Source organism: Symphodus melops (assembly GCF_947650265.1).
Source record: "Symphodus melops genome assembly, chromosome: 1".
Classification (NCBI taxonomy): Eukaryota; Metazoa; Chordata; class Actinopteri; order Labriformes; family Labridae; genus Symphodus; species Symphodus melops.
The window spans coordinates 1,694,653-1,807,390 of record NC_136691.1 but is presented as its reverse complement, the minus strand read 5'-3'; the positions used below and the strand labels follow the sequence as shown (position 1 = coordinate 1,807,390).

Here is a 112,738-nt window from a genome sequence, read left to right as displayed (position 1 = left end):
CCTGGTTTGCGTCCTCCTGAAGGAGTCTTCGTCGTGCACTTCCTCGTGTCCTCTCTCTGGTCTTATCTGCACTGTGGGACGGATCTCTTTGTTTTGTCACCGTGTCTTCGGTCCTTTTTGTTTCCTGCACAGCCTCTCTCATCGTCCTCTTTCATGTTGTTGTCGCCTTGAATCCTGTCGTATGAAGCCCGTGCAGTAGACACACATGTAAATATATTCCTTGTCTATTTGTGTTGTGCACTTGGTTTCTATGTTTAGATTTGTATTATGCAGCAAAGAGGTGACAGACAGGGCACAGACACACACACACACACACACACACACACACACACACACACACACACACACACACTTCTTCTGTCTGTTTTGTGTCACAGGAATTCAAACCATTCCAGTTTGGTATGCGGCACCCCGGCGTGCAATTTAAGAATAACTAACCACCACACACACACACACAGTCACACACACAGTCACACACACACACACACACACACACAGTCACACACACACCACACACACACACACAGTCACACCAGAAGCTGCCGCTCTGCCTTCTTCTGGGTGTTTTATTGAAAATAAATGAGAGACTGCAAAAAAGACACTGTAGGAGAGGGATTATTGGGGTGTGTGTGTGTGTGTGTGTGTGTGTGTGTGTGTGTGTGTGTGTGTGTGTGTGTGTGTGTGTGTGTGTGCGTGTGCATGTTAGTGAGTGCAGCCTCATCTGAAACACACGCTGATAATGATACAAGTACAGAAGGGGATTTTGCACAAACGTTGATCTATTATCTTGTCGTTTTGGCAACATTATTCCCTTCTGTCATTCCAATGAAGCGGGATGAAGAGAGAGAGAGAGAGAGAGAGAGAGTGTGTGTGTGCCTTCAGCCCTCATATTGAACAGCCTCCCACACACTTTATAGAGCACTACACACACACACACACACACAGCCTTCTGTTCTTACTGCATGGCTGTTGCCCACACAGACTTCGTACCTGCAGGGTTCGGGGTTACCTGGTTCGTGTTGGAGTCTTCTTATACATACCTGCATGCACCTGAGCGCTCGTCAATCTTTTTCTGCCTTCACATTGTGCATCCTTTGGTGTCAGTCGAACATCTGTCTCAAAAAAAAAGAAAAGAAAGAAAGTCATGTCCAAAAATATTCAGGAAACTGAAGCTCAGCTGAGGTCGTCCTCTGCAACACGCATGTTGATCCACACGTACAAAACACGCAGACATGCACCCTGCAGACGCTGAGAAACGGGGCCATGTTGTTTGCACGCTGTGCAGAGAGAGAGAGAGAGAGAGAGAGAGAGAGAGAGAGGATCCTGCATTCAGCAGGTGTGAAGCAACAGACCAGAACCCCAAAAACTACAAAAACTACAAAGCTCCCATTTAAGAATAAGAAAACAACCTCAGCTCTCTTGTTGTCTTTATTGTAGAGATAGAACAGCTAGAGTTGGAAATCAGGGACAGAGACGTGTGGGAAGCCTCGGGTCGGATTTGAACCTGGAACTTTAAGCATAAAAAAAAAAAAAAAAAAACGGTGAAGTTGCACCAACACTCGGGACCTTTCTGGTTGTGACGCGACTCAGCTTTTGAGATGTTTGGACTCGATGTCAGAGAACTCCCCCTCTGTGCAACGAGCCGTCCTTTAATGTTTCTGTGCAATCACACCTACGTGATTATTATCGATCAGCTCCTTTCGTGATTTGGACGTCTGTGGACACGTTTGAGCGCGCGTGTGTGTGTGTGTGTGTGTGTGTGTGTGTGTGAAAAAAGACCAAAGTGAGATCAGCTCTGATACTGGAGAAGAAGGATGCAGATCTATCTCCACGTCTGTGCCTGCTGATCTCTGCTCCTCCCTCTTAAATAACTCTGGTTATTTAAAGCATCCTGACTGATCACTGTGTGTGTGTGTGTGTGTGTGTGTGTCACTGTGTGTGTGTGTGTGTGTCACTGTTTGTGTGTGTGTGTGTGTGTGCTCTGTTCTATTTTTAACCTCCAAGTATTGCTTTTTCAATGAGTCTTGTTCTGACCTACCTACAACTTGGGTGTCTCTTCATGCCCTTTGCCAGCCTACACAAAACAGCAGGCGCACACACTACCCACGCTCATACACACACACACACACACACACACACCAGTAGCTATGTCTCTCCTACGCACAGGAACTGGAGCAGGTTGAGTCGGTGCACGTATGAATAAATCTTTATGTAAGCCATTCATTTCATGCTCCCACTCACGCTGCAACCATTCAGCTGTTTGCTTACAAAACCAGTTTCCTTAAGCAAGTTCACACCGGAGTCTAAGCGAGTATTATCTGCATGCGGTAAGGTCAAACCCCGGGCTTGGTTATTATGGGTGTGTGTGTGTGTGTGTGTGTGTGTGTGTGTGTGTCAGGAGGTCAGATAGCTTGTTTTGGAGATGTGAGAGTGTGATAGCAGACGGCGAAGCTGCAACAACAACGTTCATCCTTTTTGGTTGAAGCGGCGCAGAGAGTTACAAAAAGGACAAGTTTGAAATGTGAAGAGCTTCACAGTCATGTGAAGAGTAAATATCGCTGGTTTGGTTTTTAGATAACCGTCATGTTGGAAGGAACCGAGCTGCAGAAATGGTTTCGGGTTCATTTTTTACACCAGTGGAAATTAAAAAAAAGGAGAGTTTTATTGTCGGAGCCACTTTGAAAACGTGCTACTAAAAAGAACGGTTTGCTAGCTTTGACTCGGAGCTAGCATCGCTTCACATGGCTGACTCAACAGGAAGATAAACTTCCCCATTACAGGTTTTTAAGAATGACAACGTTTGGGATACTTCTTACTTAGTCTCTTTTAAAGGCTGAGAGTAAAGGTGAGAGACGAGAGCGTCCACCCGTCCTGCGTCTCTCTGCCGTCACCCTTTTTCAAACCTGTTGCAGTCCAAGATGTCTGCCTCTTAAAGGAGGTTTTTCCTCTCCACTGGAACTTTGCAGAATGTTTCCCGAGTGCTCCTGGTGCGTCATCGTCGGGTCTTTGTAGATTAAATAGCGATGGGTAAAGTCCTTTTACCGGCTTTTATTAAATTGGGATCGTTGGTCAGAATCTCGGCTGTCGTCGGATAACTTTGGGCTTTGAATGAAATCTTCGATGTTGCTTTACAAAAGGATTTCTCCTTTTGTGTTCCTCTCGTTCCTCGCCGCCGAGGTGGAGGTCGGAGCACGGCGTGCGTGAACGAGGACGAGGGCGTTGGTTAAAATGGATGACACAGTCCGATTGGTGGTGGCGTTGGCTGGGCGTCAGATCACATGATCTCAGGATATCTGCACGCTTCATTCAAGACTCTGAGACGTGATCCACTGTGCAAGGATGAGTTTCAAGATGGCCTCCGACCGCGATTTAGTTTGATCAAGCCGAGAGTTGTGTGGACAAGAAGAAGAAGAAGAAGAAGAAGAAGTAACGTTTGTTCTTGGATTCTTGTTTCTAATTTGACTTTATTATGAGCGCTGAGATTCACAAAGAAACGATGAATTAAAGTTACATCAAGTGTTTCATGACTTTATTTCTTTTTCTGTCGCTGCATCCAAACTACACCTTCATCCAATCCTTAACCACTCTGGACTTAAACACTAAGTTTGGCACAACCAGGCTACCATAGTGTTTAAGTCTGCAGGACGTACACCATGCTAGATTTAGGATTTATGTGACTCATCGTCATACCATCAGCCACAGCATTGGTGGAACAAAGACGATCTTAAATGACCATATAATAGACATATAGTAGTTTTAGCATTTGAGCGTCCCAGTAACCAATAACCAATAACCAATAACCAATAACCATCGGACTGGGCTCAGAGTTCAGTGCTGGCCAAACTCTGTTTTCTCTGTCGTTAATGGAGTCAGTCCGTTCGGTTTCAGAGCACATTCTTGAACTCTTAACACCATGGAAAGTTAATAATATGACCCAGGTCTGAGCTAATGTATCCGGTGTGTGTGTGTGTGTGTGTGTGTGTGTTAATCAGTGTATACATCAAAAACACAAGGTAGCCCAAAGTTAACATTCCTGCAGCTAAGAACACAGCATGTTTTCCTCCCGTGCTATTAATAGCGCTCGCGTTGGGCCTTCAGACTCTCACGTCATCGAGCGCTGCGGCCGCACTGAGTTTGTACATCGATGAGAACAGAGAGTTTGTGTCGCAATCCGAGTGCGAGGAAGGTTATTTAAACTCCGAGATGAGGAAATACAAACGCAAAACTGCAACTTCAGCTGCCGTTTGTGTGTGTGTGTGTGTGTGTGTGTGTGTGTGTGTGTGTGCAGCTCTGTGCTTGTCAGGTGTTGCTGTGGTTAAAGAACGTTAAACAACGGAAACACACACACACACACACACACACACGCTGCGTCTCCTGCAGTGTTTGCAGTGCAGTTGCAAATGCGTGCAAGTATCAATGTTTTTCTCATTCCTGCGAGTGTGTTCCCTGCGTTCCCCTTGTTTGCCTCTCGATAGAGACACATGCCAAGTTCGATCAAACTTTGACACCCGGGGAGGAAGAAACGGTGCGAGCGCTGACGGCTGCTCTTCGATTTTGGTCTTTCGGGACGCCTACACACATTATGACACTCCGACGTCACTTCCACAGCGCTATTTATAAGCCTTTGTGTCTTTTTAGGAACAGCGTGGGTTTGCTTTGCAACAGTGACTCACCGAGTGGAAGGGGGAGGGAGGGGAGGAGGGAGGGAGGGAGGGAGGGAGGGAGGGGTGGAAAGGCAAAAAGCACAGATGGATTCCAGTGTGAAGAAACTAACTGAACAAACAATGACATTTACCTCCGCACATCAGGCGTGTACTCAATAACTTTGTGAGTCTTCTCTGTACAACGAGTGTACTGTGCTTCGTTGCAGTTGGCAGGGAACATGTTATGTGTTGGGGTAAATGACTGATGTTATTTAAATACCCCCCCCCATCATGTTCTTATGGCGCCATTTGAAGTAATACCAATATTAATCTGCCGTTTTGTTTTTTTTGCAGGTCTTATGGTGAGAAAACTGGATGACTTTTGAAGCTTCAGGAGGAGGATCTACAAGCACTTTCTAAATCAATGTTAGTATTTACCCCTTTTCAATCAGTCAGCATTCACTACAGATGTTTCAGACACTGTGAGCTCAAACTCAAACGTCATTTGTCTGTTTTTGTTTCCTCCTCAGATCACTCAAGGATTCTTCTCCTTCACATGAACTGGACAGAAAATAAGGGCGCACAGCAACTTTGGTGTGTTTACAAAATGACAAAAGGGGGGAAAGATTTCTGATGTCATCCACCAGAGCTCCCTTTTTATTTCCACTTCCTAATTCCTGTTTCCAGGCTGGCTTTACAATAAGTCTCTTTCAGCAATGGATGGGCACTTCCTGCTTCTGTGATATTGTTGGCAGCCCTCAAAGGTTCAGCTATCATGCCTGGTAGATTTGGGACCTTGTAACCTTCCAGAACCTGCCTTCCCACTCCCCCCCCCCCACCATCCCCTCCATCCTTCCTCTTCTAGCCCACAGAAGAGCTTCACAAAAATGGAAGCTCGTGAATCAGCTGCCGCTGGGCAGAAATGCTCAAATAAAGAACCGGTGAAGGAGAAGATGCCTCTGCAAAGGAAGTGGGCGTCTGAGCCTTCTGCAACCACAAAACAAAGCACTTTTGCTGACCCAGAGGCAAAACACAGGGAGGGTTTGCCTTGTGGCGCCACCGGGGGATCAGCACCTCAGCAGAAGTATGCATTTACAGGGAATTCTGGAAAGCTGCTATCTGGACCCTCTGCGGTTGGGGCCATAGGAGGTCCGCCATCTCAAGACCCCAAAGGGCCGTTTGCTCAGGGGTTCCCAAGGGGATATTCCTACCAGCTTGGCCAACCGTACCCTCAGCACCCCCAGACTGAGCGCTTCCTATCAGGAGCCAAACCTCAGCCAGGTCTCGAGCCTCATGCCTGGCCATTTGCTGGCCAGTTGCCATCGGATGACCTGTACCCTGTAGGACATCCAGGACATACTCACCCTCACGGGGCTGGTGCAGGGAGGTTTCCCCGCCAGAAATCTCCTAGTTTACCTAGCTCATTTGGACAGTATTCTCAGTCGGGCCCTGAGCCCGGTGAGGAGGGATATAGCAAAAAAGAGCAGAAGCCAAAAAAGCCCGGTAAGTATATCTGTCACTACTGCGGTCGAGCTTGCGCCAAGCCCAGCGTCCTGAAAAAGCACATCCGCTCACATACAGGAGAGAGGCCATATCCTTGCGTACCCTGCGGCTTTTCCTTTAAAACCAAGAGCAACCTGTACAAGCATCGCAAGTCCCATGCTCACGCCATCAAGGCTGGACTCGTACCATTTTCAGAGCTAGCAGTGGCACGTAGCGGGGACGTGGACCAGTCGTCTCCGGTGGGCGATGCTGAAGTCCACTCGGATGGAGAGCAAAGCACGGACACGGACGAGGAAGGCGTGGAGGGCTCCACCATGCTAATGGACAAAGACAGCCCCATCCCACAGATCTCGTTTGAAGCTGACAAGAGTACAGGTTATTTTTCCCACATTTTAAAATATTTTGAAATGAATCCATGAATAATTTCTGAACTTGAAAAGCCCAATTTGAACAAGACCAAAAAGACGTATCTGCTAAGTTTCTCAGCATATGTTTTTTTAATGGTGTTAAAGTTCTCTTACTCTCTTACTATGCTCCCTGCATATTTGCTCTTTTGTTTCTACCAGCGTCATTTGTTCTTTATGGCGTGCTTAACTCCTTCTCTTTGTACAGGTGGCGTGGAACCCGCATATGCAGACTCAGCTGAAGAGCTCCCCGTGGGGTCTATGAAAGTGCCTATCCTTATTGTCCCCAAACCTGGGGGAGTCCCCTCCCCGGGGATGGAGTGCCCACCCTTTCAAGACATTAAGGGGTCACACCACATGTTCGTGTCACAGATTGGAGTAAGAGCGCATTCACTGGATGACTCCCCTACCATCAAACAACGCTTGGCCTTGAAGCTTAATGACAGAAAAGGCCTCGACTCTGACTCGGCCATGTCCCAGTCCTTGAACCTCCTGAGTCCGCACAGCAAAGGGAGCACAGACTCGGGCTACTTTTCACGCTCTGAGAGTGCAGAGCAGCAGATCAGTCCGCCAAATACCAATGTTAAGACGTACGAAGAGATCATGTTTGGTCGGACTTGGTACTACCGTCCAAATACCAGACCCAGACAGTCTATCACGGTTGGCATGGCAGGGGCAGACCCCAGCAGCCTGGCCAGCATCAAGCAACAAGGTGCTAGTTTAGACATGGGTAAGATAGCCGAAGATCATATCTGTTTCAGGGGGGACGTCGGAGTCTCTGGAGATCCCAAGCAGTATCCAACAGGACCCTGTCAAAGCAGCACAGGGCTTCTGGAGCCTCCGTCAGATTCCGCTCATCTTATTCGGAGTAACTCCATGCCAACTTCCTCCCCTTCAAACCTAAGCGTCCCACCGGGGATTCGAGGCAGCCACTCCTTTGACGAGATGATGACCCCAGACGATGTGTTTTACCCCCCTCGCAGACTCAGGAGGCAGGCCGCATTTGAACATTCAGCCAACGAAGCTCACTCAGGAGAAGCCGAGGGCTACGGACACATGCCCAAGAATTTTGCTTCATCGCTCGGGATGAAGATTGGCGAGCGCAGCCCAGGAGTCCCGGAGCACATTGCCTATAGTCCCTACGGTACTAAAGTCAGCATGTCAGACAATGCCACAAGAAAAAGGAGGATAGAGAAGAGTGTAGGGGACGAAGAGGACAGCCCAGGGCACTGCGACAGTAGCTGCAGTGGTTCAGTGGAGATGATCGGGGACTATGAATTCAAACAAGGCAGCCTAGAAGGATCAAGAGCCAACTCAACAGGGAAGGGCTCTCTCCATAGCGCTCACAGCCAATCAGACAGCTTTGACACCTGTGCCAGCATGTGCTCTGAGGACATTGCACTGTTTCCTGACTCTGAGGGCAGGAAGGCAGTTGCGAATGTCATATCAGTCATACAGCACACCAACTCCCTCAGCCGGCCAAATTCCTTTGAGAAGTCTGAATCCTTTGAGCAGCCAGGTTACCAACCATCGGAAAAAGCTTTATCTAGCCAGTACTCCGAACAGTCTGACTCGGAGATCTATGAAGATGCTTTGAGCCCTGAATCTGCCCTACTGAGGACAGAAAGCATGGAGCAACAGCTGCACAGTGACAGTGACATGGCTTCCCTCTCATCCTCATCAGCGGCAGCCTCGCCCGGCCAACCATATCACATCCCACACAAACTAGTCCGACAGCCCAACATCCAAGTTCCGGAGATCAGGGTGACAGAAGAGCCTGACAAGCCAGAGAAAAACACAGAGGTGTCAATGGCCAAGGAGCCGGAGAAGCAGCAGCAGCACGTGGAGGAGTTTCAACTCCCACAGAGGAGCGACACGCTTGCTCAGATGCCATCAGAGAAGCTACCGCCGAAGAAGAAGAGACTGCGCCTGGCGGACATGGAGCACTCGTCGGGCGAATCGAGCTTCGAGTCAACCTGTACCAGCCTGTCTCGTAGCCCCAGTCAGGAGAGCAACCTGTCCCACTCCTCTTCTTTCTCCATGTCCTTCGACAGAGAGGAGGGCCTCAAGTCCGCCTCGCCCACCAAACAGGTACCCAGTTTATGTTTAATACTACAAGAAACTGGCTATTTCGTCACGTGTCACTCGTAGATTAAAGCTTTAGACACATTTCTTGTTGATCCAGGATGACTCCACGGCGCCTGGTGGTGGACCGAAGCAGTCTGAGTTCCTCACAGTGCCCGGCAGCGGTCATTCCAGCCACCATCAGCAGAGGGAGATGAGGAGGTCTTCGTCAGAACAAGCACCTTGCACGCTGCCTACGGAGCTGCCTGAAATGCGAAGCAAATCCTTCGACTACGGAAGCTTGTCCCCGTCCCGACAGGGGGAGATATACTCCAGTGCCAGCGCGATGAAGGAACGCAGACGTGGATATCTTGTCCGACAGGTAGCATTCGCTCACTAGTTTTATCAATTAATCTATCTTTATTTGTTTCATCCCAATTTATCACACACATGAGGATCCACCATGAGAAACGCAATTAGCAACATTTAGCAAATTAGCGGCGGAGGGGAGGAACTGCCCTTTTAAAGGCTTGAACCAAACCGTTGTGTACCCTGACCTTTAAGGTCTTCCAATGTCGACTGCCTTGTTCTCTGCTTTATCCACTTTTTTTCTTTCTAAGTATTATATATATAAAATGATTACATGAAGATTGACCTGGACGACTTCTTTGCACGCATTTCACAGGCTTCGCTGAGCGTTTATCCGGAAGCCGTCGCCCAGGAACCTTGTGTTGCTGAGATCTCAATAAAGCAGGAGAGTTTGGAACATGGGGCGTGGCCAGGATCCCCCCACGGCGGCAGCGATGTAGCCAGCAGAACCAAAAGAGTCGGCGGTAAGTCCTCACGAGTCAGAGTAAAGCGCTGGCTTGAATTTAAGAAATGAGTTTGGACCATGTTTTATGCAATGACTCAAATGACCCAAATCAATCTGGAATTTGGGACCAAGAATCTTAAACACTCAATATACCTTTTTTTTTTTAGGTGTAGGGTCCTTCCAACACCACCAGCACCAGCACGTCCTCCAACAGAGTATCAGTGAGGACAGCTTGCAGGACGAACCTCTCTACAGCAGGTATTACAGTTTGAGTTCAAACACAACTGACATTGTGATGGTGGTAACTTTTTTTTTTTTTAATTAAAATGTGTATTCATTCTGCTTTTGTTAAAGGTCCCAGCTCCATCGTCTCCATACTCAGGGCTCATCATCTGAGGGAGAGCATTCAGGTCAAGAGCTCATGCACAAAGAAGCAATCCAGCAGTACCAGAGTGCACATCCCTACCTTTCCTTCCAGCAACCAGGTGTGTTCTGGAGTCAGGATGTCAGTCAGACGAGCAGACAGCAGCTGACCCTCCAAGCTCAGCAACAACTCCAAAAACTCCACATCAGATCACCAGGAAACCTGTCGGGACATCCGATCCACAAACCTCATCACTCCCTGCAACAATTCCCAGATCAACAGCCGCATGATGGGAATTCTGAAAATCCAAGCTCTCACATGTACTCGGCCTCTTCCTCATCTCGCAACTCTCCCCTGTCTCAGCACTCACTGCCCACCTCGTCCAACGCTGCGATGCTTCTGCAGCAGATCCAGCCTGTCTTTGCCACCCAGAACCTCGGCTCCCAGTCCTCTCTGCCTGGTATGCTGGTTCCAGTGCGGATCCAAACCCATGTGCCATCGTTTGGCAGTGTTATGTACACAAGTGTTAGCCATCTGATATCTACTCATGGCAGTAGGCAACAGGGTATAGATTTAGGTGGTGCTGAGAACTGCACCATGTCGTCTCTTCCGGGTGTTGTGAGTGTCAAACCACCTGGAAGCATACTAGGAGGAATTAGTGGGGCAGGTTTCAACCTATCACATTTGCTGGGACAAACTGATTGCGCAGTGCCTCGCTATCCACCCTGCAAAGTTTCAGATTCACCGCCAGAGCAATGCATGAACACGGGGATCCCACTGTCACTGACTTCAGGCACCATATCCACGACAGACGCCTCAGGGTCTGGCATAGGAGGAAGCAAGCGCATGCTTTCCCCCGCCAGCTCTTTGGAGCTCTTTATCGAGACAAAGCAGCAGAAGAGAGTGAAGGAGGAAAGGATGTACGGGCAGATTGTAAAGGAGATGAGTGCGGTGGAGTTGAGTGGAACCGAGGGCGGCGGGAAAAGTGAGAAAGGGCAGGGAAGATGTCAGCGAGTTCTGAAGAGCGAGGACTCCATCGATGATTCTGAAAGGATGGCCTCTTCTCCCCCCCTGAGTGACTTCCCCGTTGCCACCAAGATTGCCATTCCTGTCCGCTCTGCCGCTCCCCATCAACCTGATGTTCCCCGGGCTGAAAGCTTCACCCCTCCTCTCCAGATTGTCACAGACCGCTCCCCAGCTCTGGGTGGTCGGGACTCCCCAGAGGAGCTTGACGTGGACGATCCAACCCACGAGCCAAGCTCCAGCCCTCAGGCCATGGTGTCCTCCGACGACGCAGAAGACGCCGACAGCTCAAATCAGCTAGCAACCAATAAAGTCCCAGTCAGCATGCTCGTTCAGCTAGCCACCAATCAGAGTGCGGGATTAGCCGGAGCAGTTGGCCAGACGCTCCTGCTCACAGATGTGTCTGATGCCCAGCAGATTTTCCAGTTCCCGAGTCTGCGCACCATGAGCAGAATAAGCTGGTGTTTCCTGAACTACACCAAACCGAACAGCACCGTCGCTGCCCAGCGGAGTTCCGTCTACAACTCGTGGTCCGTCAGCTCATACAACCCAAATCCTCTGAACCTCAGCACCAAGGCAGCGCTGGCACTGCTGAGATCCAAACAGAAGAGAAACGACGACTTGATGTTCACAACTGCAGCCATGTCCCCTCCCAGCTCTGGAAAACTGGTGTCATCCGTGGCTTGGAAGTTGAGGTTTGATCAGGTACGACTGTAACTACAGAACATGATTTAGAATTAGAAGTTAAGTAAACTATGATTTGCTTTGCATCCTTCCAGTCTCCGTTTAATACTCTCTCCTATTTCGCCGCCCGTTTTCTCTTCAGCTGAAGCCAGAGCTGATGCCGGTCGACGCCAGTCATTTCGGGAGGAAGATGAAAGGCGTGGTGTCATGGGATCGTTCGAAGGAGGAGCAAGTAGAGAAGGAGGTCTCAGTGAAACAGTCATCCAGTGAACCGACGCGCATCAAGATCTTTGAGGGCGGGTAAGACCTAAAAATCCACCACAGAGCACTTCACTGTGAAAAGTGCTGTACGTCCATTTTACCAAATCCATGATGACCCCCCACTCTCTCCTTTCTAATATTTCCTGTCTTCTGAAGTTTGTGATCAAACGTGGGCTGTCCAGATTGGGTGATGATCAATATTATCAGTGTTTAAGATCAATGAAACCCTGAAAATTATTAATTAAAAGTGTACACCGGAGTTGGAGCTGAACGCCTGCAGTTTGAGACAATCCAGCAGTATCATAATCTTTTATAGTCTAACAGTAGAGCCAAGGAGACCAAGGTTACTGGACTGAACAGACGGTGCAGACACACACACACACACACACACACACACACACATGCAGGGTGTTATTAAATTCAGCAGACAGTGAAGTCATTCTCTTCTGTCCCCACAGGACAATTTAGAAGCAATAAGTGGATAAAAGCACACAAACAGGGCAACCAAGCGAAGGCACGCACACACTCACATAAACGATGTGCATAGTTAATCAGCTACCACACGTCAGTCGTTGTAAATAAGGAGATAGATCCGACGTCTGGATTTAAAGAAGTCGACAAAGTGCGAGTCCTGGCGAAGGAAACGAATCGCTCACCTCTTCACGTCCCTGCAGTTTGAAAGAGAATCTGCTTTATGGACTTACCAGTGTGCTGCGGATCAAATCAAACCAAACAAAACAATCACCGTAATTCATTTTCATAACTGGCCGCAGCTGTGTAAACGTCTCCTTCGAAGGTATCTCACACTCGGCGGCGCGAGTTGAAAGACAAAATTCCCCTCTCCTGGTTGATGCAGACGGATTGTTTGATGGCCCTGATATTTGACCTCCTTCATTGCACGAGGCCCCCCCCCCCCCCCCACCTCCCCCGAACTACACAGCACCCTCCAGCCGCTGCAGACGGGACAGGAAACTACTCCGTTCACCAGCCGGCTTCACCGCCTCACCACAAAAGAAAATAAGTAAATGTGATGCTTCTGCGGCCGAGCAAAGACAGACACAGTTTCGCAGCATTTGACTGGTGGTTGGTGGTAACGTCCCATCCATGACAGACCCGTCCTGCTGCCAAGTGTCCGCTGGTTCACTCGAAAGCCTCATTTGGGTTCAAAATATCGTCTGTGACCGAGGTTTTATTTTGCTTAACGTCCTGTATAAGTGGGACCGGCAGGAGCACTGTGGTTGTTCTTTCTTCAGAGTAAAGAACCAGCAGAAACACAATGAACGCTAAACCAAAGAGGGGAGCGCGGCATTGTTCGCCGTTTTGCCTTGTCATCGCTTCAAACAAAGAAGACTGTTGTTTTTATGCAGTTGAAGTTGTCTCTGGGTTATGACCAGTTCAGCCTAAAGAGGGATTTTTTTTCCCCCTGTTTTATTTATACACTCGTTAGTTTATACAGAAATGTAAAAAAAAAGCCATTCCTGAGAAATGTAAAAAAAAAGCCATTCCTGTTCAATCTGCCCTGAGTTGCAAACTGCTCACCTCAACATCAACATCAACACGGTCAATATTAACAGAGCTTTAATCAAGCTTAAAATCCCTTAAAGGGTCACATCTTCTCCTCTTCTTCAGGTGAAATCAGTGTCCTCGCTCCTCTTCAACATGTGTGTGAAGTGTGTTGTTGTAAATCCACTCTGATCCTGTATTTGATCATGTCTATAAACCCCTCTATTTCAGCCCTGCTCAGAACAGGCTGTTTCTGTGTCTGTATCTTTAAATATGTAAATGAGCTGTGTCTGACCACGCCCCCTCTCTGGAAGGGCTCGGGTGTACTCGCTGCTTTCTGGCTCCATGTCCTATTGTTTACGGTGAGAAGGCAGACTCAGAGGGCAGAACAAACACCTAGCTGTGGGAGTGTCACCCACCTGGGGGAGGGGCTACTGCCCTTTGTGATGTCATGAAGGGGACATCTGCAAACGGCCTGTTTGAGCACACATTTTCTGAAAAGTGGAGCAGGCAGAAGACGGAGAGGATGGACTTTTCTCATCATTGTCCACACTGTGACCTCTCACCTCTCTTATGTTTCACCACAGGAGTGCTTGAGGAGATGATAAATCTCATGTTCTCCCTCTGCACAGTTCAAGGTCCGATACCTTGAACTGTGCAGCAGGGTAATTGTTTACTTCCTGGCATAAGAAAGCGTGTATGTTGTTGTTGACCTCAACATGTTGCATGCAATTTAAACTCACGTTACCTGAGCTCGTTTCCGGCCTTTTCTTCTTCTGAAACTCAGAGCAGCACTTACAAAGAAGCTCTCACATCAGCTCTACTCGAGAAGACTCAAGAACACGTCCTTGAGCAAAAAAAAAAAATCCTCATGCATTCTTTGTTATTCCCTTTTTTTTTTTCTTCTAGGTACAAATCAAACGAGGACTATGTTTACGTTCGTGGTCGAGGTCGGGGGAAATACATCTGCGAGGAGTGCGGCATCCGCTGTAAAAAACCCAGCATGCTGAAGAAACACATCCGTACGCACACAGACGTCCGGCCGTACGTCTGCAAGTTCTGCAACTTCGCTTTCAAGACCAAAGGTGGGGATCATTGCGTTTAGACTCCAAAGAGATAAATACTAATTTTTGTTGTTGTTGTTGTTTCTAGAAAATTACCATAATAATCATGTTGTGAGTACTTAAATACCTTAATGGACAAAAAAACTTTAATGACACAAATAAAGCTTTACCTGAACAGTTTTGTCCTAATCCATATAATTAAAGGAGCAGTATGTAACCCTGACACCTAGTGTTTAAAATGGGTACTGCAGTCTAAACTCTGCAGAGAACTCATGTTGTGTCGTGAAGCCAGCACTTCAACATAGCATGTTTCCATTATGTCTGATCACAGAGGAAGATCACATATTGCTCCTTTAAACACAGACAGACAGTCATGTATTCTTTGTATGATTTTAACTCTGCATATGAAGCTTTGACTGAAGGTTTTTTGTTCAGAGGGTGAAAACGGGGGATAAAATGTGCAGAGAGGCTGTTTAGTGCTGCTGTGGTCAGACATCATCGTATCAGAGGCTGGAGATGCTGACTCACTGATACCTGATCCATAATGAAGGGCCATTATCTGCCTGATAGATTTTCAGACCTCTCATCATCCTCCTCCCTTTCATGAACACTAAATGTCTCTGACTTAACGTTCGACCACCTAAAGCCAGGTTCAAACCGGGTTCGCACATTTTTGTTGTTTAAGTTTATGATGTTCAAATTTATGTCTAATTCATGAGTTGTAGATTTGTAGTTTTTTACATTTTCCGCCACATCTTTTATTCTTATTTCACCTCATGATGATGAGGCCACACACACACACACACACACACACACACAAATCCTTAGAGCAAGTTTTAAATGCCGTTTTGTCTGTGTGTTTTGAAGGAAACTTGACGAAGCACATGAAGTCCAAGGCTCATATGAAAAAGTGTTTGGAGTTGGGAGTGTCCATGTCATCTGTTGAGGACAACGAGGCAGACGAAGGAGGTATGACACAAGCTTTCAAAACACACACACACACACGCGTGCGGCCGAAACATCCTGCTGTCCCGTTGCATACATCTTTAACTCGCAGTGTTTCCACGGTGACAGTGACTGTCATGGAAAGCAGGACTTATCCAGACGACGAGGACTCGTATCAAACCACGACAAGCTGCTTTTAAAAAAATAAATAAAAAATAAAAAAATCTTCCACCATTTTCTCCTTTAAATATTGTTCTCCGTCAATTACTCAAAAAACATCGACACATCTCTGCTCTCCATCGCCGCTGAGGTCCAACATAGCAGCCAAACTTCTGTCGTTCCATTAATCAGCTGATTTGGAAATAATCTGAAAATGATCTCTGGGAAAGATTTCGAGGCCTCAGAGGGATTTATGAGATTTCCCATAATAATAAATGTTTGATAAAGGTTTACTTGAGGCTTTTTAGGCCTTTATTTTAGAGAGGATTCATAGAGCGAGAGAGAGAGAGTGGGAGATGGCGTGCTGGAAAGGAGCCACAGGTTGGAATCAAACCTGATAGCGCCCGCTTGGAGGAGCGCCGCTATAGTGACGCCTCCACTCTCCTCCAGCCCCCCTCCACTCGTTACCGAATGGATCGCCCCATAATGAAGCAGTATCAAGAGTAAAAGGTGGAAAAAAATCATCCTTTCCTCGAGCTGCGATCCCCTGTGTGTCCTGCATTGTTGTGTTAGCATGCTAATGATAGCGCTCTTTAGTTAGCTGGTTAGCTTCAATCACCTGTGTCATGCATTGTAGTGTTAGCATGCTAATGTTAGTGCTCTTTAGTTAGCTGGTAGCTTCAATCACCTGTGTCCTGCGTTGTTGTTAGCATGCTAATGTTAGGGCTCTTTAGCTGGTAGCTTCAATCACCTGTGTCCTGCGTTGTTGTTAGCATGATAATGTTAGGGCTCTTTAGCTGGTAGCTTCAATCACCTGTGTCCTGCGTTGTTGTTAGCATGCTAATATTAGCGCTCTTTAGCTGGTAGCTTCATGTAAACTGACACAGAATGATCTAAAAACTCTTCATCCAAATAATCAGTGAGTATGTTCTTCTTCTTCTTGACTCAAACAGCTTTTATACAAAAGGGGCGGAGCCATGTAAACACAGCTCTGACAACAACACAGCCAGCGGGACTCCAGCTTCTCCCTCACTGGAGCAAGATGTGTCTGAAGTGATTTTAACATCGAGGCGCACAGTCGGCTGTGTGTGTTGGTTCTGCATTTAATTGAAACAGACACACGCAAACTTTTTGGCAAAGACGGAGCAACAGAAAGTCGGCCTGTGAGTCGTCGAGACATAAACACGTGCGGTCGTGACAAACGGTTGTATATAACAGACTAACTGGAAAAGTAGTCCTGTGTTGGTGTATCGAGTTTCCGCTCGCTAAATACGATTTATTAACTCCAAACGGCTTCTGCTCCTCCGCGCTGCGTCTGGAGGAAGACGAGGAGAACCCAATAAAACGTGGAGTGGAAAATAAATATGTGAATATTTTTAGTTTTTTTTTAATTCCTGGCCGAGTGAGACACACGTCTGCGTTTACAATCTCTGACTCGTCTGAACACATTCAGCTCGCTTTAGTTTTCTTTTCTTTTTCAGATTTGAGTTATCAGCTTCATTTGGATGTTTGCTTCTCTGCCGTCCTACATTTTGGCTGAAGGCGGAGAAACGAGCCGTCTTTAAATGACTTTGTTTTATTGCTGCGAGCTGCTGGGAGTGTCTGTCCACTTCCTCTTCCTCTTCTTCCTTTCTCTCCTCCTCTTCTGTTTTCTTTCTCAGATTCCTTCACTTGCTCTGCTCTTCCTCCCGTGTTTCCTGCTCTCTCTCTCTCTCTCTCTCTTTTCCTGTTCCTCTCATTTGAATTTCCCCTTCCTCATATTGATTCTTTCCTCTTTCAAACCCTCTCAGTTTTTTTTGTCCTTCCTGTATTGTTTCCTGCACTTTCACTTCTCCCTCCCTTCTTCTTGTATTTCCACTACTTTCTTTTTTCTTTTTCTTTTTTTTGATTTTTTTTTCCTGATTCTTCTCCTCTGTCCTCTTTCTCACTTCATCTCTTTTTTGGTCGTGCTTCTTTTTGTCCTTCTTCCTGTTCTTTGTCTTTCTTCTCCTAATAACACGTCTTTCCTCCTCTTCCTCTCCTCACAGATGTCGGAGATGAAGGCCAGAGATCTTCGGATAAGATATCCAGGGCGGCCATGGCGGAGCATCAGTTCTCTGACGCCGACGACTCAGAGGGCGGAGAGGAAGACGGCGACGAGGTCGACGACGACGAAGACGACGAGGATGACTACGACGGCGACTCCACGCCGAAGACTCGCTCTCGCTCGACCAGCCCGCAGCCCTACTCCCTCCCCTCCATGTCCATCACAGCCGTGGCGTCCTCCTACTCTGCTCCTCGCCCCTCCCATCACGCCGACCTCTTGGGTAACTCAAACAAGCCGCCGCTGTTCGGATACTTCACCACCGTGCCGAGCATCCAGATCACGCCGCAGGCTCCGCACGCCGACGAGGCGGGGAGGGAGTACCAGCACGGCCTGCAGAGGGCGCTGGGGAGCAGGCTCTTGGCTCCTCCCTCTTCCTCAATGGATGAAGACCTTCCCGTCCTCGCTCCTGACATCGCCTCACCTTCCTCCCGCCTCTCCTCACCCGGGCTCGACCTCTCAGGCTGCCCCTCCCCCATCTCCCCCTCCTCCTCCCCGTCGCCCCACCGATACCTCTCCCCGTGCCGCGACCTCTCGCCCCGACCCGCCCACCTCTCGCCCCAGCGGGACCATTCCCCGCTCCGTCACATCTCCCCGAAGAGGGACCTCGGGGTGTCAGGGGGGTACAGGCGAGACCTCTCCCCCAGGAGGGGTCACCTGTCGCTGCTCTCCCCTCTCTCTCGCCCCTCGTCTCCCGCAGGGAGAGACTACAAGCGAGACCTTTCGCCCAGAGGCCGCCACAAAGGGATGATCCGGCCCGTGTCTCCTCGCCGAGGGCTGCACCAACACCTCCACCACCCGGGGTGAGTTCTCCTGACGGGGTCACATCAGCCGGGAGTCAATCCTTCCAGTAAAGACTTCACGTCCTGTGTCTTTGTGTTCCTGTCTTCCAGTCCTCAGAGTGGATCTCGGGGTCTCAGGCCGGCTCACCAGGTCGGGGTCTTGGGTCAGGCAGAGCTGGACCCTCAGGGTTGCCACAGAGGCAGCACGGAGATGGAGACGGTAAGAGCTCCCTCAAGGTTTTTGAATATTTTTTTTTTACATTTTCATATTTTTATCTCATTTAATTTTGCACTTTTTTTTTTACTGCTGAAACACCGAACAATAAAAGATGATTATCTTATTGTCTTATAGAGAGCATGATATTTGTCGACTCATTTAATGTTGAGAGTGAAGAAGAGGCATCTGCAGGCTTCACGCTCTGAACACAGCGCTCACTTTCACAACTTTAAACATCTCATTGAGCTGGAGTTTTTTTTTAAGGCAGAAATCTGTCTGAAAGTTGGAGCAGAACTTTGAGTTTTGTCTTTTCCTGAACCTGATGACGGATTTTGTCGGATAAAGTGAAGTTTGTTTCGGAGCCACGAAAAAAACCAACCGCGTCTTAAGTTTCTGCTCCTACGAGTTCACATTGTTGATTTTTGTAATGAAACACGTTTGCTTTGATAATATTGACGTGAGATCGGCTGAAAGGTTCTGAGCGAGGTCCGACGTGTTGAAGCTGAAGGAAAGAAAGAAACGTGTGAGACGTCTGTTTGGAGGAGAAACATTCAGAGAGGATGAGGGAGTGAAGAGTCCGACACACGGAGAGAGAGAGAGAGGGAGAGAGAGAGAGAGAGGGAGAGAGAGAGAGAGAGAGAGGGAGAGAGAGGGGGGGGGAGAGGGAGAGAGAGAGCGAGAGGGGGGGGAGAGAGGGAGAGGGGGAGAGAGAGAGGGAGAGAGAGAGAGGGAGAGAGAGAGGGGGGAGAGAGGGAGGGGGAGAGAGAGAGGGAGAGAGAGAGAGGGAGAGAGAGAGGGGGGAGAGGGGGAGAGAGAGAGAGAGAGAGAGAGAGGGAGAGAGCGAGCGAGCTGCTGGTTCTTGGCTGGCAGAGTCGTGGTTAATAACACGGCTGTTTTTCTTCTTAAGAGCTCCACTTCAGACTGCTGCTGAAACTCGCTCAGCTGCGACAACTTAACTGTCTGTAATAACTCAATGTGTGTGTGTGTGTGTGTGTGTGTGTGTGTGTGTGTGTGTGTGTGTGTGCTTGCTTTTAAACCAGGTTATAACATCTGATTTTATCACACGTGTGTATTTTTTGCGTCTGTGGGTTCGTCTCAGAGTTTCTGCTCGGTGGCTCATCTTTTCCTTTATCTCTCTCTCTCTCTCTCTCTCTCTCTCTCTCTCTCTCTCCCTCGCTCTCTCTTTCGTGTTTGCAGGAACATCTACTCGGATCACCGTCGTCAGGGGACCGGGGCGGTAGCCATGGTAACCAGTCCAGCCCACCACACCAAGTCCTGTTCAGTCACCTCCCTCTCCACTCTCAACTCCAGGTGGAACATTTTGTGTTGGATCACATTTGAAAACATTTATTATTTAGTTCAGTTTACTTGGTTTATTCAGGCTGCTTATAGGCTGCACATTATTTCCTCCCACTGTGCTCCGTCCAAAGATCTGATTGGCGGAGAGCGTCTCCAGAGAAAGACCACGCCCTCTGAGAGCGAGCGCTCCGAGCGCTCGAGTTTAAAATCCTTCAACTTTTCAGATCGTGTCTCGTACCCTCGCTTTTCTGCTCGGTGACACACGGGGCCTTATTCTAATCACATTGGAGTATATAATGCATGTGTCGGGAACTATTTCCTGCAGCGGATGAATCCATCTGTAACTGTGATTGTGATCAATTTCAGATTTTTTAACCAAATTTTTTTATTGCAGGTCCGTTCTCCGTTCCCGATGATCCCCATCGGAGGGATCCAGATGGTACACTCTGTCCCGACGGCTGTCAGCTCACCTCTGGGCCAGCAGGGGGCGCAGCAGAGCACGTCCCGCCTGCTGCTGCAGAAGAGCACGTCTGAGGACTCCTCAACCGGCGAGGCCTCATCCGCTAACTTCCCCTCCACGGACAGGGGAGGGGCTGGAGGAGGAGGCGAAAGGCAGGGGGAGCCGAGCCCGCCTCAGAGGGAGGTGAGGCAGGAGCAGGAGGAGAGCATCCAGACCTGCACCAAGGCCATCGCCTCGCTCTGCATCCAGGCCAAGGAGCTCGCAGAGAGAGGAGGAGGAGGCAGAGCGTCCTCCTCCTCCTCCTCCTCTTCGACTCCTTCTGCACTGTCCCCCGACTCCCACTTTCAGCAGCGCTGCCCGTCTCCTCAGCCGTCGCCATCACCTGGGATTCAGCACTTTAGCGGCCTGGAGCTCAGGCCTCCTCCCCACCAATCTGTCCCCAACTCCCCTTCGTCATCCTCCTCCTCCTCCTCCCCCTCCCCTTGTCCGCCAAGCCCCAACCCTGGATCTGAAACCCTCCTGCCTCTGTCATCGTCCAAACCTCTCAAGCTGGAGCGAGAGCGGGAGGCAGAAAGCACAAAAAGAAGCCGAGACGTGTCGTAAGGCTGCGGAGGGAAAAAAACGATGGATTTCTTTATTATTGGGATAAAAGGAAGGGATGAAGTGCAACAGAGAGAGAGGAAAAAAAACGACTTTTGCACACGTTACACACATTATCATACTCCAATTCATACACACACACTTTCTCTCTCTCTCAAACACACACACACACACACACACACACACACAAGTCATACAAAGAGAAACAGCTCTTGTCAAAAAATAGACTCAAGTGGACTTTTGCAGTTTGAACGTACGTGTACCTACAGCATGCCTCTTCATACCAGGGCCTGCTCTATGAAAACTTTTCTTATTTAAAGACTTTTTTTTTGTTTTTGTTTTTTTTTAAGGATCTGTATACAGTTTTACATGTATGTGAACTAAATACCAACACATGAGCCCGACCAAAAACTGCTAGAAGAAAACACGAACGGACTCTGGTTTAAGCGGTACGTCAAGAAAAAAAAAAAAAAAAAAAAAAAAAGTCAGACAGCTATGTGTGTGCCTTTTCTTTCAACGTTAGTTTGTTCTTTGCTTATATTCTTATAAGCAAACAAAGCAGGAAGGTAAATGTAAATACAATACTATCATGTATCAGCTTTGTAAGAAATGCAACTTTCTCCCCCGCCTCCCCCTTTTTTCTCCTCCCCACACCTCCTGTGGTTTTTTGTTATGGACACCTTAAAGTCTCAACAAGCGATGTGAAGTTATGGATATTACGATTATTACGTACGGTTGCACTAAAACATATTTTTATATGAGTGAAATTTTAAAAAATGGCTTTTTTGTGTACAGCAGCGATTCTATAATACTATTTATTATTGTTACCATGTTTCATAAAATTGTAAATTTTTTCTTAAATGTCGTGGATGCCTTTTTCTATGTATGTAAAGCATGGGGTTTTTTGCTATTGCTTACATTAGGGCGAGGATATGTACACTGTACTATGGCTTTATATATGTTAGACCTGCCTATTTATATACATCTGAGTGAGCCTCCTCTACTTGGAGCTATATATACATAGAAGTAAGATTTACCATCATATATATACCCCGCATATGAATACATACAGTATAAAGAATCTCTATCTATCTATCTATCTATCTATCTATCTATCTATCTATCTATCTATCTATCTATCTATCTATCTATCTATCTATCTATCTATCTATCTATCTATCTATCTATCTATCTATCTATCTATCTATCTATCTATCTATCGAGCTCGCTAGCTAGCTAGATAGCTAGCTATCTAGCTATCCATCTATCTATCCATCTAGCTAGAGATAGCTAGCTAGCTAGCTAGCAAGCCAGAGATAGCTAGAGATAGCTAGCTATCTAGCTATCCATCTATCTATCTATCTAGTTAGCTATCTAGCTATCGAGCTAGCCAGAGATAGCTAGATAGCTTGCTAGCTATCTAGCTATCTATCTATCTGCACTTAACATGTAGAATGACATTCACATTATGGTTATGCTACTTTGCTTGTACATTTTCTCCACTAACGTTCGCCTGTCCCTTCTCGTCGTGATTTCTCGCAAATGTTTATTCTTTTTTTTCTCTCTCTCGCACTTTCAAGGTAAATTTTTTGCGTCTGTGATTTTTTACGAGACTCGCTCTCAGCATTAAATGAATGAACACGCCTTTATTGCACCGTGGCATTACGCTTCAATCGTTGTTTTTTTTAAACCCCCACTCCTCCGTCCTACGAGCTCCTCCCCCCAGAACCGCCTCGTGCTAGACGAATATCACTCGTTACGCTGATGACATGCTACTATTCTCAAACGAATCCAGTTTTAAACGGGGAAAACATTCCAGTCCATGTAAATAGTCGTCCAACTCCCCTAAACACACACACACACATTTACTCGTCATTGATGCACACTATGGCCATGGCAATCAACCAATTCAAACTCTTATTTAACGGCTTTATTTCTGAGGACACGCGGACAGAAAACACACCAAACTCTCTGACGAATGCACCTTATACGTCTTTGCATCTCTTCTATAAGAGTCCCAGGTCTCTGGTCAGTTTATTATTATTATTATTATTATTTGCAGCAAACTTTGATTGAAAACGTTTTTGGAGAACGCTTCTGCACTCTGAACCCGAAAATTGTAATGATACATTTAGCAGTTGTGACATTGAGGCTTTCTGCACTGCTTTCTTGAACCCTGCTGTGACCCCTCCTCCTGCTTCTCCTCTCCTGGGTATCTTTTGTGTAGCTAAGCAATATTTAGCCAAACCTCTGCTCACCAGCAGGGAATGTATTTGTTGCAAGGCAACAATAATCATAAGTCCTCAAATCAGGAGAAGAAGGGAGCAGTTTGGGGTTGTGGTGTTTTCAGTGACACAACTCTTTTCTCTGTTGGACAGTTTTGGGTGGAGTCGGGCAGGCTGCAATGTGAGTGTGTACAGTATCTTTGTCTGTATCAGTGTGTATTTGACCAGTATATCCTCTTCTTACAACTTTTTTCTATTTCGAACCCCCCCCCCCCTCTGTTATGTACACTTATCATGACAACGATGATGTCTTTAAAAAAAAAATCTTTTTCTCTCTTTCAAAGATATCAAAGCACAAAGTCATTGTTTAGAAATGACAACGATAGAAAAAAAAAATAGACAAAAAAAAAGTAAACGTGCATATAAAAAAAAGGGTAACGTTTGTGACGCTGTTCTGTGGAATTAATACAAATATCATGTATGAACCCAACAACAAGAGATGGCCGTAGAAGTGGAAAAAAAAGGATTGTTGTTTTCAAATAAATATGAATAGAATCATGTTTGCCTTTTCTCTTTTGTGACGTCTTTCAAGGTTTTATGGATCCATTTTTTTTAATTTCAGACTTCAAACTGATCTAAATATTGATTTCTTCTGCTTTTAGTACCACGTTTAATGGCCTTACAGTTGTGTTAGAGTATAAACTGAAAATACGTTATTTTTTATAAAATTATATAAAATAGAAATTTCCACTGAAAGTACTCAGAAATGTTAATCTGGGAATAATTCTTCAAGGAATTAAATGTAAAACTGTTGAAGTTTAAAAAAAAAAAATTACAGCTCGAGTAGCTGTAAACTGAGGAGACGATACTAAATCGAAGTCGGAAATTCTGAGTTGCCGGTCTGTAGCTTACTTCGGGAACGTCCCCCGAAGACTCGAGAACTCGGAGGGAACTTCAGTAGCCTGAGTTTAAATTCAATATGGCGGCTGAGTGCATCAAACAGTAAAGGTCACTCCCAACTGGAACCGCGGTTAACCCGGCTGCAGCGACGGCCGAAGGAGAACGTCGCTGTGGGATTACGACCTCACAGTCTGAGATCTGACTGTGACAAAGGAACAAAAAAAAAGTGTAAAACAAAGAAAAAGTCTGTAAGAGGAATTCATCGCAGGTGGTCGAGGGGGTCTCCACGTGTAAGACCGGGAGTTTTGGACTAAACCAAGTCAACAAGGCCACGCTGGCACGAAAATGATCGACTTAAAACAGAATCATTTTCCGTCACACAGTCTTTTGATCAAAACCACAAAACAGCTGAAAATGTTTAATCCAGTCGTTTGTGGTTTAACTTAAAAACAACCCTCGCCATCCTCTGCAGTCCATTTTCGAAACGTTATTTTCAAGCACCCAGAACGCCATTATCCTGTAAAGGAACAATTTCAGGAACAGCTAAAATGTCTTTTGGTTGTTCCTGAAACTGAAAAAAGAAATTGAGTCAAGTCAAATCAAGTTTATTTAACACATTTGAAAAAACAGCTTCAGTTGAACCAAAGTTGCTTTACAGGCGAACAAACAAGACGCTTACCTGGACTAAAAATAGCCACAGACTCAAATCATCAAAAGGGTGAGAAACAACCAGACTGATAAATAAAGTGACTCGTAAGTCACAGGGTGTTTCAGCCTTTTAACACTCGACACCCATCGTCGAAGGTGACGTGCTACAGGGCGATCAAACCTCAGCTCGTGTCTCGTGTCCAATCATGAGACCTGCCCAGTCGTTCAACTGGTGCAGCTCATGGAACGATGCAAGACAGGGGACGTTCCTCTTCCCCGAGTCCAGCCTTAAAGAGCTGGCGTACAGAGGCCAATCTGACCTTTGACCTTTTCCTTTAGTCATTCTCTCTCTCTCTCCTCAACATGTCCTGTCTCTTCAGCCGTCCTCTCCAATAAAGGTTTGAAAGTAAAACTCAATATATTGACGTCAGTCTGTGCACATTTGTCAACATCTTACCATTTTTTGTATTAATGGACTAAATAATGCGAAGTGTTGGTGTCAGTAGAAGAAGAAAGAATCATTCAGCCGTCCTCTCTTTGAACGAGGTCAGTCTAATAAGTCTTCACAGTGAGTATTAATGTCTCTCCTCGGTCCTCACCTTCTCTGCGCCTGACTCATTTCTAATTTTAAAGTAGTCTCTGTCATTAGCCATGTCCCACATATGTCTACCTGTCTGTTTTTTTCTTCTTCCTTTTTTGTTGACATAACTGGGTTGGTGTCAGCTTACATTTATTCCGTCAGTCTGTCCGTGCGTCGGAGCGTCCCGTGGCCTTTTTTTGATAGAAGATGATCAAGCGAGTTATTTTTGGTCCTGATTAGCGTTCGGAGGAATCGCTTTCATCACCGGTTTGTGAGGCGTGAGAGTGAGCCGAGTTTTTCGAGGATCAGCGCGGCGAGCATATGGAAGAGTCCCCTGAGACTCCAACGTGTCGCTGTTCTGTACCGTGTGTGTGTGTGTGTGTGTGTGTGGATCTGCCTTTGTGTCTGTATTTGAAGGTGTGTCTGCAGGTTGTTTGGATCCATCATGCACAATAATCTAAATGTATGCAGAAAGAAAACACCTGAAGGTTTACCTCAAACACCTTTCTGTATCTGGTGGAGTAAAGTGGGGACGAGGCATGCTGCATGGGGGCCCCTCCGACCAACATCCATTTTTATTTTCACAGCATTAATGCATGCGACACTCAGCACAGGCATTTAAAGTAAGTGCTGATCAGTCACATGGGGCCCCATCAGGGAGGTCTCCGACTGTCGTTGCAAAATTTGCACATTTTGAAACAATGCTGTCGGGGGGGGGGGGGGGAGGCCCCTACTGACCTGGGGCCCCAAGCAGTTGCCTGCATTGCCCCTCCAACCAGCGTCGATTATGTGACTGCTGTCAGATGGGGCCCCATTAGGGAGGTCTCCGACTGTCGCTGCACAATTTGCACATTTTGAGGCGATGCTGTGGTTTAAAGTTTCTGACAGTTACTGAGGGTCCCCCACGGTGGCCTGGGGCCCCAAATAGTTCCCCTTGTTACAGCCTGAAATGTCACAATTACCCAAATTGTTGCACTTTTTTTTTTAAGAAAACCCAAAATGTAACAACTGGTCGATAAGGTAACAAAATGCTGAGCCCCAAAACGTTGTAAATTTTGGCTTTTTTGGGCAGGCAAAATATTTACCTCCTAATAATGTAACAACTTTGTTACGTTTTGGACTCAGCATTTTGTTACCTTATCGACTAGTTGTCATATCTGGGCTGTCACATGGCCGTCTTGCCTGTTGACAATTAGCGCCTCTGGCTATGGTCATAGTGTGCATCCGTTCTATCCCGACACATTAACTTCCCTTCATGTGGACTTTTACTAATAAGATTTATTACGAGGCTTATGCATGCAATAATTCTGCCTTTGTGTTTAACAACTGGGAGTTATTTTGCAGACTCACGCTATCACCATCATCCTGCCAGAGCCGCGGCGGGCGGGCGGGCGGGCGGGCCGACGTGGGACAGTTCAGTGAGCACGCCCAGAGAAAAGCTCTCATTTCTGGTCGCCTGACACCCGAATCAGCTTGTTTACATGCCTTCATGGTTAGCAGCAAACAGCCTGTGGCGGGACACCCTGTGTGTGTGCATGTGTGTGTGTGCATGTGTGTGTGTGTGTGTGTGTGTGTGTGTGTGTGTGTGAGAGAGAGAGGAAGGGAACACCACATTTAGCTGTAGAGTTTTTTTTTCTGCAGCTGTAATTAACTAAAAAAAGCTGAGTTTTCTCCCCCTGACAGATTTGAGGAGATTCTCAGAATCCTTTAAAATGTGTGTTTGACTCACTTATACTTGTGTGTGTGTGTGTGTGTGTGTTGCGTGTGTGTGTGTGTGTGTGTGTGTGTGTGTGTGTGTGTGTGTGTGTGTGTGCTGCTTCATCTCATCGTTCTGCTTTCCGTCCTGTGACTGACAGGTCCAGGGTGTACTCTGCCTCACATGGGAGCGTGCCTGTGTTTCCCCGACTCTGTCTTCATGTTTGTCTTCTTATCGCCATGGTGATCAAACTGAAGCAGCTTCATTGTGGCGAGGACTCTCTGGAGGTGAATCTACGAGGAGCGGAGAGCTTAGACAGGGACAGCTCGCCACTCGCCTGAGAGAAATCAGCTTTAGTTAACCAGATTTTTATTATTTTTTTTGTAGTTGGAGCATCGTGTCTTTCGTTCTCTCTCTTCTCCAGAGATGCTTTAAAAAAACCCACAAGTGTTAAAGGACAGTTGGAATAAGGAGGAATAGAAATACGAGTCAATAAATCCAACAGGTGTTTTCAATGGAGACCGGCTCTCCGAGGCTTTGTTTGACCTCCTTAGCAACCGTAACCAAGGCAAGCAGAAGGGACTTGACAAGAGGGTCAGTTTGCACGAAAACCGGTTTAGGCTGTCGCCCGCTCAAACGTCTGCGCACGCCAACGCTTCAGAAGCCCCGCCGCACAGATCTGCTTCCTCCGGCTCAGAAGAAAGTCTGAGAAGATTTACTTTAGTTTTTTGAGGGAGAGAGGAGCGTCACATGACACACCTGAAAGAGAAGCAGCAGTTGATCACTGACAGACTTTTAAGGAAGAGTGTGAGTGTGTGCAGGTATTTATAAGATTGTGTGTGTGTGTGTGTGTGTGTGTGTGTGTGTTTGTTTTAGGGGCATCTGTTCAGTGAAATAAACAAATTTCCATTTTTAGCAGGCAGGATAAGGGAGGAAATAGCAGAAAATCTCTGCATGCGTGTGTGTGTGTGTGTGTGTGTGTCCAAGTGCAAAGATAAGAAAGCTAAATGATACTCCCTTTTTACTGATACAGATACAAGGAGGAGCAATCCTTAAAAATCTTAATAAACTTGTCTTCAAAGAGGAGAAAAGAGAGGCGGTGAATCAGGAGTTTAAAAAAAAAGGAGGAGTGTTTTTTTTTATCAATCAAGAAGAAGAAAAAGAAGAAAAACTCATTTCTATCCCCACTAATTATATATACTTATAAAATATGTTTTTTTAATACACTTCATGTTTTTTATCATGTGACGTTGGAATGAAGAGAATAAAACCAGAAGAAGAAGAAGAGGAGGATGAGATGAGGACAAATGGAAACTCTTCATGTTTGAGGAGCGAGACAACAAATTGATAATTGGAAACGAGGGCAACACGAGTTTATTTCCAAAACAACCGAGAGGAGAGGAGATGTGAGAGAATTCAAAGTGAGGATGGAAAGTCTTAATGTGAAGGGGGGGGGGAAGAGTGAGGAAGAGTCTAAGCATGAGCTGATGTGATGAGCACAGCTTCATGCTGACCCCTGATGGTGGGATGCGGTACTGCGTCCGGAGAGCCGCGTTCCATTTGGAAGAAATGAGAAATGTTGTTTTTCCTCCGTTTCCTGGAAGCCTTTCAGAACAGCTCATAAAACACCCTGAGTAATGTGGACAGTGGGACTTTAAATGAAGACAAACACGATTTCATCAAAGGGGCTAAAGCCACGCCTCAAAACACCAAAGATGATTAAAATGAAAATAAAAAATAAATAACAAGATGAGTCACTCAGAGAGCAGCCAGAGACTTCCAGGTAGCAGCTGGAACCCAACGTCCTGAAAGCGCTGATTCTGTCTTTTTGTTGTTTTTCGTCTCTCTCCCTCTCTCTCTCTCTCTCTGTCTCTCTCTCTCTCTCCCTCTCTCTCTCTGTCTCTCTCTCTCTCTCTCTCTCTCTCTCTGTCTCTATCTCTCTCTCCCTCTCCCTCTGTCTCTCTGTCTCTCTCCCTCTCCCTCTCTCTCTCTCCCTCTCTCTCTGTCTCTCTCTCTCTCTCCCTCTCTCTCTCTCTGTCTCTCTCTCTCTCTCTCTCTCTCTGTCTCTATCTCTCCCTCTCCCTCTGTCTCTCTGTCTCTCTCCCTCTCCCTCTCTCTCTCTCCCTCTCTCTCTGTCTCTCTCTCTCTCTCTGTCTGTCAGTCTCTCTCTCTCTGTCTCTATCTCTCTCTCCCTCTGTCTCTCTGTCTCTCTCCCTCTCCCTCTCTCTCTCTCCCTCTCTCTCTCTCTCCCTCTCTCTCTCTCTCTCTCTCTCTCTCTCTCTCTCTGGGGTGAATCACTCAAAGAGCAGGTGTCATGTGTGGGTGATCGGTGTTACTGTAATCTGCTGCCCCTCGTGTGTGTGTGTGTGTGTGTGTGTGTGTGTGTGTGTGTGTGTGTGTGTGTGTGTGTGTGTGTGTGTGTGTGTGTGTGTGTGTGTGTGTGAGCTCCCTGTCTAAACGGGTCCAGATGTGGACACAGATAAGTTGTTTACGGCCGCTTGTTTACCAGAACGTTGTGAGATGTTTGTGGGGAGTTTGCTGCAGCGTTTTGTGGACAACACATCTATTTATACTCTCACTAAACATGTTGGATGATAAATATAAATATATATAAATATATATTTATATATTTCTGCCACATCTGTAAACAGAAGTTAATTCAATTCAATTTAAAAAGCCTCACTCGTCCCCCGGGGGGGAAATTCAAAGGCTCACAGAGCAGCGATACTAAAATTAGACAAAGAAAAATAAAGTGTCAAAAATGTCGTGCTGGCGCTCAAGGCGACATCTATTAGATCAGAAAGTCGCCCGTTCTTCTTCCACCAGATATTGATTTCTGATTTGAAACATCCAAATCCTGTTCCTTTATCTTCAAACAGTTGTCAATTTCTTCAATTAAAAAAAAGCCTAAATAAGAATATTGATGTTGAAGTTTGGAGAAATGATAAAACAACAAAACAGGTTCATTGTCCACATCTTTTTTTTTTATCCCCAGTGCTGCACATGTTCCTCCGCCTGCTGCACGCTCACCCATCAGCACTTTGACTGCGTGGGCGTCCAAAGAGACAACAAATGGTTCCTGCTGATGGTGCGAGATCAGCGGGGTCAGGCCCCTCTCTCTCTCTCTCGCTCTCTCTCTCTCTCTCTCTCTGAGGATCCCTCCTCTGGGTCTCCTCAGCACCTGCAGCCCTGCACGTGACTTCTACGTCTTCGTGATATTTAAGGTGCAGAACAGTGTTTTCTATAAAAAGATCTTTGCTGACCACGCAGAAGCTCGTTACAATGCGTATGCGTTGTTTTTATGCAGAGCAACAGTGGAGGGAAATGTGCTGAAATGCTGCTTTTTTTTTAATCTTCACCCTGCTGCATCAGTCTCTGATTTATTTCACTTTATTCCTTCTTTTTATTTTATTGTTGGGATTCAATGTTTTTGCGAAGGAGCAATCTGTAAGATATCCACTGAATGAAATGATAACATGCAACGATGGAGCAGCCAGTCTGTCCTCCTTCTAACTCCACACAGCTCTCTGTGATGTTTAGAATTTAGACTGCAGTACCTATTGTTAACACTAGGGGGCCGGAGATGCATACTGCTCCTTTAACGCTGGTTTCAAATATGTATATTAATGTGAAAAGTTCCTAAAACATGCAGAAATTTAACGTAATCTTTGTCGCTGCTCTCCGTCACATCTCTCCCTCGAGAGGCTGTTTTGCTTTAAGTTCTTCGTCTCATTAAAATTTATAATAATTCAGCCAAAATTGGAGCATTATAACAAAACGACAAACGTCACGAATGTTTGTTTACAAGCGTCATCTAAAGTTTTTTTTTTTTTTTTAACGATGAAATAAACCTCCGACTCGTGATCTATACACTCTGGATCCACTCCATCTGGGCGTCCTCCAGGCGGCCATGTTGGCAGCTTCCCACCATCCAGCCTGTTAATCAGAGCTGAGGCGGACGGTGCCAGAGCGACCCGACGGCCAACAGCACACTCTCTGCACAAATCTATCAGAAGGCTCTATTTCAAGCAGGACATGACATATGGTGACTGGTCTGAACATCGTGTTATTTCAGTCTTCTTCAGGGATCTTTTTCAGTGTAATGACGTGCTGATTAGTACTTGTGGGCGGGGTTTGTTGTTTTTCCAAGATCAACATGAAAACATACGCGCCTCGCTGTTATTGTCACATGTACCACATCGCCGTCAAAGCAAAAAAAAAAAACTTGGGGCGCAGATGGCCTAGCGGTTAGCTCGCACCCCCGTGTACGGAGGCTCTTGTCCTCCGAGCGGGCAGCCTGGGTTCAATTTCAAAATGTGACTCCATTTCCTGCTCAAAAATAAATGAAAATAAAATGAACTACCTGAAGTCCAGTCAGGCCAATGATGCGCAGAGAAGAAATGAAAGAAACCGCACTACATCACCAGTCCAGTAGGTGGCGGTAAGAAGACTTCGCCCGACCGTACAGTTAGCCTGCGAAGCGAAGCACGAAGAAAATAAGACCCCCCCCCCCCCCCCCGAGCCTTTGGAAAGTATTACAGCAGAACTAAAGCAAATAGAGATTCAAAGCTGAACATTATTTATTTCTATGACACGTCCTTCTTACCAGCGGACTCAGAGCTTCCTCGTAACCATAGCAACCGACTCATAGCATCTGACTGCCAGAAACACTGTACAGTATTATTTATTAACACTGTCTTGCTTACTGTCCCATTCAGCTAAGTTTATCTAGACCCAGTCCTAGGTCTGATCTGACCCCCCCCCCCAAAGACCAAATAATTCTCAGCTGCTTGGAGACTTGAGATGCAGCCGTGGTTCACAGCCGTGGTTCACAGCGCCCATGTTTTAGACAACATACAATGTTTCTATAGTTCGGAGCAAAAACAGACGTGCAGGTGTTTTTTTTTCAGGCCCCCTTGTGGCTAAAAATCCGACATGCAGCTTTGACGATCTCGACTAAAAATACAAGAAATCCAAAACGTTTTGAGTCAGACGCTTCGAGATGTGAGGAAAGATTGCATTTAAAAAACAAACAAAAAAAAACACACTTAGTGGTTCACTTTTTTTCCCCCCCAAACTACCTAAGTTGTAATGCTTCACCTTCAGCAGGCGGATGTTGTGATTTATCATCCTGACGATAAACACACTCCTCTCCTCCTCCAGACTCAGCGTGTCGGGACACTACCCACAATGCCTTGCAGGATGTCAGCACTGGTTGAGTTGTGAATACGGTAACTGCTGGCGTGATTAAGGGTGTGTAGGTGTGTTTGTGTTTATGTGTGTGTACAGAGAGCATTAAATTAACACACACACACACACACACACACACACACACAGAGTAACCTGTTTATGAGCCAACACGCCCTCAACAGACATCAGCTGAATTAATGGCGTTCCAGTGTGTGTGCATGTGTGTGTGTGCATGTGTGTGTGTGCATGTGTGTGTGTGCATGTGTGTGTGTGTGTTCATGTGTGTGTGCATCATGTGTGTGTGTGTGCATGTGTGTGTGTGTGTGTGTGTGTTCATGTGTCCTGCAGAGGATTTATTGTGCTCACCGATGTTAAGAACAGAACATCAATAATAATCAGGACCCAAACACATACAAGAAGCTGCACTCACACACACACACACACACACACACTCACACACACACACACACACACACACACACACACACACACACTCACACACACACACACACACACACTCACACACACACACACACACACACACACACACACACACACACACACACACACACACAGAGCTGCACATGTTTGTACCTTGAAAGTGTCTGCTGTTGTGCTGTGAGCCAAGAAGAAGCCATGAACTGACAGTGACAGGAACACTGCAAAGATCTGACTCACTCGAAGTGAGTGTGTGTGTGTGTAGGTGTGTCTGTGTGTGTGTGTGTGTGTGTGTGTGTGTAGGTGTGTGTGTGTGTGTGTGTGTGTGTGTGTGTGTGTGTGATCTGCATTCCATGCTCCTCTCTGGAGTCCATGTGCACAGGTTCACTGAAGCTTCAGTGTTTAGCCAGCACTGCGTGTCTGATGTTTATCCTCGTGGTGCCGAGCTGGCTTCTTAACATCTCTCCTGTCCGTTAAATTCACCTCGCCGTGCGCGCTCGCCGTCTGAATCCTCTTACAATCTCCGACTTTAACAGGCTGCATAAGCCTCAAAGTTGATATGTCAGACAACTGGCATTTTGTTAGCAGCTTCGTTACGCAAGTGTTGGAGGTATTTATAGCTGATCCAGCAGAATGATTCAGGACATTAATCTGACCCTGTGAGAGGCAGGAGAGCAGACATCGACTCTCACAGCTTCCTGGAGAGGGGAACGTGAAGCGGCCTCCCGCCACGCCGGAGCCGAGGGAAATGTGTGGATGCACGATCTCGCACCGGTCGCAGCTTCATGATGTGATCGTTGATTAGGCAGTCTGAAGTCTTCACCTGTCGAACGATGAGAAAAGATCAAATCCCTTTAAAACTGGGCGGGAAGTGAAAAGTGTGTTTTGTGTGAGATGCCTCTGCAGCTCTGACGAAGGGCGATCGACGAGAGAGAGAGGAGAGAGAGAAATGTGGGAGAGAGAAGCTGCTGGCATTTAGAATCGTAGTGACGCACAAGGTGGACTCCTCTGTACGAGTGTGTGTGTGTGTGTGTGTGTGTGTGTGTGTGTGTGTGTGAGAGAGTGTTATTCATAGTCCTCACTGGCGTCATCAGCCGAGCAGCCCACTGCTGTTTCAGAGTCACGCTGCGATGCAACATGTTAACCATCAGCACGCCTCATGGCCCACGCCCAGCTACACGCCGAGCCGTCACCGTGTGTGTGTGTGTGTGTTAAACACGTGAAGCTCCGTCAGCTGTGCTGCAAACACGAGACCAGAACAAACCGCTTCAACATAAAGGAATAACACACAGAGGAAGAAATGTGCATTTTCAGATCACGCATTCAAAACGCAGAAATGGCGTTTGGCGCTGCGCTGTATCTTCTGATGCGTTCACACGTCGGCTCGCCTGCGTCACGTGGGACTTTTTTTTTTAAAAAAGTGAACGGCTTGTGTGAAAGCACCAAACGTCTGTGTCATCGTTTCAGCACGTTGACTTTTGTTTTATTATGATAAAGCTTGATGCGAACCATCGACTCAAATCCACGCTGAAATAATAAAACAAATAAACGACTCAATCGAACGATTACATCCATCTTGACTCTTCTCTTTCTGACTTCAGAGGAACTCTAAAAGTTGGCCTGAATGTGCCAAAGCGTCTCCGTGTTACAGGCGGCTCGGTCGGAGAGGTTTAGCCTTAAGTGTTCCTCGACATGTTTTCAGCGTGTTTTCTAAACTTCAAAGCGTCACCTCAGGAACTCCCAGAGTCACCAAACCAAAAAAAAAAAAGAAACGCTGTAAAACTGCTGCGAGTTGCAATTTAGGAGGCGAGTGTTTTTCTGGTTTGGGTGCAATTATGACTTCAAAACACACTGAAGGAAAAAACCATGGAGCTGAGTTTGAACCTCTGATTGTTGGTGTTATTTTAACCCATTCAGAACGTATTTTATGTGTGGTCACGCTCAACCAGGCTTACTGGAAACACTTTGGCAGGACGGTCACTCAGTGGGAAGGTTTTCAAGTCTCTGATGTTTTGGGACGTTTGGTCCATTTATCATTTAATGAAGCTCTCAAATCCAGAGTGTGTCCTGTGTGAATGTGTGTGTGAGTCCTGAGTGTCTCCAGTGAGGGAGAAGCTGGAGTCCTGCTGCCTGTGTTGTTGTCAGAGCTGTGTTTACATGGACGTTCCAGAAAGTACTGTAGAAAAACTGGATGTAGCCACCTTGAGGTTGCTCATTATATCTATTTCAATCAGGAGAGACGAGTGATATTAAGAATGCATTTATTACAGCGACAGAGTGATGGACAGAAGGAGATTTGACAGAATGTTTTGGCGCTTGGACTCTACGGGGTGGAAGATGAGATTTAGTGATGAAGTCCTGCTCGTCATTAGGATAGACCCCCCCATGGAGTCCAGACCCTGGTGGTGGAGGACTGATGATTTGATGAGACCGAGTTGGAGAAGAATTGATGGGAGTCGACTCTGCTTCTGAAGATGGCGGTGATGGGGAGGTGGAGGGGCGCACGAAGCCAGCTTGAAAGAACTAGGGAAGAAAAAGGATCATATTTAAAAGGAGAGCTGAACGATGATAGGCCGAAAACAAAGGAGGAACGCTGCACCATTGGTCAGATGAGGTCCGGTGACAGAACAGCTGATTAACCCACGGACGGCCCAAACTGACAGCTCGAGAATGACAGCGGATATGAGATAGCGTGAAAAGGGTGACTGAGAAACCTGATTGTGGATCACTTAAAGTCTTCCTTACTGAACTTTCACTAAGCTTCATATCTATATATACATATGTGTGTGTGTGTGTGTGTGTGTATAAAAAGACTAAGAGGTCAATAATAAGAGTAATAATAATAATAATCAAAAGTATGCATATCAACATAAATAGACAAAGAATAAAAAGGACAGTAAAGGAAGTAAAATCAGAGAGATAAGACATTAAGAAGACAAACAAGCAAGTGTGTAAAAGTAAAACGAAGGTGTTGAACAGAACGGAGGGAATCCGCTCAGATGATGATTTTCAGACGAGAAGGTGAAGCTTTAGAGGAGGGTTTAGAAATGCTTAAATAATGAAAACAGTGCAGACTGTTTCTCTGCCTCGGGAGAAAGGAGAGTTCACATGTTCCTTTTGTTTGTTGTGTTGCAGTCTTTAAGGCGGTTTGTCTATTCATAGTTTATTATTATTATGCACACACTCGTCGTTGTGTGTTAAAATCTCCAGGACAAGAATCAGGTGACACACCGTCTCCTCTTCAGGTGCAGAGACAGTGACGCAGTCTGTCCACCAGGCGGTGCTGTTGTAAAGGAGAAGATTTTCACTGATGAGCAGCCGCGACACTTTGTGAGGAAGTCTTCTCCTTTCCTAACGTGAGTTTGCTTCAGGATATTTACGCATCATAGAGTCGATTCAGCTCTAAAAGATGAAGGTAATGCAGTAAGTAAAACTCAAACTGATGTCCGTTCATTTGCTGGTTTGTTTACAATGAATATCATGTGGCGTCTTCAACCAGAAACAAAACACATGGAGCTAAAAGTGAAACTAGTGGCTCATTGGCGCCCCCTACCGTCGCTATTTAGTTCGTTTTTGTTGTCGGAGCAGCTGTAAAGTGTTCACTCCTTACTCCATGTCACTGCTGAACAAGGAGCAGAGCGAACCCTAAGCATCACGTTTACAACCAATAAGCACTCCCATCCTACATTTAATTATTTTCCCCCCAATTACTTTCAGTTCAGAGCTCCAGGGAGGTGCAGAGATAATTCTATTGCCCAACATACAGGTGGCTCCAGGTTTGAAGTCCTGGCTAGCAGAGGCAGTTCTTGGTGGATTTACCGTGCATGGGTTCCCTCCAGGAGCTCCCATAGTCCCATATACCTGCACAGGTGTGTGGCTCTCTACCGCCCCGTGGTTGTGTACCTCATCCGTCTGTGCTCAACGTACAGCTGGGATCAGCATCCAGCCGCCGTGGCCCCCTCATGGGGATCTGGATGTTTTGTTCAGAAGTTTGTATTCGACACAAGAACAGCTCTTAAAGCAGTGTTGCAACACAAGATTTATTCAGAGCAAGAGATGCCAACACCAGCATGATAAAAATTCTACAAACTTCACAAGTCAAATTAAAAAGTGTCACGTAGCAACCCGCGACCTGAAACATACAGCAAAAGTACCAACGAAAACCCATGCCATGTGGTAAGAAAACTGTTGCTGAAAGTTTGCGAGTAACAGAGAAAAAGGGGTAAAAGGAGAAAAAAAATGAATGTTGTATAAAAACCCCTTTTCAATGCACTGCTGAAAAGTAACTAACATTTTCATAAACGAATGATTTCACAAATATTTATATGGATTTATTTTGCATTCTAGCATGTCACATGTTAGTGTTGAGATTCTCTATGTAAATAGTTACAGTTTAGCTTTTACATCTCATATTACAATATCTAGTCTATTGACTTTCTTTAAGTGGCAGAATTGTGCTTTTACTCCCATTTTCCTTTGTTATCAGTAAGAATAACTGACTTGGTTAAGAAAAAAAATACAAGCTGTCAGTCTATCTAAAGCGGTATCAAGCTGTCAGGAAGCTGCAGACACAAAGCTGTGGACAGAGACGTAAAGTCAGGGGATGAGGCTTCGCAGTTAAAGTCCAAAAAAAGAAACATCTTTAAAGGAAAACTCCCCCGTTTGGCAGTGAGGCAATTGCTTTTTCCGTTTTGGAAACTTAATTTGGCTGAGAAAAAGTTCCAGTCAGCACAAAGGAAGGAAAGAAAAGAGACTAAATAAAACAGAAGACAGGCAGAAATCATGTTTGGGTCAATCTTGTTTTAACTTCAGACTAACTTCTGTTAGTCCAGATAAGCACTCCAGCTTTTTTAAACACATTACAATGATCCCTCAATTCAGATAAAATACATTCTGTAACTTCACTTTTTTAAGAGATTTCAATTCCAATGTAAGTCCAAACATTTTATTTTGCATTGTCAGCTAGGTTGGTTAGCTACTTCTTATAAGATCATCTGGGCTAGCATAGCAGGCTACGCATAGATTTGGTGAGACATGATTTTAAAATTTACCATTTGTACCCAACGTTAATTTTCCTGCTGCATATTCTTAAAAATCCAAAATGAATTTACCACGGTTGACACCAGATTAAAAGTATCCAAAGGCCAAACTTTATAAACAAATAATTTCGGAGGTTGTAAATATCGCCACAAGCTAACTAGAGTTAGCATAAGGTGCAGGGTTGCTGTTATCCTATATCTCCAATAGTGACGCATGATTCCCAATCTGGTCAACATGTTTGTCGTCCTATCTCCGACATCCAACTATCGAGGTTTATTACCCCAGCTGACGTACATATCTGGAACAAGGGGAGTGGATTTAGGGCAGGCAGGACGTGAAATTTAAGTACGCTTTCAACGGACACACTTTCTGATTGTTCGCAACATAACGTGTTTAAAAGTTAGAGATCATTTTTGAAAAACTAAAAGAAGTGAACTCGTCAAGGTTGTTTTCCATTCTGTTTGTCATGACTTTAAAATGTTCTGGCGTGAAAGAGGTGAACAAAGCGAAGGGTCCAGAGGGGGAGTTTTCCTTTAAATAGAAGAATCACCTCTTTGACATTTGCTCCGAGTTGCTTTCAAACAGGAATCACCAGCACAAAGTCTTTGTCGAAGTCACAGTTTCCACAAACTCGCTGTACAGTTTTTGCTTCATTTACCACGTGTAATACTTTTTGACAAACTCCAATAAAGTGCATGCATGATCGACGGTGTTCTGAAAAAAACATACTCCACCACCAGTGCTGTGATTTTCAAACTGAATGTCATCATAAGGCCGATTCAGATCAAATACTCAAGTCGGTTAAAATTCAGTGCACAGACATCGCGTTTTTTTTTTTTCGGCTGCTGGCTGGCTCAGATTTTCATTCGTCTTTTTCAATAACAATCAAAGAGAATTAAAAAATAAAAGTGCTGCTTGGTCATCATGTCGTCTGGCATCATGTACCCTTGTGGCTCAGACAATTCGATGCATGATTGGAAAGACGTTTTCATTTCTCTCTCTCTTTTTTTTTTTTTAAAACGGGACGAGTGCAATATACAATGACGGATGGGGGACGTTTTGACCCTGTAAGTCCAGAGGAGCCATCAGCATTTTTTAGAAAGAAAAAAAATCATATCTACAAATCCTTCCGCCCGCCAAGTGCCTCTTAAATCGACAATAAAAACATCAAAACATGGAAACAAAGGTGTCCCTGTGCAAAGACGAACATGACAGAACCAAAGTCCTTTCACCCGCGTCAGATTCCTAACACATGATTGTAGTAAAAGGTTTGTACAAAACGCAATACATTTATAGTTAGTAAAAAGAGCTATCTGTTCTTCGCTAGTTTTATTCATAAGAAATTGCATATACCCAAATATGTTTCATATAGATTGCATCCCATATCTAAACAAACAATTTTATATCATAATACCAATATTGCTGACACTTTTCCTATTAGCTAGTCGAGATTCACGATTAAAAGAACTTAGAAATGGCAGATTGTCTCCTACGTTTTCAGTAGCCATTGGTCTTTCTGCTTTGTTTTTTTATTTTCGCGTACGAAACAAAGTAAAAGGCGACACGAAAAGAAAACACTCTGAAAGGGGATGACGGAATTTGCACCAGTTAAGTTTCCGTGTCATGATGTTTGAAATCTTCTTTGATCATTATAATAGCGTTGATTCTTCTCATAATTTGAGTTTTAAAAATTTACAGTAAAGAGTGGCAAACGCAGTCCACTTTTTTAAAAAGGTGACAAAAAAAATGAACGACTTCACATCCATTCGAACGCTCTCGTGAGAAACGCCGCTCGAAAACATGATTGCTCTTCACGTTTGCCTTCGCTTCCGCTCTGCTCCCCGTTTAACCCGTGACGTCCAGTTTCATGTTACGTTAATCACGTTTAAGATTGGAAAAAAATAATAATAATTCAAGCTTACAATAAATAAATAAATAAATAAATACATACACACGAGAATGTGCATACATTAGCAGCTATAAACAGTACATCACATTATGTAAGATCATATGAAAATGTACAAAATGTGAATGTTCATTTAAATTTTTTTTCAAAGCAAGGCAACGACAATAAAAAAAAAAAAATACCCATGGAGTCGAGAGCGTATAACAGCAGACAAAACAAAAAAATGTGGTAGATTACAGCAGCAAAAAACAACCTTTTCCCCTCTTTTTGACTTTGATTTGTTGTTTTTGCTTTGCATTTGTGATTTTGGCCTCGAGTCACGGCTACACCTGGATACCCTGAACGGCCTGTTTGATGTTCTCCAGCAGCGCCTTGTTCTCCGGGCTCTGGTACTGGTCCTGGTGGGTGTACATGTCTGTCAATGTACTCACGTACGTGTCAAAGTTCTGTTCATTCATTGGCTCCTGTAAGGGGAAAACAAACCCATGAAGACACACACAATCAGCGGTATGCAAATTAAAGTTTGTCACAAATCTGTAAAACACTATTGGGGGGGAAAAGGTTTGGAAAACAGGCGGGCAGCAAGGGAGGAGAGGAACACCGGATCAGGCTCAGAGGAGAACACCTTTTCTAGGTCATTCAAATCATGATTAACGTCTTAACTTCAGCCTGTGACAGTCGACAAGATGCAACTTTTAAACATGCAAAAAATCAGGAGAGGGATGGTTAGCTTGTGGATGGATGAAATGCTTTATGTGCAGCGTATGGACACACAAGTTGGACTTTTAGGACTAATGCGAAATTGAAGTATTTTCAATTAATTTCTTTAAATAGTTCCAAGTCTTGTTGGTTTACATTTTTTTTTTTTTTTTAAAAACAGATGTTACCTTAAAAATTCTGTGCATACGACAAACAACATTTTATTCACGTTACGTTAAAGTGTAAACAAATCCAAGAAAGCCGTTAATTGACTACATTAAATTTGGCTGTGGTAAAAACGTTTATTCGGATATCCTTTCGTACGAAAGAAAACCCTTTCAGGTTCAGTACTTTGGCTAACAGGACTACAAACTCCACCTGGAGAAACCAGGTATATTAACACAGATGGAATTATTTTAACATAAAAACAAAGTCTTTCATCTCGCCCTCAGTTGAGTCTACGATTGGTCCTGATCCATCATGTTTTTTTGTTTTTTTACTGCCTATTTCGCCAATAGCAGGAATAGAAAACTAGACTCATTAGCTTCTTAAAGGTTTTGACCTTTTTTGGGGAAAACAACAAAAGATAGATTTCTTTCTAAAACATCATCAGCAAAATAGTTGAGTGTAATTCTTTCTTTTAAATGTTTTTTTTTTTGAGGTCTAAGTTAAATTCTTTACTACTGAAGTAGTCGAGATGTGCTGACGCCACAGTGGGCTAAAGGGGAGATATAGGAAGGGGGGAGGATGACAGTGCAGAAAAGAAGGATAATTGGATAAAGGATAAATGGATCTCTTACTCTGGGAGGCATCTGTAAACAGCAGTTATGCTTTACTGGGGCCTCTTTCTGGGGCGGCGGTCTCTACAGGAGAGGGTGTACAGAGAAGTCTATTAGCTCTGTTGTTGTACCCAAGGCTCGGACAAGTACACCCAGGAGTGAAGGGAACAACGTTCGTCTCTGACTCTGCCGTTTCCAAGTTGGAAAAACAACGATAAGAAATGCAAACTAATTTCCTCAAGTTGGCACGAATTGGAAATAAACAACTTGAGGCCTTTTATGTATTTTACCGCTAACAAGCTTTCTACCCATAAACTGTTTTCACTGTGTCAGACAAAATATCGAGCTTGTTTCTGATGAGATTGAAGTCAGATAAAATGGACATTTCTCTGTTGGCATGATAAAGTTATCCCACAAGCAACGATTGGAAGCCGAGACTCCAGCTATCAAGCGACTTGTGTTTTTAACTGTTCAAGGAGAGATTATCCAATTAGCCCCAGCCTTCTTTCTACACTGAGACAACATGATACCAAAAACAGCCAATGAGCACTTCACTCAAACTGAAACCAAAAAAAAAAAAAAGACAGGGCTGTTTTCCCTTCTTTGAAAATTGGTGATGCATTGTAAGGCACAGAAGAAGCACGTTGGCAAAAAAAAAAAAAGAAAAAGAAGGTGGCAAACAGAAAGAAGCAGATGAAGAATAAAACCTGAGTGTCCCTACAGACGAGGCTTGAGACGACGGTAACACCGCTCTGGATTCAAATCGTGGGCAGATGTTAGCTGGCATGGGATTGTGTAAACTTTTTATTAACCCACAAAGAGATTCGAACGATTAAAAGTCAAAGAAAAGACAGATTTAAATAATAGTCAGACATCTGCCCCCAAAATTTAAACTGCTAAAACCATATACACAGAAATACGGCCTGTGTCCATTCATGGTGCTTTTTGAGCTGGCGGCGACCTCGTGCTCGTCACAGGTTGCTAGGTTACAAAACATTCGATCTGCTTCATTAGCGCCGTGAGTTAGCTATTTCCCTTTATTCAAGGGATTATCAATGAAAAAAATGAAAACAATAACAGTAATAATAATAGTAAAGTCTTAATGGGAAAGGAGTCGTGTCTTTGTAAAAGCAGCAGCTCTGGATCTGAACGACGCTCCCAAGTCTGACTAGTTTCTCCACAGTCTTGTGTTGTTGACAAAGTCCCACACCTCCTGGATTTTTATTGGTCGGTAAGTGACATTTACGAGCACCCAACAAGTTAAGTGCTGAAAATCTGTGCTGCATTGGTTTTGGATTGGAATTGGCACTGCCAGCACAAAAACACGACTTCGGGCCTTGATCACACAGACGCTCCAAAAACACACGGATGAAAAAAAACCCGCTCGGAGCACCTGTCGAGGTCGGAGCGCTCGCCAATGCTTTATGTCTGCTAACAAATTCATAAAAATCTGAGGGTGTTTTTTTATGGGGTGCATCAAATAGAATTTTAAAATTGTAAATTGCATGAATTCGACCATCGCTTCAGTGAGTTTCGTCTGGACCTATCAAGTGGTAAAGCCCACCTCCGAACCTGATTTCATTGACTGCCAAAAGTGACGCAGACGAGTACAGAGCTGGAGTCGAAAATTCTTTAACTTTAATGGCAATCCAAAACAGCACTAGAATAGCGTGCTGTGCCAGAGGAAATCAACGCTTCTGCTGGTGACTTGTGTCTGTGTGATCGGGCCTTTAGTGGACACAGGCCCATAAATCACACAAGTTTGTTGTGAAAAAAAGTCCAAAACCAAAATCCTGCAAAACATTCAAAGAAACAACAATTAAACACGACGATTTCTAAACAAGTCAACGTACATCTACAGCTGAAAACACTTTCATGCACACCTAAGATTTCTGGATTGTACTGATGTAGAGCTCAGATTATCAAACAACAAACCAAAGAAACGATCAATTCTAAAAACATTAAAGGACTTTCTGTCGCTGCTATCAGACACGCTTCGGGTTGAAAACTTGTGTTTCTACGTTTTAGCTTGAGATGTTCTCTCTGAAGGCTGAAACCATTAAACCTATACGTCTCTTTCATGAAGGTCAGTGGACTCCTTTTCTTACCATGGTTGGAAGCTGGATATTTGCTAAGCTGTTTATGAGCGACTGGCTGAGGTTGGCCAGCTCGTGCAGCAGAGAGTCGTTCTGCTGTTCGATCACCTTGTTCTCCTCCTCGATGGACTTCAGGTTGGTCTCCATGGTTGTGATCTATTCATCCAAAACATCAATCAAAATATCATCAGACTTTAGTAGTAAGTAGTAAGTAAAACCCCCCCAGACCTCTGTGTATGCTCCACATATATATTCTGTTAGACAGACTAACCCTAACCCCCTACAGGCTGAACCTGGCTACTGCAATCCTGAATTTTTCTATTGGCTGATTTTGTCAACAAACGCGATAAATACTACGTGTAAGTGTCTTTCTGTGAAATGTTCAAACATTTAAATCTTCATGACGTCCCCCGTCCTCTCCTGCCCCCTCGCTGTCTCTCAGCGCTCGCTAACGTTAAGCTAACGGTTCAAACGTCTTGGTCTGCAGAAGTCTCTGGAGGAGAGACGTCCTCAACTTCACATCACATTTCCGTCAAGTCAATATTTAACGTAACGATTTGCCTTCAATGAGTACTCAGTTAATCCTTTCTCTATGTAACTTGTTTCACATTTGCTACTTCGCCTTCTAGTTGATCATTGAACGGACACTTCCTGTAGATTTTCAGATTAAAACTCAACCCAGAGAGGGCTGAATGGCTTCCTTTAAAACATTTCTCACATCTTCCACTGCGCCTTCTCTAAAATTTTTTAGACATTCTCCAATGCGTTTGTTTTCTTACTTGTGTCCTCAGCTTGATCATGTCTGATTCCGCTTCATTGTTGGACTCGTTCAAATCTTTGATTTCTTCATCCAGCTGTTTGATTTCTTCATCGTTTTCGATGCCTGAAACCAGAAAACATGATTTAGTATAGTATATGTGTTTTGTTTTTTTTTAAGGTTTGGTGGTTTCAGCTCTGACCTTTGCTTGCTCTTTGCTTGATTGTCAACATGTCCATGCTGCTCATTCTGGCCTTCTTCATAGCCGAGGTAGCACGGGGACACCCGGAGAGACTGGAACCAAACACACACACGATATAAAGTCTGCTGCAAAGTTCATTTCATATTTCAGAAATTAGTGATAACAGTCCTAAGACAGAATTTCAATATTTATTTCTGATCACATTTTGAACGTTTGTGATGCCATTATTTTGCATTTTAAAACAGTTTAAAGGAGCAGTATGTAGCTCTGCCCCTAGTGTTTAAAATGGGTACTGCAGTCTAAATTCAAACATTACAGAGAGCTGTCTCCCCAACATGCAAAAGTTAAACTTTGGTACTGTTGAAACAGGGTGACACAGAGCCACGCCCACCTCCGATGGGTCAGGAAGCTCCCGCTGACGTGTCCCGAGCCGTCACAGCCCGGGGTCGGGCAGGTCATCCCGTCAGTCTTCCCAGATTTCCAGACAAACTGCGAGCCGTTGACGTAGCTGTCCTTCTGCCTCTTTGCCGCCAGAGGGCAGCCTGACGCACTGCGGTGGGAGGCGTACTTCCCCGTCACATGACCCTGTCCGTCACAGCCGGGCACCGGACACCTGAGAGGACGGACAAAACAAAGAGGTCTCACTCTGTCTGCCTTTTCATGTACCAACACTCACGGCAGTTCTGACATGAAACGCCACATTTATTTAACTTGACTTAACTTTTGTTTTCTCTTAATCTCGAGGAAAGAGATTTTTCTATCATCATTTGACCGGTTTCTGAGTTTTTGGTGAGAAAGTGACGAGACAGCGAGGACACAAAGATAGAGGGATGCTAATTGCACAGAAACTCGTCGAGAGGGAGGACGCACAGGGCTTCATCCACCTTCCTCCCCTCCATGCTCTCTGCCTCGAGGTCTCAGTGTTGTAACCCTGAGCAGGGTGAAAACTGCTAACTCAGCAGATAAAACACCTCCTCAACTCCTCGTCCCTCCTCCTCCATCCTCCTCCTGCGTCCCTTAACGACCTTCCCTGTGACATTTGAGCTGATTAAAATGAGCCGAGCGTCGTCAGGCCGTTCCCCAGACGAGCTCAGGTTAAGATTAATTATATTTTTTCTGTTAATGATGATGGTGGAAAGAGCAGCGGTAGGCAGCAACAGCTGGCTGCAGAGTGACACCAGCTGAACTTTAGATTATTCACAAGGTCGTATTGGCTTAACATTACGGCTCTGCTTTAACAAAATGTCAGCCGCTCACTCCTGCTAACCTTTGCTGCTCTCGGCCTGCAGGGAGCGTGGAGGTCTGACCACAGCTCCTCTCTAAAATATTCTTTCCTAAAGTTACAAAGGTCACCTTAGACAGGCGCTGTTAAGAGTCAGAGGGGGTATGAATACGTCCAGAGCGTCGACACGGGGCCTTTACCTCCACAGACCTGCTGACAGCTCTATATTTAGGTCACACTTAATATGGATCCTGTCTTACAAAACTTCTTTATTCAAACTCTTACAAAACCCCCCAATAATGAGAAAAGTCCGTCCTCTCCGTCTTCTGCCTGCTCCACTTTTCAGAAAATGTGTGCTCAAACAGGCCGTGTGGAGATGTTCCCTTCATGACATCACAAAGGGCAGTAGCCCCTCCCCCAGGTGGGTGACCCTCCCACAGCTAGGTGTTTGTTCTGCCCTCTGAGTCTGCCTTCTCACCGTAAACAATAGGACATGGAGCCAGAAAGCACCGAGTACACCCGAGCCCTTCCAGAGAGGGGGCGTGGTCAGACACAGCTCATTTACATATTTAAAGCTACAGACACAGAAACAGCCTGTTCTGAGCAGGGCTGAAATAGAGGGGTTTATAGACATGATCAAATACAGGATCAGAGTGGATTTACAACAACACACTTCACACACATGATGAAGAGGAGCTCTGAGACTGATTTCACCTGAAGAGGAGGAGATCATGTGACCGTTCTTTAAAGGCGTTCTAAGAAAGTTTCGTCTTACTTGATTGGCTCCTGGTCGTCTTTGTCCTCTTTGCTGTGCAGGATTTTGATGCCACTCTTTTTGGCTCGAGGACAACCAGACAGACTGCAGGACAGAAGACAAACGTCAAGAAGACACATAACACGACGTGTTGTGACGTTTAGTTTGTGTCCTATGTGCGGCTGCAGTGCACCGTACCTCCTGTGGGAGGCGTAGTTTCCTGTGATGTGTCCAGATCCATCACAGCCTGGGGTCGGACACCTGAGGGACAGACAGGGACGAGGTCCAAATATGTCAGTACCAGACAGGTTTGAGAGCACTGTTTGGTGGTTTCAATCTTGGACTCGACCCTCGTTTGAATTTGTTTCCTCTCCAAACCGCTCAGACGTGTCGTCTGTTTTAAAGTCGTGTCACCTGCAGCCAGAAAAGGCAGACTCACTTGAGCTCTTGCGAGTTGGTCGTCATCATCCCGCGGATGTTCTTGTCGGCCAGCTGGCAGCTCGACAACCTGCAGGAGGAAAACAGACACAGAGTGAGCATCACTGACGTTTCCCCCTCTTGCTGTTGTCTTATTGTCTGGTTTCACGATGCAGATGAAGTCGAGTGAGATGACTTGAAACACACAGAGAAACGCAGCACATCTGTAGTTCTCTCTGAAGAAGTTTTCTCTCTCCTTATTTATCTCATGCAAAAACAATAAGTGGTTAAAAGACTGTATATGAGCTGGTACGGATTTTAATTCATCGACCAAGTTTAGCTTCTTTGATGACATTCGTACGCAGGCCCAGAGGTGCAAGTCAGCAAAATATAGTTTATCTACATGAACAACTTCAAAGAGACGCTCACACTCACCGCTAGGCGACTGGCGCCCACATGTGTTTTAATACTGACAGACGGGTTCAAATCTTTCATGGTGAGGAAATCAATCTATTGGACCTCCTGACACAGTTTTTTCAGTGTCAGTGTTGAAAAGCTCGGAGGGTCTCTTACGTGATGAGCTCCTTCTTGCCCTCCTTGCACGGCGAGTACTTGTGGTGGTGTTTGGGGCTCGGCATGGACACCTCGGTCGGGTAGCGCTGCTCGTCCAGCAGCTCCTGGAAGGGATCCATGTCGTCGCTCTGGTGTAAGGACGAGAAATAAGCAGACTACGACACGTCAGTACGGACAGTACACAGCACGACACTCTCCTTTCTCTGTTGATCTGACACAAACTAAAGTTTCACCACATTAAGTTCAGCTTGTAAAATCTTTATTATGTTGACGTTATTCTAAATGCAAAAAGACCAGAATGAATTATGAGCTGCAGGCGGCTGCTTTGCTAAACACTGATCTGTGTTTGTCTCTTCCTGCTGCTCCCAGTGTGACCCCTCTGGACAATTTGATTGACTGGACTCTTGATAATAGGTTGGTCGTTTCTTAAAAAGATCATGTGTCCTGTCCTGCAGCAGACGTGTTTGTGTTTGTGTGCTGCAGTCCTCTCTGCAGTCCTCACATCACACAAATCGTTCAGCCGGCGAGCTCCGGGCCCCGGCCTCCTCCTCCTCCTCCGCTACGTCGTGCTTCATTAACAAATGCAATTACTCTCCTGATTAAAACCTTTCACTTCAGCGCCTTAAATCCAACCAGGCAAACGTAGCAATTTGCTGCATGGAGCGCTCGGCGTGCTATCAGATCTGTGAGGGCTCAAAGCGTGCAGATGATCCATCATGTTTTACTGATGCATCAGGGCTGTGATTCAGCATCTTAAAGAGAGCTGGACGCAGCGCTGCGTCTGACCACACGGGGGCGCACTCAGTCTGCTGCATGCCTTCTGTCAACCAGGGTCACATGAACAAACAGACAGAGGGACGTTTTTAGCTTCAGAGAAACTTAGCTGACATGAAAGTTAATGATTCTTTAACTTCCCTTCATTCTTTATTCAAACGACTGAAATTAGTAAAAAAAATTGAAAAAAACTCAGAAATCTCTAAAAGATAAAAAAGCCAATTTCAATATCATACACATTTGACTCCTTCAAAAAGGGACAGGAAGAAGCCGAGTCAAGTCCGACCCCCATTCTTTACCATTAACAAACGCCAAATCCAAAACATGAAACGAAATGGACAAAAAAAAAAAAAACTTTAATGGAGTTATTAAGAAAAACAAACAAAAAAAGAACAAAAATGAACGGGCGCCATTAACACCTGAGAGATTCTCCTTCCTCCTTCTCTGTATTTATCAAAGATATATCTTTTGTGCACTTTTTTTTTTTTTTTTTTTAAAGTTGCATCATATTTGTACTTTGTTTAAACGTTTCGTCTCCATCTTTACATTCTCTGAACTAAACTCTCTCTGCAGACGTCCGAGCCGCCCGTCCGCCACGTCCAGGAGCTTTTTTTATAAGCGTTCATTTCACAGGTCCGCTGAACGGTCACGCCTCAGTTCCAACTTTTTTTCCAGTCCTTTGAAATAAATAAGAACAACTCCAGTTCATCTCTATATTAATATATATTTCCTGTTGTTGTCTTTGGTCAGCTGAGGCCTTTTTAAATCTGCTGTACGAACTCGACTTCAGTGAAAACGATTGTCTTCTTCCTCCTGTCTGGTTGTTGCCAACAAGTCAGTCACACATTTTAAACCCTGTTTGTGCAGAAGATCACATGACTGAGTCAGTCAGGAGGAATTACATTAAAGAACAGATGTGCAGGTGTAATACAGCTGTTTGTCTTTTAATATTTACTGCAATGTTCCTCCTTTTTCTCTTTGTTTGTTTTGTTTAATTATCAATATTCATTTTGGTGAAGGGATTTAAAAGACGTTTTTTTGAAGGTCTCCTTTTTTCGCTTCTTTTTCCTCAAACGTTTGTCTGATTTTATTTCATGTCTTTGTGACGAACGTTCGGCCGCGTCTTCGTATTAAAAGTGCCGTAGAAATAAAGTCGAGTCTGTGCGCTGATGGCCTAGCGGTGCTGACGCGTGCCCCCGTGTACGGAGGGAGTGGTCGTGGGTTCGAATCTGACCTCGGCTGTTAGCTGCACGTCATCTCTCTCTCTCTCTCTCTTCAGCGGTCCGATCTAATAAAGGCAAAAAGACCCACGACACGTCTTCAACATAAATAAATAAAGTTGAGTCCACTCGCTTCCTCTAACATTCCCACAATGCATTGCGTCCCGCTGAAGAGACGCTTTGCTTCTCCAAACGTTTCAGTGATGATGAGCGTCTACTTTCACTTCTGTTCTGTGTGATATAAACACACAGAAAGTGTCGGCAGCAGACCAAGAACTGTCTTTTATATCTTAAGTGTGCGAGCCAACGGGTCGCCAGAGCACGCCATCAAACCCGCGAGTGAAACAGGATCAAAGTATCGAACAACCTCAGCGGCTAATTTCAAAAAAGTTTGTTGAAATCCAGCATGTGATCACAAAACCAGCTTGGATTTATGAGCGTTTGGGGGGGGGGGCTGGAGCCAACCCCAGCCGTCATTGGACGAAAGTCCAGGTTACTGGATTGTTCACCAGCCAATCACAGAGCTGACATAGAGACACCAGAGGACGATTCAGAGTCAGCAGGTGAGCTAACCAGCGTGTGTTTGGACTGTGGGAGGAAGCCGGAGAGAAGGCACGCCATGCACACAGAGAGGCTCCTGACAGACGGGGATTCAAACCAGCAACCTCCTCACTGAGAGGGAGCAGAGATAACCACTGCAGCACCAGCTAAACACTAAACGCACACATCGGCCTTCCAATGAATGCAAAGTGATGCAAAAAATCATGCGTGCAGGCAGCCAGTCACACGCCCTCGCAAAGACACGTCCACAACTTCCCCTCGCGCTGCGTGAAACAGCTTCTGAATCACGTCTCAATCTGTGCAAACACCAATCCTTAAATATGAACTCAAGCTTCCTTAAATCTCTCAATTTCATGCTTCCAATTATGCTGACTCGGGTTAATGAGGGGGGCACGCTGAGGAAATATGAAACGAGGTGGTTTGAAAGTCCTAATGAGAGTGTGGTAAACATTCAGACCTGATTAAATCCTGCCTTTCATGTCACTGCTTTAATGCCTTCATTTCTAAATGAGATGATAAATTAAAGGTTTAGAGTCTCTCTCCGCCTCCATGTTGCTGAACTTCTGAACACTTCTGACCCCACACATCGCCTCCTGCTCGTCAGCAAACCGGGGGAAAGAAAAAAAAAAGTGACATAGAGCTTCCGGGTACCTCTTTGGGGTCCTGCTCGTCCCCCAGGCGTTTGATCTTGGTGTAGTCGACGGGCAGGTCCCAGCAGTCCGTGTCGCTCAGCTGGTAGCAGCGGCTGCTGAGCAGAGCCTGACGCTGGGGCGACATCGGCTGCAGAGGGGTCAACACCGTCCCGCTGCCCTCCGGACCCCCCGGCTGACCGTTAACATCCACGCCGCTGCTGTCGTCCATGTCGCCCACGGGACTCTGATGGTCGTAACATTCAGGGGGATGTTAGCAGGTGCAGGGATACAGCCTAGCATGTATGCTAACGAAGGTTTTCTGTCTCCTCCGGGCACTTGACTCGTCTCACTTCCTGTTTTTTTTAGCGTGTGTGTCTGTGTGGATTCTGCGAGACTCGACTGGACTACCAGCGTGAAGTTTGTCTTTTTATAAAAAATAATTTGTACTCACCAAGTTGACTGCTGAGATCTGGAAACATGGAAAAGAGTAGTTTATTCACATTATCTCAAACATTTGGAGTTTAGAGGCGGAGCAACAAGTCGAGTGATTCGTTAAAGTGTGAGCGGCGCTTCAAACACGCAGTGAAAACGTTTCTGATCGTGTGTCGTGCGTTTCTTTCGGGATTTCACGACGTTCCCAGATCTCAAGAGTTACATCGATGGGTACAATTTATCATCACTGATATAAACAACGTGTCTCTGAGCTTTAATTTGAAAACTGTGCAGTTGTTGCTACTTCCTGTTTGTACGATGGAGCCGGACACATTTGACTTTTTATGCATCTTGATTATATTTGTAAATAAGAAATACAATACAGGTGTTCCTCCAGCTGAACATAATGCCAGCACATATCAGAATCACTACCGGTGCATGTGAGTTTAAATTTATAACTCTATATATTTATGTGTTTTGATACAATAACATCAAAAACAAAAAGTCGTCAGCACCAAATATTTGGTCACTTCTTGTGTTTTATTTCAAACTACTTGAAAGCACATTTTATGTACAGCTAAAATTACATTTCATACTGTGCAAATATTTTCTATTTTTACGTTTTATTTCCTGCTAAAATTAAATTTTAAACTGTGCAAATATTTTATATTTTTAAATTTTTTTCCTGCTAAAATTAAATTTTAAACTGTGCAAATATTTTATATTTTTACATTTTATTTCCAGCTAAAATTAAATTTTAAACTGTGCAAATATTTTATATTTTTACATTTTATTTCCAGCTAAAATTAAATTTTAAACTGTGCAAATATTTTATATTTTTACATTTTATTTCCAGCTAAAATTAAATTTTAAACTGTGCAAATATTTTATATTTTTACATTTTATTTCCTGCTAAAATTAAATTTTAAACTGTGCAAATATTTTATATTTTTAAAAAAATTTTCCTGCTAAAATTACATTTCATACTGTGCAAATATTTATATAATTTTACACCCTGCTATAGTTTATGTTTCGTACAGTGCAATAACTAATCTGATATTTGTGCTACATCCATTCAAATGTATTATGCTGCTAACTGTAAATGAGTCCTACCACACACATCCCAGCTGACATTAACTAAAATCACTTTTTATATTCTTCTTGTTGTTTTTGTTTTTAGCTGTGTGCACTGCAAGGTGAAGCCGAGTAATCTCGTTGTACAATTTGCATAATGACAATAAATTCTATTCTATTCAATTCTATGTTGTCGGCCATGTTCCAGAAATGAAACGCCGCCAACGTGTCTGTGCGTTCTCTTTCTCGCTTCTCGTTGACGTGACTCGAGATCTGAACATGTGACTAAGCTTTGGATCTAAAAGGTGATATTGGAAATATATCAAACATGTTGACGAGCTGATCACAGGATGAAGGTTCGAATCCTCCATCGAGGAGGTCAACAGCTTTAAGTTTCTTACAGTATGTCATTTACAAATCCCAATAACGAGCTGATAGAGAGCGCCCTGTTTCCTCCCTCCTACCATCAGTGTGTGAAGTGTGTCCCAGCAGGTGTGTTGGTGCACGCCGCCTCAGTCTACCTGTGTCAGCAGGTCCTGGGGTTTCCCTCCCAGAGCGTGCGGGAGCTCCCTGCACCTCGTCGACAGGTTCAGGATGGCCGTGGCAGCCATGTGCGCCGCCTCCATGTCGTGGGTGTAGTCGAAGCTGCTCTTACTGCAGGTGCTGCTGGCGCTGCTCCCTCCTCCTCCTCCTCCTCCTCCCCCTCCTCCTCCTCCTCCTCCACAGCTCAGGCTGCTGCTGCTGCTGGGAGCGTAGCTGCTGGTCGTACTGCTGGCCGGGCTCGACGTCTTACAGTAGCGCTTGGCTGTGGGAAACACACACACACACACACACACACACGCGTGTTTGATTTATTAGATTGATGCTGGCGTTTGGCCAAACGGCGCAGCAGATGGATTGTTACAGAGGATCAAAAATACAAAGAGAAGTTAAAAATGTGCAAAGAGCAGTCAGACTGACGAGGAGCAACAAAGAGTGACAGGAAGTGAAAGAGCGGCGACTCTCTGAATTAACGAAAAAAAAAAAATTAATCAACTTAATGAACAAATACGGTCGTCTGCAAGAGCCGACACATCATCGGAGTCTGATCCATTCATTTATATACCATGAACACACACTTCTTATTCTGACCTAATCACACACACACACACAGCACTAATCAGGGATTCATCCGCCGCTCAAAATAGTCCCCAGTAAATGCAATAAATGCTAGCCAAAGTCGCTAAATGTTGATGTTAGGAGAGAGAGAGACTCGCTCAGAGGAGCGAGCGAGGGCGGGACAACATTTGGGAAAGGAGCCACAGGTCGGATTCAATCCTGGGCCGCCCGCCTCTGTACATGGGGCACACGCACCAACCACTAGGCCCCCATGCCAGTGGTAGCTAATGGGCTTTGGAGACTGGACTACTACTCAAAGCACCTCCACATGACCACACTGATGGTAGTGTCTCGTCCAAGGGCACATCGGACATGTGGCTGAAGGAGCCGGGGATCGAACCCCCGACCTTCCATGAATCCCAAAGTGGGAAAAATACATCCTTTCATTTCATTCGTTCATTGATGTCACCTGCGACATGGAACAAAAGAGACGCCTGGTTATCTTTTCGCTTCCTTTGAGGCGGCAGTGACTCAGTCCATCGGGACTCGGAAGGTTGCCGGTTCAAGTCCCGTGCGGTGCAAGTCAGTGCGTGTCCACAGGAACCTCTTTGTGCGTGTGTGTGTGTGTGTGTGTGTGTGTGTGTGTGTGTGTGTGTGTGTTGCATGATTCACACAGGGTAAAAACCTCATCTCCCCATCATGCATCAATAAAGTGAATCTTCGTCTTCTTAAAGCGCCTGCACTGAGCGTCGTGACGTCAGAAACTCGGCCGCTGCGTCGACACGTTGAACGGCACGCCGAGTAGAGTCGAGGCGTCTCTTCACGAGACGCCGGAATAAGAAAAATATGAAACAAAGGAGAACCGAAAGAGTCGAAGCGAAAATAAGACCGGTTCAAAAAAAGAGAGAGAGGGAGAAGGTGGGGATGATTGTACGCTTGCTGCAGCGGCTGCAGCGGCGGCGGTGAATCGAGGCTCGGCAGTGAAGCTGATGGAGGGAGGGAGTCGTGATGAAGGGGAGCGCAGACACCTCGTCTAAAAAACCTCCCTCTTGCCTGCGTCTCACTAATGGCTCCCAGCCAAAGAAGCAGGGCTCGCCTCCATTATCTCTCTCCCGTTTTCACAATCCCTCCATCTGCACCTCCTCTCCTCTCCTCTCCCTCCCTCTCTCGCTCGCTCGCTCGCTCCATCCCTCCGTCCTCTGCTCAGAGGAGGCAGGCTCTCAGCTCGGCATTTCCATAACTCTGCTCGGCTCTCACTCCAGCCATGTGGAGAGGCGGAAAACGCCGGCGCTTTCAGCTCCCTAACAAAGAGAATACACTGAGTGCTGAGCATGTGCAAAAGAGTGTGTGTGTGTGTGTGTGTGTGTGTGTGTGTTTTTTGCATGCGTGTGTGTGTGTGCTTTTATCTTCAAGCACAAAATGTTCTGCCTAGAATAGGATAATGAACACAAGTCCCCTATAGAGGGTTTTCTTCCAAGTGTTTATCCGTAATAAACACAGGACGCCTCCTGACTCTGGAGGTCACGCCCACACTGGGAGGGGACCCGAGGGTGTCTCCCGTCTGACCCGGGTTCCCCTCGGAGTCCTTCAGGAGCAGCTGGACATCCCGAGCCCGGATGAGGCAAACATAACGGATGCATGGTGTTCTTATGGTTTGAACATCACAACTCCTTCAAAGACAAAAAGAGAATCATTGATTTTACCGTCGTATCCCTTCGGTGACGTGTCTCGTCCGTGGTGGGACTTGGTTGTCGGGCCTCTCTTCCCGTAGCCGCCGTGCTGGCCGTCGTAGCCCGTGTAGTCGTAGCTGGTCTTGGAGTATTTTTCCAGCTCCTTCGCCAGGTTGGACCGCGGCGTGCTGGTGGGAACGTTGTTTTTGTAGCCGTACTGAGGAATCTCCAGCTGCTTGACGAAGCACATCGGCCTGGAGGGAAAACAAAAGACCGTTTTTTTTTTTAATGCATTTTATCTGCACCAATCAGAATCATCGAAGAGTTTACCGCCAACATGCACCGTTAAAAGCCCCCGTGTTTCCCGACAGGCCAAAGACTGTTTAAGAACAGGGGCGCTTCTTGGGTCTGTTGGGGCCCTCGCAAACACTCACTGAGGGGCCCCTCCAACCAGCGTCATTTATGTGACTGCTGTCAGATGGGGCCCCATCAGGGAGGTTTCCGACTGTCGTTGCAAAATTTGCACATTTTGAGGCAATGCTGTCGGGGGGGGGCCCTACTGGCCTGGGACCCCAAGCAGTTGCCTGCATTGCCCCTCCAACCAGCGTCAATTATGTGACTGCTGTCAGATGGGGCCCCATCAGGGAGGTTTCCGACTGTCATTGCAGAATTTGCACATTTTGAGGCGATGCTTTGGGGAGGGGCCCTACTGGCCTGGAGAACCCCCTTATGATCCTATGATCTGTGACCTCTTTGGATTATCTCGCTACATCCAAAACGTAACACGGATCATTCAAAGACGACGGCGTTTTTGATAAACCTAGCAAAGGCAGATATCCTGTGTTTACACGCCAACGAGTCACTGCGCCATTTGGCATCTTTGACTTCGAGACAAATTAAAATTTAAAATGTTTGAAGCCGTCTTTCCTTGTGTGACTTAAAAAAAAAAGTTGTCCTTCACTATAAAGCTTCCTGCAGATCCTCTCGGCACACACGAAGCGTCGAAACCATTATAAGGATTTCATCCCAGTTTGAACACGACACGCTGTCAGCCAAAGTTCAGAAGGCAGTAATAAAGATTCAAAACTCCAAACAAAAATATGACGACAGTGAAAGATGCCAGAACACGAAACTGAAAGCAAAACTGATCTGAGATCTGAGAGGGCGGTACCTGAGGACGCGATCTGACGTCTGATTGGTCTTGCTGCCGGTGTCGGTCAAGTGGCTCTTCTCGTGGACCTTCGCCATCTTCTCTGCTGCAGCGATGGGACAGCCGGACAGACTGGAGGAGGGGGAGGGGGAGGGGGGAGAAGGAGGGGGGAGACAGCACACGACCTGGTTACATACTGTACTTTTCAAACACACACACACACACACACACACACACACAGAACACAGCATCTGGCTCTGAATAAAGAGTAGCTCAGCTGTCAGTAACAGAAGTTCAGAATGAATTATGGATTCAAAATGGCCTACTTTATGAAGACTGTGTGGCTGCTTTCCTGATTGATTGAGTGACTGTCCCAACAAGTTTTGACTCGATTAAAAACTGTAAAAACACGTGGGACACGTTGCTCTTTGGTGCGTCAGACGGATCAATATTTTCAAGATATTTCGGGTGAATGTCGTCCTTACGTTCGTCGGCCTCAGGATCTTAATAAAGCTATTGTTGATTGGACGAAGGGGGGGGGGGGGTAAAGGAAGGTTTTGAAAGTCTCTGGCCAGGTTGTTGTTGGTGTATTTTTGGGTAAACTGAAACAAATGAACCGAGACCGTCTTTCCCAGCGTCTGTGGAATCAGGGAAACTCCTAATCACCTTAAACGCAGCGGGAAGCGACATTATTAGAAACACACAGACTGATTCTGAAGGCATGAGAGGAGCGTGTGACACATCGGCAGCGGCTTCGAAGGCGTTTCCATGGTGACTGCCACACATGAAAGCTGTGTGAGCTGGTAGCTAACAGTAGCACGAGCTAGCTTGCTGGTGCTTTTTTTTTTTTCCCTCTCCCAACGGAGCTGTGCTACATAACACACCCTGCAGCCACGTCTGGGCGAGTGTGTGTGTGTGTGTGTGTGTGTGTGTGCTTCTCTGTCTGCCAGCGCATGTGTGCTGCTGTCTGTGAGCTAACTGTGAGTGTCTTGCTGAGTGTGTGTGTGAGAGAGCTCATGTGTGAATATGTTTTCCTGCAGGATTGTGGGTACGCCTGCGATCGGAGGCTCTACGTGTGTGAGAAAAACGAGTGCAAATCCTAATCACGTTACGTAATTCAAAAATATGCCTTTGTGTGTTTGTGTGTGTTTGTGTGTGTTTCCCACATGTGACGCTCATCTCTGTGTGTGAAACAGCTGAAGTGTTGAAGTGATGCAGACACACCTTCAGTTCAAACGTGACGACGTTTTAATCAAAGCCTTCTTTTCCCACATGCGTCTAAACCCGGGGATGTTCTCGCTTTTTTTTCTGTTTTTGCAGCAGAATCAGAGAGCCGTTTTGACAGTGCAGCAGCGTCTGTCATGAGGGCTGACAACAACCTTTATAACATGTTGGTCAACGGCTCTCTGAGAGACCAAATGTGGCCTCGCGAGTGGGCAGAAAAACAACAAAGACCTCAAATCTGAGAGTCCAGGTGCAACGAGCAGATCACGTGAGATCTCTGGGACATGTCGAGCTTTGACTTGGGTCACGCTCTGTCCTTAGCTGTAAACAAAACAATCTCAAAAGCTTTGAAAGGAAAAAGTCCCGCTGCTACGTTAGCTTACGGTCAGAATGACCCGCAATTTAACTCAAAATTTCTCAAGAAGATTCGGGACTTGACCCTTGAAGACGTAGGGATCGTTAGCATCATCAACGTTTAAAGTTGGGGCTAATTCATGCAAATATGAGGACGCTGAAGTGTTCAGAACATTTAAATGACACCTTTAAAGGCGAATAAAGATGAATACAGTGTTTGTGCTGTGCATTGCTCCAGGTTTATGCTGCTGTTTTAGCGGCCCGGCTGAAGGACGCCCACTCACCTGCGATGCGAGTTCCTGTTGCTATTGACATGACCCCGTCCAGAGCAGCCAGGAGTGGGGCACTTTAAAACATTTTCATACATGGCAAGGACTTTGACAGACAGGAAAAAGGTGAGAAAGACAGCGAGGGTTAGGAGCAAGACAGGAGAGTTACCAGGCGTTCAGCTACGGCGGTTAGGCATGCACAGACGAGAATACGGGCCACATCATTTCAGAAAAGAGAACGTAAAGACCACTGCGACAAATCAGTGTTACGATAACGTCCACAGCGTGAAAGGATTATGTGTCAGTAGCAGGAAGAAGAAACAGACATCAACCTATGACGCAGCTCATAAAGTAAGAGGATCGTAACGGTCGGAAAGTTTGAGCCGTAACTCGGGTTGCAAAACTCAAGTGAATTTTCAAGGTGGGAAAATTTTCATGGGACAAAAAAAACTGAAGGTTGATCCTGAACAGGGAACTTAAATATAGTTGGGGAAAATGTATTTTAGCATAATTGTGATTTAAACAAGGTTTCATGCAAGTCCACTTAAATATGCTATTCCTCAATCACATGCACATAGCACACTGCTTTCTGCAGGGCCACGCCCCCTGCATGCACTGTGCACTCCTCCATCACATGCACAGATGGTTTCTAGAACCCTGGATGATATTATGGGGTAATATATTTAAAAAATGTGAGGTAAATATGCTTAAATGTTTTTTTCAAATTGTATTAGGAAAAAATAAAATGTTTATATTTATGCTTGCATATGATACAGTTCATGCTCATAAATTCCTACAAAAAGTTTCAGATTTGAAATATCTAAAAAAATTCCCAAGCTTAAGTTCCAATGGAAAGTTTCCCGGAATTTACTGGAAATATACCGGAAACTATCCAAACCTTTGCAACCCTAGTTGCAACAGAAAATGAATTGAAGTTTTGAAAGTAAGGCATCCTGCCATCACAAAGAACTCCGTGTTTCTCGTCTACGTCTGCTCCGTGTAATCCTTTCCTGCTGGGGGAAACACAAGTCTCATCTGCATTTTGATCAGCGCGCTCATTTCATGAAATTTCATGAGACGAGAACATACTGGAAGCAAAAAAGTTTGTCATGCATTGTTAAGATCGGCCGATGAATCTGCAGATGGTGCAGGAACAACGTGTGAGGTGATGAGTGAACACGTTTGCATGAGAAGAATTGAATGTTGAAAAAAAAAAAAAAAAAGTTAGCGTAAAAGTATAAAAAAGCTGACAGAAAAGTTCCGTCATTTATCGTCCTTCAGGGACCTTTTGTAAAAAAAGTTTTATTTTAAAGATGTTTTAACTACAACTACCGTTCCTCTCCTTTCTCCCTGATTTCTAACTCTATCTACTTTCCTGTCTTTGAAATAAAGGCATAAAAGTCCCCCAAATAAACCTTTAAAAACTCTTCTTAATGCGTGTATGTTTCACTTATATCTTGGGTCACATGTAATGTTTGACTGCAGCGATCAAAGCGAATGATCCGATGTTTTGCAGGTTTTCTCATGCACGTCCTTTCGAACGTTTCTTGCAGCAAAGCAGGTGAATGCATCAGATTTTTTTCATGCTCTTCATGTTACATCAGCAGCACAGATACCGAAAACCAGACGCCAGGCAGGTGTGATGACGACAAAAAAAAAAAGAAAAAAATGAAAGCAAAGGAGGACACAAACACTCGAGCACAGACAAAAAAAGAAACTTCTGTTTTTTGTTCCAGAGCAAACATGAGACGGCCGACTTTAAGTGCGTTTGTTCTGTGAAGACAGCGTAACGACGGCTTGTCTCTTCATTTACATTATGAGAAACTAAGACGAGTTGATTTGCACAGGACAGAAAGGATCTGTCTTCAGTCTTTACTTCTTAAGACCATTTTAGAGTTGATGACTACTTTGCAGCCTGTAATTCTCCTTACAACCACCAGGATTCAACGTTTGGTTATGAACTAAAGTCAACTAGACTGTTTCTCTTCTTCTTCTTTTTGTCTCATCTGTTTCTGCTGTGTCAATTTCTTTGCAGTGGTTTTCACGAGGGGAACAGTTTTAAGCTGTGTTGTCCGGCAGCCTCAAACACACCATGTGCCGGGTCACCTTTAAAGGACGTCTGTAGACTCAGGTGAGGTCGACTAGCAGAAGAACTTACACCCTTTGAACTTCGGTGAAAACAGTAGTTCATTCAGTTGAGATCCGCCCAACGTAAAAACCCGAAACTCAAAAGAGGTCGTGGCTCGTCGCTCACGGAAACGCTGTCCAGTGTTCTGTCGACACGTGCTGCCTTTTCAAAAGATGCTACCAAAACGACAGCAGGACCTCTTATCAAATAATGCTACCAAAAAAGACTTTATTTAATTCACTACTTGATCCAAATCGGTTATTGGAGTACAGGCAGCACGCTTTGGTTTTTGGTTATTCAAGGTTTCAGGGGAAGTGAATCTCGATGGACGATAATCACAGATCAAAAAATGCTTCCTGTACTGCGCAAAGCCACGTGGTAGCACAGCTGGATGGGAGGCATTATTCGATATAACACCGATGGCCTACAGGCATGCAGGTAAGCTAACCCAGCGTTGTGTTTCCCAGTCATGAAAACCAGCCTCTATCTTCTTCTCCTTTTTTTAAACACACTTCAGGTAAAAGCTGGCTATTGTCCTGAACTCTCTATTAAACCATTTAGGTGATAAATCCTCAGCCATCAGTAGCTTTTACCAAATCATTAAGAAAACCTCCAATAAAAACAAAGATAAGTCGTGCAGGACGATGCATGATTTGGGACAACTGACATGCAACACATCGTTCAAGATTCACAACTGCACAGTCCATCGAACAAGTCATTTCAGGTCTGAATGAGTTTCTTATTATGACTATTTTTATTTCAGCAAACATGTTATTTTTAGGATTATCCTGTTTTTGCTTATTGACATTTTTCTTCGAGGACTTTTGAAACGTTGCCGTAACGTCACAGCGTCAGCTCCACCATCTGATTCTGATAGCCTTGATGCTAGCTCCTGCGTTAGCCTTGCTGGTCTGTTGAATATGCAAAATTGAAGCATTGGGAACTAGATTTTTCCTGCTTTAACTGTTGTCGGACTTTAAATGAAGTGATAATAAAGCCTCATATTTGGCTAAGACTTTCCATTTTTTGGGGGGGATAGTTTAATGCAAAAATCATAGATTTGGCGCACCAACGCGACATTCCTGCATCTGGGCTAAATACTTTTCTAATTTGAAGTGGTTTTGATGTTAAGACAATTACGCTGGATGGATAGTTTGGTGAATAGTCGACACCTCTGCAGATAGACTTGTTGTCACACCAGATAAACTAAGAGCTACTAAGTTAGCGTAGCAATGTTGCATCACCATATTTAAGCTAATTGGTCATAGCGTAAGCTAACTGAAGGCCACGTTTACACAACAACGTTTTTCAGATGAGAACAGAATCCTTTGGTTTAGTGCTTAAAAATCAGGAGTTTTATAAACTGTATTATTCCAGTGTGTAAACTTTTTAAAAGGAACGCTTCAAAAAAAGGACTACGATAAACAATGGCTGACTCCCGCGTCTTGTTAGTGAGAATTTTGTCTGGCATTGAATCCCAGTGGACATTCACTTGAAATGTGTGCAAGTGTGTTGATTCAAGTAAAAGTCACATCGCCAACTACTGGTCTGGCATGTATACTACAGCATTTTTGTAGTTTTTGCAGATCCATGTGCATCCAAACTTTGTCGCAATGCCGAACTTTTTCGAACAGGAAAACAAAAAACCATTCCGTTTTTCGGAGGAGCGTTCTCGTGTAAACGTGGCCTTGTATTCTCAGGTGACCTCAATGGTTCAAGTCAGTTACCAATTGGGATTTGAAGATGGATATTGATGCTACGCTATCTTAAATGACTTGTCAGACTGCTCTTAAAACTGTGCAGCATGTCACCAGGCAGTGGGACCTACTCTCAGGAGGGACTCTGTCTTTGTGAGGACACCCGGACAGACTGCGATGGTGCGGGTATAGACCCGTAACATGCCCAGTCCCGTCACAACCCGGCGTCGGACACTTACTCTCCTTCTTATCTCCCCTGGAAGAGTCTGGAAAGAACAGAGAGAAGAGACAGAGAGGATGAGAGGGAGGTGGGTGGGGTGGGGGGGGGGGAGTGTGGACACTGTTGCTTGTGACCAAATGTCATCGGCTAGTGGCCCACACATGGCGCCAAACTGGGCCGTTAGCCTAGCTCTTTATCCCTGCCAACCAGATTTGTTTAGCAAGTCAAATAGGTCTCGCTTGATCAAGAAACATTAAATAATCAGAGTTTCAAACGCCAAACAGCAGCTCGAACGCTCGCTACATTTCTGAAAATCAACCATGGCTGACATTAAAGCCTCTCTCTCTGTGGACGGACGGAGCAGAGAATCCGCTCCAGTTAAAAGCTCTTAGATCTGACATTTACACCTGGCTTTGCTGTCTATGTGCAGACTCTTGACGGTAATAAAAAACTTTCCTGTTGACTTATGAATGCACCTTCTGCACTAATGAAGGTGATGTGAGTCTGCTGTGTGTGTCTGATGACTCCCTCTCTGCGGCGTTGGTCGGGGTTGTTTCTGGAGTGGAGCTGGAGAAGTAGGCCGCAGAAAGCGTCCTACAGATGGATTTGCTCTCCTAACAGGCCGTGCAGATTGCCATTACTCATGCCTGACAAGCCGGCCGTCTGATGTTCCCACACCGGCCTATTTTAACAACATAAGCTGCTGTCAGTGAAAAACCATGCTTCTGCAGAAAATAAAAACGGTGCTGGTCCTGAATGCAGAAAATGAGAGGCCATTATCTCAGCTGCAGACATGTAGAGCATCTCTGAAATTACACATCGGGATTTAAACACGTTTTAAGAGCCCAACAACGTGCACAGAAACGTTTCAATCCGGGAGGAAGAGGCGGACTGTCAAGTTAAAGTTTGGGTTTTTTTTTTTTTTTTTGCTTCTACAGCGCTTTTAGCCTCCGGCTGCTGAAATGTTGAGGGTTAGGGTAAGTCAGGCAGGCGTGATGAACCTGCTCCCTGCTGACCTGGGGTCAGGTTTTTGGAGGTTAAAGCTGATTCAGGTCAAATGTAAGGCAGAGAGGTGATGTAAAGTTGGCAGAAAGTGGTGAAAAAACATCATCACATGACACATTTGTAGAAGCAGATAAAATCTCTAATACTTGTTGAAGAGGAGAAAAAAGGAATTTGACATGTCTCCTTTGATCTAAATGTTCCGTGTGTGTGTGTGTGTGTGTGTGCATATCTAACTGTGTGTGTATGTGGAATCAACGTGAAAGTACAAATATGTGATGACGGCTGAGCTTAGTTGTGAAACACTTTTGAGAAAATAACGGCGGAGTACCGAAGAGGTCTCAACGGCTAACCGTGAGGCTTAGACGTTTCGTGAAGGTCTTAGCATGTGATCTGCCAAACAAGTCGATTAACGCCCTCTGCAGACTTATCTGAGGATTAATCCAAAATACATTTACCTCATGATTTAAAACTTTACACGTTTAGTTTGGACATTTAACAGTGGGGATCAGCATCATAGGATCACTTTAATGACATCCCAGCACTGACCAAAGTTTCCGCAGAGTCATTTCATAGATCGAAGTAAATCAAAGCCCAGGTTATTCATTTAAGTTTTACTGTATCACAAAACTACTGCAAAAACTCAAATCTATGCAAACGTAATTTTTATACTTTCTAATTTAAAGAAGAAAAAAAAACTCTTAAAATGAGACGGACCATCTAAGTTAATTTGTTTATCTCATTTGAATATGTGCTCTCTGCATTGGCACAACACAGTCCTGATGTTGTGCGTTTATATCTTTGAGTAAGATGTTTGTCTGGTCCGATCTTGTCTTATTAAAAAAGTGTAACGAGCTTCTTTTTGATTGGACATGACACTAACACACTTGGTGTGATGTTGAGTGTGTGCAGCGTTCGGCTGTGTTGTTGTTGTTGTTGTTGCTGGATGATGTAAAGCTACACACAGCCTGAATGGTTATCTTTAGAAGTGGAGTCGGGATGAAAATAGTCCTGGCATGAAAATACTTCTCAGACACTTTTCTGCTTCCCAGAGGTGAAAATATGTGAGAGTGAAATCACTTGGATGAAGAACAAAAGTGGGAAAAACTCTCATTTTTAGATGTTTTGCTGAAGTTGGAAGCTCAACAACCCGCTGAGGTGAGAACAGAGGTGTCTGACTGTTCGTGCTTCATCGCTCGGTTGTCGTTAATATTCCAGAAGATTCATAACGAAGCGATACGGAGACTTCACAGATTTATAATCTGACACGGATCGATGGTGACACAGCGTGGTGTGTCGGTGCGTGGGCTTACCTTTAGGGTAGTACGCCCTCTTCAACCCGTCGTGGTGCATCCTGGACTTGCGTTCTTCGGCAGAGCTGCTCAGCCTCGGGCTGTGCTCGCCATGGCCACGGTGATGGTGGTGGTGATCCCGGCGAGGAAAGGCGTGCTCCGAGGCCATGCGGTCCCTCATCACCTTGGCCCTCTCTGACTCCAGAGCGATGGCCTTCTCCAGCAGCGACAGATTTCCTTTGGCCATGTCGAAGGTCTCGTCCGAGCGGTCGGAAGCCACCGACGTGGTGTCCTCGTCGCCCTCCTGGCTGCAGCTGGTCGGGTATCCTCTGGACGCCGGGCTCAGCTGCTCCTCCAGCTTCATCAGGTTCACCATGTCGGAGTAGCTGCGCTCCAGAGACCTGGGCTCGCCCTGTGCACCCTGCTGACAGCTGTCGTACCTGAGAGGTGAGCAGGGCGACAAATGACCTCTGACTATATGCACAATACTGAGAATATGTTTTTTGTTTTTTTTGCAGAAAAAAAGAAACTAAAAGATAAATAATTGTTAGAAACGTCACATTTGAATCATGGGAAAGAAAAGCTGTTTCTGCAACGTGCTGTTAAATAGTAGAGTGCTTTCAGGCCATGAAAACAAAGAAAAGTTCATCTTTACGCTGATGATGTTGTTTCATTTTGCAGCTCATAAAAATACATATTCATTTCCTCTCTTCATCTCATTCATCTCTCAGTGGAGCGTTAATAACCTCAGACACAACGATTCAGTTTTCACAAACTTACGAAGGTGCAACTGGCGGACAAGTGAAGCTTCCTGTCGCCGCACGCTATGTGATGTGTTTAAGCTAGCTCTATTATCTAATGTTTTTAAAAAAGAGCTTATTCATTATTTATTTATTGTTTCATGTCGAACATGGGAAGACAACAACAAAATAATAAGAATTTTAAAAAATCAACAAAATATATATAAAAAAAGTAACATGTTCGAAAAGGAGTAATAAACTGTTGTTGTTAAATATGATAGATTAGATTAGCGCTGTTAAACGCTCTACTGTCACTTCTTTAAAGATCTATTTTGGGGTCTTCTGTTTTTATTTGATAGGACAGCTAAAGGAGAGAGTGAGGGGCGCACATGATGACCAATAGGCTAGCCTTCTTTCCCTCCGAGCCCTGAGCCAATCAGGCGACTGAAAGCTGTGAATTCTCAAACGTAAAAAGGGAAACTGTCCGCTTACAGACGCGTCCCAAAAAATGTGATAACGGAGCCGAACTTTATTGATATAAATGGTTAAAGAAGCGACATGAACCTGTTCAGGTGATGCATCAGCTGCTGGTCCGTCGGGTTGTGGAGTTGGTGGTGGAGGGCGTGCAGGGCGGGCCGATCGGACGGCTGCGTCTCGCTCAGTTTCCGAGCCAGATCGAAGCACTGGTTCCTCAAACACTCCAGACTGCTGAGACACACCTCCTCCTCGCTCTCGTCCGCCTGAAGCCTGACCCTCCCGTTGGCCGCGTGGCAGCCGTCGCCCACCATGGCCCCCTCGGGGTAACCGTCCTCGGGCAGCATGGCGCCGTGACCCTGCGCCAGGAGCTTCAGGGAATCCACCGTCTCTCTGACGACGTCGCTGTCCAGATCCACGCTCAGCTCGCCCTTCCTGTCGCCCTGCTCGCTGCCGTCCTCGTCCTCGTCGTCGTCCTCGTCTTCTCCCGCGCTGTTGGAAGAGTTGCTGTTCATCTCCGACTCCGTCATGGCCTGGTAGGCGGCGTCTTCTGCGATCTTCCCCAGGTTGAGGAGCGACTTGGCCACCAGCTCGTCGTAGTTCTCGTAGTCCTCTCCCGTGCCGTTCCCGGCGCCGATGTTGCAGCTGTTGTTGTTGTTGTTGTCGTCCTTCTGGATGGGGAGGAGCTTCGACTGTCCACCGGGTTTGTAGTGGTTCTCTACTGAAGGGAAACAAAAGTGTCAGGCGCCACGAAACAACGCGGAACACGTCTCAAACCTCAGTCATCTCATTGTGTAGACGATAAACCATCTGTTCGTTTATCCAATCAGAATCCTGCAGATGAAAGGAAACATCACTCGGACACACCCACCAGCCCATAATTATGATCAGACGTTAAACGCACGAGCCAAAGCTGAGCGGCGCCGCGCTCACTCCGGTAGTTAATTTATTTGGGGGGGGGCAGAGCTGGCGAACGAGAGCGGGGGAATTAAGAAAAGGATGGCGTGTGAGGTGTTCCCATTCAGGAGCCATAAATATTCTCTGGAGGAGCAGCCGAGGAGGAGCAGCCGAGGAGGAGCAGCCGAGGAGGAGCAGCCGAGGAGGAGCGCGCGTGACAAGTCCGCCGAGACGAGGGGGGGGGGGGGTAATAACTCAGCAGAGCTCCTCTACTGATTATTCGTGAGGCGCTGTCAGAAGCGATTGAGGACACGCGGGGTGTTGAGGGGAGTCGATCGAGGGAAATTTTGTTTTTAGAGAGAGAGAGAGAGAGAGAGAGAGCATCTGTTCGGCCAACAGATCCAGCTCGCCATCTTCCTCTTCCTGTGAGTTATCTTCACAGTAAATAAAGACTTTTATTTTGTTAAATGCAGGAAGTTAAGCTTTGATATCGAAGATTCTTATATCTATAAATATTTCGTAAACATCGACACAGTAATGTTTATGCTTTGTTTTTTTTTCTTTTCTGAAGCAGGAAACAGAAAGAAGGAACTTCACAACTTCAAAATAAAAGCTCTGTATGTTTAAGTTGAAATGACCCAACAGTGGATGGAACAGGAGTCTGTGGTTGCACTTTGAATCACAGCGTGGTCATAAATATGGTCAAAGTGGTTTCGCCTGCTGCTTGGGATTCAAACCCGTCCGACCTTTGTCTTCCAGAAGCTCCAGGATGTCAGAAATCTTTCTACTGTGGATTTTAATAAAGAGGATTATGCAAACGACGGAGTCCTGCAGCTTGTTTGCATTGTTAAGTGTTCAGGTTGGTTTGTGACTTCTATAAAACACATAATAAAATAAGTAAAGAAAGGATGACGGAGTCTCTAAACATGGCCGGAGAGTCGGCGTGCTCCGTGCACTTTGCTCATGCTCAGTGTGAACGAGACGGCGAGGTGAGCTCTCCACGTTTCATCTACGTGACGATGACGAGCTGAGAGCGGCGGCGGGTGAAAACCTTTCTGGGGTTTATTTCGATGTGAAATGAAGTTCACGTTTTAAAACAACGCTTCCTCCGTGAGCCGAGCGAGAGGGCCGACTCCCATCTGAACATGTGAGGAATCGAACCCGACGCACAGAGACGCCGTTTAAGGAGCTTTTAACCCTTTATGCATGTTTTTATTTTTTATGTCGATCTGCGAGGATTCAAAACTCTCAGAAATAAGAAGCATGTTTGTAAACTCACCGTGCTGACGATTCTGCTCCTCCTCCTCTTCCTCCTCCTCATCATCCTGCTCCTCTTCATCATCACCATCCTCGACATCTTCCTCTTCCTCTTCATCCTCCTCCTCCTCCTCTCCTCCCACGGTTGTAACGACTCGCTCCACCTCTATCTCCTCCTCCTCCTCGTACTCCTCCTCTTCCTCCTCCTCCTCCTCGGAGAACTCGTCCTCCACGTCCCCGTCGTCTTCTTCATCACCCTCTCTCTCCCCGTCCTCTTCCTCCTCGTCCTCCTCCACTACCTCCCCTTGCTCCTTCCCCTCTGGCCTGACCTCCATGGCTTTGTTTTGGTAGCTGGTGTAAGCATCCTCTTCCTCCTCCTCCTCCTCCTCCTCCTCCCCCGGGCAGGAGGTGAGGAAGGGTCTCCTCTTGGCAGCTGGCTCCAGTGGTTGTTTTTCCAGAGCCTTCCTCTTCTTGGCCAGCGGGCAGCCGTAGACGCTGAGGTGAGACAGAGGGCACACACATGTCAGCAGCACATATTTCATTTCCTGTTTACCGTTTGAACTATTCTGCTTTTTTTTTTTTTCTCCTCAACTTCAGCAACTTAAAGCGTCTCGTTCCGACGCTAACTGAAGCTCATTCTCGGGTCAAACAAACTGAGCCACATCAGTCAGACGCTCGCAGGGCGGGAGCAGACTCACTTCTGATCCAGAACACAGCGCCAACACTTCTTAGCATACTGAAAACCTTTGGGTCATCTATTCCCCCCCCCCACTATCTGCCAATGGGGGCTCATCTTCTTCTCATCGTGTCTTTAACATGTCGACTTGACTTCTTAACACTTTTATACTGAAGGATGCTTACAAAAATCAACCTCCCAAAACCAGAAGGCTTTTCATTAAAACTGCACAGAATTCCAAAGTTCACGAAAATCTTTCAAAAAATAAAACATTTGAAAGCTTGAAGTGTAAATTAAAATGTCCTTTGCGTTCGTATTCAGCCTTATGCGACAGGTCTGAGTGGCTCAAATGGAACTTTTTCCCACCAGCTTCCTCCGCTGCGTGGACGCTTAACGGCTACGGTAGCAAAAGGGCGGATGATTCTCCAAAGAGAATGAAGCAACCAGGTCGAAGAAAAAGACGGACAGCACTTAAGAAAGAAAAAAAACCTGAACTTGTGACCGACAAAATCTGTGCAGAAAAACAAGCCCAGAGTGGCTTACAATGAGAGAACTTTACAACACTGGTCAAACATGAGAGCCGAACAGCGTCCACATATCAGACATTTGTCTTTGCTTTTAAAAAGGAAGCATCAGCGTCGATCCACAGAGAGGCTTCCCTTCCACATGGAGCTTCTTTATTCGCTCTGATTGGTCCTTAAAGGTAATTATAATTCAATAAAAAGGTAGGACAAAAAAAATAAAATGGTCTCGTGTGTTTTTGCAGTTGTAGATGTGATCTGTCAAAAAGGCTCCAGTTTGATGTCGTCATCTGTACAGCCAGAAACAAGAGGGGTCATCAGAGGGATCGTCTTTGTGTGTAAAGGTCAGAGGTCAAACTGCTGGTCCTCCTTCTGCTGTGCTCCGTTTGTTCAGAGCCAGCAGTGGATTTCCACCCGCCATCACCGAGGAGGAGAATCAGCCTCCAAAGAAAAAAAAAAAAACCTCCAAAGCTTATTCAACCGGGGCCTCAATTACGCAAATCCCATTATAGTCATTAACTGTTGGGAGAATTCTGCTTTAATTGCTCCAAAACAGCAAGCACAATTATACAGGGCTTTAATGTGGATTTTAGGAAATCAATTAGTGCATTTCCATATGAAAGAGCGTATTTTGTGTTTGGAGGGCGAGTTGGAGGAGGCGACGATATTTAACTGACTGAAAGCGGTGTGCGTTTGTCAAACGAACCTGCTAAAGGAAAGGTTTTCACCACGTCTTTATTTGTCTGTCTCAAAGTGTCAACGTGACACGCGCTCAGTCAGAGTGAAGAAAGAGGCTCGACTGCGTTTTCTCTCATAAACTACCAAAGTTGAAAAGCACCACGAGACAAAAGGACAAAAGCTAGCTGAAGCGCTAACACACCCAACAAGCTAATGCTACAAAAAGACGTCTTTTTAGTCACTTTCAGTTTATTTATCGAGCATAATATTAAATATCACAGCTGACAAAAATAAAAACATTAATACAGCTTATAAAGATTCTACCAGAGATTAACTGTCATGTGCAACCATTTCAAACAGATTCAAAGTTATGCATGTTATGATTATAATGGAAGTGCATTGGTCAGATCTTAACCCTGACTCGAACCAGTCTGAGAACTTGTTTAAACCCAAACCATGACCTTCTTTTTCTTAACCTAGCCGAGTCGCTTTGGTACCTGAAGATTAAAAACAACAACAACAACAAACATCTTGCTAAGCTAAGCTAAGCTAAGCCTGTTTTTTGTTGCTGCTGCTGTCGTTATTATTGGGGGGTTTTTTAAGGTTTTTTTGGGGGGGCGGCTTTTCATGTCTTTATTCAGTGATAAGAGTGAAGATCAGGGAAAAGAAGAGAGAGGGAGAGAGAGAGAGGGGGGGGGGCGTCCTCAGGTCTTAAAATATGAAGCCAATGTGGAGGTTGCAAAATCCTGCAGTTCTTTGAGTGTCCACTTGAGGGTGGCTCCAGGAACACACACACACACACATTAGTTACTGCTGTTTTGATATTGAAAACGACATGTGTTATCCATAGTTAGGCCTGCCCAAACAACCAATCCCCCTCCCCCTCCTCCTCCTCCTATCCTTCTTTCTGCATCTTGTCCCATCTCCTCCTGTCCCATTTTCAAGCCCAGCTCAGCTTTAGCAGACGGCTGTTCCATCAGGAGCCCAAATCTGCTGAAGATTTCTGCCTGTTAAAGGGATGTTGTTTTTTTTTTCTTGCCACGCCATGACGTCCTTGTAATATAACATTAAGTGAGGTCTTTTACCTACTTTTTGTAAAGTGTCTTGATGTAACACTTAAATAAATAAATACAGATTTAATGATCGATAATGATCCGTCAAGAAGCTTCAAACCCGCCTCAGCTCTCAGCTTGACTCAAAGTTAGGCTGAGACAGCATTTCCAGCACGGAGACCGCCATCCATGGGACTCCAGCGCCCCCTGCAGGGACACACGGGGGACTCCAGCGCCCCCTGCAGGGACACACAGGGGACTCCAGCGCCCCCCTGCAGGAACACACAGGGGACTCCAGCGCCCCCCTGCAGGGACACACGGGGGACTCCAGCGCCCCCTGCAGGAACACACGGGGGACTCCAGCGCCCCCTGCAGGAACACACGGGGGACTCCAGCGCCCCCTGCAGGAACACACAGGGGACTCCAGCGCCCCCCTGCAGGAACACACAGGGGACTCCAGCGCCCCCTGCAGGGACACACGGCTGACGTCAGTCAGGCTTCGTCCTTTCATACCTACAGTCTGTGTGTTTTCTTCATCTGTCTTAATAACATGTTTAAGATTAATATGTTCTCGATTTTGAAACAGTCAGCGTGTCGAAACGGTCAGAAAAACTTTAAAGTGATGTGAGACAGGAAGATAAGAGATTTAATCAATTCTCCACATACTGCGACACAAATCCCCCCAGATTCACTTCTCCTCAAATGATCCCTCCGTCTTTCACCTTATAGGCTGTCAGGCTGCCTGTGTTTGAGAGTGTGTGTGTGTGTGTGTGTGTGTGTGTGTGTGGTGGGGGGGGGGGGGGGGGTATATGTGTGACCTCGGCCACCTTGCTGTCTCCCGCCAATTAAAATTCCGGTGGTAATTAAAGCAGATCAGAAACGAGGGAATGCTGCAGACAAGGGCGAGAGACGATGCATGGTAATTATGTGCAGTGAGAGAGTGTGTGTGTGTGTGTGGGGGGGGTGGGGGGGGGGGGGGTTCACATCACATTTTCTCCTCTTACTAATCTGATCTGCTGCAGTCTGCTGTGTTCAGGCGGTGTGTTGAATGGATTGATTGGTGATTGGTTGGAATCGTTCTGACCTTGACCTCTAAAAGGTCACCTGCAGTCAACCGTGGTCACCAGGAGTCCACTGTAACGTCTCCGTGTGAACATCACGACAGCTCAACACTGTGTCAACGTGGACACCTGAAGTCCTTCTTTGGGTCTACGCAGCATCTTTAAACACGGTGTACTTTACTGTCCGAGCATGAACAGCTGGAGTCCACTTCCTCTCTGGGAGCTAGATACCGACGCCATCTTTATGGGGACACCTGGAGTCCAATTATTGCCTTGGGCGAAATTCTTTTATCTACAAGGACAAGTGGAAATCCATGGCTCTCTAATTGGACACCTGGGATTCCATTGTTGTCTCTACGAGGACGCCTGGAGGTCTGTTATCATCTCCAACACCGTGTTAAGTTAACAAAGCAACAAATGAAGACACCTTGATGTTGTGAAAGGGTTTTATAGTCAGTTTAACCAGAGGTCAGTCACTTGGTGATCATCATCAGACTCGTCTCGTCTGATGACGGCGAACTTCTCGAGCGCTCTGGTGTAGCTAGCGGTTAGCGATGAACGACCTTCAGGGAATAATGACTTGCAGCACTCCTTGAGAAAGGAGTGTGTGCTTTTGCTCCCGAGAAGCCGTCAGACGGAAAACCCTCTTTTTTTTTCTTCTTCTTCTTCTTCTTCTTCTGTAATTCCAGCCCAAAGAAGAGCAGCCGTTCATCTGTTTCTGCTGAGACTCAGTTGGACTGTAAAGAGGCTCCTCCCCTTTCTTCATGGATCTGAAAACAAGTCCATCTGTTGCTGATTTATTTGCATTTAGAAAACTTAAAGTTTGTTGACACGACGTCATGATGCAAATTTGAAAATGTAAATGATGAATGGACTTCAGCTGACTACTCAGGTCGACACGGCATCAAGCAGATTTGTCAGTTGTTGTTGTTGTTGTTGTTTTGATTTTTTTTGCTGTTTATACTGATAAATAAATCTTTTCCAATTTACTGCTGATGACGATTCAGTTCGGCCTGCTTTTGCTGTCTGGACATTTTTAACCCTTTACAGGGCGCTCATTGAAATACTCCATCATAGTGTCACTCAGGGACATAACAGAACTTTATTTCTGTTATAAATAAGGTCAAAAATTGTAACATTGACAAAGTTACCATATTTGGTTAAGATCACAATAGCAGGAACAGTGACATAGGGTGATCTCTTCTGATTGGCTGAGTGAGGATCACATGCTTCTCCACCTTACTGAGGTGCAGAAGGCTGGCTATATGTAATGTTTGCAGAAATTACCAAAAATAGCCACTTGCCCTGTAAAGGGTTATAACTGATTGGTCAACATTGCCCAATTACAAAGGTACAAATGCAATAATCCAGAGCTCCAAATACAGACTCCACATTTTCATCGAAATGTTTCAAAACCTCAAGGCTAAAAACAAACTGTGAGAATGGAGATTAATTTATCCTTATCAACCACTGGAGCTGAGCTTAGTGCTTTAAGTGTTGATTAAAGTTGGAAGAAGGTGACTTCATAGTATCACGTTTAAATAAAAAATCGTCAATGAGGAGAGTGAGTCAGGCGACAGAAATATCAGCCGCAGTGTGATAATTACACCTAGGTATGTGTGGTTAGGAAAAATCCTGCCGCCGGCAATGCCACATGCCAACACTCATCGCTGTGGCAACGCTTGGCACCAATGGAGGAAGGGGGGGGAGACGGAGGAGGTGAGGGGAGAATATAGGAGATTGGGTAGATGCTGTTAGATGAAGACTAGAGGGGTGCAGTGGGAGGGTGGGGGGGCGACATGATGTTCACATCCTATACTAGGGGTTGCCATGGGAGACAGGCTGCATCCCTCCTGGTCTTCATACTGCAGCATCCGAACGGTGCTGTCGCCATGGTGACATCCTCCAGAGAGAGAGAGAGAGAGAGTGAGGGAGAGAGAGACAAAGAAAGGTAGGGGAGGAAGAAAGAAAACAGAGAGGGGAAAGAGAGAGAGGGGGAGAGGCAGTGACTTTGAACCCGGCTCGCCCCCCCCCCCCCCCCCCCCCCCCTCCGCCGACTCATGCACAATGAACAGCAGGAGCTACGTCTCGGCTTCAGGAAGTTGTAGATCCCAGCAGGAGGGAGGAAAAGATGTGGTGAAATGTTGTGGCTCTAAACCTGAAGGTTTGGTGCTGAGAATAGGATCGGGTTCAGAGAACACAAAGGTGTCGTTCTCTACACATGCAGGAAAAGAGCCTGCAGAGTCGACATCTGATGCATGGGGATAACGACTGCATGCACAGGTGTTGTTTTAAATCAATACTGCATATTAAACCTGTCCTTCAACTGCTATGAACATTATAAAAGAACGTGTTTGACGGTGCCAAAACTGGAGCGCCGGTGGCTTAGCGGTTATGTCGTGCACAGACGTGTACAGAGATAGCGATAGTGGGTTTGAATCCTTTGCTGCATGTCATCACCTGCTTTCTGATCCCGACATTTCCTGTCTCTCTTCAGCTCAAAAAAAAACCTTCAAACCGTAAAGCTGAAAACCAAAAGTGCATTATATCCTCCGTCGAGATCTTTATAAATGTTAACAATGTGAAACACTAACAAATAATCAACAGACACTTTTTAACATCATTTCTTTGTGTAAAGGTCTTGACAAACATCCTCAGACTTTGAGGACTCAAACGTGACTGCGATACCTGTGAACGCTGCTCACTCAACTTTTTACTTCAAGTTGAACTTCTGGAGGACTCAAAAGACTGAAGTATTACTTATTCTCTCCAAACATCCATCCAACCGCCTTCAAGTTTTCACGAGTGCAGTCATGGGTGTTCATTCTGCTGCTGAACTTTTATTTTTCAAACATTCTTTCAACTCATCTCATGCGACAGATTTACAGATCTGCAGCTCAGAAACACAAGAAACAACACAAGACGCCTGGTGAGCCAAACGCCATGTCAGCCGAGAGTTACACAGAGAGGAAATATTCAAACATTGGCTTCAGAGAAGGTCAGGTGGAGGATAATCCTCCTTCTCCACCTTAGCCATCATTACTCCCACTAAATGAACTGCCTGGTCTGAGTGACATTCTGCAGCCTGCCTCAAGTGGACACATGACGTACTGCAGGATTTTGCACTTCTGCATTTGCTTCATTTTTCAACGCTGGAGGTTTCCACATAACAAACTCAAAAAAAAAAAAAAAAAAAAAAAAGGTACATTCATGTGCTGACTTCAGAGAAACAGTGGCGAATAACGTGATCATTCATAGAAATGAAGCGGAGTCAAAAGTACGATATTTGTCGAGCCAGAGTCAAACTTTTCCCCAAAAAATAAAACTCAAGTTAAGAACTCTAAAAATGAACTTTCACTCTCCACTCCTGAGCAGAATGACTCCAAATGTGATGTGTGACAGGAAGTTAAAAATGGTTGAGTTATGTTTGGTCAAGTTGGAGGACACTTTCTGACCTGAGACATGAGACAGGTTGAACTAATAGAAAAGGACGGACTGAGCGCTCTGCTGGCTGTAAAAATATGACATGTTTGTGTACTGTAGTCGACCGTGATCAGCAGATGATTAACTGATGAAGTGATTCAGCCATCATTTCCCCGGAGAGGGCTCATCAGACGACCTACTTCTCTGTTGTTGTTTGTTTTTTTTTTACTCAGACAGTGTCTGGTTATATCTGTCTTTCATTCACTGGCCCTTTTTGCTCTCACAGTAAAAGTTGGCATGATTATTTATCAGAACAGGAGAAACAGTTCTGCACTTTGGTCCTCAGCTCTTCAGAGTCACAACAAAAGGATGCAGGTAAAAACCAAAGACTGTAGAAAAGATAAATGTTGTTGAAGTGATGTCATTGATGAGGTTCTGAAGAGCTGTTTTAAAGCCCAACCATCCATCCAAGCGTTCATCCATCCATCCATCCATCCATCCAAGCGTTCATTCATCCATCCAACAATCCATCCATCCATCCAACCATCCAACAATCCATCCATCCATCCAACCATCCATCCAAGCGTTCATTCATCCATTCAACCATCCATCCATCCATTCATCCAATGATCCATCCAACCATCCAATGATCCATCCAACCATTCATCCATCCATCCATCCATCCATCCAATGATCCAACCAACCATCCAAGCGTCCATCCATCCATCCATCCATCCATCCATCCATCCATCCAATGATCCATCCATCCAATGATCCATCCATCCAATGATCCAACCATCCATCCATCCAATGATCCATCCATCCATCAATCCATCCATCCAAGCGTTCATCCATCAATCCATCCAACCATCCATCCATCCAATGATCCATCCAACCATCCATCCATCCATCCAGCCATCCAATGATCCATCCATCCATCCATCCATCCAATGATCCATCCAACCATCCATCCATCAATCCATTCATTCATCCATCCAACATTCACAATCCAAACAATCCAATGATCCATCTATCCAACGACCCAGTCTTTCATCCATCCAGTGTTTTATCCATCCAACATTCATCCATCCAACCATTCATCAATCCGTCCACAATCTATACTGCTTATCCCACTGCAGCAGAGGGTTGAAGCCGACCCCAGCTGTCCTTGGGCGAGAGACGGTTACAACCTAAACCGTTCGCCAGTCGATCGCAGGGTTGACACACAGCGACTGACAACCAACCACGTGCACAATTACTGACTATGTCACTAATTAACATTTCAAGCATGTCTTTGGACTGTGGGAGGAAGCTGGAGTACCCAGAGAGAACCCATGTACACAGGGAGGAGATCATGCAAACTCCACACTTCTTGCTGTGAGGCAGAGCGCTAATGCAGCTCAAGGCGGATGATGGCTGTCACCAAAGATGCTGACTCTACCTGACTTTCAATAGATGTAGGAGCAGGCAAAGAGGTGGAGTTAAGCCTTCTGGTGCAACGTGCCAACATGTCAGCCAGCTATGGGCCTAATTATGAAAGTTGGTGATCTTTTTAGACTCAATAGACTTAGACTGAACTTTATTGATCCTTTTGGGATGACTCCCTCAAGGAAATTTAGGTATAGAGTCAACTTTGATATTAGCCAAGCTGTAAACATGTTCATTTCTGCTGCACATTTTAATATGAGGCCTGATGGAGAGACGTTGTCTTTTGCAACAAGCCTCAAGTGGACGTTCAAGGAACTGCAGTTTTTGTTGCCCTTCTGCATTGGCTTCATTTTTGCTCTTCCCAGGTTGCTGCTTGATTGGTTCAAGTACTTTATAATTAATTCTCCGTATTCTTTGTGCGTTCTCTCCCTACGTTGAATGACAACATGTGTTCTGTCCTCATGACAGTAAATTATTTCATTAAGTTATTAAAGACAAAGAGAGAAACACTCTCCAGACGCAAGCTCGTTAGCATGACAGTTAATTGGAAATCAACTTCCCACAGTTTATTTAACAGACTCCTGTCTCTCGACTGGCTATTAACCATAACTCATCTGAGGAGCGCTTTATCTGCCATCGGAGAGGCTTGCTTTAGCTAACATTTAGTAAATCAGGCCCGAGGTGTGTAAACATTGTTCGCTTCGTCTGATTTGGACTCTCGTGATCTCTGTTTCCTCCAAGTTAAGGCGTGTGTTTTATTAGTCAGTGTTGAAGTCCATGAAAGTTGTACCTCAACACAACAACATATTTCCTGCAGCAAATCAGAGAAAGTCCACAGAAACTAATTATTGCTTGAGAATCTTGCAGATTTTAAGAGGTCTTTTCTCCCGTTTTGTCACAAACATAAAATATATGATTCTATGAGTACATTATTGTTCTCTTGATTGTTTGGCTCTGTGTGTGTGGTGCTGGGCTTTCCTGATTTTCTCTATGCCCTTCAAAGCACCATCGGTCTGCTCTGCCAGCGATTCGCCATCCTGCCCTTCTCATTATCTCTCTGTTACCTCAGGCGCCAAACCACCGCTGTCCTGAGCATTGCAACCTCTTTATGCCAGCCTCCACACACACACACACACACACACACACACACACACACACACACACACACTCACACACACACACACACTCACACACACACACACACACACACACACACACACACAAGCTGCTACTCTGAAAAACAACCCCACAGATACTACAAAATGACCTGAAAACAAATCAACGAGTGCTCTAATTTCATAACAGATGTTTTGTTTGAAATAAATATGCCTAGAAAAATGAAATACACCTAACGGTCCACCTCCGCAGGTTGATACTCAGGACTCAGATTTTGTTATTTCTTCTCTAATGCAGACCTGAGATATATTTCACATTTACGATGTTTTGACCAGGATTTGAGCGGAGGAATGTTTTTTGTTGTTTTTCAGAAATATTGTCCATTTTCTTTAAAAATGGAATCACAAATGCAGTCCAAATTAAAGTCATTGCAGAGATCTGTCTCTGATCAACACCTGCTGCTTTGACCTGATAACTGCTCTCATATCTGGCAAACCCAGGGGCGTCCAAAACGGCCTTCAAAGCCCCGCCTACCTTCTCTGGTCCAATCAGATCCAGAGCATTCAGGAGCAGAATCTAAAGTTAGAAGGAGGACATACTGGCTGCTGCATTGTTGTCAGAGAAGCTTCAACACAGCATGTTTCCTTCATGATCACAGAGGAAGATCATTTTACACAATGGCTCTTTAACTTTGAGTAAGACTTGAGCCCTTGCTGATTTCGTTGTTTTAGATGCCTGTTGTTGCTGTGGGAGTACTTTTTCCTCGCTCTGCCTGCAGGTTTACGACTGAAGATTTCTCCACTGGACACAAGCTTAAATGACTCACAGAGAGCGTCACATTTGAAGCGGCCCCCCCTGCGTTTGCGGGTAATTCACTATTTCCGAAAGCGTCCGAGATCTGAAGCACTCTGACCCCTCAGGCTGCAGGACGGACAGCCATGGGTCTGTGTGACCCGAGCACTTCACAGCTCCCTCCTCTGCTTGATTGCTTTTCTATCCGCAGCCCCGTGACAGAGCGGCAGATTCACAGAGCCGGAGGCTGCAAAACCTGCAAACCACGCTGATCCAGGAAATGTTCAAACTGCGACATGAATAATTGTGGGAACATTTGGAGCTGCATGGTGAGACTTTTGAAGCCAACAGGAAGGGCTGCAGCCAAACCCGCCCCCTTAATATATTTAAAAAGTCTGCATGATGATGTGATGTTCTCATTTTTACACAATCTACTTGTCTCAAGTCATTTACAAATGTCTTCAGTGATATATTCTGCATACGTTACACTACTGTCACAATACCTAACCCTAAACCTAACCTTTATTACAGGGGGATTTCCACTTTAAAGCATCAACATGTAACTTTTCCACCTTAAAATACTGTTGGAACTGGAAAAAAGTGAAGTGAAAGTCTTAACGTTAGGTGAGACAATACAAAGCTTCCATCCGTCCAACGATATGGACTTCTTGATAGAATCGTCTAAATAAGTCGTGACGTGATCCTACCTGCGGTGTCTGGCGTACTTCCCGCTGACGTGACCGCTGCCATCACAGCCTGGAGTGGGACAGCTGAGGAGCAAACACACAAAAACCTGAGTCAGCATGAACATCAGCAGCGCCAGCAAACAGATTCTGGTGAGTCTCGCTAACATTAGCATGCTAACACAACAACGCAGGAAACAGGTGATTGAAGCTACCAGTTAACTACAGAGCGCTAACATTAGCATGCTAACAGAACAATGCAGGAAACACAGGTGATTAAAGCTACCAGCTAACTACAGAGCGCTAACATTAGCATGCTAACAGAACAATGCAGGAAACACAGGTGATTAAAGCTACCAGCTAACTACAGAGCGCTAACATTAGCATGCTAACAGAACAATGCAGGACACACAGGTGATTAAAGCTACTAGCTAACTACAGAGCGCTAACATTAGCATGCTAACACTACAATGCAGGACACACAGGTGATCGCAGCTCGATTTAGTTAATTGATAACTCCTTCCTGTGAAGGCGAGTGGAGAGGTGGGTTGGAGGTGTGTCTCTGGAGGAGGGCGGAGGCTTCAGTATGGAGGAGGCGTGGCTTAAACAGCAGTTCGTTTTGGTTTAATGCTGGAGCTCAAGGGCAACACCGACGTCGCACATTTTTCCCTTAACAGGTTTTCAATTTGCAGAAAATGAAATCCTCATCAAGCAGATTTGTAAAAAGCTGAAGGTTGAGCGCTGTCAGGTCCGTCGTCATGGGGAGAAGAAATGTACTTTTAAAATGTTTGTTTGCTGAACAGCGGTCGGATCGATCATTTCTGACACATCCCAGTCAGGACTGATTGACCTTTCGACACAGTGCGAGGTCGATTTGTTGCTCCAGGCAAACGTTTAGATCTAGAACGGCTTGTTTGCTGTACTTGCATGCAGATATCTGCTTATAGAGATAAATGAATCAGATTGCAGCAGATGGCCGAGCGGTTGCTCTCCATACAGACTGTTTTTCCTGCATACATCAAAGCATGCTGATTCGTGATTGGACAACAATTAAGCACTACAAGCGTGCTAAAATCAAAAACACGAAAACTTCCAACCCAGTCCTCTGAGTGCAGAGTCTACATCTTTACATAGAATCTGTACATAGAAAGTATCTACACACAAATCTGCACTTTGGCATGTGCACTGAACGCAGTTTAAAAAAAAACATGGAGTCGTGTTGTGTGTAGGTAGCTTGAAGGAACGGTGTTGTGCTGCGTTTCAGCTCCTGGAAAAGATACCGAAGTCATTGATCTATAATTCAAACTGGCCTTACTGGATTGTATGTTGCCATCAGAATGAAACACCGCAAACGCCAAACATCCAAACGTACTGATCACCTCGGAATAATAAATAAAACAAGGTTCAAGTCTTCAGTGTTTCCTGGAGTCCAGCGTAAAGATTATCACGGGAGAAGAGATGTACAGTAGGAGGTTTTGTGTAAAAAAAAGTGCTCTTTTAAAAAGTTGAACATTATTTTCTCGTGGCGTTAATGTCTCAGCACGCCAACACATCTCATTCAGCGTGTCTCTCCCTCGGCAGCAGGTTTAAGTGTTTCTGTCTGCTCGCTTCTTTTTTTTTCTTTCTTGCATCGTGGTTGCAGTCAGCAGCAGATTTCTCAGGAGCTCTGAGTCACTCCTCTGCAGCTCACAGGCTTCACTGCCCCGAAGACACGCAGACCGCCAGCCAACGCACGCCGACAGGCTTCAGGGACTCCACACCCGCGGCATCTGACCCCGCCGCTTGCAGAGCTCCACCCACCCCTCCACCCAACATCACCTGATCTATACACTCTGCAACTGGCGGGCTAAAATGAGAGCAGCACGAAGATGAAGGTGAAGGTTTAACATCACGAGCTTGGAGAGGCAGAGGAGCACAGCGAAGTCAAGGAAGCAAGGATGGAGGCAGGAAAGGAGGAAGGAGAGGAAGAGAGGAAGAGAGGCAAAGGGATGAAGAGGAGGAAGGAGGTTAAAAAGGAAGAGAAAGAAGAAGGCATAGATTAAAAAAGACAAAAGAAAGGGAGAAGAGATAGCAGAGAATGTGAGAATGAGAGGAAAAATCTGAAGAAGGAGAAAAGAGGAGAGAAGGAGGAAGAGGAGGCGCTGCGTTCAAGGTGAGGCGGCTCATCAATCTGTGTGGGAGCAAAGACTGATAGAGTTGACTTATTGATCCCACCACAGCTCTGCGCATGTGTGTGTGTGTGTGTCTGTGTGTGTGTGTGTGTGTGTGTGTGTGCTCCTCAAATTTTCCAATACAGTGTCAAACACGTTTTCCAATCATGACAAAATACCCAGAATGCCTCAGTGCAACCTTAACCTTAACGAGCTGTTTGCACCAAGTCTTAAAAATCCTCCTTTTTCTTAAAACTACAAAATACTTTTTTTTCTTTTTTTTTTTTCCTCTGTGGAGAAAAACTTTGTTTCCAAAGCAACCAGATGTTTCTTTCTGGAAGTTGGACGACCCCGCTCTCGTTTCCTCGGTCCGTCAGACTAATTGAAGACAAGAAACAGAACTCCACGTTCATGTGCAAAGTTTTTTTTTTTTTTTTTCCTTTTGCCTTTTCAGCTGATCTGGGCGTCCTCAGCTGTTCAAACTGCGTCCTGCTGACTGATACCAAGACAAGACACACTCCAGACCAGAGTGCTCCGAGAGACAAGACCGAGGGATCGAGACCGAGTCAAGACCCAAAACATCACTGAAGAATCATCACGGGACCGGGAAGGTCGTGGTCGTAATCAGGGGCTGAAAATCAAACAACAAATAAATCGACAGGAAGCGGCGTCTTCCTTCTAATCACGGGAATGATCTGGAAAAGCAGCCTCTCAGAGGTGGTGTTGATTTAAAATCCGAGTAAAAATGACTCCGAGAAGAAACAATATTCCAGCTCGGAGGAGGTTTTCTTACGTTGGAATGAGAACATGTCGGCCGTCGAGGAAAGGTCAGCAGGCCGCCTGAAACTGTAAGAACTCAGCGCTGTGACGCAGCTCTGCCTCCCACTGAGCTAACAGATGTGATGTATTTATTTAGTAATTAGCATGAAGTCATGAAAGACGTTTAATATCACAGCCACATGTCTTCCCCTCCCTCTCCAGTCTGCCACCGCACAATGACAAATTCATTTGTATATGTTTATCCCGGCAGATTAGTCCGATTAGTCCGGGACTGTGACGGTGAAAATTCAATTAATGAAAAATATTCACGGTTTTTTTTTTTTTTTTTTTTTTAACTCCACACGTCTGTAACTTCAAAGTCTCTCTCGTCTAGCAGCACCCATCAGATTTAAATTCTGGGCGAATCACGCTGGGTTTCTCTGCTCGTCTGCTCGGGGGCTCGCACGGCGCCGACAGGACACGTTGTTTACAGTAAGGCGATGACCTGGATCAAACCGAGTTCAACTGTAATCTGCTGCACACACCAATATTTGTCAGTTTTACTAAATGGGATTAAGTGAAGCAGAAACTACCTCCCTACACACACACACACCCACACACACACACACACACACACACACACACACACACACACACACAGGTAAAAGTCAGATTCAGCATTTACAGCCAGCAGCTGCTGTGTGTTTCTGCAGTCGTGCTGCAAAATGAACTGAATTATTAGTGGAATTAGATTGAACATGTTGAGTAATAAAACAGCAGGGTAACATGAACGTGCTCCTCCACAGATCCATCACTGTGTGTCATCCAATCACGTTACAGCGCCATGTTTTAAAGCTCTCTGTGCACTCAGCTGACATGGTCAAAGTTACACGCCGCAGTGTTTTCTGTGTTTTCTGTTGCACCGGTGCTGCGTTCAGAGCGGGCGCGGGGGGGCAGGGAGGGGGGGGGCAGGGGGTGGGGGGCGGCTTTCGTCCTCTACATGTTATTAAAACCCCGCCGGTGTAGCGTCATCGTTTAAACGTCACGCCAAGGTCTTTGAGGAGCTCTTACACTTATTCCCCGGGGCGACTCGATCAAACGACACGACGCGTAGCAAATGATAAACTTCCCCTCACTCCCCCCACGCAAGTGTGAAGAGGAGCTTCACGGATCCATAACCAGGACTGAAGGCCGGAGCGCTGTGAGAATCCCAGGTCCGATAATGAGCTGACAAGAACAAACACTCCTTAGGTTGTTTTTATTTGAGCTGTTTTGGTTGCTCTTCTTTAGTTTTTCCCTCCTGACATGTTGCTGGAAACTCGTTCTTTCATGCCGTTATATTCTCTTAATGAAACGAGCGACCTTTTTGATCCTGTAGGTGTCGCCCTTGAACTCCGGCATGAAACCAAAACACACTGCTGATTGGCCACGCCTCCTCCATACAGAAGCCTCCGCCCTCCACTCGCGTTCACACACAGTTACGAGCTACAACGCACCCATAATTGAGCACACCCTTCAGAGCATGGCCTGCGTCCTGCATGGAAGGGAAGTGGGAGGAAGCAGAGGTTGACCTACCTGAATAACTCCTGTGTTACTGCCTCCACGGCGGCTGAAGACACACAGAAGAAAAAGAGTCATGTTAAAACTTCACATAGAGACCAAGTGGCGGCAGTAGTTGAGTCTGTAGGGGACTCGGGTTGGGAATCAGAGGGTCTAGGGTTCGAGTCATGGCATGGAGCTAACAGTGGAAGTTGGCGAGGTCAGAACTGGAGGCCGTCTTTTCTTTTTTTCCATCCTCATTGATCGTGGGGGGGGGGGGCGGGGGAAGGTGTTCAAGTTTGCTGCACCCTTTAACAGGAACCTAAACATCGGGATGCAGATACTCTTCCAAATGCTAATATGTTTACTAGCTTGACTAGCTTGCCAAACATGCAGACTATTATGACTGCCCAGCGAACAGGACGGGTGCATACCTCTGACACCTTTGGATCTTGTGCGATGGCGTTTTTTAACCGCATTCACCTCCATCTGAAAGAAAAAAAAAAAAAAAGGAAACACAAGTCACACTCTGAAACTAACCGGCCCGACAAAAACCTGAAAAAAAACACAATCACAGTAGGAATCCCTTGAAAACAGGTCAGCAACCTGATAACCGGCCAGCAGCATCATAACAACTAACTATGGCTACATGCAAACACGGAACTACGGAAGCCCAAAGCGGACATGATTCCAGGCATTTCAGTTGACCTCGTTTTCTTGTTCAAGTTCATTGACGTGGTTTTGTTGGGAACCTGAAATATTGCTCACTTTAACCTGGGAGAACGAAACGTGTTTCCAGATCACAACAGAATATTGTGTGTCACGGAGCTTGTTTTCACATGATAACAGGATAATGTCCACGCTGCCGTGAATAATAAGGTGACTTAAACTGTTTGTTTGTGTGCTTTTGAAACTCTGAGGATATCTTGTTAGAACAAGCAGAAAACCCGTTATCACCGGAAAATGGACAAACTCATCTTCCTCTGTGATCATGAAGGAAACCTGCTGTGTTGAAGCTTCTCTGACAACAATGCAGCAGCCAGTATGTCCTCCTTCTAACTTTAGATTCTGCTCCTGAATGCTCTGGATTTGATTGGACCAGAGAAGGTAGGCGGGGCTTTGAAGGCCGTTTTGGACGCCCCTGGGTTTGCCAGATATGAGAGCAGTTATCAGGTGAACAGGTGTTGCAGCGATGGAAGCGGGCAGTGGAACTGCTTCAGATAGAAGTGATTGTACCCGAGCTAAAAAGCCTCTGCATGTTTCTAATAAGCTCCAGCAGCAGAAAGCTGCTCAAACTAGGATCAATGTTGGAGATGAAACATGGAGAGAGGTTAGAACGCAGAAAGCTTTACAGACCCATGCAGAGCTGGCTAAACACTGAAGCTACAGTGTCCACCACATGCAGAGCTGGCTAAACACTGAAGCTACAGTGTCCACCACATGCAGAGCTGGCTAAACACTGAAGCTACAGTGTCCACCACATGCAGAGCTGGCTAAACACTGAAGCTACTGTGTCCACCACATGCAGAGCTGGCTAAACACTGAAGCTACAGTGTCCACCACATGCAGAGCTGGCTAAACACTGAAGCTACAGTGTCCACCACATGCAGAGCTGGCTAAACACTGAAGCTACTGTGTCCACCACATGCAGAGCTGGCTAAACACTGAAGCTACAGTGTCTCTACATGCAGAGCTGGCTAAACACTGAAGCTACAGTGTCCACCACATGCAGAGCTGGCTAAACACTGAAGCTACAGTGTCCACCACATGCTGACCTGTGTGAGAGGAGGGGGGGGGAGACAGCTCTCTGTGATGATTAGAGTTTAAACTGCAGTACCAATTTTAAACACTAGGGGTCAGAGCTACATACTGCTCCTTTAAATGCACTGATTCACATCCGCTTAGTGCTTTTACTTTTCTTTATTCTTCGCTCGTCGTGAGCGGGTTCCTACCTGGTCAGAAGTCGGTGTAGCACTGGTCATGTAGCTGAAGAGTCTTTATACCAAACTGAATTTCAGAGGCCGTCCTCAAGAGTCATGATCTGCAAAAACAAAACACATTGATTTATTAGTTTTCCTGAACGTTTCCTTTTATGAATAAAAAATAATAATAAAGCCGTTCTGCTGAAGTTTGTTTGCTTGACTGTGACCGCTAACGCTGGCCTGCAAACCAACACCCGAAGGACTCGATCAGAATACCGTCAACACACTTTCACACGATCCACTAAAGATCATTCAGTCATCTGTTTCTATGGAAACATTTCAACACCCGTTAATGAGAACGATTCAGTAACCTTCAGAAAATGACCCAACAACAAGGTCAAAATCGCACACGCATAAAAAAGTCCTTTGTGTCGGATGAGTTGCTTTAAAGACGACAGACGTGATCTTGTACCCAATCGAACGGCTTTTATTTTTTTCAGGAGTTATCCTGAATTTAATTCATGTCAGGAAAACAAGCAGAGCTTAAAAAAACACCAACCTGAAGCAAAGTTTGAGAAGATATACGACTTTAAACTTTTATGTTCTCTGCAGCCTTTCAGCTTCATCATAAACACTCATTATATTCCACCTTGCACTTAATGCTGCCCTTATATTTATTTCATGTTTTAATTATTTTTACTTTTGTTTTGTGCACTTTTTAATTAGCATTTAAATGTTTAATGCTATATTTCTGCCCTAATGTTTTTTAATTCATTATGTAAAGCACTTTGGTTTTTTTTACACGTTGAACTGAAATCTAATCTGGTGGGCAGAAGCTAAAAAATGCACTTTGTAGAAAGCTGATAAAACATTCAGCAGATTGAATCAGCAACGTTTCAGATTCTGGGTCATTTTCTCGGCGAATGTGACGACTCTGACGAGATGTTTTGATCACGACCACCAGCATGAAACTTCAGATTTGATTAGGATTCTGTCAGCTCAAGGTTATTGTTGGAGCTCAAGACCAACTAAACCCACCATAGACTGTAATAATAAACAAAGAGGAAGCCTGACGCCAAATCCCAACATACTCCATGCATGCTGCGGTCCGTTAGCATCAAGGTTGTGCACCGTTAGCTCGTGTTTAACAGTACAAAAACGATTCTCTTTGATTTTTTTTCATTGTATGAAGCGCTTGATGGCTTTTACTTTGAAAATACTTATACGGAAGAAATGCTACGAAGTCAACGCCTGCCCTACACCGCCTCTGTGTTTCTCGCTGCGCTAGCTGTTTACATTCAAAATGTCTAAATTCATAAAAAAAAAAAAAAAAGTACAAAACGTCTGTTTGTATAAAAATATTCAAACATTTTAAACAGGTGCGACAGTCAGAGAAATCTGTAATTTTGACGTTGATGGTACGTGCGGAATCTGCACAATCTTGTCTTTAGCTCTTCATGTTTCGAGGACAACTAAACAAACTGTGGAGAAATTTGTGAGGGAATCTGCATGTGTGTCCTTCAAAATGTGCCCAAAGAACCCATAAAATCTTTCAATGAATGAACAGACAAGATCCTTAAAAATAGCAAAGATGGAATCGCACACCTTTGAAGGCAGCGGGGGGGGACACGCGAGTGGGGAGGATTAAGGTTTACTATCGTCATTTCTGTTGTCAAAGCAAACCTTCAACAAGAAAAAAAAAAAACTTCAGCAGTATTTTCCCTCCAAAATAATGTGAATAATGCAAGATCTCACTTTTAGCGTCTGCAATTACAACCACGAAATGCTGCGGGGATTCTTTCAACGCAAACAGCAACATAAAAGAGAGCAAGACAACAGTGAAACAACACTTTGAGGATGAAGACGCGAACACAGCAGCCCTCGAACGCCCCGCTCTCTTCAGCCGCAGTGCAGCTCCGGGGGGGTTTGCGGCGTTAATATAAATGTAAATTCTGGACAGCCTCGCCTGAGCTCCCAGTCTGCTCCCATTATGGTGCCACAGCGAACCAAGGCCGGGTGCATCTGAGGCCGCCACTCCACTGAGCGTGCTCCAACGCACCCTACATCAAATACAGCCCCCCCCCCGCCCGCCCTGAAGAGCTCAGCCGCTGAAAAAAAAAAAAAAACCTCTGCCTCCCTGGAAACTATACAACTGAGTGGGCTGCACACTTAATGGGCATGTGTGTGCGTGTGTGCATGTGTGTGTGCATGTGTGTGTGTGCATCTGTGTGTGTGTGCATGTGTGTGTGCATCTGTGTGTGTGTGCAGTCTGTACTGACCTCAGACGTGTGTATGTGTGCCGTGTGTTTCCATAGGCTGTGTCCTTGTTCTGCCTCTGCATGTGTGTGTGTGTGTGTGTGTGTGTGTGTGTGAGTGGGTTCTTCTTCTGCTATCTTTGTGGGGACCATTGTCAGATTTAGACCTTGATAACGAGGACTAGCAGGTAAAGCGAGGACATTTTGGATTGTGTGGACATTTTTGTTCAGTAAGAATGACAAAAAAAAAAAAAAAGGTTACTATGTAAAGGAGGATGTTTTCCAGGAGGTGAGGACATTCTGTACATGTGAAATGTTGACATGACGTGACGCAGCGAGGACGTCGAACAAAGTGGGGACATTGTTCAGAAGTCTTCACACATTCTTGAAATTACTAAAAAAGTCAGGAATTATTTTTCAATGAGTTCAGAAAAAATATTTTCAAAATTGGAAAAATCTTGTCGTATTTTTACGTGTCGATGAGATAAAACTGGGCTTCTAAAGGGAGGCCATCTATTGTATGAAGGTAACACTGTCTAGTGTTAAAGCACGGCTCTGTGAGCGAAGTCGAACAAGACGAGTATTTGAAGGTTATTAAAAGTGACGATTTTATTTTGTAGGAAGAGAAGCCTAACCTTACATTTTGATGCAGAAAGAAAAAAAAAGCATTCCCTGTGTGTGTGTGTGTGTGTGTGTGTGTGTGTGTCACAGTGTCCTATATGGCTGGATTGGCGCTGTGTGAAGAGGAGTTTCCTGCTGCTTAGTATTCAGCCCGACACTCTGCCTGTCTGGTACAATATGATGCAGAGCCCTATACTCAGACACACACACACACACACACACACACACACACACACACACACACACACACAGGCATGTAGACTGCACAGAATAGCACAGAGGGTTCACCCTCTTTGCCATTGAAGTATAGAAACGTACACTCTGTACTTGTTGGATTTTTCCCTCATGAACGCATCATTGTTGGCTGCAGCGCCCTCTGTATGTCGAGGCCATCACTACACCTGCGCCTGGCGTTCATCTTTTCTTTATTATCTACCTGACTATTTAAAAGCTACAACATATTAATGGTTTGCTACTAAAAGAGCATTGCGGTCCAATGGAGAGCACTGCATCTCATTACAGACACGGACCCTGCACGGTCCTCGCACGGATCCAGCACGGTGAGGTCCGGGTCCCGTTCAGGAAACTGTGGAAGATTTTGGCTTCATCTGTTCCTGCATTTTTTTTTTTTTTTACTGTCAAGGAACAAAGAGATGCTGTTTCTAAGCAATCCTTCAGTAATAAGGGAAGTTTCACCACTCACTTTACTGCTGACAAGCATACGTGCTGCTGCTATGGTTACCCATAGTTTAATATAGCTTCAGAACCCATTAAGACTAGTGCTTGGCTTGTTAGCGAACTTATATCTGCAGGTTTCTGAAGACTATAATTTGAGAGATGACAGCCACGCAGTTCAACCCAGGAGAAGTCTTGTGCTTTGTCGAACATGGCGGTGTGGCGCCGCGCCTGAAACACAACTCCAAACCGTCTACGATGAGTGTGGCAGGAGGAGACTCCCTAAAAACAAGCAGGAAGTCGTCGTGCAACAATGGCCATTTTCTCTGTGTACATTTTGCTCATTCTATTTTTTTCATCAGATAGATAGATAGATAGATAGATAGATAGATAGATAGATAGATAGATAGATAGATAGATAGATAGATACTTTATTGATCCCGAGGGAAATTCAAGTTCAATGAATTCAATCAATCTCCCCTCGAGGTGATAAAAAAAAAAAAAATCTTAGCTTATTTCATCCTGTCTAAAAGTGAAAGCTTAAAGCAGCCATTTAATTACATGCACGGAGATCGTAGTGGAGACACCCTGCGGCGCTCTGGCAGGAGACACTCCGGCTGAAGTCGGAGCAAAAAATTTGGCTGTTTGCATTCACATATAGAGCTCCTCCGGGAAAGATCCTGAGCTTTTCCAGCAGACTTATGCAAGTCCTATAAAATAGGTTTTGTCAAGGCTTTGGAATAAATCAAACTAGTGCCTTGTATTTAACACGTCAGTTATCATCACTCTTCAGAATTTGCAAATGTTTGAATTAGTGATAAAGCAATACATTTATCATGCATGTTTTTTTTTTTTAATATGTGTATTATTTACATCATCAAACGAATGCTGGAAATATATTTAAAAAAAGAGACGTCAAACGTTGTTTTGCAACTTTGAGGCGAGATGCTGGCGTGCGGTTTTGGACGGAGATTTGGTGCCGGATGAATTAAAATGCAAATGACTTCATGGTGCAGAGATTTCGGGGGGATCTTAATGGTTGGAGCAGCTCGTTAAGCTGCTAGCAGGAGGAGAAGACGTCTCAGGATCCATTAAAAAAAAAACTGGGTGAAAAGTCTGAGAGGACAGGAGCAGAGTCTACGGGATCTAATGGACACAGGAAGTCTTAAAAGTCCTCCCAGCCAATTAGGGAACACAATGCTTTTTATTCACATGTCACTATTCCCTGCAAATGTTCAGCTCTCAGGCTTCACACAAACACAAACAGTCCCAGGCAAATGTTTGTGAGTTCAAACTAAGCACACACACACACACACACACACACATGCAGCAGACAGGTGAGATGTGTGTGTTTGCGGCAGAGCCAGACAGCAGCTCAGTGCTTTATTACAGCAGAGCACTTTTATCAAACCCAACAAACAGAAACACCTGGTGTGTGATGTGACGCTGCAGTGCACAAACCAAACAACACAAGTGAACAGAGAGAGAGAGAGAGAGAGAGAGGTGCAGCGCTGCTTCAGTCTGTCTGCTCATGAACAGACGGTTATCTTCGTCTGGACAGGAAGCTCCTGCTTTAAGCCACTTTTTGAAACTAGCCATGTTGACTGGTTTGTTGTTCAACCATTTTGGTTTAAACTCAAATATCTCACTAAGTGTTTTCATCAGAGTCACTGTAGATGTAGTCTGTAAGGAAAAAGACTCTGCACTACTGACTCTTCATTTAGCGTCAACTGCGGGTCAAAATGACCACGTACAGAAAGCCTTCGATGGAGTCGGACCAGTGTCCAAAAAAAAAAAAAAAAAAATAAATACTATCCTGTAGGTCGAGTGTGCTGCAGCACGATGACCCATATGTGTTTAATAATACAGTGACAACCTAACCCTACTCCTGACAGGATCGGCTGCCTGACAGGCAGAACCCAGGGCAAACCCAGCAGAGGTCATATTCACAATGTGGTCTGTTGCCAACATAGAAAGAACATTATGTTCTAAGCAGAATGTATGAAACATGAAGAAGTTACTTGTTCTTTCACTTGCACTGTCGAAAATGTGCAAACAAGTCGGCGTTGTCTCAGCAAAGAAACCTCGGCAATGATTGTTTGAAATGTGGACAGTGTGTGCAGGAGTTTACCTGCAATTCCTAAAGACGACAAATGATTTCCATTTTTGTTGCCATGGAATCAAAACAGGTGGAGTTAGATTTTTAATACTTCATATCCAAATTGAATTCTGCCACCGTGACGACTCCGAGGTGGGGAAAGACGTCGAAGCAGTTCTGAGGTCTTTTTTCACTTTGACACGATTCTGCTAAGAATGAAACAAAAAGCTGTTTATATTCCACAGCGAGTCTCAGGCGTCCAATACGAGGCTCCTTTCTTGTTTTTTTTAATTTCCAAAAATGTCAGGCCGACTCCTGCACACTGTTGAAGAGCACTGTTTTAAAATATGCATTCATGTGATTTAAACAGGGCTCGCTGACTTTGCTTGCAGCAGCTTCTAGTTAGAAAACGTTTTTTTATAACTTAAGTACCTTTCAATCACTAAATTAAGAGAATGCATCGTCTTCAAACACGTGCAAACTAAAATGATTAAAGCGTCAAAAACAGTCGCAACCTTCGAAACTACAACGTCCGAGCAAAGACATCAGATCACCAGTCGTGTATCAGACTGCAGCTCTGCAGAAAGCGTCGTCTAAATGTCACAAATAAGTCGGCAACATTTTCACAACAAAACAATTCCAACGTATTTCTGCGCCTTGCTGCAGTTTGTCTACAGTTTTCTTTTCTTTTTTGCACAATTCAAAACAAGAAATTACCTCAAATCTGGTGGCCAGGACTTTGTATTTTGTTGCCGTGGTAACGAAACTGTTAGTCTGGTTTTTACTGGTATCATTTCTACGATTAACATCCCTGCTGATATGTGGACTGAAAAAAAAAAATCAGTTGCACATTTTACAAAAAGCTGATTCTGTTTAAAATAATAAATACATAAACTCCAAATTTCACGCAGCTTTTTTTTCTATCTATTTTTGCACGTCACAGTGTTGCACTGTTTTGCTTCTCGTGCCGTGCAGGATATTCGACTCTATTTTTAGAGAGCGACTAATGAATTGATATCAAAACAGTGTAGCAAGGCAGCATGTTAGTTTTAACAGCTGCTAATTAAAAATGAAAAGAAACAGATGCTTAATGAACGCCGCCCTGACAGATCGATGTGCGAACCGCTCTGCTGCAGCTCCTGCACAGTCGGTGGCGTAAACACACACACACCCACACACACACACACACACACACAAAGTTAAAGAAATAAATCTGCAGCAGCTAGGTCTGGTGCGACTCCCTCCTGTACATCAGCCCCACTCCTGGTTTCCATGGAGACTGGACTGATCGGGTGATTAGCCGCGTCAATTAACCTCTGACCAATCACGGAGAGCGCCCGAGCGGCAGCAGCTGACTGTGATCTGCAGATATGATCACAGCTAGAGTCCAAAGTCTGAACGCCGCATGCTAAATAATAATGAATGCATGTGGGAATTATACATTAGCATAGTCAATTACATTCCTGCACATGTTGGGTTTTTTTCTCTCGTATTTATTCCATGGAGTCATTTTCAGCATTTGTTTGTTTTCCCTTTTTATTGTCTCTTTAATCTGGAAAATGGAAAACTTAATTATGAATTAAGTTTTTTTGTATTTGTTGGTTTCATCTCGACGTCGCCAGTTTAATTAAACCAAAATTAGAAACTAACTCTTCCCTTCTCTTTTTTTTTTTTTTTTTCATTTGGTCTTTTTGAGATTCTCATTTTTATCCTTTCATGTTCCCACTCCACACATGAACCGGCCGTAATGAACCCTGCCACACTTCATGTTTCACCCTCTAAAACCTTGTAAATGTCGAAAATGTGAAAGGGGCCACGCTGCAGATTTTCCTGCCCGGACACAAAAACACACGGCTGGACTTGCTCTCCCTGTGATGACCGGGTCCGCTGGTGTCGTGTCGGCACTTCAGAAGAGATAAAGTCCTCTTCAGCCCTCGGACGATCTTCTGTCAGAGCAGGTTCACCTCAAAGCAGGAGCGAGGAGCCGCACAAAAACTGGTCTGAAGGTTTGTTTTTATGCTTTCATGATGACCAAAAGCGTCTGTTTCTGTTCTCAGACGTCACCTGACTGACATCCAGAGACGTCGCCTGCTCGAATGTCTCAGCTTGATGACGGGTCAAGCCCTCAAAGATGATTTTAATAATCATAACAGATGATGAAGGGGTGAGAACAACAGCATGTCAAACGCTAAAGCGAGCTAACACACAAGGCCATTTTCAAGTCTGAACTTATTTTAATAACAGAAGGGACCGACTTCTAACATTATAATCCTCCGAATGCACATCAGACGAGTCCTGCTCTTTGTACTCATGAAACTTCCATGATCTTCAGAAGAAAAACAAGTATGGAGGATGGTTGACCTCGTCAGCTGGCGGTCCTCGTCGGACCTCTTGTTGTCTGACCAGCAGTCGACACTACAAAGGTTCTTCTTCATCTTCTTCTTCTTCGGCAGCACTATCTGGAATCCCACAATTCAACATCAGGGAGGCTCCGACTGCAGTAAAACAACCGTATCAATGTCTCACACCGGAGGAACATTTGAACAAATAATCACTTGCGACAATCCTGGAATCAGGCCACGCCCTCTCTCTCCCCGCCCCAGAAGAGAAATCCTGGTTTGGGGGAGAAAAACGGAACCAAAAGGACGAAAGAGAAAGAAGCTTGGAGGCTATTTTTACTTATTCTCAGCTGGCTAGCATGCTAAGCGTTTTAGCATACATGCTAAGTGTTTTAGACCGACGCATTCTGAGTGAACCTGATGAAGGCCACAAGCTGAAACTCATCTTTCTTACAAAGTTAATAAAGTTGATCTTCACACAATAAGTTGAAACTCTTCCAGCCTCTCACGCTCTACGTAGGCTTGGAAGTTCGTGAAAAACCATCCCTGATATTAGCATGCTAAGCTGTCAGCTAGTTTAGCTCAACTTCAAGTATACTTTTTTTTTTTTGATGGTCATTTTATTTCGAACACTCAAAAGCCCATTTTCAATCAAGCTGACATCTTTGTAGTCCGGTGTCGTCGTCCCCATCTCTTTTCTACTCCAGAGCAAAGGGGGGGCGGGGCTTTGTGATTGACAGTTCAGCGAGTAGATGTGGTCAGTGAGTGAAGCTTTAATGATGTGTTACAAGCAGATGAGGCGGGCAACCGAGACCCCTCGATCGTTACTCCTCCTGGAATCACTGTGCGGGCGGAAAAGGACTCGGATGAATCGGAGGATAATTTGTCTCCTTTCATGGCTGCACAGCCCGGACAAAGGTGGCTGTTTGACTTTCTTTTTCATCATCCAGGCGGACTCTCTCTCTCTCTCTCTCTCTCTCTCTCTCTCTCTCTCTCAGTCACAGCGGAAGTAGAAAACCCCTCCGCTGGGAGATGAGAGATGCTTCTACTGCCCGTCTCAAACTATGGAACGACCTCCCACTGCACATAAGACACGCCCCCTCTCTGTCCAAAACTCAACTTAAAACCCATTTTTATTCGTTAGCTTTCAACCCTGCATGACACTCTGTTCCCGTTTTAGTGTTTTATTGTTTTAATTTTGTAATTGTTTATGCTTTACGTTCTTTATTCTCATGTATGTACAGCACTCTGTCCCAGCTGTGGCTGTTTAAAGTGCTTTATAAATAAAGGGGGGAAAAGGTCAGAGGTCACAGAGTACGGAGCAAATTAAAAAAGTTCTGCATTAATCACGCCTCTAAATTGGATTCCACCGAGAGCAGCTGCCTGTCTGCCATTCACATGAATGATTATACACACACACACACACACACACACACACACACACCTCATGGCGAGCAGGATCTACCCACGATGAATCATTAAAAATGTGTGTGGCCATAACCACTGTGTGTGTAGTACAGAGTGTGTGTGTGTGTGTGTGTGTGTGTGTGTGTAGTACAGAGTGTGTGTGTGTGTGTGTGTGTGTGTGGTTTTTACAGTATGAGTCATTCGGAGCTCGAGAATAGAAAGTGGATGATGCGTGTTTGCATGTGCTCCTCCATTGATCAGAATGAGTTAATCAGATTGATGGTTGTCTTGGCAGCAGCTCAGATTTCATAAAGTGCAGACGGACGGACGGACGGGTGGACAGACGGGCGGACGGGTGGACAGACGGACGGACGGGTGGACAGACGGGCGGGGGGGCGGACGGACGGACAGAAGTCTCAGTTATTGGTTGTGACAGTCACCAGCTCGTCCTGGGTGGACGGTGGCGTGACGCCGCTCTGTTGAACTGCTGGCAGCCTTCACGCACCTCGCCACGTTAACGTGACGCTGATTTCCTGTGACAGTCTCGCGTCTCACGAGAGCTCACGTTACTTTTTTCCGGCTCTTTAAGGAAAAGGCAAATTTGGATTTCGGCCCGGAATATTCGCTCGCCCCCGGACTAATTTTAGAACGAGGATGAATTCGTGCCACAGCGGTTGTGATTCGACTCAGTGGCACCGAGGTAACCCAATGGATCTCTGGAAAATCATAGATTCAGTTTTGGCCTTATTCGGGGGGGGGGGGGGGGGGGGGGGGGGGGTGCGGCTCTGGCCCAACGTGTCCTTGGCCAATGACCTGCCAACGACAGGGAAACTTAACTGAACACGTGAACACGTTCCTTCACTTCTGCATGGGCGGCCAATCACTGCTCTCTCTCTCTCTCTCTTTGACCAGATGGACTGAGACTTGAGATATATCATAAAGTGTTTCATGGCAGACGTTCACACCTGGATGAATCAGACGAGCTGGGAAGCCAAAAAAGTTTTACCATTAATGAGAGAAGTTCCAGTTCACTAGGACTGTCTGTGCTCCTTATTAAAGCTCCTTATTGATTTAAGTGGAAAAACTCTGTGAGTTTCAGCTGCTGTCTCTTTAAAGCCTCGTTAACACCAAGCGGTTCGGTTCGGTCCGGTTTAGTTTGGTCCGGTTTGGTTTGGTTCAGTTTGGTCCGGTTTAGTTTGGTTCATCCGGTCGAGTTTGGTTCGGTTCGGTCCGGTTTGATTCGGTTTGGTTTGGTCCGGTTTAGCTTGGTTCGGTTCAGATCAGTTTGGTCCGGTTTGGTTTGGTTTAGTTTGGTTTGGTTAAGTTTAGCTTGGTTCGGTTCGGTCCGGTCCGGTTTGGTATGATGGGCATTAATCTGTGTTTCCTCTGTTAAAGTGGAGACTGGTACCAGAATAAGTTTGTCCAATCGTTGTCCTGCATGAGGCCGATGACGCTGCGATCGTTCTTTATTGAACTCACGTCGGAGAATTAACGTGACTGCAGCAGGTCAGGCTGTGATGTGAGCAGACCTCCAGCTGGGTCGGGTTTATCCGTGACCAGCAGCAGGCAGGTGTACCTGTCCTGTGTGTGTGTGTGTGTGTGTGTGTGTGTTTAATCTGCTCCGTCACACACAGGCTTTATTTTGTTCTGCAGTTATGAACGATCTCCAGCTCCGCCTCGGACCCCGCTGAGAGCACACAGGAAATAAAAGCAGGTTTTTTTTTTTTTCTCATTACTTGTTCAGACGACTTCACCTGGTCTCAGCGTTTACCCGTCTACCTGAGCCGCCACGGGGAGACGAGAAGCGGGTCCAACTGAACCGGGTTAAGGATTCATCCGGGTGTCTTCGGCTCAAACGTCGCGTGGAGCCGCAGGAACCGAGAAATGTTCTGTGTTGTGTATTTCTATGGATTTGAGAAACTCTTTTCATAAAAGAACTTCACTATTTTGCCTTGAATATTTTCTATTTTGGGTGATAATTAAACGAACACGTCGGGGCATTTTTCTGCTACTTCTGCCGAGTCTTTGATTTTCTCTTTTCTATGAGGCTTTGGACAAAAACACGTCTTTGCACCGATCACATAATAACATTCCTGAAAATGATATTTGGGACGAAAAAAATAAAGAATTAAACAGGCAGCTATTGTTCGAGAAGAAACCCTGGAAAGGACACGAGTCTCTTCAGAAGTCTCTCCGAACAATCAGCCGAGCGCGGCTTCAACGTCAGCGAGCAGAAATCACTTCCATCTTTTCATGCACGCTGAATGACGGCCGGCTCTTCAGCTTCCTTCTCTGACTCTCCACAGCTCGAAAGTTTAAAAAGACGTGTGCAGTAAAGTTTGACTCCTCAGGCCCGGGTTGAGCTGCATTAGATATTTAAGGGGGGGAAACCGGGCCTGCTCCAGATCCAAATACTCAGCTGAGGTCCGGAAGGGAAATATGCAATATGAAAATATCCTCCAAGTTCAAGACGTTGCTTCAGAGTCGGTACTCTCCGAGCATCACGTCCCCCCCCCCCCGTGGTGCTCGGACTGGTTCTCAGGAGCCGAGTCGATCCTCTTCCAGAAGTCTCCGGAGCGTGCATGAAAACCCCCTCGTGCTTCTTTATGTCGTCTCTCTGTGTCGTCAACTTTTTGGTCAAACTAACCGCTCTGTGAAGACGTGCGTCTGAATCCATTTTAAAGGCTTCTACTACAACAGTTTTGGTTTTTTGGGGGGGTCGGGGGCGACACGCGTGGACAGATCGGTGTAGCAGCTGCTCTTTCAGACGCACGCTCGCTCGTCAAACCCACTTTCTGAAGGTCTCAGAACTCACAGCATCTGTCCTCGACCACGACTGACAGGAAAAAACACTTTCTGACTTGTGTTACAGTCGAACTCTAAACAGTGACGTGCCTGCTGCACACGAGCACGTGATTTTTATATTCCTGGTTCTTGGACTCTCCCTGCCTCGGTCTTGGTCCGGCCTGGTCTCAGTCAGTCTGGACTACAACAAAACTGCAGACTCTCTGGCATGAGTACCCAGAATGCACAGCTTTAAACTTCCTTCAGACGTCCTGACGTGTTTACACAATCCTCTTCTTCTCTATCGGCCTGAGTTTGGAACCTTTGGAACCTTTTTGTCCTCACTTGACATTTTCTACACTCTCGACTCCGACTGCTTATCGTCTGCAGATTCAAGAGGAGTTTATCTACGATAAACATCCAATAAAAGAGCCACGACACTCGTCTCCTAGCAGCGTCGTGCTTCTCTGTGAAGACTTCCAGCTCTGACAGAGGCGGACTGAGTAGGTTGTTCAAGACTCAAAAATAAACTTAAAGACGTTTCATGTGAAGCACTATCACGCGTCTTCTCGTGGTCGTAGAGCAGGGGTAGCCAACCCTGGTCCTCGAGGGCCACTATCCTGCATGTTTTAGATGTCTCCCTCTTCCAACACACCTGATTCAAATGATCAGGATTGTTGTCAGGCTTCTGCAGAACTTGATGACGAGATAATCATTTGAATCAGGTGTGTTGGAAGAGGGAGACGTCTAAAACATGCAGGATAGAGGCCCTCGAGGACCAGGGTTGGCTACCCCCGTCGTAGAGAGATCCCTCATCCTGCAGGAAAACCCCCGACCTGCAGAAACCAGCTTGCTTTTGCCCCGTTCAGGTGTGAAACCTGCAGGTGAAGGGAATTTACCCCCCCCATTCGGCTTCATGCCACATTAACGCCGTGTTGAAGTTCTGTTTCAAAACTTCAAAACTTCTGCATGTCGAGCAACGTTTCATCGCACCAGGACGGAAAAAAAACGAGCAAATAAATCCAACATTTATCACATGTTAAAGCCCTAAAAGACAGCGATCACAAAGCCTCATGTAATAAAAGGCACTCAGTGACAACAGGAGGGATGGAGTGAATATATAAAAAGGTGCCATAAGGTCACTGCAGACTCTCTAATTGGTGGCACAGGCGCACTTTCCGTCACTGTGGAGGCATTATGGCGATATTAGAGGAACAGTGACGCTGCGTGACACCCTGCAGGAATACTAAATACTCCCCACAATGGTCCCAGCCTGGATTATCATATCCTATTAGTCTCCATCCTATAGCTGCCGTATACAGAACAATACAGGCTTCACAGCACCCTGCAGGAACATTACGGAAATATTAGCAGGACGTGATGGAGCGCCGGGAGCCTCGGAGTAATAACACGGCACATTATATATGATAATGAAAACATGAGAATAAACAATCCGAAAGGTGGTTTGAGGTCACTCACAGTGCAGACAGGACAGCTCAGAGTGGGGCAATACAAAGGCGTGCAGAAAGCAGTGCAAAGAAGACACAAACATATCAAGAGATTTTAGACATTTCACGTCTTGAAAAGGACCAAAAAAAAAAAAAAGCGTGACTGACACTCAGAACATGTTTAAGCAGAGATTGTCCCCATAACAGCGCATAAACACACACTGTCACAGCTCGGGGATGTAAAAATAGGAACATAAGAAGAAGGCTGTCAACAAAAGTGAGCGCTGGAACAACAGGAGCATGACTGACACACCACAGGAGCACTAAGGGAAGGTGCTAAAGGTGACCGGAGCGCGTGAAACAGGCGCACAAAGAGCGTCACGCGCGTCATCACAGGGAAATATATAAAAAAGAAGAAAGAGAAACATACTGAAATGGCGAAGATGGAGACTCCTCTATCTCTGTCTCTTCGTCCTCCTCTCCTCTTCCTCTGTGCGCGGAAAGTCTGCAGCCTCCTTCACTCTCTCTCTCTCTCTCTCTCTCTCTCTCTCTCTCTCTCTCTCTCTCTCTCTCTCTCGTTCACACTCTCTTTCTCTCTCGGTCTCTCTCAAGGTCTCTCTACCTCTCTCTCTCTCTTTTGTCACCGTGATAATCTGGCCGTGCCTTCACTGGCGGAGAGCGGGATGGAGGAGGAGGAGGGGGGGGGGGGGGGGGGGGGGCCCAGACACACAGACAGGAGGGAGAGAAGAGGATGATGAAGATGGTGGAGGGAGAATCAGACACTGCAGCAGCAGGAGAGAGTAGGAGAAGAAGAAGAAGAAGAAGACGGTGGGTATACCTCTATCACTCCCTCTCTCTCCTCTTCTTTCTTTTTACCTATCTTTCTTTATTTCCCGGGCGCGCGCACGCAAACAGGCGGGCACGCGTGCGATAGAGAGAGCCAGCGCGGGCGAGTTGGCGGGCGCGCGCACAAAGGCTCTCCAAGGATATGGCAACGCGAAGCCTCCCTCTCTCTCTCTCTCTCTCTCTCTCTCTCTCTCTCTCTCTCTCTCTCTCTCTCTCTCTCTCTCTCTCTCTCCTCTCTCTCTCTCTCTCTCTCTCTCTCTCTCTCTCTCTCTCTCTCTCTCTCCTCTGTCTGTAACATTCAAGGAATGTACAGTGTGTGTGCGCGTGTGTGTCAATATAACAGCCAGAGACTGACTGCAGGGTCCACACACACACACACACACACACACACACACACACACACACACAGTCTCTATAGGCGCTGCATCAGACAGTCATTTCCTTTGTTCAGCTCAGTGTAACAAAGTAGTTTGACTGTAATTGAGACTTAAACTTTATTAGTTGTCGCCTATTTATACTGATAATGTTCTGAAGTGTTCCCTGATTATTAACAAGCTGTTCATTGAAATCACTTCTGTGGTTGTTGCGGTGTTAAGAGTCTCACCTCCTTCCACTCTTGCTCCCCTGTTCGACTGCAGGGCTGTGAAGGACCCGGACCAGACCCTGTTTGGGACCCCAGACCAGTATGGGGGGGGGGGGGGGGCGTTCAGACGGCTGACAAACTTGAATGAGTTTTGACCTTTTCAAACACTCCCCCTGTGCTCTAAGTGAAACATCTGTGCAAATATAAACAGACATTTTTTACACATGAATAAGTGAGGAATCCTCTCCGAGTCATCCTGACTGTCTCCAGTGAGGGAGAAGCTCGAGTCCCGCTCGCTGTGTTGTTGTCGGAGCTGTGTTTACACGGACGGGACGGAGACAGAGTTAAAGAAAGTTGTCATAAAAAAAGTTTGAAGTCTTCGACGACCAAATCATTCTGTTTTCAACCTAATTTACTCAACAAAGTCTCAAAGGTTGTTCTTACGCCATGTAACTTCGGTTCAGTCTGAAGTCGGGGACAAAGTGTGCAACCTTTTATAAACGTCCTCCCTGAAATGGAAACAGACTCTCACAGAGCAGGGACACACACACACACACACACACACACTCTGCTCCACCAACAAACACAAGCTAGCTCGCTAACGTTCGGGGAGGCCTGCAGATGTTGCCTGCCGACGTTGCGTTCATGATGGGAGCTGGGGAGACTGATCAAACCGTCCTGCCTGCGGTTGCCACGGTGATTTCGGATGCTGTCTGTAAGTTTGTGCCGTCAAGAAGAAGAAATCCAGAATTTGGGGAATGGGCCGGGGCTCTCCCCGTGTGAGCGTGTGCAGTGTGCTCCTGTCCTGATGACCCTGATCAGTCTCACCTGGGTCTGCAGTCACATGTGCAGAGTGTCTTCAACCTGATCTTCAGTCTGTTTACATGGAGGCTGAATAACATGAGCAGATTATGCTGTGTGTGTTCATGCATCAGCATTTAATCAGTGTGCAGACTGCTCCTACCTGCTGTCATATCTGCTGGAAACATCAGAAGAAGAAGAAGTGACATGTCAGCCTGTGTTCACTAATAAACTCTGCAGTAGTAGTTTAAAAATGAAGTAAACTTTGTAATATATTCACCTTTCAGACATTTGAAACATTTCCAGCAGCGTTGTTTAACTTGTCATAGTTGATGTTCTCTGATCTTATTGGTCAGATTAATTAAACATTCATGATCAACTGTAAACAAACATTCTGCTGCTTCTTTAAAATCAGGCTGTATTAGTTCACTTTTAACTGACGGTAAAAGTGATAGAGCCTAATCAGTTTTAATGCTAGCACGCTAACGTTGATCTATGAATGAACAGTTTACAATGAATCTGATGTTACTGTAGCTCGCTAGCTATCGCTCCAAAGTGGATTTTTTTTTTTTACCACAATGTAATATTTGTATAAAACAAGGTTGTATGAAATCGTATGAAAGGCTTTAATACGATACAAATATGATCCAAATGATGAGAGTGAGACAGAGACAGAGAGAGAGGAGAGAGAGAGACTGTAAGCTGCATAAACATAATATATGTATATTATCTATGTATTATATATGTGTATAATATATGTATATAATGTGTATGGTAAGCAGGCTCAGCGTTTTTATTCGCATCAGGCTTTCATGTCCGTGTAACCGCAGCTGGTGTTTCTTCCACTCGGTGTCGGTTCATCGTCTTTCCTCGTCTGTTGGTTTTGGATGAACTTTGTTTTGGAGGCTTTTTGTGAGTAGTTTTGTTTGTCGTGTTAAATATATATGATATTGTCCTTTTTTTTTAAATCCATCCCTCGTCTGTGTGTGATGTGACAGACAGGATCACAGCCTGCATCCACTCCGGCTCTCTCCCTCAGCTTCAAGCAGAGACACCAGCATCAGTTGTTTTTAAAGAAACCTTTCAGCGCCACCGTCGCCGCTCACAAGATCACGGGAGAACTACAAGATCACGGGAGAACTACAAGATCACGGGAGAACTACAAGATCACGGGAGATCTACAAGATCACGGGAGAACTACAAGATCACGGGAGAACTACAAGATCACGGGAGAACTACAAGATCACGGGAGAACTACAAGATCACGGGAGAACTACAAGATCACGGGAGAACTACAAGATCACAGGAGAACTACAAGATCAGGGGAGAACTACAAGATTACGGGAGAACTACAAGATCATGGGAGAACTACAAGATCACAGGAGAACTACAAGATCACGGGAGAACTACAAGATCACGGGAGAACTACAAGATCACGGGAGAACTACAAGATCACAGGAGAACTACAAGATCAGGGGAGAACTACAAGATCACGGGAGAACTACAAGATCACGGGAGAACTACAAGATTACGGGAGAACTACAAGATCATGGGAGAACTACAAGATCACAGGAGAACTACAAGATCACGGGAGAACTACAAGATCACGGGAGAACTACAAGATCACGGGAGAACTACAAGATCAGGGGAGAACTACAAGATCACGGGAGAACTACAAGATTACGGGAGAACTACAAGATTACGGGAGAACTACAAGATCACGCGGGAATAAAGACCAAAAAAACGAGCAAACAGCCTCGGTCGATTTGTTTTGAAGTTTATAAAAGGATACGACACACGATCGAGAAGAAGAACTTGTCGGACGCTCTGATGTAAGATATTATAGTTTTGCCGCCTTCAGATGGTCTCCTTTCCCCACATCGTCTTCGCTCCGAGTCTGAAAAATAAACGATCTGAAATATAAAACGTGCGGTCAATAGTAACGCAGCAGTGTCGCTCATACAGACTGTTGTCATGGAGACGGCACGGACGAGACGGCACTTTTTTTTGTCCCGTTCTTTACTGACACGTTCAACTTTTTACAACTCAGCCGAGTTTAAAATCTCCAAAAATATTTTGATTTTTTTCTTTCGTTTAAGTTTTTGTTTGTTTTTTGTTTTTTTGGTGCAAAAGTGAAAATGCATTGAAAAAACACGTGACTGTAAATGAACCTGGTGTGTGTGTGTGTGTGTGTGTGTGTGTGTGTGCATGCAGCAGTGATGATGATGCTTTATAAGTGTGTGCTAAATTAATCTGAAGAAGGAGTTTTGACATGGTGGGTTCAGACTGCAGACTTCATTTATTTCCTGGAAGCTCGACATAAAAACTTCCAACCTGTGAGGACGAACAAGACTCTTAAAGTGTGCAGAAGATTTATCTCATTACTTTTGATACATTTTGACATTTTGTGTAAAAATATTGTCGTTTTTTTCTGCACATCTGTCATCAATCCCTCCATTTATCTTCAATGTTTAATTCCATCTTCTTCTGTAGTTCTTTATTTCATCCTCAGGTTTTTCTCTCTGTTCATTTCTTCATGTTGACTTCCTTCTTCTCCGGTCCCTCACCTTCCTCCCGTCTTCCTCAGATTACCTCCTCCTCCTCCTCCTCCTCCAATCATCCTCCTCCTATCGCTCCATCCCTCCTGACTGATTACATCCCTCCATTCATCTGTCTCCCCTCCTCTCAGTCCTCCATCTCTTCTTCTCCTTCCTTCCTCCTCTCCGTCTCTCTGCTCTGACAGCAGACCGGTGTGAGCCGAGGACACAGAGACACAGAGAGAGAGAGAGAGAGAGAGAGAGAGAGGGCGGTGGAGCGAGCTTGGTTTGAACACGGTGACCTAGTTAGACTCTTGCTTCAATAAAATATAGGAGAGGAAGAGAAGAAACACACAGGTCTCTCTCTCTCTCTCTCTCTCTCTCTCTCTCTCTCTCTCTCTCTCTCTCCCTCCCCCTCTCTCTCTCTCTCTCTCTCCTCTTCCATATCTGCTTCTTCGGAGAGTTCAAGGTTTAAGTCCAGAAAGATTCCCATCACTTTCCAGCTAAGCGGATAACTCCAATAAACATGAAATATAAATGTGTTGGACGTAAACTGGAACATGAGTTTTGACATTTTGATGTAAATCTTTGCAGGAACGTGTCGCAGCATGAAAGATTCATGTGTACTTTTGGTTTTTGTTTTTAATCTATGCAAAGAAAATGTTCGGATTCTTTTTCAATCGGCATACGGAAGAAGAAGAAGAAGAAGAAGAAGAAGAAGAGGAAGAAGAAGAGGAAGAAGAAGAAGAGGAAGAAGAAGAGGAAGAAGAAGAGGAAGAAGAAGAAGAAGAAGAAGAGGAAGAAGAAGAAGAAGAGGAAGAAGAAGAAGAAGAAGAAGAAGAAGAAGAGGAAGAAGAAGAGGAAGAAGAAGAAGAAGAGGAAGAAGAAGAAGAAGAGGAAGAAGAATAAGAAGAAGAAGAGGAAGAAGAAGAAGAAGAGGAAGAAGAAGAAGAAGAAGAAGAAGAGGAAGAAGAAGAAGAAGAGGAAGAAGAAGAAGAAGAAGAGGAAGAAGAAGAGGAAGAAGAAGAAGAGGAAGAAGAAGAAGAAGAGGAAGAAGAAGAAGAGGAAGAAGAAGAAGAAGAGGAAGTAAGCAGATCTTATTCCCAAGTTTAAGATGCAGTCAGGAGATTTTTCCTTTAAAAAATAAAAAGAGGTTTTTATTTGTCCCTTCTGGGCCTCCGTAGATGTGTGCTGGTGTCTGTCCTCTGACGTGATCTTACCGTTCTGGTTTGTTTTGGTGATTTACGACGTTTCCGGGCTGATGCGTGGATGGACGGCGTTCAAATCAGCGACTTTGGAAGAGAAAACAAGCTTGTTCTGCAACGAGGGTGAACCTTGTGTTTGGTCTACTTCCTGTTGGACAGGAAGACGCTAAACACTGGCGGTTAGCTTGTGCTAGCGTGCGGTAGCCTTCGGTGTAAATGTACACGCTACATTCTGCGGGGCGTGTGAGCCCAGGAGGGAGGGGCCACGTTTGAAAGAAGAAATGCTGCCGACTCCACATTTACATTCAGATGTTACCGTGTTGGACATCCACGCCAAACCTCGGCGAAGTTTTTCAAAACACACTTTACTTTTTGAGGTTTCCTGCCGCTCTCGTGCACACGGCGCCTCGGAGAAGGAATGTTGAGTTTTAAATGACTTTATCGTCTAGAAGTTCACTTCATGCTGAATTAGCCGCGGACGAATCAATATTGTTCGTTTGGCTCCGTATTGATCAGCGGCTCTGAAACGAGAGGTTATGGTGAGCAGCGGCGGCGGCGGACGATGACCTCGTCGCCGCCGCCTCTCTGCCGGCTGCAGGGCTCAAACTCCTCTCACGGCTCAGAGCACGAGCGCAGCCGTGATGTTTACTGCGAAAGAAACTTCAGCAGGTCTCAAGCCTCTGCAGGTTGGTTTTGTCGCATCACATTCACACCTTTACATTCACACACACACACACACACACACACACACACACACACACACACACACACACAAATCTGTCGTCCTCACACTGATCTAAGCTTGTTAATCAGATTTCTGCCGCTCCTACCTGTTTGGATCTGAATCAACAGACACAAGCTGTCGACTTCTCTGGATGAATACAGAGACTCCCTCTCTCTCTCTCTCTCGCTCGCTCTCTCTCTCTCTCGCTCGCCCTCTCTCTCTCTATAGGTCTGCAGTGTGTAGGTGTGCAGCAGTGTGTAATAGGTTTTTCGGTGCAGCTCTGCAGCCTGAAGCCTCCGCCAGGCTCAGTGGGAGAAAGTCAATTACAGCAGGGCTGAGCCTGGCCTGCGGGGGGGCGTATGGGAGGGAGATAAGAACGTAAAGATGGTCGCCGCCGAACGCTCCCCCGGCTGCAATGCATGGGCGGCGAGCGCTGCACTTTGCCCTCCTGCTGCAGAATTCCAGACACAGAGCCGGAGAGCTGCAGCAGCAGCAGGAGGAGGAGGAGGAGGAGGAGGACGGAGCCACAGGAGGGAAATGTGACTGATTGTGATTTTTATTTATTTTCACCTGCAAGTTTCTAATCTACAGTTTTTTTTTAATCTGTTTTAGACGTTTTGTTTTTGTTCTGCTTTATCGTCCCAACGAGTCGCTCCGTCTTCCTTTAACGTAAAATAACAACAGTGACACGTCGCTTGGTCAGATCGTCTTCTACTCCATGACTTGGTTTAATGTTACTCTGCAGCAGAGGCCGGGCCCTCGAGTAGGCGGAGCTTCCCCCGACCCCGTCAGCGAGGCGATCGGGCTCGTCCTCCTCATTCCTGCACTTCCTGCTCCGACCTCCACCTCAGCGGCGAGGAGGTGCGTCATGTCATGGAGGACGTTGCAAGCTAAAACGCCAAACGCTACCCCGCACCTCCTCCAAATTGACCCCGCCTTTTCAAAGGGATCGCCATGACAACCGCTCTGATCTACAGGTGTAAGGTTTAAGTTTGACGTGGGGAACTATCTCAGCTGGTGCGCGACCTCAAAACGTTAGCAGAGCGTGAACTTTAATTATAAGTGGCGTTTAAACCAGCCGATGTTTGTGACTCGCACGCTCGCTGCTGCAGCGACTCGGTGCTGAGATCTGATGTGTGAACGTCGTACTCGAGAAATCCAGCACGTCCAAAAAAATAAATAAAAACACACACAGTGGGATGAGATGAAAGACAACGGACGCCAAGGTGATAAACGTTCACACGACACATCTGATGGTTAGAGATTTATTTTGCAGGTACGACATGCGAGTGTGTGTGTGTGTGGTGGGGGGGCTGAACGTGTCCGTGTGATCTGCGGTGTGAAAAGAGCGTCGATGAGTCCGAGCTGAATAAACGATCTCCACTTCTTCCCAGAACATTTTCCCCCCGTATTTATTTCCGGCTGCGTTCCCACACCGGCAAACTTCAGGAGGAGTTTTGTGTAAGTTTGCATCGGAGCGCCGTGAGGTGAACTTCAGCTCAGAACATCATCAGGTCCAAGTCGAAGCGAGAAGTCAGTGTGTAAACCCTGCTGACAGTTTGAGTCGCTGACTGTGTTTAAACGCTCCCAGTGGAGGATTGAAAGGTCCAAAGACGTCTCAGTCCGACCGTCTTTAAACGTGTTGGATCGGAAGTTTTCCCGGCTTCTAACAGGACGAGGTAACAGGACTCCAGGCCTGCAGCAGCTTCATGAGACCATCCAAACTGACTGAGAAGAAGAAGAAGATATTCCTTCATTAATCCCGCAAGAAGACGTAACTTTCACACACACACACATAACCAAACAGGATCCTATGGACATGCACTGATGATGCACCTCTGCAGTGCTCAGGAAGTGAACTGACACCAGACCAGTACCCAGACTCGGTCCGCACCGAGGGGACCGACAGGAAGTGAAAAGAGCGGATAACGGTAAAAACAGGAAGCTGTAAATCCTCGGCTCAGACGACAGACAAGCGGAGGCTTCGTGGTTACTGCTTGTCGCCGTCATGAGCCGCACACGGACGAGGAGGAGGTCAGAACCTGTACACAAGCAAATCATCACCTCCTCACACACACACACACACACACACACACACACACTCTGTGGAGACAATGAGAGAGGCTTTCAGCTGGTGTGTGTGTGGTCTAGTTCTTTCCTTCCCAGCGTAAGCAGCGGCAGAGCAACCTCCTGCCAGGTGTGTGTGTGTGTGTGTGTGTGTGTGTGTGTGTGTGTGTGTGTGTTTATTACAGAGCGCCCACTTTTCTGACGACTCTGGTTCAGAAAGTAAATTTCAAATCCGTTCAAATCCTCCATTTGACAAAATTTTCAAAAAAAAAATCTTTATATCAAGACGTCGAAGCCTGTAACCATGACAACCAGCCACCCAAATATCTGTGACTACACGGCATTCGATTTGGCACTAAAACATACGGTTGGAAACAGAGAAAGAAAAAAAAAAGGCAAAGGTGCAAGACTGTGTGTATATCATTTATTATCCGCATGCAGTCAATGGACTGCATTTCCCACAATCCATTGCGAATGACCCCTCTTGTTCTTAAGCGTAACTTTAGTCCATGCTAACATGCTAACATGCTATCTTGTAGAAGAAGATACAGCGATACAAAACAATGAATTAAGTCGATGACAAGCTTGCACATCTGATCATAACGTCATGATCAAACAGGTTTAACAATATCACACCTTTTAATAGGTTCAGTATGAACCTAGCCTGCTGCTAGCTCTTTAGCCTTCATTAGCAGGAAAATGATTTACACTCGTAGCATCTCAGCTGTTTCTCGTCTCTGAAAACTCCTGAAGGATAAAAAACTGTTTTTCACCTTCTAGACTCTGAACGTGTGCAGGACTCACACAGTACAGTACGTAATGTTTCCCAACGTAATAAAACACTGAATAGTACTCAGTCGTTTGTATTTAATGGAGCTAAAGACGCTAAGAGAGCTTCTGGAAGACAACAGACTCGCCACTTGCTTTTTCCAAAAAATTCTGCAGGGAGATCGAGAGCGACCGAGGCGGACTGAAACTCACCACAAAGCAGAGCAGAGCTGCAGAGTCAGCTGATAATCATGCTTTAACACACTGGTTTTAATATTGTCGTTTTAGCTAATGTGAAAGAAAAAAAAAATCTATTAAAGGCGCATTAAAAGAAGAACGTCTCGTGTGGTCCTCGCTGCTTCCTCTGGGCTCACTGAAGGTTAGGACTGATGTCAGAATTAGGTTTTATTCAAAGGTTAGGGACGAATAAATGGATTACATCAGTTAAGAGTCCTCACAAGGACAGAAAAACAGCAACGTGTGTGTGTGTATTGCTGTGTGTGTGTGTGTGTGTGTGTGTGTGTGTGTGTGTGTGTGTGTGTGTTTCAAAAGCCCAAAGCTTCTGGCTGCACAGGATTAGCAGTCTTGCGTTTCAAACAGAGAGAGCGACTGTCAGCCTGGCTCTCTCTCTCTCTCTCTCTCTCTCTCTCGCTTGCTCTCTCTCTCTCTCTTTCTGTGCAGAAGCTAATAAGCTCGGCTGGTTCTCCTCCTGCAGAGAGCTGATTACAGCATTATATCTCATATACCCACATTCACCTCCCAACACACCCGTACACTCCTGCAGCATACTGTACCTCCTCACCTGACGTCACCCCGCCATACATCCCAGCGTGCCCGTATAACCCCGGGTTATTTCTGGAGCCTGTTATGTCATCATGCACGCTCACACACTGACCTATCAGAAGAAGAAGAAGCTTCTTTTCTTTCTGTCTCCGCTCCGTCTCATCGGGCAGCCGAACTTGAGATCAGATGATGTTCTATTACTTTCTCGATATGCAAAACGTAAAAACATTATCGCACGTCCATTAAGATCCTTTCTTCGTGCCGCTGAGCTCCACTGTCGTCTGAAAAACGAGTCAAATCCCGTCAATAACCTAAAATAGGCATCTCATCAAAATGATAACTATGCTTCTCACATGCTCGTTCTCACTGTGAGTTCACTTTTCAGTATTTTCTGACTTAAATTCTGAGACGTTTATAACCTGAATATAACACTGTAGCTTCAGTGTTTAGCCAGCTCAGCATGTGGTGGACACTGTAGCTTCAGTGTTTAGCCAGCTCTGCATGTGGTGGACACTGTAGCTTCAGTGTTTAGTCAGCTCTGCATGTGGTGGACACTGTAGCTTCAGTGTTTAGCCAGCTCTGCATATGGTGGACACTGTAGCTTCAGTGTTTAGCCAGCTCTGCATGGGTCTGTAAAGCTTTCTGCGTTCTAACCTCTCTCCATGTTTCATCTCCAACATTGATCCTAGTTTGAGCAGCTTTCTGCTGCTGGAGCTTATTAGAAACATGCAGAGGCTTTTTAGCTCGGGTACAATCACTTCTATCTGAAGCAGTTCCACTGCCCGCTTCCATCGCTGCAACACCTGTTGACCTGATAACTGCTCTCATATCTGGAAAACCCAGGGGCGTCCAAAACGGCCTTTTAAAGCCCCGCCTACCTTCTCTGGTCCAATCAAATCCAGAGCATTCAGGAGCAGAATCTAAAGTTAGAAGGAGGACATACTGGCTGCTTGTTGTTTGGTCTTCGTGCAGAAGGAGGAGGACTCAGCATTCACACGTGCAGCCGATCTGGATTATTTGGTTCTATGATGTTCACATGGAACATGAGGAAGCGGGTTATTTTTTATCACTGATTACATGAAGCTTTCTTATCGTCTGTGTGCAGCTGCATGTACCGAATTATCACCATCTCAGCCGCGATGTAAGCGCAATCAGAGACCTGCATCAAGGTGTCGACACGCCACACACTCCTCTGCGTGCACGTACGTCACAAACACTCACGTCGGTTTCGGTCTTCACACGGGATTTGTCGACAATAACGAAATAATAAAAAAAATAAAAATAAAAAGCGTTGCCAGCCTTATCCTTAAATATGAGCTGTGTTTATCTTCAGCTGACGTGCAGCCTCGTCTGGCCTTGAAGATAACGAGTAAAAGCGTGACGTTTTTTCTAAAGCACCACGACACATTCTCACACGAGAACGAGACGCAGCCGCGCACACAGGGAAGATTAAACCGTGACAACCAGAAACACAACAATCTACTTATATGAAAAGACTTCTAAATAAATTCATCAGTCATGTGAGAAGCATTCACATCATCACGCAGCGTGCTGGTCCCTTACAGCCAAATCACGCTTCTTACACATCTGATGTTTTCGTGCAGGGACGATGGCGTCTCTCTCTCTCTCTCTCTCTCTCGTGTCCACAGGTCGCCCCTTGTCTACACTTTGGCAGCGGCTCTCTCGCTGCAGGTGTGTCCAGCTTCACAGCACTACAGCAGTTAACACAGCAGCCGTGTGCTAAGAGAAGCAGCCGGTTAGCTGTGTGATGCTGATGCATGGAGGAGGGCTGTGACTGGAGGAAGCTGAGAGAGGAAGAAGATGGATTCGACGCTCAGTGGTTTCCTCTGTCCCCCTCACAGTGAGGAGGTTGCTGGTTTGAATCCCCGTCTGTCAGGAGCCTCTCTGTGTGGAGTCTCCCCGTGCATGGCGTGCCTCCCTCAGTCCAAACACACGCTGGTTAGCTTACCTGCTGGTTGTCTGTCTCTACATGTCAGCTCTGTGATTGGCTGGCGAACACTCCAGGAGTGTAAGCCCCGCCTCTCAATCGGCTCCATAGACGGCTGGATACACATTGGTTTGAAAAACGGCGAGCTGGCCGTTTGCACACACCTCTCAGGGAGCTCCTGGGCGCTCTCGCCTCGAAGGTTCCTGTGGATCGTTGGTGTGAACGGCGTGCTGCTACAGGAAGCCAGGCGTCACGATCCGACCCTAAACGGTGGAGCGAGACACGCGGCAGCCTGTTGACTCGTCACCATCAGGGCGCCGCTCGGAGGTGCAGCCCTCTGCTGGACGTCCTGCACTGTGTAAACTGTGTTAACTTATCGGCGGGCTGCACCGAGCTGCTCTCTCCAGCCGGTTTACAAGCAGATGTACGGACCGCTCGGTACAAACAGGCTCTGATTGACTAAACTTTTAAAAACAAACAGCATAGTTGTGACGTTATTTTTTTTGTTTTGTTTTTTCATACTTTCGTGCAGATTGTGGAGCCTGAGCTGTTGAATCTTCTCCTCATTGTTCGCCCGCCGCCTCCTGTTCTGTGTGTGTGTGTGTGTGTGTGTGTGTGTGTGTGTGTGTGTGTGTGTGTGTGTGTGTGCTGGGACAGACTGCGTATCCCGAGTGTCTCTGCTCCCCTGCTTTATATTCTGCTGCTCACTCTCACTTTCACACACGCTGACGCTCTCGGGATGGATGGAGAGGAGAGAGAACGACAGAGAGAGAGAGAGAGAGAGAGAGAGAGAGAGAGAGAGAGAGAGAGAGAGGAGGAAGGAGAGCTACAAAAGGATCCATCCTTCTGTCCTCTTCATCTTTCCTCGGTGTCTTTCCTTCCTTTGTTCCTTCATCCCTCTCTCCTTCCTCGGGCTGGTACACACTGCTCTGAACGTGCAGCTGTCACCCTCCTGCATTAATGTTTAAGCAGCAGTTTCCTCCTCCTGTACAGGTGGAGCACATCGTGTCACCTGTCAATACTTTTACTGCAGCTATAATGACATTTTTTTTTTTTTTTTTTTTTTTTGAGGGTTAATCAGCTCGTTATCGCTCCACTCATCAACATTTTATTCAAAACCTTTCTGGGACTTTCTTTCTTCGAGTTTTGTTCTCCCCCCCTCCTGTGAGAGACGTGTGAAAGGTGCAACTCACTACAAGTCATGTGACACCTCTCTGAGTCGAGCTAACGACAGGCCGGGAGCTGGAGCTGAGGCGGCGTCGTCCATGCGGCGTGCGTGCGTGTGAGGACAATAACTAATCCCAGCTGTGTTGTTTTTTTTTTACCAGACTGAAAACGTGACTTTTCTGCATGAATCGAACACATCTGTTTGGTACAGAGGTTCACTTATAGATATATTTTTTATCACTTAGTAAAAAAACCGTTTTGGTCCTTTCTGTGTACGGGGAGAAAAAAACAACAATTTAAGTCAAACAAGGTCAAGTGATGTTCGATCCGTCGCCTCGGTGCACCGAGCCGCTCTGCTCCTGGAGGAGGTTTGGTTATCAGCTAGAACTCCATCAGATCAGTGGGAACAGCAGGTGTGTGTGTGTGTGATTGTGTGTGTGTGTGTGTGTGTGTGTGTGTGTGTGTGTGTGCCAGCTGAATGACCTACAGAAGGACACCTCTGCCCGCCAAACAACACACACACACACACACACACACGCTCTGCAAACACTCTGGATTTTTTCATGCAGCAGTGCATCATGGGTAAAGAACACATCTGGCTGAACAAGCGAGCGAACCCGTTCATCTTTTTTCCACCGCCTACCGACCTCTTATTCTGCTCTCTGCTTCCTCCTCCTCATCTCCCCTTCGTCTTTTTGTCTCCTCCGATTCTGTCCTCGTCTC

The 112,738-nt window shown here is 45.5% G+C and overlaps 2 protein-coding genes across 10 annotated transcripts; one reads left to right on the top strand and one right to left on the bottom strand.

The window, feature by feature from the left end:
- The first annotated feature begins 2,022 nt into the window (after positions 1-2,022).
- Positions 2,023-23,655, top strand: hivep2a (HIVEP zinc finger 2a). 2 transcript variants are annotated; one of them, XM_079344806.1, is made up of 15 exons: positions 2,023-2,327; positions 4,998-5,069; positions 5,174-6,521; positions 6,759-8,641; positions 8,736-8,996; positions 9,300-9,447; positions 9,596-9,686; positions 9,783-11,520; positions 11,642-11,799; positions 14,173-14,348; positions 15,195-15,296; positions 17,459-18,317; positions 18,408-18,516; positions 19,711-19,824; positions 20,207-23,655. In XM_079344806.1, exons 3-15 carry the CDS (start codon positions 5,531-5,533, stop codon positions 20,873-20,875), a joined length of 7,299 nt encoding a protein of 2,432 aa, XP_079200932.1. In that variant the 5' UTR covers positions 2,023-2,327; positions 4,998-5,069; positions 5,174-5,530; the 3' UTR covers positions 20,876-23,655. The 2 variants fall into 2 exon arrangements, with proteins under 2 accessions (XP_079200932.1, XP_079200931.1); XM_079344805.1 differs by lacking the exon at positions 2,023-2,327 and adding an exon at positions 4,822-4,897.
- A 12,915-nt stretch (positions 23,656-36,570) lies between these two features.
- myt1la (myelin transcription factor 1-like, a) lies at positions 36,571-99,462 on the bottom strand. 8 transcript variants are annotated; one of them, XM_079344837.1, is made up of 25 exons: positions 99,017-99,462; positions 84,990-85,078; positions 83,472-83,526; positions 83,074-83,107; positions 78,614-78,676; positions 67,182-67,654; positions 65,096-65,726; positions 63,813-64,231; positions 61,517-61,543; positions 57,468-57,558; positions 55,627-55,737; positions 54,489-54,709; positions 52,209-52,492; positions 50,633-50,650; positions 50,201-50,425; positions 46,995-47,149; positions 46,444-46,512; positions 46,203-46,265; positions 46,026-46,109; positions 44,420-44,641; positions 44,029-44,120; positions 43,849-43,952; positions 43,082-43,225; positions 40,995-41,057; positions 36,571-39,959 (listed from the first exon to the last, which is right to left on the bottom strand). In XM_079344837.1, exons 2-25 carry the CDS (start codon positions 85,017-85,019, stop codon positions 39,819-39,821), a joined length of 3,819 nt encoding a protein of 1,272 aa, XP_079200963.1. In that variant the 5' UTR covers positions 85,020-85,078; positions 99,017-99,462; the 3' UTR covers positions 36,571-39,818. The 8 variants fall into 8 exon arrangements, with proteins under 8 accessions (XP_079200963.1, XP_079200958.1, XP_079200957.1 ...); XM_079344832.1 differs by having other exon boundaries at positions 61,409-61,543; positions 65,096-65,723; XM_079344831.1 differs by having other exon boundaries at positions 61,409-61,543; positions 99,017-99,461.
- Positions 99,463-112,738: the final 13,276 nt, after the last annotated feature.

Excerpts from the sequence above, each read along its gene's own strand:
- hivep2a (XM_079344806.1), top strand. The coding sequence starts at position 5,531 with ATGGAAGCTCGTGAATCAGCTGCCGCTGGGCAGAAATGCTCAAATAAA. Across the intron at positions 9,448-9,595 it reads CAGAACCAAAAGAGTCGGCG|GTGTAGGGTCCTTCCAACAC; the intron begins GTAAGTCCTCAC and ends TTTTTTTTTTAG. Across the intron at positions 11,521-11,641 it reads GGAAGTTGAGGTTTGATCAG|CTGAAGCCAGAGCTGATGCC; the intron begins GTACGACTGTAA and ends TTTTCTCTTCAG.
- myt1la (XM_079344831.1), bottom strand. The coding sequence starts at position 85,019 with ATGACCAGTGCTACACCGACTTCTGACCAG. Across the intron at positions 46,266-46,443 it reads ACCAACTCGCAAGAGCTCAA|GTGTCCGACCCCAGGCTGTG; the intron begins GTGAGTCTGCCT and ends TCTGTCCCTCAG. Across the intron at positions 44,642-46,025 it reads GACGACCAGGAGCCAATCAA|GTGTCCGGTGCCCGGCTGTG; the intron begins GTAAGACGAAAC and ends CCGTCCTCTCAG.